Raw genomic sequence first — 144,179 nt, 5'->3', positions numbered from 1 at the left:
ATGATGTTACCGGTCTTCCTCCCGTTCGTCCGATTGAATTCCAAATCGATCTTGTGCCCGGCGCGATGCCCGTGGCCAAGGCTCCTTATCGTCTAGCCCCGTCGGAAATGCAAGAACTATCAAACCAACTCGAAGAACTTTCTGATAAAGGCTTCATTCGTCCAAGCTCTTCTCCTTGGGGCGCTCCTGTTCTCTTCGTGAAAAAGAAGGATGGTTCGTTTCGTATGTGCATCGATTATCGAGAACTCAACAAACTTACTATTAAAAATCGTTATCCATTGCCACGTATCGACGACTTATTCGACCAACTTAAAGGCGCAACTTGTTTCTCCAAAATTGATCTTCGATCGGGTTATCATCAATTGCGTGTTCGCGAAGAAGACATTTCAAAAACCGCTTTCCGTACTCGATATGGACATTTCGAATTTTTGGTTATGCCCTTCGGGTTAACAAATGCACCCGCGGTGTTTATGGACCTCATGAACCGCGTTTGTAAACCATTCCTTGATAAATTCGTTATTGTCTTTATTGATGACATCCTTATCTTCTCTAAATCCAAAGCCGAACATGAACATCATTTGCGTTCCATTCTCGAGCTCCTTAGAAACGAACAACTCTATGCGAAATTCTCCAAATGTGAATTTTGGCTCGAGGAAGTTCAATTTTTGGGACATATAGTAAACGACAAAGGTATGCATGTTGATCCTGCTATAATTGAGGCTGTTAAGGATTGGAAAACTCCAACGACTCCCACGAAAATTCGATCCTTCCTCGGTTTGGCCGGATATTATCGGCGTTTCATTCGGAATTTTTCCAAGATCTTTTTGCCTCTTACCTCTCTCACCCATAAGGGACAACCCTTCGATTGGGGTTCGAAGCAAGAGGAAGCCTTTTGTACTCTCAAGGACATGCTTTGCAATGCTCCTATTCTAACTCTTCCCGATGGAAACGACGATTTTGTTGTATTTTGTGATGCATCCCATCAAGGACTTGGTTGTGTTCTCATGCAACGAGGTCAAGTCATCGCATACGCATCAAGGAAACTTAAGGTCAACGAGAAGAACTATACGACTCACGATCTCGAACTTGGTGCCGTCGTTTTCGCTCTCAAAAGATGGAGACATTACCTTTATGGAACAAAATGAGTGGTTTTTACCGATCATAAAAGCCTTCAACACATTTTTGACCAAAAAGATCTCAACATGAGACAACGACGATGGGCAGAATTACTTAGTGATTACGACTGCGAGATTCGCTACCACCCCGGTAAAGCGAATGTTGTCGCCGACGCCCTAAGTCGAAAGGTTAATGTTAAATCCGTTCTGCTTCTAAGCGTCATTATTCAAACCGATCTTCAAATTCGTATCCTTCAAGCTCAACGCATCTCCGTTGAGGAAGGTAACATGTATGACGAAATTTCATGTGGAGCCGAACTTCAACTCGAAACCAAACCCGATGGTCTTTTGTATTTTCTCAATCGTTTGTGGGTTCCCGATCTCGATGACCTTCGTACTTGTATTCTCGACGAAGCTCATAATTTGCACTATTCCGTTCATCCTGGTGCGGATAAGATGTACTTCGATCTTCGTGCTACCTTTTGGTGGCCGGGTATGAAAAAGGACGTAGCGTTGTTTGTATCTAAATGTCTTACTTGCTCGAAAGTCAAAGCCGAACATCAAAGACCTTTTGGTCTACTCGAGCAACCACCGATTCCCGTTTGGAAATGGGAAGACATTGCTATGGACTTTATCACCAAATTACCCAAAACCCAAAAAGGCAACGATTGCATTTGGGTGATCATCGATCGATTAACCAAATCTGCTCATTTCATTCCGATCCGCGAGAAGTATTCTGTCGAGCAGCTTGCTCAAATCTATGTTCGGGAAATCGTGTGCCGACACGGTTTGCCATTGTCTATCATCTCCGACAGCGATGCCCGTTTTACCTCTCATTTTTGGAGTTCACTTCAAGAAGCTTTGGGAACACGTCTCGATCTTAGCACCGCTTATCATCCTCAAACGGACGGTCAATCCGAACGTACAATCCAAACACTCGAGGATATGCTACGAGCATGTGTTCTTAATTTCGGTGGGAATTGGGATTCTCATCTTCCGTTCATCGAGTTCTCCTACAACAATAGCTACCACTCTAGCATTGATGTGGCTCCTTTTCAAGCTCTTTACGGTCGTAAATGTCGTTCCCCGATTTGTTGGAACGAAATCGGTGAAGCTCAAATCACGGGACCCGAAATGGTCCAAGAAGCCACCGACGTCATTGATCAAATCCGTAAAAATCTCCTAACCGCTAGAAATCGTCAAAAGAGTTACACCGACAAATGGCGAAAACCGATCGAATTTAATGTTGACGATCTTGTCCTTCTAAAAGTATCTCCTTGGAAGGGGGTAGTCCGTTTTGGAAAGAAGGGTAAACTAGCTCCTCGTTTCGTTGGTCCTTTTAAAATTCTTGAGCGTGTTGGGAAAGTAGCGTATCGACTTGAACTACCGCAAGAACTTGCCGGTGTTCATCCGACATTTCATGTTTCGAAACTCAAAAAGTGCCTAGCCTAGGGTTTTCTTCATATACCCCTCGATGAAGTTCATGTTGATGATTCTATGATTATGGTTGAACGACCCGTTGAGATTATGGATCGCAACGAGAAGAAAACCAAACGTAGTCGTATTCGGTTTGTAAATGTTCGTTGGGAATCACGGCGTGGCGCGGAGTTTACTTGGGAGCGAAAAGACGCAATGAAAGAGAAGTATCCACATTTGTTTGCATCGTCGTCTTCATCTTAATTTCGGGACGAAATTTCCTAAAGTAGGGAATACTGTGACATTCGTCATTTTCGGGTCACTTTTGTTATGTAAACCTGACCCGTTTGTAACCCGAACATTTCAAATATATAAAATATTGGATCTTGTCATTTAAAATATATAAAATATATAAAATATTGTTTTTTTTATATTATGCATTGTTTGACCATTTAAACGTACCCATTTTTATGCAAATCATAAAAGAATCTTTATACCCAACCCTTCACTCCTTCCCTATATATACACACCCATCTTCTTCATTTTACTCTTGCTACATCTCCAAAAAACTCTCTCAAACTCCATAGATTCAAGGTTGTTATTTCTTATGTATTTTTGAAGTTTTGACTTCTCAAGTCAAACTAACTATAGTCTTTCATTCTAACTTGTTCATCTAACATTACTAACTCTTGAATATGGTGGTACAACATATATATAATACACACCCCTTGTTTCCTTTATTTGTTACTTCACCGACTTTGGTTGGTTAAGTTTCGAATGTCATAAGGCAAGGCTTCATGGAGGACTTCGTGTTCTTGATATATATTTACACACACATAACTTATTATACATATCACTTATGACTAACTTCTAACCCTTTAGTTTGTTCATCTTATTTACAAGTTCCATGGTGTGGGTTTGTATAAGACTAACCTCGGTTTAACCGAAACTAGTCCAAACCGGAAACCGAACTTTTGTTTACTAGTTTTGTTATAATAGTTGTTTAAACATGTTTATTGCTAGATTTGAGTTTCAAAAATCATTTTTACAAGTTCTTTGATATTAAGCATATGGAATCCATCTATGAACTCGTTGGGAGATGGAAACCGAACTAAACCGAAACTTTTGCTTAAAAGACTTGTATTTAACTTTTTTTTGTTGTAAAATTTAAGTTTTCTTCATTTATAAACCAATATACAAGTTCTATGATATTTGGGCATGTAGAAACCATCTATGAACTATTTGTGAGATGGAGACCGAACTATACCGACTTTTACTCGCTTAAGACACACAAGTGTGTTTTTAGTTATCAAGACTTGTATATTTCTTTAAAAAACAGTTTACAAACTGATTTTAATTATTTTTCTTAAGTACTTGGAATAGTTGGATCCAACTTGATCTCATAACATAGTTTGGACCGACAAAACCGAACACTCGCTTAACGTGCGTTGTTAGTTCTAAACAATAGATATACGTACTTGGTTAAGTGTTAGTATGTTTTAATGAGTTATCTCATAACAATTAATATTTTGGAAAGTTGACTTTGGGTTCGACCATTTGTCAAGACCTGAACCGACAACCCGAACACTCGTTAAAAACCCGTTTTAGTATCTTTAGCCTAATGGAACTTGCATTTTAGCATTTTTCCCACCTTAATACTTAACATTGGTTAAGTAAATATTAAGGTTAGATACTTTAACCCGGTTTTGAGCAAACTTACATTTTTTAAAAGGGTTATTATTATAAATTCTTAAATAGTTACATTTTAAACCTTGAACTTTAATTGATTAGTTTTTGCAACAATTATTTTATTTAAAGATCTTCAAGACAACCTTTCTAAGTCCAAGACTTTCTTTTATTTAGGCTTCATACGTTAAACTCGTCGTTCCGGCAAATCTCCAAATAATCAATCTTTCAAGTTTATTACTTGAACGTGAGTAACTTCATACCCCGTTTTCTATCTTTTATTTTGGGGGTGACATTTCAACTTATCTAAACTAAATGTTTTACACTTGGGTCTTAAACCACAAACGTTGTTGTATACCTTACTTGAATAATTGCTCGATTTGGTGTTCTATGCTTATTTGACTATGTGTTTATCGCTTTTGGATGGTGGAACTATAAATCCTAGACCATTTGGCAACCCCTCATGGCAAGGTGTCGTTAACGTAATGCAATTAACGATAACTATAAAATCCTAAACTATTTGGCAACCCCTTATAGTTGGGTGTCGCTAACTTGTTAGCGATAACTATTTATCCAAGTTTATAGCTATTATTTATGGTTTTGTATACTAGTTTTGTGGCTTTTCATACTATATATCTATTGTTCAAACTTATGAATTGCTCACCAACCTTTGTGTTGATAAACTTTATTTTATGAAATGTTACAGGTTTGCATCTAGGTTGATTATGGAGTTCGGTGAAGAAAACATCACAAATACCGTTAGGATATTAGCAAAAATGAACAATATTTGATTTGCTATATTTTGTTATATTTTGTTGTATTTGAGTTATGAATATTTGGTTATGTGACAATTTCGATGTTGTGAAATGAAATGAGTTTGTTAAATATTGTCGCTTTAAATAGTGTCATGCGCTTATGAGCAATCGTTGCACCCCGGCATGTTCCGCCGCCTTTGGTCGGGGTGTGACACGGATTCCTAATTAAAGAATAGAACATGAATTAATTATAAAAGGTATAACACGATTTTAATAAATTAAGATTTCGGTGTGATTTGAGTTAAGTTAGGGATTGTAATGTTATTGATTGAACGATTTATCTCTAGGGTTTTATTATTATTATTACCGCAAACCAATATTATTGTTGTCTTTTGATTGGAGGAATTAACACAAAATACCATCGATTTTATACTTGATAAAAAAATAACTAATTAAACATTTTAAACAACTAACTAAATTATTAAAATATATAAACATGATTTAATATAAATAAACATAAGTTAATAAATAAATTATAATAATAATGTGTAAATAAAAATATAATTTAGTTGTCAACGAAGCTTTAAAGATAAGGTTTTATTAAACGTGTTTAATATGTTTACTATATTATTATTTAAAAAAATTATTACAATATACATATATATATACACACACATAAACGGAAACTTTTAACGAAATTTGAGAAAACAATAAACTCCAAGATGTCGCTTTTAATAATATTTATTTAATAGCCACTATTAATTAATCATTTAATTATTATAACACTTAATAAAGAAATTGATAAAAAAAAAAGAACCTAAAATACAGGTGGCGGGTTCGAACCTTCGACCATGAGGTGCTAACCCACTCACACAATCATCTTCTCCAATCTACCAATTGGTTAAAAACTGGAAACTATTAAACATAACCAGATGCGCTCAAAACCCCCAAATCAATTGAAACCCTAGAACTACAATTCAACAATCTGTTGTTGATTACCTTATTGGTGTTAGGGTTAACATTAAGCACTGAAAAACGATTATAATTCGTGTTTTAATTACCTGATTAGACCAAAAATCGACGGTGAATGATACCATTACAGCCGCGGCCATTGATGAACCAAGAACGGACACTTGCAGACAAAGATAATCAAATTAATGATGAGGTTCTTGTCGAAGATGATGGTATGATAGTTCATGCCAGCTTAATTGAGATCTATAAATATGTAAATAGTGTTTTGATGATATCACGATGAAGGTGAACATAATATGTTAATACGTATATCATTGATCGACATAACTAAATTAAGAGGGTCGGTTAGGCCGCAAAAGGCAAGATTAACAACCCTTGATTTGATTTCCTAGTTTACAACGTGAATTGCGGTCCAAGAAAGACAAACGAGTCTCGGGTTAGTGAAAGGGATACAGATATGGGTTTGGATCTTGGCAGATGGGTTGTTGAAGTATATTTTGCATTTTAGTCCCTATAGTTTGAAGGTGGACACACAAGGAGGTAATACTTGTAGTTTGGGTTAAAGTTGCCTTAAAGTGAAAGTTACAAATATCTTTTAAATAAATAATAAAAAAATAATATTATAATAATTAGTTAACTCGATAAACGCGACAATCTTATTTGATAAAAATAACCCGAACATGAAAGCGGGTCGGGTATAATTGAAAAAACTGAGTTGTTACAGTCTCCCTTACTTTCGGGAATTTCTTACCGAAATTAGTGAATATTACAATGACACCATTAAAGTTTTGAGGAAAAGTAAGTTTTAAAATATAATTTAAAAAAAATATCATAACGCCGAACCTCGAATAGTCAAAACAACGTTCCAAATGAAAATCCGATAAGGGTACTTATATATAGGATGTACCAGCGGTGTATCCACCATGTCCTTATCATTTCTACATTTGTACCGTTATCCCAACTACTTTCGACTCTATATTATGACACACAATCGTATGTACTATGATTTCCATGCGAGGAATTTAGTAATTATGTAGGCCTCCATAATTACTTAGATCGTCGGATGGTCCACATAACTTGTCCCATTGTGTGGGTTACAAAACATTTGAAAGACATTATTTTTGAGTTGTTTTATTAAAATATTAAAATCTCCAAAACATCTTTTGAAAGTATAGTGTTTCCAACAGTCGTTTTTGAAAAGATAGATTTTATTGTATGAGCATAATCACTTGAAATTAATAAATTATTTAAACCCAAAAATTGAATAAAGATTTGTTATAATGTATGATTAAGAAAGATAAAACATGTTTAGATAAAAATGACAAAAACATCTTCTTTGATAAACTTAAATTTGATTTTTATCTTGATTAATTATATTCATAGAAATTTGAATAATTGAAGTTGATTGACTTGAAATATTTTGATTAGGTTGCAAAGTAGGGATTAATATAATACATTTGGAAATTCTGAGCTTGATGAACATGATTGATTCGAGAACATACCTAGCGTAGGTGATTAGGATTTCCATAGTTGTAGAAGTTACAGGTAGGAGGGTATAAAATTTGAGCAAACATCGTAGCATGGGTTTCAGAATTTGACGGAATAGATTGTTGTAGAATGTTTTGTGGTACGTGGCAAGTATCAACAGGGTAACCGAACGATTACATTCGGTACAAAAGCGATATGAGTATTGAATTGAACAGTGAGAGTGGCAAGTGAAGCATAACGAGTGAATTTTGACATAAGGTTTCTTGTTTGAGATGCTATTGATTGTTAATTTGATTTACAGCATATAGTTGATGTTTTAGGCTTGTGTTCATTATTGATGTTGTTATGAGAATGAGTAGGGGTAAGTGAGTTAAATTTATTAGCGTAGAAATTTATGATCAATGTTGAATTGATTGTATTTATGTTTTGGAAATTGAGTTTATATTTTAGAGAACGCAGGAGCTATCTCCTTGACTAAATTTGTGGCCATGATGCGGTTATAGAAAATAAATGATTGACGTTGTTTGATGTTGAGAAAACATTTTATAAAGATATGATTTGATGAGAACATTGGATAGTTGTGTAGATTTCATATGAGTTATTGTGTAAATGTAGGTTCCCAGCCGGATCTACACAGGAGTATCTCGTAACACGAGGGTGCAGAATCCCCTACGTATATGATACGAGTGCTAAGACGATGAACACGTAAATCACACACAAAACACACGAGTATATAAGACAATACTTGTTATATTGCAAAGGTAGTAATCAAGAACCAAACACGTAACACAAGGGTGTCACAAAAACATCCGTTCAAAAGTATATGCAAGGAGCCAAAGTTAGGGATTATATAAGAAGACAACTTCGCCTAACATACTAGGCGAAGTTGTCCTAACTTCACTCAAACCAAGTCCGCTAAAACAAAAGGCGAACACATAAGAACAAGTTCAACACAGTATGAACAATGTATACGATTACAGACACAAATAAACACGAGATACTAAACTACTGGCATTATGCACCAACAGTAAAACGAAACTTAAATATGTTATGCTGATGTTTATTTATAACTTAAGGATAAGTTAGAATCCCAATTAAAAATCAATGAGTTAATTTTATGAGTGAATAAGTTTTATCAAGACATGTTTTAACAAATTAAAATTTGAAGTTGATTACTTGAGATATGTTCAATAGTTTATATACATGATACCATGAGTATAAGAAAGCCATTCGATTATTAAATTGTGCAATAATATTATTTAAATTACTAGATATTTCAATAATATAATAACTTGATAAGATGAATAGATGAACACCAATTTAATAATAGAGTGTAAATTGTTATGATTGGCTCGTGATAACGAGTCTTGATGAATGACGAATATGTATCCAATCAGAAGAATAAAAATGTTTTGAATGTATAAAGAGATCGAATCAATAGATTTTGATACCAAAGTGATTTAATAAGTAATTGAATAATTTAATAATAGAATAATATAATAATAAAATCAAATCATAAATCGTTTCGTATAAAATCAAACAAATAAACAAATAACGAATGTTCTCCGATGTGTTGGGTTTCCCATGAGCTTTCCATGGCATTTTGTTTCCCTAACTTATTAGCATACCAAAACCAAAAAAATGTGTTAGTCGGCCTTCCATGAGCATTACATGGCAATTTGAATGGCCTAACTTAATTAACGAATCAACGAACCAATTGAGTTTGTCGGCCCATGAGCTTTACATGGCGATTTGACCAAGAAAACTAAACAACGAATAAACGAACTCAAGCATAAGTAGTTGAAACATCTCGTGTATCACCATGGATGATAATGTCCCAACAAAATATCACAAATATAACAAATTGTGCAAATGTACAGTTGGCGTGTCCATGGCATCCCATGGGTTTACCCGACTAGACATTCTAAAAAGAATAAAACACAATAAAGGGTGTAACCGTTTGGCCGATTATGTTAAACGCTTAAAGTGTTGGTCGCATAACAATTTCCACTATGGCAGGGAATCTTGTCACACTCCTAGTTTTAAGTTAAAACGAGCAAAAACAGAGCTAAGAAATTCGCAAGGAAATTTCCGACAATAAAAGGCAATCTAATAAAATTTAATATAAATATTTTAAGATTAAGGCATATCCTCGAAGTTATAATAATTTTTTGAGAATGAGACATAGTCTCGGAGTAATAAAATATTTTGAGAGTGAAGCCTAGCTTCGGAGTTGTGTGTGTGTGCAAGACAAATAAAATAAACAGTTAATTAAACAGTGAAATAAAAACCTAAACTAGCAAGGCAAATACGTAAGCTGTAAACAATCAAATAGAACACATCAGGTAAACAAATAAGCACGTATGGGGCTCCTAAGAATTTTATTAAGGCACCACTAATGACCTATCTTAAACCTTCGGCTCTAATACCAATATGTCACACCCCAACCTAAGGCGGAAACGCCGGGGCGTGAGCTGAATGTCACAACTCTCATGGTTACTATCATGCAACATTATAAGTTTCAATATCTATTAAGTAAATTCCAATAAAACAAAAGTCATACAATATCCAAATAAAACAATAGTGTACCAAACATTCAAAATCATAAATACTATTGTCTCACTAAATTTCCTTCTAGAATAACTCCTTAGGTGAACTTCTAACTTTAATTACTTCACATCACACGGTAACCTTCATATGCGTGGAAAATAAAATAGTTTTGTCAACATAAGGTTGAGTGAGCAGCACACCAGTTTAAATGTACATATAGTATATATAGAAATAAGTAATTGCAACAAGTCATATGAGAATAACAAATTAACCAAATGAGCAAGTATAACTGAGATGTCGAGAAGCACAAAGGCTATAACGACTGGCGTATGATCATACTATTATGAGATTATGTTGGTCCTCTCCAAATGCGAAAGCATAAAAAGCAAGTAAGCACATAAACAAGTAAGGTATAAGTTGTTAACACATAAGACAATAGTTGCAGTTTTGTGTATAAGTATATATGAGAAATATATTTACGCATATGTCCCCAAAACGTGAAAACCGAGTACAAATACGGGGAATGTGGTACTCACATGATCGGTTGAATGAAATATAAGTGATGATGATGTGAGAATGATGAACGCCTTCGGGATTTACCGTCAAGGATTCCTAATTAAATAATATAACATGAATTAACTATAAAAGATATAACACGATTTTAATAAATTAAGATTTCGGTGTGATTTCAGTTAAGTTAGGGATTGTAATGTTATTGTTTGAACGATTCATCTCTATGGTTATTATTATTATTATTGCAAACCAATATTATTGTTGTCCTTTGATTGGAGGAATTAACACAAAATACCATCGATTTTAAACTTGATAAAAAATAACTAATTAAACCTTTTAAACAACTAACTAAATTATTCAAATATATAAACATGATTTAAGAAAAATAAACATAAGTGAATAAATAAATTATAATAATAATGTGTAAATAAAAATATACTTTGAATGGTCAACGAAGCTTTAAAGATAATGTTTTATTTAACGTGTTTAATATGTTTACTATATTATCATTTTAAACAAATAGTAAAATATACATTTTTATATCTATATATATATATATATACGTAAACAGAAACTTTTAACGAAATTTGAGAAAACAATAAACTCCAAGATGTTGATTTTAATAATATTTATTTAATAGCCACTATTAATTAATCATTTAATTATTATAATACTTAATAAAGAAATTGATAAAAAAGAACCTAAAATACCGGTGGCCGGGTTCGAACCCGCGACTACCAGGTGCTAACCCACTCACACAACCATCTGCTCCAATCTACCAATTGGTTAAAAACTGGAAACTATTAAACATAAACAGATGCGCTCAAAACCCCCCAAATCAATTGAAACCCTAGAACTACAATTTGGCAAATCTGTTGTTGATTACCTTATTGGTGTTAGGGTTAACATTAAGCACTAAGAAACGATTATATTTCGTTTTTTAATTACCTGATTAGACCACGAATCGAAGGTGAATGATACCATTACATCCGCGGCCATTGATGAACCAAGAACGGACACTTGCAGACAAAGATAATCAAATTAATGATGGGGTTCTTGTCGACGATGATGGTATGATAGTTCATACCAGTTTAATTGAGATCATAAATCTGTCAATAGTATTTTGATGATATCACGATGACGGTGAACATAATATGTTAATACGTATATCATTGATCGACATAACTAAATTAAGAGGGTCAGTTAGGCCGCAAAAGGCAAGATTAACAACCCTTGATTTGATTTCCAAGTTTACAACGTGAATTGCGGTCCAAGAAAGACAAACGGGTCTTGGGTTAGTGAAAGGGATACAGATATGGGTTTGGATCTTGGCAGATGGGTTGTTAAAGTATATTTTGCATTTTAGTCCCTATAGTTTAAGGGTGTACACATAAGGAGGTAATACTTGTAGTTTGGGTTAAAGTTGCCTTAAAGTGAAAGTTGCAAATATGTTTTAAATGAATAATAAAAAAATAATATTATAATAATTAGTTACACGATAAACGCGACAATCTTATTTGATAAAAATAACCCGAACATGAAAGCGGGTCGGGTATAATATACGGAAAAACTGAGTTGTTACATTAAGCAACCGAAGTATCCGCTTTACCAACGTTAGGTTAGAGACCCTTGGACTGGATTGATATCGGGCACACGAACACCTCAGATACATGATGTCTGGCCTCGAAGCAGTTAGATACATGAGGGAACCAATCATAGAATGGTAGTGGTTCATCGACCTTCTCCCTAGTGGGATCAGGACCAATTCCATGATTTAGCGCGATAGAAGTGCTACTCGGCGATGGTCGGCCATATTGAATTATTCGAGGATATCATTGACATATTTTGTCTATGAATAAAAATCCCATCAGACCCTTGTTCTACTTGCGATCCGAAGAAAAACTTCAACTCTCCCATAGCGCTCATTTCAAATTTCGACTTCATAACATCCTCAAAATCTTTGCACATCACATCATTCGTTGACCCAAAAATGATATCGTCCACATAGACCTGGACTATCAGCAAATGACCATCCACTTCCTTCGCGAAGAGTGTACAATCAACGGTGCCACGAACAAAACTATTGTCTAACAAATGTTGAGACAATGTGTCATACCAAGCTCTCGGGGCTTGATGTAGACCATAAAGAGCTTTGTCAAGCAGGTACACCTTGTCTTTGTGAATAGGATCGACAAACCCCGGTGGTTGTCCTTCAAATTCTTCACTCAATTTACTGTTTAGGAAAGCAGACTTAACATCCAATTGGTAGACCTTGAATCCTTTCCAAGATGCAAAGGCTAAGAAAATTCTAATTGCTTCAAGTTTAACAACGGGAGCATAGACTTCGTTAAAATTGATTCCTTCCCTTTGATTATAACCAAGAACCACTAATCGAGCCTTGTTTCTGACAGTTATACCATTTTCATCTCTCTTGAATTTGAAGACCCACTTGGTATTAATGCATAGTTTTCCATCTGGTAGATCCACAAGTTTCCAAACTCCAAGTTTTTCAAACTGCAGCATTTGCTCTTGCATTGCATTAATCCAACTTTTTTCAGTCAATGCTTGCTTGTATGTCTTCGATTCAATTTGTGAAATGAAACATTTGAACGAGAACCGATTCTGAAGAGGAGCAACTTGAGAATAATGACAACTTAGACTTTGATCAAGTTGACCTCGAGTACGAACTCCAGTTTTAAGATCTCAAGTATTATTCTCCTTCGAGTGATATGATAAAGTTTGAGGCATAACTTCATCACGAACTATCATATCATTAGGAAGATTCGTGACATTTTCATAATTAGCCAACTCATCAGAAAGCATAGAAACAGTAGCAACATGATCAGAAATAACAGAATCAACGACACAATCACATCATTGTGATATTCACCATCATCGTCAAAAGAAGGTGTAGCCGGAGTATCATTAACATGGTCATCAACATCAAGAATCTATTCTTCATTAAAGATTGGAACATCTTGTGTAGAAATTTCATAAGATCCATTACTCAAATACTATTGAAATAACAGTGTGGCCATTTCGTCAGTGATTTCTTCTTCAAGAAATGAGAAACAACTCCACAAGTTGTCATAATCAAACATTCATGAACCGCGTTTTCTTTGAATAGGAGTAGTATATCTTTGACAGTCCACATGTTGTACTTGCACAATACGGTTGATTCTAGGTAAAAATACTCTTCTTAAAGGACTAGCATAAACCACAAAGAAACCCTCCACAGACTTAGCACCGAATTTACCATCAGGATCCAGAACAGTACATTAAGATCCGAATGGTTCAAGCCACTTCAAGTTAGGCTTACGTCTATTCAGTAACTCAAAACAGGTTTTGCCAAACTTCTTTACTGTCAGAACATGGGACACGGTTAAAAGTGTAACAAGCTGAGGCAACAGCTTCAGACCAGAAACCAACATGTAATTTCGAATCCGCCAACATCGCCATAGCTGTTTTAATCAGAGTACGAGTCTTTCGTTCGTCAAATCCATTTTCTTGTGGTGTATATGGAGCACTAAAATCATGAAGAATACCCAGCTCATTATAGTATTAAAGCATACGGTTGTTTCTAAACTCGGTACCATTGTCGCTTCGAATTCCTCGGATTGGCAAGTTATATAACATCTCAAGCTTTTTGAAAAACATCATCAGGTTGTCAAAGGTCTCATATTTTGATTCAAGAAACATTACCCATGAAAAGCGTGAGTAATCATCAATGACCACCAAACAATAAAGTTCCTCTGTGATACTTTTGACATTCACACGGCCAAATAAATCCATATGAACCCTCTCGAAAGGTAAGTTGATTGTATTGAGAGATTTTGTTGGGTGCGACTTCTTCTTTTGTTTACCCTTCTTACAACTTAGACATTCAGAACTCAAATGAAAATCCTTAACATTTACTCCTTCAACCAATTGATTATGAACTAGATAGTTCATCTTCCGAACATTGATATGATCCATGCGACGATGCCATAACACAGACTCTTTTTCAGATGCTTTGGTGAAAAAACACTGTACAATACCTTGAGTCGATGATGCAATATTCATGTTAAGAACATAAAGATCATTTTCCCCTGGTGCTTTCATCAAAATCCAATCTTCTGGAATTTTGAACCCAGGCTTCAGAATCTGACAATCTTGACTTGTAAAGTGTGTTGAAAAGCCCTTGTCACAAATTTGAGATATGCTCTGGTAAATTATTCTAAAGCTTCATGATGTAATTCACATTCTCGAACATCACTTTATGTAACATCCCAAAATTTCGAATAATAATAATATTGTATATTGACTCATTATGACGGAAAAGTTTACTTGAGTTAATAAATAAATAGTAAAATGGTAAAAGGGAAAGATAAGTATGCTAATTAAATGGAATTAATCATGGACTAAAAAGGAAAGATGGGCCTTAGGTCCATGGGCTTAAGGGAGTATAAATACCCCCTTAAACCCTAAATCTTTCCATTTCCATCCATCTTATCCATAATATTCCCTACACACTCAAAACACACACATAAACACCCTATTTACTGCCGCAAGGGAAAGAGGAGATCCAAAGGAAATCCAAGCTAAATATTGATAGATCCTTGTTATACAAACAACATACAAGATTGTAGATCGTAACCAAGCCAAAACCGTAGCTTTATAACCGTATAAAGGTATGTTCATGACCTTAAATATTACGTTTTCATGAATGGTTGGGCATGAAACTTAAGCATAGAGTAGATCGGGTTTAGATAAATCATAAAGTTGCAAACTTGATGATTAAAATGGACATAGCAAACTTATGATTATATACAGTTCATAAAGGAAAACCCTAGGTCTAGTAAAGAACGTTTTACGGCTAAAGGTCTGAGCTTTATGCTAGAAATGGACTAGATCTTGATGATGGAATGATAACGGGTGTAAAACGGTTAAGGAAACTAGGAAATAGGAATTTAAAAGTGTGATTTTGGACCGTTAACCGTTATTTGAGCCTAAAATGAATTTAAAGATGGGAAAAACGAGCTGATAGCATCTGACCTGAGAGTTCTCGGTCAGAGCTGGGAGTTCTCGGTCAAACTGAGAATTCTCGGTCAAAGCTGATGGTTTTCGGTCAACGTTCTCGGTGACTTGAGTTCTCGATCAAACCCGAGTTCTTGGTCAAGCAAGTGTTCTCAGTCACAAGTTCTCTGCCAAAGGGTTCTCGGCTGATTGGTTCTCTATTGGATAAGCCAGGCTTAACCAATAAGCCAGGCTTAACCCCAGCCAGGGGCTCTGCCCCTTGGACCCCGCTAGGGGCTGCCGCCCCTAGAACCATGCTGCCAGGGGCGCTGCCCCCGGACCCCTGTTTGTTGAGGGCAATAATTAAACTAGAAACACGATATGGGTAGTGATAGTTAAATTGATACGTGTAATTGTTATACAGTTAGTCGTGCACAACTCAAGAAAGGGATAAACATAAACGATGAACATAACCACATTCAGGTGAGTTTATAACCCCATTTCTTGTTATGTTTTTCGGGGCTGTGTGCATACTCGATGTGACTAGTTAATACACTTACCTTAAGTGGTAAGTGTATGCCTATTATGATATATGTGAATGCTATGACTGAATGATTGATGGTACATGAACGATCTTCGGATATTGCATGTACTATTTGGGGATAGGTTACATAACTTGATTGTTTGTATATGTTGTACGTAGGTTATAGATTGATGAGTATGTAAGAAAGTATATTTATATATAAATAATTCATAAAAGAAAGGAAAGTATGAAATGAAGGAATTGACGGTAAATGGTGGCAGACCCTAATAATATCTGTGAAGGAGAGTGGCAGACCCTAATAATATCTGTGAAGGAGGGTGGCAGACCCTAATAATATATGTGAAGAAGGGTGGCAGACCCTAATAATATCTGTGAAGGAGGGTGGCAGACCCTAATAATATCTATGAAGGAGGGTGGCAGACCCTAATAATATCTGTGAAGTAGGGTGGCAGACCCTAATAATATATGTGAGGTTATAGGGCGAAAGACTCTTTAAAACGTATAATTATGTAGGTAAAGAAAGATAAAATATGAAGTACGAAAGAAAGTATGAAAGTAAGAATGAAAGTATATGTACGTATGTATGTATGTATGTATGTATGTATGTATGTATGTATGTATGTATGTATGTGTGTGTGTGTGTGTGTGTATGTATGTATGTATGTATGTATGTATGTATGTATGTATGTATGTATGTATGTATGTATGTATGTATGTATGAAAGAAAGTAAAGAAGGACAAGTATGTAATATAAGAACGATTGTATGTTATTTGTATTAACTAGAACTCACTCGGCGTAGCTGACTTTTAGTATGCACGCAGGTGAGTAGAATTAGGCAGCTAGCTTGAGGGGAACACGTGGCATTGAATAAGACACTGGCATCGGAAGACTCAAGACGTTTATCAACTTATGTTTAATTACTTAGTTTTATAAAGACAAGATGGGTGTTTAAGACATGTTATGGATTGTTATGTAATATATGAAAGTTTTTATATTCCGCGAATGTTTTTAATTAACTCTGATGACTAGAACTATGTGAATGACTAAATCCAACGCCCAAATGTGAAGCACCGGTAACGGGGCTTTACACTTTACCATTTGATATAGTACCTTCACCAACAATTTTTCCTCTTTTACTTCCTGCAAATCCCACATGACCTCCTCGAATATATTGAACATTCTTTAGTAAATGAAGAGTTCCAGTCATGTGTCGAGATGCTCCACTATCCATTATCCAACTTGAGTCATTGGATCTTGAAAGCCTCTACAAAAATAAGCAATTAGTGAAACAAGGAAATCCAAGCCTTCTTAGTCTTCGGTTGTTTCAATTTCACATAGAAACAATCATCATAATAATCATCCTCAGATCAGTCAAAGAATCAACCGCTGAGCATGATTTAAATGAATTAGAAGACTCATATTTTAAAAGTTCAACTTCCTTATTTTTATCAATTTGAGACACATCGACATCAATCACAATGGTTGATTTTACATAATTATCTTTTATTATGCCCTTAACCACCCAATTCTGTCCAACAGAACTTTTCTTCTTTTAAAAACCATCATTTTTCTGAACATTCGAATATTAATCCACTTCAAAAATCTTTTTAACATATTCCTCATCTACACCCTTTTTTAAAATCTTGATTGGTGGAGATGTATGTTTAACCAAAGGAACATTAACATATGGTTTCTTGCTCACCACATGTTTCCTTTTTTGAGAAAAACGTTTAGGACATGATTAAAATAAATGTCCTCTTCATTACAACATAAACACTTCCTCTTATCAAAAAAATTGTTAACCGGATGAACATGTATCTCTTGTTTCTCTCTTTCAGCTTTGAGTTTATAAAACTCATCATTAGATTTCCTTGTAAAGATAGCCTCCTTTGTTCCTCAGAGGTCTCACCTTTAACAAAAACAATCTTTTGAAGACCATCTTGTGGTTTTACAGACCCTTGGTTACCCTCCTTGAAACCTATACCCTTTCTTTTATAGTAAAAACTGGTTTTAGCAAATCTAAAATTTTGATTACCAATTTTTCCATGTGATTGAGGTTTACATTTTTCAAATTGATTACCAGTTTTCACTTTTTCTTTAGAAGTAACTTCTGAATCAGACAACACAAATTCAGCAGCTTGTCTGCCTATCTCACTTTCACATTCAAAACTGTGAATAGATTGAACAACTTTCTCATCACAAGAACTATCATGTTGTGGTGAATCAGACACCACGTTCATCGCCTTAAGAAATCCTTTAAATTTTTTGGAACATAAGAACTCAAATTGGCGGCGGAACAACATGATATTTAGGAATTTCTTTCAGAACAATATGATCCAAAACATATTGAGAAGCGGAATAACTTTTAAGTTTTGTTTCAAATCTTTCAATCTAAATTTTAGTTAGTTGAAGTTCTCTTTTAAGTTCCGCTTTCTCATTAACATATCTATTGATAGCAATTTGTTTATCTTCAACCATGTGAATGAGCGTAGAAATTGTTTTTTTCATCTTGTAAAATTTTCATCCACAAGTTTTTCTCACACGATTGAAGCTTATCATAAGCCTCTTTTACATTTTGATAATCAAGATACATCTTATTATAATAATCTTTTAGTGAATTAAAATTTGTTATCAATGAACTAATAACAAATTCCTTTTCTTCAAAAGACTCACAGATGTGTTTAATTTGTTCAGTAGAAAATTTTACCTGATCATCCATGTTTTCATGAAGAATAGGTGCCTTTCCTACACCATGAGTCATTTCTAGATCAACAATCTCAGAATCTTCACTAGCTTCAATCTTAGCGGCAACTTGAACTCCATTAGTTTCTCTAGTCTCCTCTTGCTCATCATCAATTCCAAAATCAATCTTTCCATGCGGAACTTCTTCGCCATTAAACCAACCTGCAAAACTCTCAAACACATCAGGTGCAAAAGAGACTTAAAAAATTCATTAGGAATCGAGTCAAAACTTTTAGGGGAATCTGTCTCTTCAGAAGCGATAGACATCTCTTCTTGATTATCACTTATTCCTTCACTTTCAGTTTTTTCCTCATATGCATCAGTCCTGCTTTCTTGTTCCCTAACTTGTGAACTTTTACCAATTACCTCCGCCACATTAGCTTTATGAACAACAGAATTCCAGTTAAAACCCTCATCCAATTGTGCATGACACGCTTTTGATGATGAAGCTTCATTATTCTTGTATGATTCTGCTTGTGTAGGAGAACTGTGATGATATATTGCTTTTCGGTTGTAGTCTCGACCAAACGAATTAGGACTAGAATCCCCAACTTCTGGATTAGTACATTCTCTCTTGAAATGACCCTTTTCTTTGCGTCAAAAACATCGGAAATTTTACTTGTCAAATCCAAGTTTAGCAGTCGTTCCATCAAGACAATTCTTACCAGTGATCTCTCTAAATCTTTGAGCCCTTCTCACAACACTTGCCATACAGCAATGAATGTCAAGCATTTCCATCTCCTATTGATCAATTTGATCATAATCTTCTTTTGTCATGTTGTAATTACCAATACGCCCGGTAATCAAACACTCATAGGATTCAAGGATAGATCCTAAGAAAGCCATAGGTTCTTGAACATTTTCAACTGTCAGTCCATTGTTGTTCTTAATGTTAATAGCAATATTGCATTGAACAACATCAGATGGTGGACTAGCAGTCTTAGGAGATTGATCAAGAACAACAATTGAACTTGTTCCAGTGTAGGAGCTTGTGTAGTGTGATATACTAGAGGATTGATTTGGTTGAGAACTTCCACCAAAATTACTATTTGTGACAAAAGCAGTTTGAATCTTTGGGCTATGAGCAATCACAGATTGTGATGCATTAAAATATAACCTAATATCTTGAGCAATTGATGAATTCTTCATTTTCTGTTTCTTTCTTAGCTCAAGTTCGTGTGCTTCCAACTTCTCAATGAAAAGGGCTAAAGTCAATCTTGCATAATTGATCGGGTTTGATTGTTGAATCATTATAAAAGTATTCCAGTCATTAGACAAATAATCAGCAAGCTTTTCAATGTATTCATACTCTTCTTTGTCAATTCCCAATCTTTTCATCTCGTTCACAAGATGACAATATCTCTCAATCAATTGAGGCATCGTTTCACCTTTGACCATGGTGAAAATATCAAACTCTTTCTTTAACAAACCCATCTTTGACTTTCTCATGTCAGGATTTCCTTTGTCTTTATTCAGGAATGCTTCCCAAATTAAATGACATGATCAATTGTGTTGCAATAATTGAAAGCTCTTAGACTTGATTGCTTGTTGAAACAAATTCATCATCTTTTCTCACGAATAAATCTAGCCTTGTCGGCCTCAGGTATTTGAGATAATCTATGACTTGTGCCAATTTTATTCCTTGGAATGATGTATTCGACTTCAACAGCTTCTCAAGTGTCATAGTTCACAGCTAGTACATAAGTTTCAAACTTATCTGCCCAACTAGGATAGTCTTCCATCCTAAGTATCTTCGGGGACTTGGTTGATGTTCCCATTTCATTTTCCAAATTAATGTTCTGAATGATCGGTGACGCATGTGTCACAAATGCTTTAATTCCTCCATCTTTGCAATCTTAGGACAAAAATCAGCAAACAACACACGTATAACCTTTTCACCGTATAACCTCTCCACACAACGTATAACCTTTTATCTGTATAAAACCTTACACCCTTATCCTCAGTTCAGCGTATACCTTTTTATTCGGACAGAACCAACGTATAACCAAGTTAACGTGTAACTACCTTATACGATCAAGATCACAGCGTATAACCAATAATCAATGTATATCACTCTTATATGATAACACCTTATACGACCAAAGCTTATACTCCGTATATTAGCTTATATGGATGTATATCAGTTTATACTTGTACCAGAGCACTTATACGCCATATTAAGTTGTTCATCCATTAGAATCAAAAACTTGAATTTTTGTTTGAAATAACCAGAATCACTCGTGCAAAAGTGATTATTAGGTATCAACGATCGTTATAACCAACCGAATTGAAAAAATGATCCATAAATCAAAGAGTAATAGAAGAAAGTGTAATCGGTAATGGATTTTGACTTTGAATCTTCAAATCTTCAACAATTAACCACAGAATGTGTTGTAATCAGTAGCGAATATGAGCCTCATGCTCTGATACCACTTGAAAGAACATGATCCATATCATGTTAAACAACATGTACATGTAAACGATATAATTAGGATCGATAAAATATATATGCTATACTATACGACATCGCGGAATAATATCATAAAGGAATAACAACACATTCACTTGTAAGATCTGATATATTGATATAACACTTTGAGTAAAAATCAGAACTGTTTCACCAAAACTGTTACAAAATGATAAACATGAAAGCCTATATATATATATATATAACTACAGTGTCACCGTATAAGCTTTGGTCAGCGTACAAGCTTATACGGCCGCATAAGCTTATACGCCCTAAGGCTTATACGCAACATAACAATCTTTTTAATAATGACATTTTCAGCCCCTTATACAATACAAATGACACATTTAGCCCACTAGACCTAGCATTAGACATATGAGCTAGCTTCATCTCCTCCCCTGTCTTTTCAATATCAAAAAACTGATGATCAATAATCAACTGAATAAACCTCGGATACATCAGCTAATTGTTATCAAAATATAGCTTCATGTGCTCGAATATAACTTTAGAAAAGTTATATTTCAAGCTCAAGCACAAAGTAGTCATCATACACATTTGGTAGTCCAGTATCTCTTCATAACCACCCTTTCTGTGCCCAAAACAATGTACTATCACATGCACCAAGAACTTATAAGGTCTTGACAACCCGATCTTCAAGAAACCTCTATCCAAATCGTTTTTGTAACCCATTCTCAGCAAACAACCCTTTAGCATTCTTTCATCCAATGAAGTAGGATCGATAGATTCATCACCTAATTCCAAAACATCCCTTAAGACTTGCTCAGAAATGATAATCTCTTTCTTTTTGACCACCAACCTTATACATTCTCCTTCAAGCTTTGCGTTTTTCCAGAATTCAGCAACCAGCTCCTTGATAATCACCGTATTAGCAGTAATAGCTTTAAAGATCCTCGATCTTTCAAGAATGGAAATATAAATCGAAATGGTTCCATTTTATCATCTGACCTGTCTAGAAAAGCACATATATCATGATTAGCTTCAAAATCTTTTACTTTTACCATATGCACATACACAAACAAACAAACAAACAAACAAACCAGATAACATGTTAGTAAATTTTAATACAATTTTCAACAAAATTATAAGTATATGCACGTATATGTATGAATATGAATGTATAAGTCCGTATAAGCCATTACAACGTGTAAATCTATATATAAACGGATAAGATCTAACAGCGTGTAAGCTAAGACGGATAAGTATGTTGCACGTATAAGTCCACTAAAATTTTATGTTTATCACACAACAAAAGCTTAAAAAGGAAAACTATGACATAACACTTATGAATAATAAGCAATTAAAGATGGTTTGTTCTCTTGGCAAATATAAACAAAAAATCCTCTTTTACTAAATGTGATAACAATATTTTATAGGGAGATAACTTTGACACTTTTACTTAGAAGTGAACAGAAAAACAAAATAACTGAACCGAAACCGAAAATAGTCATATTGAACATCGTCCGAAGCCGAGGGTTAGCTGAATTAATTGAACCATTTATAACTGAAAACGTTTGCTTAAGAAAATCTTAAACCGATATAGCGGTTATAGGTTCAGTTGTAGCCCATAACCAAAACGTATCATGCTTACCCCTACTTCCACTTATGAATGGGCTGATTTTGGTTGTATAATATATCAAATGAACCAATTTGGTTGAGGGGCTAAGAGTTGATCAAAGTCTATTTTTCAACAAAGTGAATGTCATAACGTATTAACTTAACTGAAGTAGCAACATAGTTATCTCATTATTTCACTGTGGTTATTAACCTTTGGCAAAGTGTTTGAGTCACCATACGCTTGGCCCGACCTATTTCAGATTGAATTAAAAGTGGTCCATTTCAACCACAACTCATTACATGACCCACTTATTCCGGTGCTCAGAGATGTAGGAGGCCAAAGCTTTGATCATAATACAAATCAAAACAACCATAATATAATCAGTTATGAATAGTGATATTTACATATGCACATGAATTGGCATATGTTTTCGATTCTATTAATGGTTACATCGGCTATGTCTATTTGTAAGTTTGTGTAATGCAAGCTCGAACCCGAAAGGAAAACTCAGGTGGCTCGGGCTCTCGTGTTGCAGCCGAGGCAAGTAGCCACATGGTTCCAGAACTGAAGGGCTCGATGGAAGACTAAGAAATTGGAGAAAGATTATGATGTTTTGAAGAGAAAATTAAAGTCCGTTAAAGGATAATGATGCTTAAAACCCTAAACAAGAAACTTTCATGCAGAGGTATAATATTAATTTTTTATTAATCTTGCAATTATGTAACCTTAATTTGGCATTTTCTTTCCACTTTTAGTGTAAAAAATCAAATCACTATCATAATGGTAATGTTGAAAGGTGTTCTTTACAAAATCATTTCAATCTAAGAGAAACTGCCACGCTTTTTAGTTTATCATAAATTCGACAAGTGTAAGTTCATACTTTGTCTCTTTAAGTAAACCATCTAATTTAAAGATCCAATTTTGACTTTCAAAGTAATCTGTTGGTTGCTTGATAACCATTGAACATGAAACTAAAGAACATGAAGTCAATGATACCTTGAATAATTGATATTTTACTGAGGTGCAAACTTTTTAAACCTAGACCGGATCGGCTGGTTGAACTGGTCGGGACTGCGACTCCCTTACATTACACATTGAGAAACTTTTTCATGAAAAATAAGGAAGTATGTTAAGAGACCTAATATACAAAAATTTTCATTTACGTTCATTAGTGTGTATTCGTGATGTTCATTCAAGTTTGTTTTTTAATGTTCATTCATTAAAAAGGTTTTTTTATATATTTATAGTTTATATTTTTCATTTAATTATCTAAACATTTAATTTAATTATATCATGTCTGTTTATTTAGTATAATGAATTATATAATCGAGCTTTATAAAATCTGGAAATGAATCTTTAACAGAGCTTTCTTGATTATGGTCAGTTGTAGTCACAATCATATGTGCATTTACATGTTTATGGTTTGTTTCGGATTTTAGGCTTAATTAAGTTTATTATGATTGTTTAAAGGATTTTTTTTTTCAATTGTAGGTGATGAAATTCAATTTTGTAAAATGGCTTTATGAATGCATGTTGATTCGATTCTCTCGTTCGTTGTGAAAACAGTCTTTTGAAGGAAAATGTTAATATAGATGCATAACATTAAATATTTGACAACTATTCAAGTACTCGAAATGTGTTCAATAAATGCTATGGTGGACACCACCATTGGACCAACCGGCTTGGTGGTGGTGGTGCTGAGAGTATGGAGTCATGTAGCTACAACTGTCTTTGATTCTACCAACAAACACTTGTTGATATGCTGATGCTGAATAACTTTGTTTGGAGGAAGAACAAAGGCAATTTTTTATGGATATTTTGGTGTTATCAGAGAACCATTTTATTAGCTTATACAAAATATGTTAGTAAACACATATGCTGATTTTATTAATGGACAAAATTAGTTTTTCTTAAGATGCTCTACAATTATAAAGTGTTACTGGTGTAACAACTCGGATTTTCCAATTTATATTACCCGACCCGTTTATATGTTCGGGAATTTTTATCAATAAAAAATACCGTATTTATTGAGTTATTTAATTATTATAATATCATTGTTTAATTGTTTATATAATATATAATTATAGCTTTCACATTATGGCATTTTTAACCCAAACTTAAACTTTTACCTAACTATGTTTCCACCTTCAATTCTCAGGGACTAAATTGCAAAATACTATATATCATGATCCAATAACCCATCTGCCCAGATCCACTACCCAAACCCATGACCCATATCGTATACCCGTTTACCCAGATCGTATCTTGGACCCTAATCTTCGTCCTAAACATGGAATTGGTTATTGTAAATCGTTTATACGCGTAATACGAACGTCACCGACAATCTAATTAAGAAAACTCAATCAATCCGATAAATATTAACATATATCAAACCCGTTAAGTATCATAACATTAATATACGAGTATCAGTTGTTAAAAATACAATTCAACACATTCACAGCTTCTAAAGATGGCGATCACTAACCCCATTTGATTGAATTATAACAACATGCAAATCATCAAAGTTCTTTATATTTGGCCGATGCAGTTCATATCGCCGTTCACCATCTATTGCGCATCGTTGATGGTAATTTTTACATGCTTTAGATCGTCTTTAACCGATCATCATTAACCCTAAGGTTAATTAGATCAACATACAACAGATTTATCGATTTTTCATTCTAGGGTTTATAATTAAAGTGGGTTAAAACCAGTTATAATACTTATTATCTCGTTTCTAGTTTATAATTATTTGACTTGCTGGAACAGTTGGTTGCATTTGTGTGTTAGGACCTAGTGGTCGCGGGTTCGAACCCGGCGACCCGATATTTTAGGTTTATTTTTATTAGCTTTTTTTGTTAATTAATATAATTAATTTTAATAAAGGATGATCTAATAATTAGCTATAAATAAATAATATCTTATGAACACCGACAACACTAAATTACTTCTTTTGAGAAAATCTCGTTAAAAGCTTTCGTTTACGTGTATATATATATATAAATAGGCCCGAACCAACAGTATTAGTCAATAATTTCACAAAAACTAATCAATTTTGAAGAGAGAAAGGATTATTAATAGTAATTGAAGGGCATACCTAGAAAAAGTCTGAATTTGAGGATTTAGGATTTGGCTTGGGGTCGGTAGAATACAATAAGTAAGATCATAAAGCAGGATATGAAGCAGTTTCGCATTCAATTGAAATCTTTCGCATTCAATTGAAGTGTCTATTATCATTCAATCATCAGTGTTACAAAAGCTGAATTAATCCTTAACGGATGTCGCCGTCAATTTAACCGAACACTTGAACGAAGCAAAGTAAAGAGCCGCCCGGAGAGTTGGAATGTATTTAATATATCGGTGTCTCACCGGGAAAGTGTTAATTACCATTTTTGGACATCATATATATATATAGGTAAGTATTATAAGTATATTTTAATAATTGTAAACCTTATTAGTTTTATTTTAAAACCTGACACTTTAATCCACGTTTCTCGTCGTTGAAGTTTTATAAATTTGTTTATTTTAATTTTATACATAAAAACATATTATATATATATATATCATTCTTTAAAAATTGTAACAACTGTATTTTAAACGTATTAATTATATTTATGCAATTAGATTTTCGCAAGATATATATTGTATGATAAATGTATATATTTTAACGTTTGTTTTAAATTATTTAATATATTACGAGTTTTATATAGTTTTATATATATATATATACATCTATAATTGCATTATTTAATTAAATATTATTTAAATAATCATATAATTATTTCAACTCATATTTATTTATTTAAGCTAATAATAATGATTTCACCATAACAGTAACCGTAGAGTTCTATCGATCAATCAATAACCATTCTAATCACAACATAACTCAAATCACGTTGAAATCTTATTTCATTACATCATGCCATATTTTTTATAATTAATTCATATTGCTATTATTTAATTAGGAATCCTTGACGGTATATCCCGAAAGATTTATCTTTCACACATCATCCTCATTTGTATTTTGTTCATCTAATCAGGTGAGTATCCCACTCCCCCTTTTAACTCATTTTTACTGTTTTGGAGACATATGCGCTTCTAATTATTTTATTATTATCTAATGCTCAATTGCAACTGTTAATCATGTGTGTATACCAATTTATGCCTAACGTGTTATTTGCTTACTTGTTTATGTAGTAGTCATCGCCCAATTCATCTGACATCGTGCGTATCTACAAGTTATTTACTTGCTTATGTAGTTGCCATCGCCCAGTTAATCTGGCATCGTGCGTATCTACAACTTATTTACTTGCTTATATAGTAGCGATCGCTCAGTTAATCTGGCATCGTGCGTATCTACAACTTATATACTTTCTTGTGTTTGTTAAATTTTATATCTCACTTGATACATTTTGCACTTTTTTTTTATTTTTTATATATTCATAAAATTTGGTGTTTTACTCACTCAACCTAATGTTGACAAAATTATTGTATTTTTAACGCATATGCAGATTTTTCTTTGATCTAGTTGCAAGATTTGGTGAAGAACTTAGAATTTGCTATATTATAGAAGATATTATCAAGACTTAGTTAAATTTGAATTATTTTGTTTATATGATTTATGTACTTGTATTTGATTTATTTGAATAAAGAATTAAATTTAATAGATATTGTCACTTTCTAAATTAGTGCATGATAGTACCTTAAGAGTTGTGAGCAATCAGCTCACGCCCCGGCATTTCCGCCGTAGGTTGGAGTGTGACAACCGGCGCATCCTAGTAGTGCCTTTTCTTTTTTGGTTATCATGGTGTTTACCGCTTTTGAAATTATTGATTATGGTTATTGATTAGACCATGAGATTTATGCGTATATACAACTTTTAATGAGGGGGAAGTTTGAATGACCTTTAATGAAGTGTAGGAGGCTGTTCATGTTTGGTTTTGGGGCATCAATTGAATCTAGAAGGCATTAACTAACAGATTCGAGTACTAATACTATGTTGCAAATTGTCGCCACTATAAACATTAAAAAAGATGAGCACATACTGTCTTTCTTTATGGGCCAACTTGGTTTGTAATTAAAATAATATATTCATAATAATTTAAAACTAAAAAATTAAAGTAACCCACGTAATACGCATGCTAAAAGCTAGTATGATATATATGTATACATCAACAACACGCACAAAACATAGTTAACTAGCTATGTAAGTTAATAATAGACTCCAAAAAGAGGCTTTGTAAAGCTTAGAGCATAGTCCAACAAACAGATTAAAACCATAAGTCATTAGCATCACTCGTATTCCAACTATCATTTTGACTCATAAAAAAAGTGAAACAAATTATATAGCAAGTTATTTTATAGGTCTTGTGATAGCAGGATGGGGGCATGCTTAATCAAGAAAGATCCCCTACTCTACAAGTATTTCTTGACGTGTAAAGTATAGTATCCATATAATTTTAAGTGTGACACAAAAGTACTAAAAATAATAGCAGTGAACTACTGATAACACAAAATGGAACGAAAATCAAACACATACATGAACATTTAACTCTCTCCATAAGTTTCAATTTATACTAACAATCTAAAGTGAAACACAACATTATAAAGGATCCATATTCAAGATACATAAGCAAAACTATGTTACGAACCTCGTTCGTTAATCAAATGGTTCAAAGAAAACAGACGGAAGCCATAATAGAATTCATAGATTTTGGGAAGAGACTTTGATTTATCAAATCATAATATTTTCATTCATAATCCAAAAGTTAAACATGCATGACTTTTTAAAGCCTTAAGGAAATAACTGCCATCACCATTTACTAACACTACTAACACCACTATCTAATAATAATAATAATAATAATAATAATAATAATAATAGTAACTGATTGATCCATGTTCCCAACTACTGTGGATGTGCATGGATGTAAATCAAGGCACGTAACAATCCCGCCCGGTTAAAACATCCTTATCCTCAAGGATAAAATCGGAACAGGTCTTCTCGACACGCCATGGCGGGCGCCACTCGAGCCTTCCAACGGTGTTCGGAGCAGTTACAACGGAGCGCCACGGTGGGTGCCACTCTGGTATCATGGCATGGTTCTTCTTGATCAGTGTCCTTGAATGTGAAGCCATCCTCCAAAGGTTTGTGGTCTTCATCGTTCAAACAGTCAGAATCAGAATGGTAGCAACAATAGACTTTGTTTCCAGATCCGGAGATGGTGGAGGTCCGAGAACATCCACTAAAGTTGTTGAAATTGTTCTTGCATTTGGTGCTGATTCAGGTCGTTTGGTGGCTGAGTTTGGAGGAAAAAGTGTGTTGTTTGTAGGTAGGTGTGTTAATGGCGATGCAGCGGTGGTTGCAAACAACACGGATGGAGGTGGTTTGTTAATAGGGGTTGATTTCGGTGGTAGTTCGACAACAGTTTGCGTTGGTGTGGCGAAAGTGGATGATAAGGCAGGTGGCGGAGTTGCAAATTTTTGGGCTGAAACTGGTGGTGGCGGTGTTGGGGTGTAGTGGGCTTCGAACGAGATTCGAATCGATCGGAGCGCGGTGAACACATTTGAAATTGGCACTCGAGTCTCACAAATGATTCATTCACCCATTCACAGAACTCAGTTTCGGATAGAGTTTGAGCAGCCATAAGTCCGGGGAGATCACGGCAGCTCTGATACCACTATTACGAACCTCGTTCGTTAATCTAAAGGTTCAAAGAAAATAGACGGAAACCAGAATAGAATTAATAGATTTTGAGAAGAGACTTTGATTTATCAAATCATAATATTTTCATTCATAATCCAAAAGTTAAACATGCATGACTTTTTAAAGCCTTAAGAAAATAACTACCATCACCACGTACTAACACCACCAAGACCACTATCTAATAATAATAGTAACTGATTGATCCATGTTCCCAACTACTGTGGATGTGCATGGATGTAAATCAAGGCACATAACAAACTATTGCTACTAAGGATCTAAAATATTCCAAAGCACCTTACTAAGAACAAAACCGAAATAATTTGACAATCTCTCATGTTCAACATATGCAACTGGACTCGGTCACTCAGACAAATTGTAAGATGCATACTTATAGAAACATGCTTGAAAATCAAAATCAAACCTTATTTTCATCCATGAACCTTCTTCACTTGAATATGTTGGTTTCTAATTGGTTCTGCCAAATTTCGACAAGACACTTCATTAAATTACTAGGCTAGTCAATAATAAACACCCAAAAGATGCTTGCAATTCAATGATACTAGCTCAAAGCATAATCCGACAAACTGATAAAACCATAAGTCATTAGAGCATGTACAATGCATAAAGAAACTGGATGAGTCTAGTTAGCATTCAAATTCTTCTCTTTCTCTTCTCTCTTCCTCTTCTCACTCCTAATCATCTCTCACAATCTTTATTCACATATGCTTCGAAAAAAACTGAATGTCAGACCTCATCTCTTCTTTAATTCTCTCTCCTCTCTTATCCACATAAGCTCCACCTAGATCTCAATAAAATGTGAACACTTGCATTGGAGATGCTCTTAGTTTCACTCGTAATCCAACTACCATTTTTACTAAGAATAAATAAATTAATTAATAGAAACAAAAAAAAATGTAGGCAACAAAATTCTACTCATACAAGTTATTTGATGATGGCTCAACTTTCCTCAAATTTGGAAGATACACGGGCTGCTCGAGCGTAGATCCTATGCTCCAAAAAATATTTTCTTAACACATAGTATCCATGTAATGAAATGTGTGACTAGGAATCAAATCAATGATAAAAGGTACTAAAATTAATCGAAATAAACTATGGATAACACAAAATGACGAAAATTGATTAAAATCCTTTATGGTATATAAAGATAGATAAAAGAATCATCATCATCGCACTCAGTATATTCCATCAATAGCAAAACTATGTAGGGTCTGAGGAGGGTAAGATGCAGACAACCGCACGAACAAAGAGGTTGCTTCCGGTGAGACCATCGGCTTGATAATAGTTTTGCATCAAGCCTTGGACACCGACCTATTGGTTCATGTACCTTGTCTTTCAGTTATCAACGCCATCACACAATGCATGATTAATCTTTCGCTACTTTTAACATTGTTTTTACAAAATTAGTAAAATAAATTCAAAACTGGGTGGAATATGCTTCAGAAGTCAACACATACAGGAACAATTAACATTGTACAAGATGTGATCAATATAGTGAAACACATCATTATAAAGGATCCATATTCAAGAAACATAACTAAAATTATTGCTTCTAACAATCTAAAATATAACAAGGCAACTTATTGAGAACAAAACTTAAAAAATGTTGACATTCATCTTATGCTCAACGTATGCAACTGAACTCAATCACTCAGACAAATTGTAAGATGCACATTAATGCTTGAAATTATAAATTAAACCTTACTTCCACCCATGAACCTTCACTTGAATATGTTGGTTTCTAATTGGTTTCACCGAATTTCGGCGAGACAAGGCTTTCGACATAACCACCTTTAACCGTCAAGCCTGTAACATTCCTAGAAATATTAATAGTTCTACAAAATGATCCTTCTTCAACATCATATATCCATATTAAACCGCTGCTAACCAACAAAAGTTTCCTATCTTCACAAAAAATCTTTCGTTCAATCATTGGAATTTCATGTAAACCATGGATTAAGATCTCTGACCAAGATTCCCTAACCCCATACTCATTCATCAACCACACCCTATCTTCCATAAATAAACCAAGTTCTTCACCATAAACAACAAGTTTACAACTACTCTTAGACATGATATCAACATGACCATCCAAATTGGGCAATGGCACTTCACTAAATGTCTCATCAGCTAAATTAAAAGCAACAATTACTGGTACACGATTCGAAACTTTGTTAGCAATCCAATGAAGAAACCCATCGACAAAAACACCATGCAAACTCCTACCATGAGAATGATCATAAGGAGAATCAATCCCACACTTCCAAGTATTATTTCTAAGGCTATAAATATGCACAAACATATTATCAGGCGGATGCATATAGTTATAATGAAAGTACGAGATTGTAACAACCTTGTAATAATCATTCAACACATCATAGCCAAATCCATACATAGTATCTATTTCCAACAACTTATTTACCATCTCATAACCGGATTCTGGTAACTCCACGAATTTCGTGGTTGTGGGGTTGAAGACAACGAGCGAATGAGCATTCACAAAGTCCTCAACAAAACTCAAAACAAGACCATTGCAAGAACCAAGGAAAACGAATATATCGGGGCGAGGCAATTCAGAGCTAAGTTTCTTTGGGTTTTCTTCAAGTTGATTGCATGGGAGTGAATAGAGTGAGCTACAAAAGGAAGCACAGATGAGGGGATTGCGGTTGACGGTATTTTGATGGTATTTGATGAATTGTGGTTCTGAAAGCTGAGCTTGCCAACTCTTGGAAACGCACCTGAAGCGACCAAGAGATTTCGCCAGTAGACGATACAGGATGTTGGTGATGATCTCTGGTGGAATGTCCATGCCCGGGGTCTAGAGTTTGATCGGAGAGAATTTATGGTCGATAATGTCAAAGGGGTTTAGTGTTGATGCAACCGTTTATACACACACGTCCAAAATATTTCCTTAATTTATTAAATTTCAAAGAATTGAAGGACTTCCGGAGGTATCGAATGGTACATTGATTATTCTAAAAAATAAATTGCTACGAGTGTGTCTTTTACTAGGCTATCCCTAATGGTTCACGGAGGCTCACGGAACAGGCTGACATGGCTCCCCCCTTCACGCAAACACCGCGCCATTCGTGTTCACGTGACGTCAATGTTTTCAGACCCGGCCCGGACGCTATACCAGGTCAAAGGTCGGACCGACCAGGGAGGGCGGACTGGTGTTTGACCCGGATGACGTCATAAATAATTTAAATATATATTTGCATATATATATATACACATATAAAACTAGTTTTTATCCCCTGTACTACGGGGTTGTTTTATATTATATGTTTCTAATATTTATATATTTTTTAAATTTTAATTTTATTATTATATGAAAGTTAATAATATACTTGTAGTTTGATGATAAAAGGTTTTACAAATAAATGAGATGTTATAACCCGATTTAAAAGATATGTGGGTTTGGTGAGATCCAATACCTGTTTATTTTGTACCATAAAATTGTTTTTTAATTATAATAATATCTTTTTAAAAAAAATCAGATATTAATTTTTAGTTTATCTTATCCCCCGTATTACGGAGGTTGTTTTACATTATTCGTTTTTAATATTTATATACTTTTTGGAATTTAATGTTATTTATTGTAGGGAAGTTAATAATATAATTATAGTTTGATGATAAAAGGGTTTCACAAAACACTAAGATGTTATAACCCGGTTAAAAGTTATCTGGGTTTGGTGAGACCCAAAATCCGCTTATTCTATAAAATTGTTTCTTAATTATAAATAATATATATTTTTTTAAAAAAAATAATATAATAAGTTTTAGTATATCCCTATTTTATAGGATTTTCACATCAATAATTTGGTGAGATTAATTTTTAATTTAATGTGATGTTATAACCCGTTTAAAAACTATCTGAGTTTGGTAAGACCCATACCCGTGAATTCGGTTCAAATGAATTAGAAGCCTCCATTTACAAATAATGCAATCTGGTGACTTGAGAGAATGTAAGGAGCAACCAAAGAGCTTTTAAATGTTTCGTTTATATATATTATAGATTCATATACATATAAAAAATAATAATAATAACTAAAAATAATAATAATAACAAACTTTAATATTTATCTATGTTTTATACATTGTTTTTTAAATATATATGATTTATGTTTGATCAATACAGACATTAATGAAACTTGATTGGTTGACTCATGGGTAATTCTTTAAGCTTCTATCTTCGAAATAATCTAAGTTCGAATCCACATTTCATTTTGGATTTAGGAAAATGGGTTTTACCGATTCACCCGTCGGGCCGACCGCCCACCCGCAAATCTGGTCGGGTTTTTCAAAACTACCCAAATACACTGACCCGACCCGGTATAGGGATCGGGTCCCGGTCGGACCGGCCGGGTCGGGTTTCAAAACACCACGTGACATGTGATGGGACTAGCGTGATGGTGGCCACGATGCTCACACAACTTATTTTCCATTTCCTCTTTTTGTTAGCTGGAATGGTTGAGACTGTGGAGAAAAAATGGGTGGTAACTCGACGTGAGCTCGGTCGGTTTCGTTTAATTTTGTTATGATATCAGAGCTAAACCACAGAAAAATATGTAAGGCCCCAGTCCCGGTGTCATACTTGGACGTTGAATTTACTTATAAACACAGTTCTAAATATCATAGTTAATTAAAACTTTCGCGGAATAAATAAAACTTCAATCATTCGTGACAAACATTCAAACTTGTCTTTAAAAACATTTTATTTAACATCATGACAAATCTTTCTGCAGATGCCAGCTTTTTCAGATTCTACCATGCATGTGTCCCCCTCAAGCTAACTGATTCAGTTTATTAACCCGTGTGCATACTAAAAGTCAGCTACGCTGAGTGAGTTCTAGTTAAAGCAGGTAACATACAATACAATCACATACATTCTCATACGTATCCGTAGATGCATAGTACTTACTTAACCTGCTTATCTTACCTTCATACATACATAAGTATATACTCTTTTTAAATCTTTTATTCTTTCTTTCTTTCATACTTTCATATTTTATCTTGCTTTACATACATACTTATACATTTTAAATAGCCTTTCATCCTATAACTTCACAAATATTATTAGGGTTTGCCACCCTCCTTCACAGATATTATTAGGGTCTGCCACCTCCTTCACAAATATTGTTAGGGTCTGCTATCCTCCTTCACAGATATTTTTTGGGTCTGCCACCCTCCTTCACAGATATTATTAGGGTCTGCCACCCTACTTTACATATATTATTAGGGTCTGCCACCCTCGCACCATACAATCATACATACTTTTCTACATATATATATTTATATACTTTCATACATACTCTTAATCTTTTCTATAGCATTCAAATAACATTCATAAATCAATTATAAAACAATCACATATCATACACTTACCACTTAAGGTATGTGAATTAACTAATCACATCGAGTATGCACACAACCCCTAAAACATAATGAGGAAGTGGGACTAGAAACTCAACTGAGCTTGGTTCCTTTCAGAGTTAATGGTAACTCCTTTCTTTAACTAGGCATGGCTAACTGTATAACAATTATACGTATCAATTTCTATCACTACCCATATCATATTTTTAGTTCAATTAAACCCTCAACGAACGGGGGTCCGAGGGCAGCGCCCCTGGCAGTGGGTTCTAGGGGCGGCAGCTCATAGCAGGGTCTAATGGGTAGAGCCCCTGGCTAGGGTCGAGCTGCCAGGTCAAAAATAAAATTTTATCAAAAACCTAATTTTCATAAAATACTGGAGCTATAATTTATTCATGGTTAAGCACCATTCGCTATCTCATTCGTTATGACGAATGGTTCCATTTGTTATAACGAATGATTTGATCTGAGACGAATGAATGAGTAACGAATGAATTAGGCCGTTCGTGATTTCTTTGAGACGAATGAATGCCTCATTCGTTACAGGAGCACACGAATGTATCTATAACGAATGGTTGATTCGTTGTCTCCTCATGACGAATGAATGAATAAAGAATGAATAAGGTCATTCGTGACTTCTATAGGACAAATGGAAGGCTCGTTCGTTACCAGAACATACGAATGTATCTTATTCACTATGACTACTTCACGAATGATCAGCCATTCGTTTGACATAGCGAATGAGCATCAGACTTATCCAATCTTTAAAACAGATGTCAAAGTCAAAATCGTTAAGAACAACGATGGTCAACATACACCAGATCCCTAATTATTCTTCAAATCACGATGAAATAACATGAATTTGGTATCAATAGGCTCGGAATCACAGCGCCTACTAAACCCAATCAGCCAAATATCTAAACATTAAGGTTTAATGGTGTATTTGATCCATGTTTTATAACCGGCTAATCGTTTGATGAAATAACCTATCAGATGTTAACGTATTTCAACGAGAATCATCACGTTTGATTAGTCTTTTTCATTTGTACAGATCTAGGAATCCTAAACGAGCCGAACAAGTATTTCGTTATAAAACGTACCTTTAAACGAATCGGTTTACGAACACGATCTAGTCTTGATGTAAGTCTTGTTCGTCACGACGTTCCAGCACCCCACAAGCTCGGGTCTTTTGCTTCGGATCTTGGTTCGGGATATGGGAGGGTGTTTGTGTGTGTTTTTGAGAGTGTATGGAGGTTTAGAGATAAGAATGAGGGTTTTAGGTGGTTTAAAGGGTTTATATACCCTTAAGCCCATGGACCTAAAGCCCATCATCATCCCTTATTTTATCTTTTAAATGTCCAAACTCACACTCTAATAGTTTATTTATCTAAACTGCTTAACAACACATTATTAACTAAACAAAATCTAATTTATTTATTCTTTTTTAAAGCAGGATGTTATAAAAAATATAAAAATCATGGTGGACCAACGGGGTGGAGTCGGTTGGTAAACTCAGCATGGGTAAATATCGGTGCATTGAGGTTGTGAGTATTTGCAAATTCGGTCGGTTCCATTATGTTTGTTAGAGTATCGAATTAAAGAAAAACCAAATTTGCAACAATCAATATGGTGCCGCCAAGTGGCCCAATCGCCACTTAGCTCCACCAAACTTGTTATTTGTTATATATAACAATATCCACTTACCATTTTTATTTTATTTTTTGTGTTTTTAATTTATTAAATATGATTTATATTTAAAAATAAGAAATATAAATTAAATAGTGTTGAAGAATGGTGGAGAATGACCCATAAGGTTAAGGGGTATGCATCCCTCAACACTATTTCTCTCATTCGCCACGCCAGCTTCCCTCTACCACTCAAAATCACCCTTAAACCCTAGGGTATACACCTTTCCCCATTCTCCATTTTTTTTCATTTTTATTTAATACAAGTTTTATATTTAAAATAGTGTGAAGTTATTCTACAATAGGAGAAAAAAGTGAGAAGGATGAGAATGATTTATAGCCACACAAAAAAAACTTCGTAAAAATAAAAATAATAATATAAACAATCATAACACAAAATTTAATAAAAAATGAAAAAAAGTATAAAGACAAATATGTTTCCACCATCTACCTCAATTAAAAAAACACAATGTTGAGAGAAAAAAATATTGTGTCTTTTTGTTTATCATTGTGTTTTGTGTTTATTTTGTCATAAGTTGTGTCTTATTTCCTTAACATTGTATCTTTTTTTTTTATATTGTGTCATAATATTCAACAGTGTATTATATTTTGTTTGGCATTGTGTTATTTTTTAGTTATAATTGTGTCTTTTATTCATTTTCGTCATTATGTCTTTTTTTTAACGAAAATGACAGAGGAAACATTTGACTTTAAAAAAAATCGTTTATATGTATATTTTGAGTTATGATTTGGCCACAAATCATTCTCACTTTTCTTATTTTTGTCTTTGGCTTCCTTTGAGTTAAAGATTTTCCAAAATAACCATAAACCTTCGATCTTCGTTATCGAACTAGGACTCAACGATCTTTGTTCTAGAATCAAAACCACTGAAGATTAAATGAAATTGGGGTTCTTGTGAATGACAGGGTGTTTCAGTCGATGAAGAAGTAGAATACCGTGATGGTGGTGATGACGGCATAAAAGATTTGGAGGTTTAGGGATTTAAGCTTTTAAGGGATTTAGATTTTTTAAAATATTATAAATAATGAAACTAAAAAGACTGTTTAAAAAATTTAACGGAGTTAACGATTTGAACGTAATTGACATGCAGTTGGAAACCTCAATGGTTCAGTTGCATAAAAAAGAATTTATGGAATAAAGTTGCATATTTGATAAAACCTTAGAGACAATTTTAACACTTTCCGTTGTGATATAAAGTAAATAATTTTGACACTTTACTCTATAACATAATATAATATAAATTTAAAAGTCTAAATAAAAAAAATAAATATAAATGAAGTAGTGTAACCGAAATGTCATTTGACCTTCATTTCATTCATCACTATACACAACACAACCACCTTACCTTACAGACACAAGAATCTCTCGCTTGCTTTCTCTCATATCAATAACAATAACAACCGCCTCGTCTCATCTCTTATCACCTGGTAATAATAATAAGAATAATAACTTCTTCCCCTGCTATATGTATATAATCACACCAATTCAAAACCTCATCATTTCATCTCACAAATTCAAATTTTTCTCCAACTCACTTGCAAAATCAACTCATTAAACGACTGTTTTCGATACTAATCGATTTGAATTTCATAAATTTATCTACTGATAATATTTGCAAATGTAGGGAATAGACACTCGTAATATCTGTGAATGTAGAGACCAGACCCTAACAATATCTGTGTGGTTATAGGGCGAAAGACTCTTTAAAACGTATAAGTATGTATGTAAAGTAATATAAAATATAAAAGAATGAAAATATGAAAGAATGAAAGTATGAAAGAATGAAAGTTTGGAAGTATGTATGTATGTATGTATGTATGCATGCATGTATGTATGTATGTTTAATATAAAGGTAAATATGTTAAGTATGTAATATGTATCTCCGGATACGTATATGTAAGTATGAGAATGTAATGTATGTTGCCTGATTAACTAGAACTCACTCAGCGTAGCTGGCTTTTAGTATGCACGTAGGCAAATAGGATGAATGAGCTAACTTGAGGGGGACACATGGCATGGACTGAGCTGACTGACATCTAGTGAAGAAAAATTATGATGTTTTATGTTAAGATAATTTGAAAGTTTAAATACAAGATTTTAATATTTTGTAATGAAGGTTTGATGATTTTATATTCCGCGAAAAGTTCAATTCACCCAAATATTTAAAACTGTGTTTATGAGTAAATCCAATGCTAAAGTAGGGCACCGGGACCGAGGCCATATAGTCCCAAACCCATGAAAAATTTTAAAAGTAATCCTAGACGTGTTCCACACCCTAATGGGACGGGTATGACCCATCTCAATTATGTTAGGTTTTGAGTATTCCCATCGGGTCTGGGTCTCACTACAATCCCTAGCATGCGCCACTCTCCATTATATTTGGGTACCAAAGGAGTCGGAATTGGCACAGGGGCTAGTGATTCACGAATCAATCATGTGGCTAATAATTCTTCAACTTGTTTGCGAATTCCATTCGACTTAGTGGGGTTTGTTCTATAGCGAGTGAACAAACCTTATTAACAACGGTGAAACGGGTATGGAATATAGAATCTCATTGGAAGACATCTCTTGAGGCAGCATTATTGTTAAGGCCTCTTCTTATCAGCAGGAATTCGCCTTCATGAAGAGGTAGTTCTAATACATCGAGTGTACTTCCTATAGTCTCGTTGGGATAGGATTATTGGTGGTCTCCAATTCTACTAGGGTTACGACTCGAGTATTAGGACATTCTGACGCAGAGTGACCCAAACCTGGGCATCAGAAACAACAATGATGGTCTTGGGAGGGTACTTATGTGGATTAAGGTTTGGTTAAAGTTTTAGGAGTGGTTAAGGATGTGGTTTTGGGACTAGGGTTAAGACATTGGGTAGGGTTAAGTTTAGAAGTGGTGGATCGGGAGGGTTCAAACTTGTTTATGCTGAAGTTGCTGAAGTTTGACCACATTTGTGATCCTGTACCTGAGACCACCTAGATATCGGACCCACACTTCTTCAAGAGGTACTCAAACTCTTGTGAGTACTCCTCGTATGGCCTAGTTCCCTGCTTCAAATGATGGAGTCTAGCACAGTTTTCTTGAAGATAATTTGTTTGCATAAACTTTTCTTTGAGTAATTTCTTCATTTTATTCCAATTCCTCACCATATCCTTTCCTTGTCTTTCAAGATCGAAGAAAACATTTTCCCACCAAGTGGAAGCGTACTTACGTAGATTGAGAACAACGACCTTCACCCTCTCCGGTCTTCTGGTACCAGTTTATAATTGAAAACCCGTTCCACCGTTCGAAGCCACTCGATAAACATGTCGGCGTCGTGTTTCTCGTCATTCTCAGTAATATAGACCTTGATGTCGTTGTGGTGGTACCGCTCGTGTGATCTTCGTCCATACGGATTATAATCTCCAACATTAGAACTATATTCGCAGTCTTCGTAATCCTCATCATTACGGTGATAGTGGGGTGGGGTACGTTGGTTTCTGCCTTGCCTTGTCATGGCAAGGGTCAAGTCACAAAGTTGTTCTTGGAGTTATTGAACAGTTTGTTCAAGGGTTCTACTATGATCAGCCATGGTTTTTACAAGGGTTTGCGAAAGCGAACCGGATGGATCGAATTTAGGCTTTGATGCCAGATGTTATGATTCACACTGGATTAGTTAGGACTTTAAACGGATTCAATCGGGTTACAGTTACACCGCCCTTTTAAACACCAGGCAACATAAGTCGGACTCCGGTTACAGTTACACCACTAGAAAAACGACTTATGGATCCTTTGTTCCCCTCTCGAAAGCTAATCAAGATAGTCAAGACACGAAAGTTTCACAATTAATTGTGAATGAGTAAATGTTGTTCAAATTCTATGCCCCTTTTTCTCCTTTTCTGCAAACGAGTATCTTTGGATATCTGAGAGTCGTGTAAACATTATCAGAACAAATTATTTGTGGTTCCCAAATATTTTGACCAGATAAACTCAGATTGATTTGAGCAAGACTTGAGTATGATATTTACGAGAGTACGCTCCTGTTGGTTTCATTAAATTTCGAAATTAATTAACTTATTTGTCTAGCCAACCAGGGGTGCTGCACGCCCGGACCCCCGCCAAGGGGGTGTTGCCCCCTTGGAACCTCCATGACTTAGGGCTTCGCCCCTAAGTACCATTTGGATTATAAATTATAATTAGATCAAATAAGTGTGCATCCTACACCCGACTTATTTAGTTTCATATTACAATTAACTTGATCAACAAGTTAATTTCTAATTACACTAAAATCACTATCATAATGTTTAAAATATACAAGAGAATTAGATGAAAATTCACTGTCCATATCCCCACTACTAGATATGGCATAAAACTAGGAACCGAAAGTTGAAAAAGTAACATGCATGAAATTCAAATATCCAAAATGATAAACAAAGAAAATGAAATTGCACGTAGTGAACTGGTTCTCTTATTTTCTTTATGCATTTGTTGGGACCATGTGCAGCCTGAATCTAATTCACCAACAACCTATTTGTGGAATCTGGTTTAGGCCCGGTTTCTGTTGGGTCAGAGGCTCGAAGATTCCCGGGTCTGCATCAATGTCCCTTAATATAGCTTGAATGAGAATAGTCACTAGTCAGTCACTAGTCAGCTGATGCAATCATGATTCAAGGTCGATTAAGAACTTATTAGTAAACCTTGTGGGTGACCTGTAACTTCAGTAGTAAATTGTTAAATACATACTAGTAGGAGCTTAGTATTAACTTGTTGCCATTGATCCATAGCTTAGTGTACAAGGTGTAAAGACCACATTATTTTCGTCACCCACACACGTAGTGTGCGACTTTTTGTGTAAGGAAACAACATTTGTAGAAAGCTCTCATTTATGCCTCACCACAAGGTGCATCTGACTTCGATCATATGCCAGACAAATTCAATCCAGTTTCTTCCAATGTTTCACAACTTTGGTAGTTTCAATCACACAAATTTAAGTATCATATCTCATTCGTCTTTTCTCTGTTTTGGACATGGTTTGTTTTGTTACGGAACTCACATGTTTTAGAACGGAATAGTTAATTATATAACACATATATTATCATATTATCTTTGTGCAAAGTTAATGAAAATCACATTTTTAATACTTTTCAAACCATTTATAATACGAAGGAGAAAAACAATGGATAGAGGATTATTGGACCAATGTTCCCCTTCTCATTTTTTCTTTATCCTTACAATCAAACAAACAGTTTTTGGTTGTCACTGTAAATTTTGGGACTTGATTACCCCAAAAGTGATTTTGTATATTGTAATGTAGTTAATACGTGTTTAATTTGCGGGAGAAAATATGGGTTTCACAAATATCTAATCCACTAATCATATATCCCGTTTATTTTGCATGCTCAAAACAAAATAAAATTCAAGATTCTCATAACAAGAACCAAAAGTAAAAATATGAAGAATCAATATCTTAGTATCAAATTGTTGTTGAAATTGAACCTTAAGGACAAAAGGGCTTGTTAGGGTCATCTTTGTGACTAGGAATCCTGAAGTGCCTTAACCTCCCCTCTTGCTTCACCATATAACCTTCACACAAAAATGCATTAGAAAACTTATCTTCAACTAACCTATTCACATCATGCACAAACACATCAGTCTCCCCCTCTTCACGGTTCCTTGCCATCATCCCAGCTGTATATATCGCGCTCATTCTCCCTGGTGCCTCATCATAGTACCCTGTGGGTGCATCCACCATAATCAAATCCCACGTTGTTTCATAAACATCACTAGGCAAACCCTTAAGTGCCAATTGACACGCTGAGTGCTTAGGTTCACCAACCGTGGTGCATTCTGAACCTTTCCCGGCTTCCATAAGGCTATCGGCTTGGTTCACCTTGCTATCATAGGTCACATGGTATGATTCTAACATTGGAAACCTTTTCTTGATTTGCTCGATCCACGCCTCGTCTTCTTCTAAGAACACTGTGCGCCCATTGAAGTTTAGCGAGCTCCACATTAGGCTATCGTGGCCTAGCCCGAAAACAAGAAAGTTGCAAGGTGACTTCTTGTCTAGAACCTTTTTAGTTATAGATATTTCTTTGATAGTTTGTTGTGGGGTGATGGTAGAGGTTGTGTAGTGGACTAATGCTTGTGCTAAAGAAGGTGGGATTTTAGTGCATGTTGGTGAGCATTTTGCCACCTTTTGAATGTTTCTAAACGAATCTGAAACAGCTTTTGGGATGATCGTTTGGGGAATCGCGTATGAAACTTTCTCGTTGGAAGATGAAAATGTTGATCTAAATACAAAGAAAAGAAAAAATGTAACAATGATGCCAGTGACAATATGCTTGGTGTGCACAGGATGTTGTGGTTTTGACCTCATTTTCAAATATGACAAAAACTTCACAGAAGATATGAAGTTGAATGCAAGTGCGTGTATATGTATACGCATATCTATATATAAATCTTGAAGTTGGGTAGAATGATGCTTAGAGTTCAAGTGACAATATAACAAATTCTCTGATGTTTGACATGGAACCTAGAAAGTTTATGAATAAAGCAAAAGGGTTGTTGCATTGACTTGTAAAGTTAATAAAGACATCTTGATCATTGTCAGTTTGGTGAATTAGTTGATAGCAATTATGTTGGCACTCCTCTCTCTCTCCTTTTATGTTTGTATGCATGTGAGAAAGATAGCGCCGCTTCATCATTTATAATGAATCACATATATTGGTTTTTTTAATTTTTTTTTTGTTAATGTTAACCAGTAATGGCAAAGTAAAACACTAGTACAAAAATGATGAGCAAATATAACGTTTTTGAACTAAATAAAGCGGTTTAGTGACCGCTATAAAAGATATCGTTATATTTGATAATCACCAAACAGATGCACCGTGATATTTGAGCAAACAAAAAACGTTATATTTGAACAATTCAAAAGCGTTTTATTTGACAATGCAAAAGCGCCATATATGAACAATGCAAAAGCACTATATATGAACAAAACAAAACCGCCATATATGAACAATGCAAAAGCGCTATATATGAACAATGCAAAACCGCCTTATTAACACTCATTTACCACCGCCTTATTTGAACAAATTTTAAGTCATTCTCATTATATTAAATAATATTACAATATTACTGAACCATTCACATTAAAATTAATTCAAAACCATATAAACATAAATAAAATTAATATACTAGTGAGTCATTTTATAAATATATAAAACAACTACAGCAAGTCCAAAAGCATTAAAAACATATAAAAATATCCAAAGATTCACTACAACCTTACATAAACAATCAATTAAAAAGTTCCTTCAACCAGTTAAAAAGTTCATTCCACTTCATGCAATGAAGCCTCCTTTATCCACCACAAGCTACACATAAAAAAAATTGTCACCAACCAATACACACAAAATAATTTGTCTATTAGCTACCTAGAACAAAATCGAGGAAATATAAATGCATAAGTTAATACAAAGCCCTTTGGGCCTAACATTGTATGTGATCTATGTTATCACAAACCCGTTAGCAAGCATAGGCGTTGGGGTCAAAGGATAGATGTCGAGTCATAGTGGACAAACGGGTTAAAGTTAATTAGCCATCTATGTAATTAACTCTAAAAAATTGAAGAAAATGAAAAAAGATAATAATAATTATAAAAGAGAGAGCATACATTCATTAATCTTCCACGTCCTCACGGTCACCGAATAATAAAATAAACACCTTTAAAGTACGCTCAACAAATTCGTTAGTTTCATCTCGACGAACCATTCTTTTTTTATTTACCAGCTACAACATAAAGATAAATACAAGTCATATTACATTTTAATATACATTGATGTTAAACATATATAAATAGGAATGCATAAAATATGCTTACCATATGTTCTTTGTTACTTATCACAAAATCATGCATAGCCATCATAACATAATAATCACACTCCCATCCGTTAGGTTGTTGACGACACTAAAATTTGAATTAACAATTAGTTAATTAAAATATAAATACAAACAATTTGGAATAAATGAAAGAAAACTTACATCAACCATAACACGTCATTTTCTGTTTTTTGGCTTTTTCAAATAATTCTGTAATCTCGTAATCTGAAGGATCCTTTGTACCTTTAAGTGAATCAAATATGTGACCCTTCCAAGTTTTTAATATCGGATTGTGTTGAAGTAAAATCAACACCCAATGCCGTCTGCGTAAGTATGAAAATGATTTGAATTAAACAACACTTGGCAAATAAAAACTAAACAACACTCTTATATAACTAAAAGAATGTTAAAAGTGTTAATTAAATTGATCATGATATGAAAAAAAATACCCGATCCTATGCGGTGCCATAAACCATTGTTTATCCTTGTGAAAAGATATGACCTCTTTTATGTGCTCGATCACATACTCTTCATCATGCAAGAAAAGACCACTTTCAATATACCGAGGATGAAAGTATACGGTATTATTGAAACCCTCTCGTCTCCCAGCTTCATACATGTAACGATTCCGACGAAACCAGGTATACCCTAACCGGTAGACGTTGGTTACGTCATATGTAATGTCGGGTACATGAGTTACCATGGTAAATATACGAGAATACATGGTTCATTGTATTGATTATATGTGAATATATAATTCACCGTATTGAATATGCGATCAAACGATCGATAGTTATTGAAACCCGAATGAATCGAGGGTTCAATTATAGACGAGATATATGATATTTAATGATGTTACGAAGTATTAAAGCTTCGGGATTAGTGGATTAAAAGCACAGAAAAAGGAATTCGATTTAATAGTACGTCGGTACGTTAAACGAAACCTTTAATACCAATCCGAGCAAGAGACGATCGATCAAGCCGAAAAAGATGCGTAATAACTAATAATATGACGTTTTAAGTTAATAAATGTCATGGATTAAGTTTTTAAATCGGTTTTATATAAATTTCAATTTTTAGACCAAAAACGACCGTTTTAGCCTCGTTGTAAGCCGAATTAAACGTTTAACCGAGAAACGAACTGAACCAGATTATCCAAAACATTATCCGGATTCCTGAAATCCAAACATGTGGCCAAGAATGGACTTGTGGGACCCACCCCATCCATCCCTTTAGTCCGATCGGACTCCATCTCCACAAAACACATTTCATTTTCTTTTTTTCACAAACCCAACTCAACATTCTTCATTTCTCTCAAGTTCATAATCCAAAAACCGACAATTCTAGCAAGAATAACGAGGTAATGATCGTGATATATACGTGTTTATCTTCGTTTCTTGAGTTTTCTTTCAAGAAAATGAGGTTTCCAAGTGAAAAAGGGTGAAAACCCGAGATGGAACCGATTCTTGCATGATCAAGTGATGTATACGGGTTATACAAAGGATCTTGGTCCAAGAAATGAGTTAAACGAATCAAAAACGAACTTTTACGGTTAAATCTTTGTTTTGGTATCATAACCGTAACCATGAAAGAAATGGCTTGATCGTGAGTGTAACTTGCTTGGTATTGTGGTATGTTGTTTGTAGGCTCTGTGTTTAGTGGTAGATAAGGCGGAAAGACGAGTTTGTAGCTTGTAGTGGCGGAAAACGAAAGGTATATTCGGTTTATGTCGGTGTATGTGTTTTTGGACAGATTGTTGGTCGTTTAGAGTTAGGTCATGAAATTTTTCAGGGATGTTCTACACATGAAAATATGAGTTCTGTGAATGCTTGGTAATTTTTGGATAAAGGATGAATATTTGGTGAATTTAATGCTCGGTTTTGGCCAAAAATGGTGAAAAATAGTTAAATATCATGAAAAATTCTGGAAAATTGCAGATAAGCTTTTCATATCATGTATAAGTCACAAACTAAATTTGAGGTCCATTGGAGAAGTCTAAGTAGGCTTTTCGGTTAAACGAGTTCTAGGGATTTCTAGCTCGGTTTTGGTAAAAAGGGGATGTAAAAGAAGATTTTGGTTCTGGAAAAATTACAGGGGACTATGTGGATGGCAGGGGACAACCAGGAAAAATTTGGGATTTTTCTAAGATCGTTTGGTATTTACGACATATTTAGTGTTTAAATGGTGTTTAAAAATAGATAAATAAATTTTAAATATAAGAATTAATTCTGGAAATATTTTTATAAAATTTCCCACTATTAAAAAGTGATTTGTGCAAAATTTCAAGATCCGAGAGTAAACGGATAATTAATCGTGCTAATTATCAAACTTTTAAAGTTAAAACGCGTAAACCGGTGAAGTTCGCTTAAGCGAGCTGACTGGCGTGTAAAAACCTTAAAAATGGACTATTTCCATATAATTGAGTTAAACAAGTAAAAATGAATCATCCGAAAATAATTCGGATGATTTGGGTATTTTTAACCGATTTAACAGTTTCCGGTACGCCAAAGACGGAAACGGGTCCCGCGGCCAATCGGGACGTCTAAACCGAGCTATAATTTCACATTTTAAATTAAATTATCAGACAACCACTATTTTCGGGTCGTGTGTGACCAAACTCATTTTTGAAATATAAAACGGATATTCGTGCTAGGCACGCAAAACGAGAAAACGATTAATAGAAATTGTGACCATGGAACTCTAAACGACATCACAATCTGAGTCCGGAGAAGTATTTCTGGGTTAACATTGCCCCCGGAACAGGTACAGTACTGGGTTAACAGTGTCCCCAGATGTACCGATTGATAAGGTTAAAGTTTATATAAACAATAATTGTATAATAATGATCGTAGGGATCATATTACAGATTGGACGTGTTAATTGATAATGATTGTTGTTACCTGCTTGCATGTGCTAAGGTGAGTTTTCACGAGCCCCTTTTTACTGAAATGTTTTAAATATTTTCCCGGGGCGGAAAGCATGTTTCTATCAAAATGATTAAGTACATGCTGAACGCATGGAAATGAATGTATTTATATAATGTTTATTGTACGGGAATCGTACGGTAATGTATTAAAATGGTAATTGTTTGAGTGTTAATATTGTAAGGCCCGAAACAGTGTTCTGGGTTAACAGTGTCCCCAGAGGTTATTAAATGTGTTTCTGGGGTAACAGAGTTCCCAGAGGTTATTGGAAGTGTTCTGGGTTAACAGTGTCCCCAGAGGTTATTAAATGTGTTTCTGGGGTAACAGAGTTCCCAGAGGTTATTGGAAGTTTTCTGGGTTAACAGTGTCCCCAGAGGTTATTAAATGTGTTTCTGGGGTAACAGAGTTCCCAGAGGTTATTGGAAGTGTTCTGGGTTAACAGTGTCCCCAGGGGTTATTTGATATGTTTCGGGGTTAATAGTGTTTTTCACTTGTGGGCTCAGTATAATTACATCGCTTATTTATGATTACCATAATGATTTGTTATGGTGTATTTAAATTAGTGAAACTCACCAACTATTCGTAGTTGACCCGTTTTCTCACATGCTTTTCAGGTACAACTAAGATAAAGTGATTGATTACGTGCTAAGTGCTTGATGTGTGTAAGGTTTGCGTGCTGGACGTTAGGATACATTATAGCAGATAGAATTATGAACCGTATTGTATGATGTGTGTATCACCTAGACGGTAATGAAAGATGAGATAATGTAATTTTGAAGTATATTAATGCATTCGGTTTTCTTTATAAACAATGTGGTTGATATCAGAGGTGTCTGTCGCATCCCATTTACGTTTCCGCTGCGGTTACGGGGTGTTACAGAACTTGGTATCAGAGCCATTGGTTATAAAAGAATTAGGATGTCTTTAAAAGATATCTAAAATATAACCAGTAGCTCAAGTATTATAGGATCTGAATATCAACTAATAATTTATAGTGACGAGATCTGGATGAACTTGGATGGACAAGTGAGTTATTATGGTCCGGAACATAATAACAGACTTGTCCGCACGAGGGAATTCAGGGGAAGTCACGGGGTACGTTAATAGATAAAAATGGCAACATATGTGTAAAGTATATAATATTATTTATACGTGCTAATGTGTATATATATATATGTACATATCTTGTGGGTACATGTATTGAGAAATGGGACCCGGATAAGGAACCGGGGAAGGAAATAATAAAAAGTAACGAGGATGCTGATATTTCTAGAGCATCGGTTGATGATAAGTCTGACTTATTGGACCATAGTTATGATAGTACCAAGTTAGATCTCCCGTTTGACATTAACCAGAAATATCTAGTAACCGTCCCTCCTAACTGAAATTCATAAATCCCCTACCCTACCAATACCGGTACCGTATATTCTAATAACCCCAGATGTTCACCTGAACCGTCGACCCTCACGTACGGACGGACCTGTACCTGAACCCATCCTTGTTCCATTAAAATAAAAATAAAATAATAATAATAAAATGGATAATAAATGAGCTGATAAAAATAATATATAGAAATATATATATATATGTATTGCTCACTCTCCAACATATGAGACATACCACCTTCAGATCGAGAATTACTGATTTTAGCAAACCTAGAACGCCTGAGGACATTGGCTGAGCAAGTGATAGAGCTTCCCATAATTGTAATTAATAATATTTGAAGGCAACCCATGTAGCGCGATTACCTTGAACCTTGCAACTCCCTATGTTATCCTTACATCCGTTAGATGTCTACACCCATGTATGCTCGAATAGAATGATTACCTATACACAAAGAAGTGTTGGAATCATTATAGCATAGTTGGTTGTTCGTTCGTAGGAGGTATACTGTGTATGCCGGATATACGAGTAAACACGGATATTATAACTCCGTGGTATGTAATCGTTTGGTGCTCACGGTGAGCATGTATCGGTTATGCTAACATGCAGAAGGATATTGAAATCCAGTATATTAAACATTAATCTTTGTTGAGAAAGATCTATGTGTCAGTTGAGGACAAGGGTTATGAAACATTTTTAAAACGTTAACCGACGTCAGGTTAAGTCCATATGTTATTATATTTGTGGGACATATATATATACTAGATACTGGTATGTGTAATTTGTATGATAATATTTGGGGTGTATGTGTACCTGTTGTTATGTTTGAGCTGGTAACGAGTTATACGGTGAGATTAGTATTGATTACTGCGTACGGGATGAGTACGGCAGAATGACATAAAATGAGTAACTCCAATGACGGAGATTGATATGATTCAGTTGATTGCTCAAAGATAGCAGATGATGATACCGAATGTCGTATCACAGATCACTGCTAGTGTTGATGCAAATGTGATCGCAAGATTGTAGATTGAGCAATCACATGAATATGAATATTTCAATTCTTGGTGGTATTACTAAAAGTGATAATGTTCCACCGAATACTATTATGACTACAAGTATTAGTTATAAACTAAACATGAATAGTAGTCGTAATGAATTAGATCCGGTATGAAGGATATGTCTGTTGATTTTGTTAAGGAAATTATTAATAGTTTACCGATGGCAAAGGGAGGAATAGATTAGCGAGTGGATAGAAAAGATCGAAATGGTTAAGGATATTGGTAAGAGTCTAGAACATTGTGTAGTGAAATATGCTACAGATATGTTGGTAGATTATGTTGTATCGTGATGGAACACGATGGTACAAAATTACAGTTAGAAAATTATTACTCAGAGGATATGGTCGGAATTTAAAATTCTTGTGCTAGAGCACTTTTATTCGAGTAATTAAGTTCAGGGATTGGGAACTGAACTATGAAAGATAGAATTGTTGTGTGCTGATCACTTAGAAAACGCTAATCGTTTGAGGGAATTGTCATGTCTGGTAACATGGCTAATTACTCCTGAAACTAAGCGAAGTGAGCGCTATATTGGGGACTAATTCCATCGATAAGGAGTATAGTCAACCCTGTAAAATATACAACTTTTGGAAGGGTTGTGTCACAAGCCAACCTTGATATATTTGACTCTATGGGAAGCGGAATGGAAGGACGTTATGTGAAACGTCGAGTGTTAAAGAAGAGAAATGATAAAGGAAGAAGAATGTCGAGTGATAGTAGGCCACATGTGTGGTAAAGATAGACGTAATGCCACAATTGTAGAACCAAGTGAAGCCATGTGAACCGACAACCCCAACCCATTCGTGTACAACCACTCCGAACCCAACAACTTCAATAACAATCCATCCAAAGAAATCAAATATGAAAAGAAGATGATTAGAAGATCTCCTTCGGACGATGAAGCGATTTGATACAGAGAAAAGTGTACGGTATTATGTTACCACTCTAATCTCATCTTGAGATGTTATAATATTTACGACAAGAAGACGCGGTGTATTTAACAAACGCGATTAACAAAGTAATTAAAAGAAAACATATAGAAGATATCCCGATGGTACGCGAATTTCCACAAGTTTTCCCAGAAGAACTTCCTGGAATACCGCCAACCCGACAGGTCGAATTCAGAATCGATTTAATACCTCAAGCTGGCCCTGTTGCTAAAGCACTTACCGACTTGCACCAACTGAAATGCAAGAATTATTGGATAAGGTTTCATACGACCTAGTTAGTCATCATGGGGTGCACCAGTGTTGTTTGGGAAATGAAGGACGGAAGTGTTAGGATATGTATTGATTAGGGAGAATTGAATAAAGTGACGATCAGGAATAGGTATTCACTTCTTCGAATTAAATGATCTATTTAACCAATTGCAAGGGGCGATTTATTTTTAGAAAATTGATCTTAGAAATAGTTATCACCAAATGAAAAATCCAAGAGGAGGACGTTGCAACAACAGCGTTTTGGGCTCGTTACGGTCATTATGAATTCTTAGTTATGCCTCTCGGGCTAACAAATGCGCCGGCAGTGTTCATGGACCTCATGAACCGAGTCTATAAACTTTATTTTGACGAATTTGTCATAGCATTCAGTGATGATATTTTGATATATTTGCAACGTAAAGAAGAGCACGAACGACGGTTAAGAAAATTGTGGAAGTGTTAAAGCAAGAGGAGCTATACGTGAAGTTTTCGAAATGTGATTTTGAATAAAGAAGGCATAATCCCTTGGTCATGTTGTAAAGCAACAAAGATTTCACAAAGATCCAAATAAGATAGAAACAATTAAAATTGTGCCGAGCGCCGATTTTAAGTCTCCCCGATGGAGACGATGGTTTTGTTGCGTATTGTGACGCATCGCGTAAAGGGTTAGGATGCGTGTTGACGCAGTATAATAAGGTTATAACCCATGCTTCCCGACAATTAAAAGTACACGAGAAAAATTACACTACTCACGACTTAGAACTGGGAGCGGTTATCTTCGCACTTAAAATGTGGAGACATTATCTCTACGATACGAAGTGCACAATCTTCACCGATCATAAAAGTTTGCAGCACATATTCGATCAGAAAGAACGGAATATGAGGCAACGAAGATGGGTCGAGTTGTTAAACGATCATGACCGTGACATCCGTTATCACCCCGGCAAGGCTAACGTCGTAGCCGATGCCTTGAGTAGGAAAGATCGGGCTAAGCCATTGCGAGTGCGAGCACGGGGGATGATAGTCCAGTCGAACCTTTAGGACCTGATTCGAGTCGCTCAACGGGAGGAGTTGAAAGAGAAATAATTGGAAAAGGAGGGACTTTACGGCAATGAGAAGAATTTCGAACAGCGCGGGGACGAAATTCTCTACTTCAAAAATCGGGCTTGGATCCCGACCCTCCATGACCTTCGTGATTTAATCATGGACGAAGCACATAGATCGAAATATTTCATACATCTGGGATCGGATTAGACTATTGATGATGCGAATATCTGAAAGGATCTTATTAATGGCTGAGTCGGAGAAAGATATGGATACGTATATTAGAGGATATTTGAGTTATGCGAGAGATAAGGCTGCACACCGAAAACCCTGGGGTACGCCGCAACGACAGAAAATTCGCCAATGATAGTGGGAATAAATTACCATGGATTTCGGGACGCAAATTCCCAAGATATATCAAAGGCATGAGGTAAATTGGGTAATCGCGGATCGATTAACCAATCCTCGCATTTCATCCCAAACCATGACGATTACCACAATGAATTCTTGCCCAAATTCCTAATGGTGAAATGGTATCTCGTCGTGGAGTACCATTTTCAATGATCTCAGATCGAAATAGTCATCCTACTTCCATTATTGGAAGGCGGGGAAGGAAGCATCGAGAGCTTGAAGCTTTCTATGGGTGAAGTAATTATCACAAATTTGTAAATTGAAAATGGACGTCACTCAAGCCATAAGATTTGAATTGATTCGAGAAACAACCAATAGGATTTATAATAATTAAAGTATGTTGAAAGCAGCGCGAGATTAGCAAAGGATTTATGCCAACATTCAAAGGAAACCATTGTCGCTGGAAAGAGGTGACAAGGTATTTTTAAGGCATCACCTTAGAAAGGTGATATGAGGTTTGGCAAAACCGAAAATAGCTCCTTAATATATTGGACCTCATGAGACTATCTCCATGATTGGTCATTTAGTTTATCGATTAAAGTACTCCAGAATCTAAGTACTATACATAATGTTTTGCCATGTATACGGATTGAAAAGTGCCTAAGCGATGAGGCAACGAAAGTACTAGTAATAGAGGTACTCATAGAAGACATGTTTGATATCATAACCAATTCCGTAGAGATAGTAGACGGGAAAGCTAGACAGTTTGGACATACCACGCTTTATTGATTAAGATTAAGTGGAATTCACAGCGAGGACCAGATTATACCTGGTAACGCGAGGGTGAATTCTGAAAGAAAAACCCCCCACCTTTCTCTCGAAAGGGGATAGTGGGCGTGTAAAATTTCGAGGACGAAATTTCTTAACGGGGGGAGAATGTAACGATTCCGACGAAACCAGGTATACCCTAACCGGTAGACGTTAGTTACGTCATATGTAATGTCGGGTACATGAGTTACCATGGTAAATATACGAGAATACATGGTTCATTGTATTGATTATATGTGAATATATAATTCACCGTATTGAATATGCGATCAAACGATCGATAGTTATTGAAACCCGAATGAATCGAGGGTTCAATTATAGACGAGATATATGATATTTAATGATGTTACGAAGTATTAAAGCTTCGGGATTAGTGGATTAAAAGCACAGAAAAAGGAATTCGATTTAATAGTACGTCGGTACGTTAAACGAAACCTTTAATACCAATCCGAGCAAGAGACGATCGATCAAGCCGAAAAAGATGCGTAATAACTAATAATATGACGTTTTAAGTTAATAAATGTCATGGATTAAGTTTTTAAATCGGTTTTATATAAATTTCAATTTTTAGACCAAAAACGACCGTTTTAGCCTCGTTGTAAGCCGAATTAAACGTTTAACCGAGAAACGAACTGAACTAGATTATCCAAAACATTATCCGGATTCCTGAAATCCAAACATGTGGCCAAGAATGGACTTGTGAGACCCACCCCATCCATCCCTTTAGTCCGATCGGACTCCATCTCCACAAAACACATTTCATTTTCTTTTTTTCACAAACCCAACTCAACATTCTTCATTCCTCTCAAGTTCATAATCCAAAAACCGACAATTCTAGCAAGAATAACTTGGTAATGATCGTGATATATACGTGTTTATCTTCGTTTCTTGAGTTTTCTTTCAAGAAAATGAGGTTTCCAAGTGAAAAGGGGTGAAAACCCGAGATGGAACCGATTCTTGCATGATCAAGTGATGTATACGGGTTATACAAAGGATCTTGGTCCAAGAAATGAGTTAAACGAATCAAAAACGAACTTTTACGGTTAAATCTTTGTTTTGGTATCATAACCGTAACCATGAAAGAAATGGCTTGATCGTGAGTGTAACTTGCTTGGTATTGTGGTATGTTGTTTGTAGGCTCTGTGTTTAGTGGTAGATAAGGCGGAAAGACGAGTTTGTAGCTTGTAGTGGCGGAAAACGAAAGGTATATTCGGTTTATGTCGGTGTATGTGTTTTTGGACAGATTGTTGGTCGTTTAGAGTTAGGTCATGAAATTTTTCAGGGATGTTCTACACATGAAAATATGAGTTCTGTGAATGTTTGGTAATTTTTGGATAAAGGATGAATATTTGGTGAATTTATTGCTCGGTTTTGGCCAAAAATGGTGAAAAATAGTTAAATATCATGAAAAATTATGGAAAATTGCAGATAAGCTTTTCATATCATGTATAAGTCACAAACTAAATTTGAGGTCCATTGGAGAAGTCTAAGTAGGCTTTTCGGTTAAACGAGTTCTAGGGATTTCTAGCTCGGTTTTGGTAAAAAGGGGATGTAAAAGAAGATTTTGGTTCTGGAAAAATTACAGGGGACTATGTGGATGGCAGGGGACATCCAGGGAAAATTTGGGATTTTTCTAAGATCGTTTGGTATTTACGACATATTTAGTGTTTAAATGGTGTTTAAAAATAGATAAATAAATTTTAAATATAAGAATTAATTCTGGAAATATTTTTATAAAATTCCCCACTATTAAAAAGTGATTTGTGCAAAATTTCAAGATCCGAGAGTAAACGGATAATTAATCGTGCTAATTATCAAACTTTTAAAGTTAAAACGCGTAAACCGGTGAAGTTCGCTTAAGCGAGCTGACTGGTGTGTAAAAACCTTAAAAATGGACTATTTCCATATAATTGAGTTAAACAAGTAAAAATGAATCATCCGAAAATAATTCGGATGATTTGGGTATTTTTAACCGATTTAACAGTTTCCGGTACGCCAAAGACGGAAACGGGTCCCGCGGCCAATCGGGACGTCTAAACCGAGCTATAATTTCACATTTTAAATTAAATTATCAGACAACCACTATTTTCGGGTCGTGTGTGACCAAACTCATTTTTGAAACATAAAACGGATATTCGTGCTAGGCACGCAAAACGAGAAAACGATTAATAGAAATTGTGACCATGGAACTCTAAACGACATCACAATCTGAGTCCGGAGAAGTATTTCTGGGTTAACATTGCCCCCGGAACAGGTACAGTACTGGGTTAACAGTGTCCCCAGATGTACCGATTGATAAGGTTAAAGTTTATATAAACAATAATTGTATAATAACGATCGTAGGGATCATATTACAGATTAGACGTGTTAATTGATAATGATTGTTGTTACCTGCTTGCATGTGCTAAGGTGAGTTTTCACGAGCCCCTTTTTACTGAAATGTTTTAAATATTTTCCCGGGGCGGAAAGCATGTTTCTATCAAAATGATTAAGTACATGCTGAACGCATGGAAATGAATGTATTTATATAATGTTTATTGTACGGGAATCGTACGGTAATGTATTAAAATGGTAATTGTTTGAGTGTTAATATTGTAAGGCCCGAAACAGTGTTCTGGGTTAACAGTGTCCCCAGAGGTTATTAAATGTGTTTCTGGGGTAACAGAGTTCCCAGAGGTTATTGGAAGTGTTCTGGGTTAACAGTGTCCCCAGAGGTTATTAAATGTGTTTCTGGGGTAACAGAGTTCCCAGAGGTTATTGGAAGTTTTCTGGGTTAACAGTGTCCCCAGAGGTTATTAAATGTGTTTCTAGGGTAACAGAGTTCCCAGAGGTTATTGGAAGTGTTCTGGGTTAACAGTGTCCCCAGGGGTTATTTGATATGTTTCGGGGTTAATAGTGTTTTTCACTTGTGGGCTCAGTATAATTACATCGCTTACTTATGATTACCATAATGATTTGTTATGGTGTATTTAAATTAGTGAAACTCACCAACTATTCGTAGTTGACCCGTTTTCTCACATGCTTTTCAGGTACAACTAAGATAAAGTGATTGATTACGTGCTAAGTGCTTGATGTGTGTAAGGTTTGCGTGCTGGACGTTAGGATACATTATAGCAGATAGAATTATGAACCGTATTGTATGATGTGTGTATCACCTAGACGGTAATGAAAGATGAGATAATGTAATTTTGAAGTATATTAATGCATTCGGTTTTCTTTATAAACAATGTGGTTGATATCAGAGGTGTCTGTCGCATCCCGTTTACGTTTCCGCTGCGGTTACGGGGTGTTACAATACAAATACCTAAAATAAAAGCAGAAAAGAAATGTGATAAGGTTAGTAACACTTGGTTATACTGTAGAAAATAATGGCGCAAATTATTCAAATAAAAACTAGTTGAACTTACATGGTAAACCAATGCCCAAACAAATATCTGCCCAGCCATTGACACATAATTGTAGAACCGCCTCTAATTCAATAGGCTCTTCAATTTGTTTCTCATGCATCCCTTGCGGCGTGGTACAATCTAAAGTCATGGTTTTTTCAGCTTGAATAGCCACTTGTTTTGCTAATCCATATATGCTTTGAGGACTTGACAACCTCGATGTTTCTAAAAGTTTTGCTATTTTGATTTTATCTTTTGAAGGTTTAGATACAGCAACCGTCTTGGCAAGTTGATTAGCATCATGAACGGGCTCGGTAGGTTTATATAAAGAAACATGCTCGATTGTGTTATGAGAAAACTGTTTATCAAAGAGCTTCATTAACCAATAATTTTATTATTAGTCCATATATAGAAACATAAACACACACACTAGGGGTATTCACGGTTCAGTTGTAAACCGTTACACCGCCCAAACTGGTTGTCGGTTTGGTTTCGCTGTTGGCTTTTGTTTTTAACTTTTGGTTGGTCGGTTTGAAAATTTTCAAACCGTAATGAACGGTTTGGTTTACGGTTTATACAAAAACCATTCAAATAAACGGGACCAGACCATAAGATTTGATAATATATTTTAGATTTAATTATATATTTCATAATACATATATTTAGTTATCTGTATTTAATATTTGATGATTCGATTAATTATTATGAACATAGGCTAAATCTATTTTTAGCTTTAAACTTTAGTAGCATATCACAATCTATAATTATAAACTTAAGACATGTGCTTTTTATTTATTTTATGAGACATGTGTTTTTAAATTTTATTTATTTTATTTGAATAATGAGATTCATATAATTATAAACATGTAGTATGTTCATATAACAAGATTGTTCTATGCATTTTGGTTAATGTTTTATTTTATCTTTCGTGGGTGTTTATTATAAAGACATAACAAATTTAAACCGTGAAACTGAACCGGACCAAACCGTTAGTAACAGTTGGGTTTGGTTCGGTTTTGATTGTTGACGGTTCGGTTTCGGTTTTCAATTATCAAAAACCGATACTACCGTTCAAACCGGACCGTGAACACCTCTAACACACATACATAAATATATATGTATAATATGATTACCAGCTGACTAAAAGCCTCATCGTCTTATAATGCATACGAGTACATTTGAAACTTGTTTCTTTCATCCGGAATCATTCGTTGTGTGTGAGTAGATTTTTCTTCAAACTACATTGGCAAAACACGCTTTATTTTATATCGAATAATTAATAATAATAATAATAAATATTAAAAAATACCCGTGGCCTATAAAGTGTACTCGGAGAATATTGAGACGCGGTTTCATGAGAATTTTTGTTTAATATCTGTACGTTGAAAATAACATTAGTATATCAACAAAAGAAATCAGTATACAATTTTTATATTTTATATACCTTTATTAATTTAATGGGCCACTGAATAAAACCTCCTTTTGCATCTTCCATACATTCTACTTCGTCCAAAATACATGACTCAGGCAAGAGACGGGCTGATCCGCAACCTTCTATAACTCTATCCACTTGAACTTTGACGAAACGGTCTCTCATTGGGCAATTGTGAATAATCCTCCCAGGATTAGGATGAACACAGCCCATGCCTACAACCTTAGGAGCTCCTTCGTTATCAGGAAGTAGAAGTTCATATTTTTGAACAGACTGAAAACAGTAGCTTTTGTAAATATATTTAAAATAGTGAATAAAAAACTTTAAAAATGTATTACCAAGATTTTTGTGTGCGAACTTGGGCTCTCCCCAACCACTAACTCTATAGCCTCGCGTTTGTTTTTCTTTGTTTTTTGTTCGGAAAACAAGCATTTCGTAGGACCGTGCAGCCCGGCCATGAAGGGTGGCTGGGTAGTCGACGGCCACAAGCCTGATATACCCCGCTAGGCCTGAAATTTTATTTTTAAAAAATAAAATTATATGTATTTTTATGAAAAAAATATAAGTATAATAAATGTTTCAACACAATTACATAACCACTGGTTTGGTCTAGTGGCAAAGGAGTATGACATCTAACCAAAAGTTTGTAGATTCTAGTATTGTTTGAGACATTTTTAATCCTATTTTTATACAAAAGTTTTTTACACAACTCAAATTATAATCAAATAAGTTCATTTAAAATTAAATTATTTAAACCCAACAAAATGTTTCTTTTATTTAAGGCCCCAGATTTTTTTTGCTTGTGGCCTATAAAAATTTTCGCTTTTTCGGAGCTGGCCTTGAGACCGTGTTAAGAGGGAGTTTGTGGTGTCACGTCATCATAGAAGCGTTTTATAACAAAGTGGTGTAGTGGATGGAGCCCCTTTAAATCATTTCCTCATTATTATTTTATTATTATTTTTTATCAAAAAAAAACAAACAAACAAATAAAGAAACCACCCATCACTTTCTTCCTCTTGCCCCCTTTCGGCGCTTTGTGAGAACCCCCCCCCCCCCCCCTGCAAGCTCCCAAAACACCATAGGGGTGGTGTTTCTAGCGCTTTGGACGCGTGTTGGGTGGGGAAGCGCCCCAATACGCATGGTCTTAGTGCATTCGCTGGTTTATTCCCTCCCATATCCATATAGTTACATTAAAAATCATTATCTTTTTACTCAACTTTTCAATTAATATAACTTATAACTTTATCATTACCTATTCTCTTTCTCCCACTCACAACCATTTTCAGAAAATAATAGAAAATTATACAGTGTAAACAGGATAAACCCAATTTTAACTTTCTCATATAACATTTTCTCTCTCTCTCTCTCTCTCTCTCTCTTACCCACAACGACTAATAACCATATCATATAACTTACAAAACTCACACGTATAATTATTTGATTACGAGAATTTATGATCTTTGCTTCATACACACACACACACACACACACATATATATATAGAGAGATTATTTCTTTTTAGAAGTATTTTGAGTTTTAAAAACTCAAAAGAACTTAACGTAACAAATTTTGTTTTGAATTATTTTTCTGAAACATATGTTATATGTAGAATACATGTACGTAAAAAAATTACCGAATTTTTACACACCGAATCGACTTTTTACATAGTTGTAACTAACGTTTACACTAGTGTAATCATCACATATCTTTATTCTCTCTCCTAATTTAATTTTTAATCAGATTTAATCTCAGCCACATATTTTATACTCATTTATTTTTGTGTGTTCCATATTGAGTTTTAAAAGTTCTTACAACTCATCAAGTTCTCAAAATATCATTCTCCTACACACATATATATATATATATACTCTTTTGTGAGATCAATATTTCTATTAATGGTCTTCACTATTATTTAGTTAATATACTAATTAAATATTAATATTTAATAACGGTAATCGTTCGATGGACGTAATTACCTATAGTATTATAACTTAGGGTTTCTCCTTAAGTGCATATACATAAAGAATAAAGAATAAAAGGGATAGAATTAACACCTCTAATAACCCTAGCCGTCACATCACCACTAGTGACTCTCTCTCTCTCTCACACACACACCTCATCTCCATCATAATCTTGTACCCTAAGGGTGTGTGTGGTGGTAAAGGATTTGGGGTGACAAATTGCAATTTGGGGCGACAAATTGATGGGAACACTGCCTCCAGGCTACAAATGGGCGCAATTGGCGGGGAGGGTGGGGGGGGGATGCAGTTGTCGCCTAGTGTGTGTTGTTTTATTATTATATGTTTTTGTATGTGATATATATATATATATATATATATATATATATATATATATATATATATATATATATATATATATACTAATTGAAACCCGCGCGATACGGTTGCTACGACAATTTACAATGTGATACTCGTTTTCTGTTAATTTTTCAATCTCGTGATATATTGTATAGTATTTATGTTAGTGTGTTTTTTTCATAATTTCAGTGTGGTCTATCTATGCCATGAGCTTTATTATAGATCTATATTAAATCATATCAAACATAAGAATAAGATAACATAAGTCATAGACGTAGTAATTAAAAAAAAATCCAACACACAAATCACTTTAATCCAAGCAAATTTAATCATACACTTTTAATTATTTGGTAGTATACAACAAGGTAACTATCATTTATTCAATATTGGTTTCACCAAGTTAACTAAACACTAAGGTTTTGATCTTTAGTTGGCCATTCCCACTGATCAGCTAGGGTTAGTCGGCTCATGGATCTTGATTCAGCCCGAGACCAAAACACTCTAACTTGTGCCATTTGCGGTACTATTCTGGCAGCCATGACCACTACTATTTGGTGTTGTTTGGTCATCCTTTCAGACCCGTAGAACCTACTACGTGGCTGTCAAAGATCTTGAATCGTACACCATGATTTGGCCTCAAAATCGAACTTGATGTTGCTACCCAGTTTTGGCAGCTTAAAGCTTCTCAAAACCTTGCAAAATTGTCAAAGTTCTACAAGTTAAAACAAAACGTTACACAAGTCAATTCCGTAAATATAAGGAAAGATATTAACACAACATTACCTGAGTTAAAAAAAGAATGTTGCCCGCAAACAGAAGAACGTCTTGTCCTTCAGCCACGATCAACCCAACACAAGCACCAACACCTGGTGGCTAATTCATTTAATCGTCAACAAAAGTACACTCGCTCTCACTATCATGAACAAAAAGGTACAAACAATTAGATAAAACAGACAAAATTAGTAAACACATATTACAATTAACTTAAGCCTCAATACAATTACCTGTTTGTCACCTAGCTGACACCACTTTTCATCATTTCTCTGTATAAGTCATTACCTTCACGAGTATGTTTTCTAGCACCAGCACATATTCAGAAACCACCTGGTAAAACAAGATAAATTTCGCCTACCTCCTTTGATATATAAAAAGAAAGAGATAACCACTAAGCATCTTAGTGTTTAGTCATCAAACAAACTCAACAAAGCATACTCTTAAATTTTATAAACTTTCATAAACTTCTTTAAAAATTTGATAACGGTATATAATTAAATTATTAACATACGATGGTGCGTGTTTACATTATTGTATTACAATATAGTTCCTAATTGTATATAACTATATTATTAAGTAAATATGCAATCATTTTGACCCAAACTGACAGTGAGTATACATATAACTATTTAGAATGACCCTTTTTTACCCAAACTGGACCAAAATCGTTACGAAATGGCTCATTTTGGGCCGAACTAAACCAATAATTTTTTAAAATGACCCGTTTTTACCCGAACCAAACTAATATGTTTTTAAAATGGTCATTTTACATACATGTTATGATGTTAAAACAAACTTTGACTAATATGATATTAATAATGACCATAAAGCACATTCATAGCCAATAATCAAATATGACCCCAACAAATCAAACTTAACAAAAACAAAAATGAGACTAAAAATGTACCTAAGTTATCTCTGTCAAGTAGTGCAAGTTGTAATCTGAATCTTGATAACAAAAAATGGCCTTTAATATTTTTTGAACTACAACATAAAATAACTGAGTTAAACCTATAATAAATGTTGTAGTCTAAAAATTTTAGACCCAAGTATGTAATAATCAAATTATTATTAATAATAGAAAATTTTAAACTAAAAGTTTTAGGCCCAAATTCGTTATTTGGGTCATTTTTCAACCCATTTTGAAGCTGAACCTAAACCAAAGCCGGGCATATTTAAAAGAACCAAAAACCGAATTTTCAGTTGTATGCATACCCGTGGTTTCAACTCCCATGTTTATAAAAATATATTATATAAAAATGATATAATTTTAAGGGGAAAGTAAATATAGAGTTGTTAAACATCTAACCTTACATGTGAAACCATCAAAACTACGTAATTTTGATAAAAAAAATATCCTTAAAATCTGGTTTGTTCTTTTCTTATCTTGTTTACTCTTCATTTTAGTTTAGCAAATTGAGATTAAATCCGTAATCATCATGGTCGATTATCATTTTTTCATATTGCAAACAATCTCTTTATGTGCGAACCACAAGTAATCTCCGCCAGTTCAAACTGTTTTCCATTTTTAATAATTCAAATAAAATGAGTGACGGATATGAATCACTTTTGTACAATACAAAAATCTATGTTATAGAACTTGTGTTTGGGTTCAAGGCTATAGGTCTAGAACTTGATCTCGGAATATTACCTTTTTTTCAAAACTTGTTTTTTAGAGAGTAGTTTTAAATTATTTGGATTTGAGTGATTTTTAAAATTAGAAATAAGTAATATAAAATTTAGGAAGATGATATGCTTGCAGTTAAGAAATTGATGCGATGATGAATTGGGAATTAGGGATTTAATCCTGATGGTTTCACATAGAGCCTCATATTCACCATTCTCTACTTTTAATATAGTAGTTTATGGTTATTCTTATTTCTATGACCGCTTGATGACGGGGGTAGCCTAAAGTCTGGTAAAATGACTCATACACATTAACGTTAAAAAAGTTAGAAGGTTATAAGGTTCCTTTTTCCGTCCAATTAAGGAGAACAAGTACGTGTACATTAAAAGCATGAACAGTAACGCATCACATCACTGTTCACATCATCTCTTAGCCGTAAAATAGGGGATATGCTCAGAAAAGTATATTATTATATATCATTAACCATAGGTCAATAACCTCCTGCGCATAAAAGGGTCAGCCGTCTATCACAAACATGAGATTCACTAGTTTAACCATCAGACAAAAGACTTACATTCCTCTATCTATATAAAGAATGTAAACTCAGTCATGAAGTACACCAGATCTGGGAGATAACACATACTCTCTGATCTTCTCTTCTTCCTGGAGAAACTTGCACTTTGCATGTTTCTTTCTTACTCAATAAACTACATAGCTTCACTAAGAACTCGCATCCAAAACCAGTTCCAAACATCTCGGTCTTGGATCCTTAGTAAACAATAACAATAACAACTATACTAGTGAACCACTCTCTACGTTTTGCAAACGTAGAGGGACACGACGACCTGCGTTAGGTTAACTGGAACTCTTGAAGCCTGTTAGCCTAACCAGTCTATTCACTATCATTGGTCTTATAATTGTTGTAGCAACAAGTTGGCGCCCGCCGTTGGGCTACGTCGCTTACTTTATCTTAAAGACTAGTAGTGTAGCTCCATTTTCATCAAAATCATCATGTCGGAAAGTGAATCTCCCGAGGAAGTTGACCAAGTGTCAAGAACGGCGACACCAAATGCTAGCCAACAAACTCCGGCTGCGACCATGGCTCTTCCACTCTGGGAAGTACTCCGAGGGGACCTTCGTTCCTCGAGTTTTCACCTTTCCGAACTCCAACCCCTTCACGATCCGGAGTTCCTTCTCCTCACATAGGAACCTCAAACATCTCGGAGCGAGTCGACTTGACACCGGAAGGGGTATCATGACGTTTCTTACAACTAATATCTCTTCTTAACCAACACGTGAGCCAAGAAAGAGAAAAAGGGATACAGTTAAGGCTGGATTACGACGATCCGGAAGCCTCATTGTCACTCGGACGTCCGCCTTCCCCTTTGACCAGCTCACGACCAACTGCTTCTCATTTGGAATCTGGCCCAAGCGTAACCTGCCAACATTTTAACCCAGCTCCTTATACCTACGGGAGGCCAAACCCAACGGCCTTCCCCTTGTTCATTTCACAACCCCTTGGGCATGAAACCACTCTTGATAAAATATAGAAGTCACCAGCTTCAAGTGTTCCTCCTCCAACGACCACTACATGGGAGCATGCCATGTCGGTCTTGCCATTGGCTCGGAGTGCAGCAATGAGCACCCCCATGGGAACAAACCAAACAGCAGCAACTACTGAAAGCCTTCAAGGTTTTAATCCCATGCCTTAGATGATGGCTCAAATGATGGCACACTTTCCTTGGACCCAGCTCATCAACCAAGCGTTGAGCACTCACCAAGGAACAACAAGTCATAATCTCGCTACAAGGCTAGAAGAAGACCTTGCAAAGCCTTACAAGCCCGGTAACCTATTCTGTTTCTCTCAACAAATCGCCGATTATGACTTTCAAATGAAAATCAAGATGCCATCCCATATAAAACATATGATGGGACCGAGGATCCTGAAGACCACCTCCAGATCTTCACCGGTGCTACCAGAATTGAAAAGTGGTCCCACGCTGAATGTTGTTTAATGTTCATGCAACACTTGTCGGGTCAGCCAGGATATGGTTCAACGACCTTCCTGCCCAAAGCGTTCGAAGCTTTGATGATCTGAGCAAAGGATTCTTGGCCAACTTTTCACAACAAAGGAGGTACGTCAAGGATGCCACGGTAATTTTTCAGATAAAACAAAAAGATGATGAAAACCTTCGAGAATTCATCAAAAGATATAAGAAGGAAGGGTTGACATATGTGGGGGCCGACGAAAAAATGAGGGTGGCAGGCTTTATGGACGCCATCACCTCCAAATACCTCACAAAGGACTTTAACAAGTGCCTACCTAAAACCCTTGAAGAAGCTCTCGAACAACCTGAAGCTCATATCAGAGGCGAAGAGGCCGTTGATTTCAAAGAACAAAGAAAAAGAGCTCCTAGTTGGCGAGGCAACAGCCCCAACTGAAAAAGAGGGAATTTTAGTCCCTATGATAGACACCCAAGGAGCTCAGATCAACGAAGGCCTGAAGGTCGGAACCTTCCAAGCAGGGAAAAGACTGTGAACTTAACAGTTCTAACCAAAACCCCTCAAGAAATCCTTGCCACCGAAGAAGTAAAACATACCTTCTGACCTCCTCGACCCTTGCCCAAAAGCAAGAAAAACGAAAGCTCCACCCAGTTCTGTGAGTTTCACGAAGAAAAAGGTTACCACACAAACGATTGCTTTCAACTCAAGAGAAGAATTGAGGAAGCTGTTAAGTCTGGAGAATTGGCCCATTTGGTAAAAGGGGGCAAGATAAGATGGCCGAAAGAAAAAGCAAAGAAATGAATATGGTGAATATAAACCAAGGTGTTCCCCAAAAACGACAACGCTTGGAGGCCTGGGAGCTTCAATGCGTCTGCTTCCCACCACCTCAAGATGACTTACTCTCAAACCCTTTGATGGTAGAAGCGAACGTGGGAACACTCAAAACAAGCAAAGCCTAAATTGACACAGGGGCGGCCACAAAGATCATGTATGAAAGGTTTTTCAACCGACTAAGTAAGGAAGAACGTTCAAGGCTTCAACCCTCTCGGTCATCTATAAAAGGTATCGTCGATATACCTTGAAGCCTTTGGGCCAACTAACCCTTGATGTCTGTTTTAGTGAAGGCCAGATGAAGAAAACTAAAACCACTCACTTTTGTGGTTATCAACATACCTTCCAACTATGATGTAATCATAGGAAGGCCAGGACAATGTTCGTTCAACATGGTTGTCTCGGTTGGTCAAGGTGCCGTAAAGTTTCCCACCGACAGGGGAATTGCAACCCTTCAACCTACCCAAGAGGTTTACACGGTTGAAAGGGAAAGTTCAAAAAACGAAGACGAGGAACAAGGCTTGATCGTAAACCCCAAGTATCCAGAACAAAAGGTACGGGTAAACACGAGCATTTCCAAATAAACTCTCTCACACCTTGAAAAGCTGCTGATACACTATAGTGATGTCTTTGCCTGGTGCCCGGAAGACATGACGTGCATTCCTCGAAGCATTGCAGAGCATGAGCTAAAAATGCCCCCGATGTCAAGCCTGTTATCCAAAAGAAACGGAGCCTAGCTCCTGAACGAAGCTTGGCAGCATGCCAAGAGGTCGAAAAGCTTGTCCTAGCTGGGATCCTACGTGAGGTCAAATATCAATCTTGGGTGGCTAATCCAGTCATGGTTCGAAATCCTGACAAGTCTTGGAGGATGTGCATCATCTTCAAAGACTTGAACAAAGCATGCTTGAAAGATTTCTATCCCTTACCCGAGCTGGACCTCAAGGTTGACTTTTTAACCGGCCATCCCTTTAAGTGTTTTCTTAACGCTTACAAGGGTTATCATCAAATTCTCATGAAAGTGGAAGATGAAGAAAAAACTGCATTCCACACGGACAAGGGTATTTTTTGTTATCAAAAGATGCCTTTTGGCCTACGAAATGCCGGAGCAACCTATCAACGTTTGATTGACAAAGCATTTGACAGCCAAATTAGCAAAAACCTGGAAGCTTATGTCGATGATCTGGTAATCAAAAGCAAGACCGCGCATCAAATGCTCGATGACATACAAGAAACCTTCCAAAACCTGAGGAAGATCAACATGAAACTCAATCCCGGAAAATGTTCATTCGGGTTCGAAGAAGCAAGTTTTTGGGACACATCGTGGGGAAACAAAGCATAAAAGCCAATCCCAACAAAGTCAAGGATGTTCTTGAAACTAAATCTCCACAAAGCAAAAAAGAAGTGGAAAGTCTGAATGGAAGGCTTGCAGCCTTGAAACGTTTCACCTCCAAGCTCGCTGAGAAATCCCTACACTTCTTCAAAACACTAAAGGGTTGCACTAATAAAAAAGACTTCAGGTGGACGGAAGAAGCGGAAGAAGCCTTCAATCAAATGAAGCGACACTTGGCTTCATTTCCAGCTATTGCAGCCCCCGAAACAGGAGAACTGATCTCTGTCTGTCTCTCAGTAGCTTAAGAAGCATTAAGCGCGGTCCTAACCATCGAACGAAACAAAGTTCAAGTACCCGTTTATTTCTTTAGTAAAATGTTAAAACTGGCAGAGATCAAATATCCTCCTTCTGAAACACTTGCTCTGGCTTTAATTCAAACTGCTAGAAGACTTCGGATGTACTTTCAAGCACACCCTATACAAGTGGTCACTGACCAACCCATCAAGAGTGTGCTTGAAAAACCAGAAAATTCAGGCCGATTGGCCAAATGGGCTGTGGAGCTAGGTGAACATAACATTACCTATGTCCCAAGAAAAGCTGTCAAAGCCCAAGTCTTGGCGGATTTCATTGTAGAAATCCCGAAGCAAGTCATTCCTGAAATACATACAACTGCCACTGAACCTTCTGACCCTGAAGCCTGGAAGCTTTTTACCGATGGAGCTTCCAGCATTGAAGGGTCAGGAGCTGGGCTCATTTTTATCCACCCCGAAGGGTTAGAATTTACATATGCTCTCCGACTTGAATTTCAGACCACCAACAATGAAGATGAATAATAAGCATTGATCGTTGGTCTGAAAATGGCCAAAGAGATGAAGATCCAAAAGCTACAAGTCTTCATAGACTCGTTTCTTGTTTCAAGTCAAGTCAATGATAGCTATGTAGCAAAAGAGCCCAACATGAAGAAATATCGTGATAAGGTAAAGGAATCGATGAACACGTTTCAAGAATGCACCATCAAACAAGTCCCAAGATCATAAAGCAAAAGAGCCAATTCCCTGAGCAAACTGGCATCCCTCATATTTGCACACCTCACCAAAAAAGTATTGGTAGAAGTATTGAAAACTCCTTCAATTCAAGAATTTGAGGTTCAAGATGTAATCACTGAAGAAGGTCCTAATTGGATGACTCCCATAGAAAAGTTCCTCAAAAATGGTGAGTTACCTCTGGACCAAACAGAGGCTGAAAGGGTTCGAATCAAGTCCCGCCAGTATGTGTTGGAAGGAGAAACTTTTTATAAAAAAGCTTACCTTGCACCACTACTAAGATGTGTGGGCCCTGAACACTGTCAATATCTGATCAAAGAGGTTCACGAAGGGATATGTGGAGCTCATTTTGGGCCAAGAACGGTGGTTGAAAAATTGATGAACCTCGGATACTTATGGCCCATGATGCACCGAGATGCAACAGAACCAACTCAAGAAATGTGAAGCTTGTCAAATTCATGCACCTGTTCCCAAAAGCCTAAAACATGATCTAGTCCCCATCTCCTCGGCTTGGCCATTCCACAAGTGGGGAATGAATATCGTTGGTCCATTCCCACCAGCCAAAGGTGGGATAAAATTTTTGTTAGTAGCCATCGACTACTTCACCAAGTGGCCTGATGTCAAACCACTTGCAAAAATAACGGGCAAACAAGTCATCGACTTTGCATGGGAAAGCATCATTTGTCGCTATGGGCTGCCAGGAGTGTTGGTCACGGATAATGGGAAACAATTTGCTGAGAAGCCTTTTAGCACATGTGCTAAGAATTCAGAATCGCTCAAGTGTTCAGCTCAGTTGCATACCCACAATCCAATGGCCAAGTTGAAAGAACAAACAGAACCATTGTGGAAGGAATCAAAGCAAGGCTGGGAAGACATAACAACAATTGGCTTGAAGAACTTCCAAATGTTCTATGCACAATAAGAATGACCGAAAAAACAAGTCACAAACGAACACCTTACATCTTAGTGTTCGGATCGGAAGCCGTAATCCCAGCAGAAGTCGGAGTTGTGACTCAAAGAACACTCAACATGGATGTCGATCAAACAACAACGAGACCATGCTGAATTTGCAACTCCTTGAAGAAATTCGAGACCAAGCCGCAATACAAGATGTTAAGTACAAGCAAAAAATGGAAGCTTATTACAATGCAAGAGTGAAATATGAATGTTTCAGGCCAGGAGATCTTGTACTCCGAAACAACGAGGGCAGCAAGAAAGAAAACCAAGGAAAACTAGGCCCAAAGTGGGAAGGACCGTATACAATCCTTGAAGCTCACAAGGGTGGGTCCTACAAACTGGCCGACGCAGAAGGCAAAAAGCTTCCAAGACACTGGAACGGCAAAACCCTTAAAAGGTTTCATGCCTAGTCAAGAACTTAAAATGTATTTCAAGAGATGTATAACTCTCCTTTTTGTAAACAACAACCACTTGAATGAATGATGAAGTTTTTATCATAACTTGTCTTTACTATCATATAATCAGGTTGAGAACCTAGCAAGAAACTCCATTGCAAGGGCCATGTAAGGGCATGAGCTCCCAGACCACATCGCTAAATAGGTTCAAGGGTTAAATGAACCTATATAAGGGGTGAGTTCCTATATCAATCCAACTCCATGAGACTGAGAAATTTTTTCACACAAAACTTGCCTCATAGACGGGTCTGAACAGCCTACATCATTTCGTTCCTTAAGCTTTGAAAAAGTTTACGAAACAATTATACACTAAGTAATGATACAAAGGATAGACAACATGTGATTTTTACCTAATGAAGCCTTGAAGCTAAAGTGACTGCAGAAAACTTCTTAAGGAAAATCAGCTAAAAAACACATTAAACAAACAAGACAAGCAACAAAAATACAAAACATCGAATTTTACGATTCATAAAAGGGCATTTAAAGGCCAAAACTAGCATCATCCATAATAGCCATTCAGGCTAAATAAGGAAATCACAAAGATTCCCATAAAAGTGTTCAAAAGGCCAAAAAGGCCAATCACAACCATGAAGCAGAAACCTTAAGGGTTCCATGCTAAACCTAAATTGTTAAAAGTACATAACGTTGTTCAAAGTGCTAAGATAGCTACGAATCAATTGTTCAAACATCAGAGGCAGGCTTTGAAGTACTGGCACCACCACTCTTACCTTTCTTAATCTTCTTCACTTTTGGGTCACCACCAGCAACAGCTGAACCTTCGAGACTGGCCACATGAGACCCGCCACTATCTTCGGACAAAGTCTCTTCACTGTCACCCGAGCAAGAACGCTTCTTGGATAACGCCTCAAGTACCTCAGAGCAAACCTTCTCATCAAGCCCAACCAATTTTAAACCCTGCAAAACAGAAATGGGTTTACCAAAGCAAGAAGAAACTTCACCCACGTAGGGGTAAGTAAGCCTTTCCATTGCATGAACGGAATCCGAAAAAATCTTGGAAGCTTCAAGGTTGAACATAGGCGATTGCTCCAAGGTTTGACCAGACTCGTGGAGTTTGAAGCCAGCAACTAAACCCAGATGTTTTCCATAGCTCAGCAACTTTGTGTAAACGCCACCCAAAACTGAGTTAAATTCGGTTAAGTGAAGAAGGTAAGTCACAACTTGATGAAAACCATGCTCGATCAGCCATCGGTTGTCATTAGTAGCTTGGGTGACTGAAGCCTTCAAACCAGCCTTCTCCATAGCGAAGGCTTTCTTCTGAACCTCCAAGGCTTCCCTATCGTCTTCCAGCTGAACTCTATCAGCTTCCATCTTCTTCTTCAACCCTACAATACCTCATGATTACGAGAAAGCTCATCAATCTTCTTCACCCAATCCTCCTCTTTCTTCGAAAAACCATCAACATCTTTTTTCATCGCCGCCATGGAGGCCTTCATCCTCTCATTCTTCTTGGAGAATTCTTCATACTCTTGTATCCCTTTCTGAAAGCGAGTAACACCCTCAGCTAAAAGGGCAGAAAGGTTGCAAGAGCTAAGAATCACCCTTGAAAGCATGGCATCACCTTCCATCTCAGATATTGTATTACGAACCCCATAGGGAGCAAAGTTAGCCAAAACCTCAGCACAAACCTCCGGATCCTTAAAACTATCACCAACCTTAACATTCCAATCAGGAACATAAACCTCATCAACACCCATCCTAGACAATCCCTGAACAGAAGGTATCGCAACCTTCGTAGCAACTGACTTCTTATTCTTAGTCACGACCAATCCTTGCTCTTTCTCTGCCTCAACACTCGGACCCTAATCCTCAGCAACCTGAACATCATCACTAACATCCACATGCTCATGTAAAGATGATGGACCAGAAGACTTCAACAAACGCCGTTGGAACGGCGGGTAGAAACCTTAGGAGCAATGGACTTAGTGAAACCTTTAACATTCGGAACAACCACATAACCAGAACCTTCGAACCTATGCTCTGTTCCTCGAACAACAGCGTTTTCACCAACAGTAGCTGCAGCATCCCCAAATCCAACATAAGAATTGTCATCACTCTTCACAAAATCCAAAGCCGACATAACTACTAAAACAAAAGAAATTTGTCAATAAGCATATCATGGAAACAAAACAAATGCAAGATAAGCAAATGCATACCCTTATCATTTCTTATAAGCACGGGATCACGATTAGGCTTATCCCACAACTTGCTAATTCCTAACAAAACGAGAAGATGTTCGGGAAAGGGACGAAGACGTGACGGACACTTCCTAATAGATTTCAAAAACACATCGTTCAACTTCGAATCAGACGGCTCTGGCTCATTCAAAATGGCCTCGGGTTGTCTCCAAACAAGTTTAAAAGGAACAATAGAATCGGAAACGAAGAAAAACTGATCATTCTAGGTACCAAGGGTTGTAACCGTCGAAGAGATTAGACAAGTATCAACCTGAGTATGCTCAAAGGTATACCAATCGCTGTTCTTCGCTAGATGGAAGAAACGGCGAAAACACAACAGCGACAGATCAAACCCTAAAGCCCTGCATAAAACTTCAAAATGCAAAACCCTAGCAAGCCCCAAGGGGTGAATCTGACCAAAAGACACACGATAATATTCTAACACATTCAAAACAAAGATCGAAAAAGGATGACGGAGGTTATAGAACTCAAAATGGTTACAATAAAGAGCAATTGACTCGGCCAGACAACGATCGATCGAAGCGTCGGCCGGCGGAGCCACTAGTTTAAACTCTAAACCTATACCCCAATCAAGGCAAAACGATTCGACTTCCTCCTGGGTTAATCGGGAATAACTCACCGACAAATTCTTACGAGCATCCATAATTTCGAAAGAAAAGGGGAATATGTGAACTAACCTGGTGAAAGATCGAAGGGAACTTGATAAATGTGTTTGGAGAATAATGAGGAAGTGTAAAAGAAAAACTAAAGATAATAAGCAGTTGATAGTATTAATAAGCAGTTATTGGGAACTGCTATTTGCAGAAACCACCCAATCAATTACATCAACTGTCTTGTCAGAAATTCAAAAAATAAGCAAACCGTTCAAAGCCTCGAAGCCTTTAAGCAATAACAAAATTTGTTTGAGCCTACTTCCCAAAAATGACTCTCACACATTAACACTAAAAAGGTTAGAAGGTTATAAGGTTCTTTTCCCGCCTAATTAAGGAGAACAAGTACGTGAACAGTAAAAGCATGAACAGTAATGCATCACATCACTGTTCACATCATCTCTCAACCGTAAAAAAAGGGATATGCTCAAAAAAGTATATTATTATATATCATTAACCATAGGTCAACAACCTCCCGCGCATAAAAGGGTCAGCCCTCTACCACAAACAGGAGATTCACTAGTTTACCCATTAGACAAAAGACTTACATTCCTCTCTCTATATAAAGAATGTAAACTCAGTCATGAAGTACACCAGATCTGGGAGATAACACATACTCTCTAATCTTTTCTTCTTCCTGGAGAAACTTGCACTTTTCATGTTTCTTTCTTACTCAAAAAACTACATAGCTTCACTAAGAACTCGCATCTAAAACCAGTTCCAAACATCTCGGTCTTGGATCCTTAGTGAACAATAACAATAACAACTAAACTAGTGAACCTCTCTCTTCGTTTCGCAAATGTAGAGGGACACGACGACCTGTGTTAGGTTAACTGGAACTCTTGAAGCCTGTTAGACTAACCAGTTTATTCACTATCATTGGTCTTATAATTGTTGTAGCAACACCGCTAAAAGCGAACCAACCCACCTAATCGGCTTGGTTTTAAACGATCCGAGTCCTAGCCAAGGTTCAAATTCAATAGTACTTTCAAAGGCATACACATCAAGACAGAGAATGCATCTTCATTTGGTTATGCATGGTGTCGGTTATGCGCATTCCGTTGTCGGTTACGCATCCTATGTCGCGTTACCTGGGCTTACACCGGTTACGCATCCAATGACACATGGGGTCGGGTTATAGGCATAACGTATCAATATCATTTATGCGTAACAGGGGGGGCGGGTTGCATGTGTACCGGCGCCGGGTGATGCATCAAATGTCGCATTAAAAGTAGTCACGACTCCGATTACTTGTTTGTAGATGCATTACACACCCACCAGTATTGTGTTACGCATTAAATGTGTCCGATTCCATGCATACGTCACCTATGCATACTAATCATATTGTTCACAAACATATTAAATAGCTTAATATTAGAAAAGAAAGCCTAATTCTAAACATCCAAATCCATGCATATTGTATGATCAATCAAATTCGTTTACTCATTTTTAACTTTTAAAAAAATAAATTTCTTACAACAAAAGAAAATTTCAAAATAGAGTTGAAAAAACCTGTTAGTGGTAAATTGGATGTTTAAACGGATTGCTAGTGGACACTTTTCCTTGTTGTTCACCATCACATAACTCTTCATAAAAACAATATTGTTTATCATCATTACTTAGCATCACATATTCACTTTCAAAACACACATTCAAACTCCTCTTAATTATAAGCAAATTTAAAAAACAAATATACCTCGTGTGAAGCTAATCGGAATCTGTAAAATGACTTTTCAATTCTTGAAAAAAAGTAAAACCGTAAATGCAAGTCTACAACGTTTTTCTCATATAACTTCGTTTACGGTTATATAATTATGTTCACTTATTCATAAATTTTCTTTTAAACTTTTAACGAACAAACTAAAATGAACATGCCATCTCCATTTTTTTAAATTAACGAACATTAACATAAATATCTGTTCGATTAACTGTTCATGTTCGTTCTTTTGTTTGCATGTCATTTGAACCATTAATTTTGTAAAAAAATTGAACTTTCAATCATTTAGAAAAAAATTGAACCATAATTTTTTAACTACCTACTGTTAAAAATTTTCAAGTAAAATGAATTTAAAGTTAAACACCCGAAATGATGATTTCAAAAAAAACCCTAAAATTTACAATTTTCTCAGATTATACATATTCGTACAGTAATTAACATTCCCATAATGAATAATTAAAATCCAATAACCAATTAATAATTACAAGTAACATACCCACCGTCGAATTCTTAGTCTTCACAAATTATGCATGCCTACCAGCCGCTGGAACCCTAATTAGTCGGAAAGAACCTAGTATAACCAAATAAAATCTAACCAATGGTGAATCTGAAAGCATAGATCGTACTTGAAAAACATAATTTTAGGAATCGAGAAGCAAATCAAGAAGTTGAAATTAAACTTGGGACCTTTTGAATCTTTCAATTGGACATTACAAACACCTAAACATCTTCAAATCGAGCCATGATCATCTTCTTGTTGATTTAGGTAGGTGAGAAAAAGAGAGAGATATTTATGAGGTTTAAATTTCAAAAGAATCAAAACCTGCTCCAGATGCATTTTAGGGTTTTTTGAATTTTGGATCACCACCTACCTGGATATGCCAGTTTTGAGGGCGGGATAAGTTGGGTTTGAGTTTTTGTGCATAAAAATGTTGTGCATTGTGCATCAATAATTGTAAACTTATAATTTTAAGTGTATTTAGTGAAATGACTCTTTTGCCCTTTCTATATGTATTATAATATAGATAGATAATATAGATATATTGGGCTACCACATCACTACAACACTAAAATTAAAACAACCTCTTTGCTGACTTGACGTCACACGACAAAAATCGTCTCATGTTGTAGCCCCTCCACTACACATAGCCTTAGTGGAACCTGACATGAAGATCATGAAGAGTTCCATACATTCATAAACTAGATTTCACATGTACATGATTAATATAATGATGTGTGATGTGTCTTCATATTCTAATCACGACATTCTAATCACGAAATTGATCAAGACGTGATATTAGAATATATGTTTACTAGCTTTTGAACCCGTGTATTACGCGGGATATGTTAAATGATAAAAATAAATAAGGTCCGTTATTTCAAATGTAATTCTTAAAATACTTATAAACTAATCTAATGGAAAAAAACAAACGGGGTTAACGAAAAGTACTAAAATAGCTTGATTTCAATGAAAACGGCAGGTGTTGATTTGCAAAAAGTTAAAAAAATATATTAAAGTTGCGTAGTTGGTCAAACCTAAAGTATGAAAATAACACTTAATTCAATAATGAATAAAAGAGAAAGGTTCAAATAAGAAGTTTGATTTTCCTAAGAATGCTAGGAATGGGGGTATTTTAGTCTTCTACCTTAATATTGAAAACCCACTTAATTTAATTTCAAAAACCCACTTAATTAATCTTACAAATCTACTTAATTTTCACTCATCTCCTACAACCACCACCGCCCACCGCCACCACCTTGCCGGAAAAGTCTTCGGAAATTTTGTCAAAAATTTTTGCCGGAAAGTCACCGATAAAACACAATGAAAAACACTATGAAAAAACACAATGGAAAAAACACTATAAAAATAAAAAAACAATGACAAACACACAATGAAAAACACAATTAAATAACATAACGTAAAAAACACAATACAAAAAAACACTATGAAAAAATAAAACACAATTGTATAACACAATTTTGTAAAACACACTTTGTAAAAACCCACAAATTTTTTTTTTATTTATATAAAGCAATATGGTACTCATATAAAACACAATTGCATGCCCTCAACTTACCCAAGCTCATGAAGCCCAATCTACGACTACACCATGCTACTGACCCACGCTTACCAGGCTCAAACCCATCAACCTTCTTGCTAGCTGTTCAAGCTCACGTTATTCAAGCTACCCCAAATTAATCTACCTCAACTGCTTCTACTCCTGCAAATCCTCATGGTGCCTCAAGTCACGCCAATTAAGCTACTCAACGATCATGAAGATATTTTTCGTTCCCTTTCTTATTTTGTCTTTATCTTAATTACGTATTGTAACGCCTAATTATGGCTTTGAATTGTTTTTGAACTATTTATCTTATATTTTGTGAACTCTTTCATTTAATTGATTGTTTGTTAAAGCCTACTTCTATCTTATTTCTTACCTTCATTAACCTTAACTACTTATAAGCTACCCCATTTTTAACTTTAAATACTTATATCTTTACAAGTCGTCTTAAAATTTCTTTGCTTTACTAAAATTCACTGTAACTTTTGAAACTATTTTTTTTATACATTGGTGACTTTCTAATGTTCTAAATTAAAACTTCTTAAAACTTTTGTTTCCTCAAAAATCATGTTTTAATCAAACGTTTTGTAAATCCACACGATGGGACGAATCATGTGGACCATCCAACGATAACAATAATTATGGTCCGGAACATAATTATCGAAGTCCTCGCATGAAAATCATGGTGCGCAAGATTGTGTGTCATAATATAGAATTGAAAGTGATTGGAATAACGGTACAAATGTAAATATGATAGGGACATGGTGGATATGCCGATGGTACATCCTATATATAAGTGCCCTTATCGGATTTGCATTTGGAACGTTGTTTTAACTATTCAAAGTTCTGTACTATGATAAATTTTTTAAATTTTATTTAGTATTTTTTTTCTCAAAATCTAATAGTTTCCTTAATTTCGGGACGAAATTCCCTAAAGTAGGGGAGACTGTAACAACTCGGTCTTATCGAAACTTATAAACCCGACTCGTTTCGGTGTTCGGGTCATTTTATAAAAATGTCGCGTTTAACAAATGGATTATTTTATTAATATTTAATTGTTTCTTTAATTTCATCTCAATTGTATCCAATTTTCAAACTTCAAGGACCAAACTGAAAATATTAATATAATCCATATAATAAACTGGATACCAGTTTAGCAAACCCGACCCATATTAGTTTTCTTGAACCCGAATTCAAGAATCTCTATATTGGGCAATAATCTACGTTTATTTGATGAAATTGATCTTGTGTATCTCGTAAACTAAGTAATTTCGGCCTAATCGTCAATCCAATTATGTTATATGTATTAAAACGAATCTGCGGTTTGTAATATACTCGACCGACCCTAACCCTAAATCATTGTGCATATAAACGATCATAAAAACACAATTAAACTTCCAGATATCATCCCCTAGTCGTCGTCGTTAAAACCCCCAATAGTAATTTGTTTATCATCAAGTTCGTGATCATCATCATGGACGACGCTTTACGACTCAGTTAACCCTCATCTAAACACCAAATAAGGTAATCAGATATATGAGTTTATTCGTCGTCAATCAAGTAGTAATAACCCTATGCTTGATTAGCTAGACACAAACTGGTTTGAACGATTTGAGATTCTAGGGTTTGTTCAAACTTGTAAATCTTTTCTTCTGTTTATAATTAATTATTTTCAGTTTATAATAAATCACCAAGTTGGCTCAGTTGGTTGCGTGGTCTGCGTGTATGCGCTGAGCCGGCCAAGGACACAGGTTCGAGTCCTATTTTTGGGGAATTTATTTTTGTTTATTGTTTAAAAGGATTAAACGATTTTTATATTAATATTAACGGTAAATAAAACTTTATTTTATTAGACCGACATCGTTTACTTGGCATTTTCGGTATTTTCATAAAATTATATATGTATTTATAATTATACGTAAATATATGTATATAAGATTTAATAAAGATTTTGGCAAATATAAATTATATAAATACCTTAAACGTATTTTTCTAGCTTAAAATAATTATTTAAAACAAATATCTTTATATAATTTATCCAAGGTCTTATAAATAGTTACTTAAGTATTTTCAGGTAATTTTGTAACCAAAATAATATTATTTATGAGAAACCGTTGATAAATAAAGTGATAATAAAATTAATAGTAAATCTAAGTAATATCAAACTTTCGTTAGTACACCCGATCATCAAATCTCAAATCTCTATACATTGTTAGCTTCGTTATTCTATCCATATTTATTTCCTCAATTATTGTAATAGGATATTCCTGTCGGTATCATTCCCGAAGAGCTTCGTTTTCCGCTTTCTTACCTATTTATTATCTCTTGCTTAATCATCGAGGTGAGTACCACATTCCCTTATTTTACTTGTTTTTCACGTTTTGGGGAGATATGCGTAAATATATTTCTCATTATATACTTATACTTAAACTGCAACTTTGTCTTATGTGTTAACAACTTATACCTTACTTGTTTATGTGCTTATTTGCTTTGTATGCTTTCGCATTCGGAGAGGTCCAACATAATCTCAGTCTAGTATGATCGTACGCCTGTCGTTATAGCCTTTGTGCTTCTCGACATCTCAGATATACTTTCTCATTTGGTTAATTTGTTATTCTCATACGACTTGTTGCAAATACTTATTTTTATATACGTACTATATGTACATCTAAACTGGTGTGTTGCTCACTCAACCTTGTGTTGACAAACTATATTATTTTCAACGCATATGCAGGTTATCGTGTGACGTGATTATCAAGATTGTTTGAAGCAACTTAGGATGCATGTTAGAGAAAAGATACAAGAACTTAATTTTGGATGTTTAATGTAATTGCTTATTTATAAATTTGATGTACTTGAATTATTTGAAATTATTAAATAGATATTGAAACTTATATTGTGCATGATAATAACCTTGAGAGCAGTGACAATCAGTTCGCGCCCCGGCATTTCCGCCGTAGGTTGGGGTGTGATAGATTGGTATCAGAGCCGAAGGTTTAAATAGGTCGTTAGAAATTGCCTTATAGACACATGTTTAGGAACCCTATACGTGCCTATCTGTTTACCTTTATGTGTTCAAATTAAATTGTTTACAGTTTTTTTTGATTATTTATTATCTATTGTAATGTTATGCACACACACACAAACTCCGAGGTTATGCCTCAACATTCAAAGAAAACTTTTCAAAAAAATTAGATTGCTTTTACTTTCGGGAAATTCCTTAAGAATTCCCACCTGTTGTTTTTACTCGTAAACCTTAAGGCTAGGTTATGTGGCATGTCCCTATGATAAATGAAAGGGGAAGAGAAACTGTGAGTTGGGCACTGGCAAAACGGTTCCAAGAACCAAAGGTAAGATGCTATTCCTTACCTGGGTGATAACCTGACCACAGTACTCAACCCTATGGACCCGAGCGAGACCCATAAATGCCATATGACCGACACCTTAGGTTAATTTTAACCGAATTCACGGTGATTCGTGGCTAAACTCGGTTTTCCCGATTATTGTGTTCCGTTATTTAAATGGTTAGTTGGGTGAAAAATCCATGGAACCCATGGGCACTCATACTATTCATTTCCTAACTTGATTTCGTATTTTTGTTGGAGTAATCAACGTGGTGATTCACAAGATTCTCCGACTACCCATATTTATTTCGATAGTTTGTTATTTAGTTTGGTCGGTTAAAACGCCATGTAACGCTCATTGGGCTGACAAACTTTATTGCATTGTTAATTCATTAATTAGTTGGGACAATCATATTGCCATGTAACGCTCATGGGCTGTCCAACTCAGTTGTTTTTCGCTAGTTCGTTGGGCCATTCAAATTGTCATGGAAAGCTCATGGGAGGCCAACTCCACAGCTTATATTTCGTTAGTTTATTTTAAACTTAATAATTTAAATTTTAAACTGACTTAACTCCTCATGTAGTCATCACACATTAATCTTACTGACTATATCATTTAATAACTATTTACGCAGTGTACCCCACTCCTCTTATAAACTTTTACTTTTGATCCTCATGACGCAATTCCCTTTACTTCTCAAAGCAATGTTATTATAAGTTACCTACGTACTTAGACATTTTATTATCCTAATGTTGTCCTCACCTCATCCTTCATCTTATAAATCTTTATTTTTGGTCCCCGTAAAATTTCTCATCTAAGAAACCACCGTCATCCACGACATCAATCGTTTGCTTCACACGACCACCGCATAGCTGCTTGTATAGCCAAAAAGTTAACTGTTGCGATCCCTAGGATAGTAACCCAAATTCGGAACCTTAATGCAACCGATTCAAATTTTCCCACTAATTTCCCCTGCTGGTGACTACAAACCATCTACCTCCACTCATCCTCACAACAAGAAACGTAAGAACCTTGCTGCAACAAATCCTACCCACCTGCAAGTCTCCTCAAACAAGAAACCTTACCTCGGTCCTTTTCCGTCATGCTCCACTTGTAACTAACATCACTCGGTTGAATCCCTATGTCGTCATTGCACCCAATGTAACCGTTATGACCATCTTGCTAACACCTGCCGTATCCCGCCGACTGCACAACTTGTTCCGCAACAACCTACCCTTCTTGCTCAACCCGGTGTTCATAATATCCGTGCGTGCTACCATTGTGGAAACCCAAATCACCTCTGTAATGCATGCCCTCAACTTACCCAAGCTCATGAAGCCCAATCTACGACTACACCATGCTACTGACCTACGCTTACCAGGCTCAAACCCATCAACCTTCTTGCTAGCTGATCAAGCTCACGTTATTCAAGCTACCCCAAATTAATCTACCTCAACTGCTTCTACTCCTGCAAATCCTCATGGTGCCTCAAGTCACGCCAATTAAGCTACTCAACGATCATGAAGATATTTTTCGTTCCCTTCCTTATTTTGTCTTTATCTTAATTACGTATTGTAACGCCTAATTATGGCTTTGAATTGTTTTTGAACTATTTATCTTATATTTTGTGAACTCTTTCATTTAATAGATTGTTTGTTAAAGCCTACTTCTACCTTATTTCTTACCTTCATTAACCTTAACTACTTATAAGATACCCCATTTTTGAACTTTAAATACTTATATCTTTACAAGTCATCTTAAAATTTCTTTGCTTTACTAAAATTCACTGTAACTTTTGAAACTATTTTTTTTATACATTGGTGACTTTCTAGTGTTCTAAATTAAAACTTCTTAAAACTTTTGTTTCCTCAAAAATCATGTTTTAATCAAACGTTTTGTAAATCCACACGATAGGACGAATCATGTGGACCATCCAACGATAACAATAATTATGGTCCGGAACATAATTATCGAAGTCCTCGCATGAAAATCATGGTGCGCAAGATTGTGTGTCATAATATAAAATTGAAATGGTTGGAATAACGGTACAAATGTAAATATGATAGGGACATGGTGGATATGCCGATGGTACATCCTATATATAAATGCCCTTATCGGATTTGCATTTGGAACGTTGTTTTAACTATTCAAAGTTCTGTACTATGATAAATTTTTTAAATTTTATTTAGTATTTTTTTCTCAAAATCTAATAGTTTCCTTAATTTCGGGACGAAATTCCCTAAAGTAGGGGAGACTGTAACAACTCGGTCTTATCGAAACTTATAAACCCGACTCGTTTCGGTGTTCGGGTCATTTTATAAAAATATCACGTTTAACAAATGGATTATTTTATTAATATTTAATTGTTTCTTTAATTTCATCTCAATTGTATCCAATTTTCAAACTTCAAGGTCCAATCTGAAAATATTATTATAATCCATATAATAAACTGGATACCCGTTTAGCAAACCCGACCCATATTAGTTTTCTTGAACCCGAATTCAAGAATCTCTATATTGGGCAATAATCTTCGTTTATTTGATGAAATTGATCTTGTGTATCTCGTAAACTTAGTAATTTGGGCCTAATCGTCAATCCAATTATGTTATATGTATCAAAACGAATATGCGGTTTATAATATACTCGATCGACCCTAACCCTAAATCATTGTGCATATAAACGATCATAAAAAACACAATTAAACTTCCAGATATCATCCCCTAGTCGTCGTCGTTAAAACCCCCAATAGTAATTTGTTTATCATCAACTGCAATATCAAGTTCGTGATCATCATCATGGACGACGCTTTACGACTCAGTTAACCCTCATCTAAACACCAAATAAGGTAATCAAATATATGAGTTTGTTCGTCGTCAATCAATTAGTAATAACCCTATGCTTGATTAGCTAGACACAAACTGGTTTGAACGATTTGAGATTCTAGGGTTTGTTCAAACTTGTAAATCTTTTCTTCTGTTTATAATTAATTAGTTTCAGTTTATAATAAATCACCAAGTTGGCTCAGTTGGTTGCGTGGTCTGCGTGTATGAACTGAGCCGGCCAAGGACACAGGTTCGAGTCCCGGCCAGCCCAGTTTTGGGGAATTTATTTTTGTTTATTGTTTAAAAGGATTAAACGATTTTTATATTAATATTAACGGTAAATAAAACTTTATTTTATTAGATCGACATCGTTTACTTGGCATTTTCGGTATTTTCATAAAATTATATATGTATTTATAATTATACGTAAATATATGTATATAAGATTTAATAAAGATTTTGGCAAATATAAAATATATAAATACTTTAAACGTATTTTTTTAGCTTAAAATAATTATTTAAAACAAATATCTTTATATAATTTATCCAAGGTCTTATAAATAGTTACTTAAGTATTTTCAGGTAATTTTGTAACCAAAATAATATTATTTATGAGAAACCGTTGATAAATAAAGTGATAATAAAATTAATAGTAAATCTAAGTAATATCAAACTTTCGTTAGTACACCCGATCATCAAATCCCAAATCTCTATACATTGTTAGCTTCGTTATTCTATCCATATTTATTTCCTCAATTATTGTAAATAGGATATTCTTGTCGGTATCATTCCCGAAGAGCTTCGTTTTCCGCTTTCTTACCTATTTATTATCTCTTGCTTAATCGTCGAGGTGAGTACCACATTCCCTTATTTTACTTGTTTTTCACGTTTTGGGGAGATATGCGTAAATATATTTCTCATTATATACTTATACTTAAACTGCAACTTTGTCTTACGTGTTAACAACTTATACCTTACTTGTTTATGTGCTTATTTGCTTTGTATGCTTTCGCATTCGGAGAGGTCCAACATAATCTCAGTCTAGTATGATTATACGCCAGTCGTTATAGCCTTTGTGCTTCTCGACATCTTAGATATACTTTCTCATTTGGTTAATTTGTTATTCTCATACGAGTTGTTGCAAATACTTATTTTTATATACATAATATATGTACATTTAAACTGGCGTGTTGCTCACTCAACCTTGCGTTGACAAACTATATTATTTTCAACGCATATGCAGGTTATCGTGTGACGTGATTATCAAGATTGTTTGAAGCAACTTAGGATGCATGTTAGAGAAAAGATACAAGAACTTAATTTTGGATGTTTAATGTAATTGCTTATTTATAAATTTGATGTACTTGAATTATTTGAAATTATTAAATAGATATTGAAACTTATATTGTGCATGATAGTAACTTTGAGAGCAGTGACAATCAGTTTGCGCCCCGGCATTTCCGCCGTAGGTTGGGGTGTGACAAATACACCCAATTCCCCACACACCCACCTTCCCAACCTCCTTCACTATCGTGTCTCTTCTCTCTATAGCTTGTGCATCTTATTTGCCTTTCCTTGTAAGTTGTAATATGAGTCATTAACAATTTGTTAAAAAGAAAAAAAAAAGTCTAACAGTTTATATTATAGTCAATAAAATAATGCTTTTGTCTTGAAAAATTGTCAAGCATATCGGCATGTTTATCGGTGATTTCACCAACAAAAATTCACCGCCGGCGGCACCGATATGAGCGGGACGGTGTTCACCGCCGGCACCTGCCACGTACACTTTTTCATCGGTAAATCGATGACCACACCTTACAGTCTAAGTATAACTCATGTATAACCCTAACTTGATATGCATATCTAGCCATTTTATCATTTTTCTCCTCCAGCATCTAGTTAACACAATATATAAGACATTGTTCCAACAAATTTATTGTATGATTCTATTTTCTGATATCTATATAAGTACTTGTTAACCCGAGAATAAAAATTTGATACAAATACAATATGCTACCCACAATTTTCATTTCTGGGATCTAACATCATTAAAAGGTGAACTATTGAACTCCTTGTTGAACGCAGCATTTGATGATTAAATAGTATAAATAGAAAATGTTCTAGTCAATATTAAGCGTGACAATTTCTGTAAGCACAATACATTTTCAATATAGTACTAGTAGCACCATAATATGGTAGATGAGCATTATATATAGTATTGCTCAATGTTACTTTTGCTTTTAAGTTCCCTAGACATGTATTTTTTCAAGAAGTCACCGAAACCTACCCTGGTAAATCTTGCTAGTGTCTCAGGAGTAACAAGGCTTAAAGCAGGTCCTATCTCCATACCCAAATTCGGGCTGATGAATGTGGCGACGGATATCCTTTCTTTCTCTGCATTCACGACTGCTCGATGTTCGATGCTTTTATACCCATCATTGGACACGATCTGAAAGTGAACAATTGATGCAGCGGTAAAATGATAAATTGGAAGTCAAACACGTTGATTCTAAGAATACCCGTGAAGAACTTCCCAAAACTCTCAAAAAAAGACGTAGATCGTAAATAAGATAAATAATTGAACCTGTTGATTCACACGAATATCAGGATCAATTCTTCCAACTATCGTTGATTCATAAAGAATACCGACAATCAGGTCCTTCGCACACTAACACACACTGTGATAGAGAGGAAATGATTTTTTTATGTTTTTCAAAACTTATTTCTTTACATCACAAAATCTCAACTATTTAAAAGAAATAGAAAACTATTGGATTTCTAATAATTAAACCAAAAGACATGAAATATTAATTATAAACTCTTGTAATTCCATAACTAATGTCGTCATTAATTGGTAAACTTTTGATCTCCCCACATCAACAATGTCATTTTCAAATCTAACATATCAAACAATACTAAATGGCGTTTAGTGTTTATACACATTACAAAAGTGTTGGTTCGAGTTACAAAAAATGGGTATTATGAGTGTTTCACCGTAAAAAACAATAATTAACAGAAGAAAACTAACTTACCTGTATGACGTCACCGATATTAACAATTAATGCGTCGGGAATTGGTATAACCGGGATCCAGACGCCATCTTTTTTTATTTGAAGACCTTTTACTTCATCCACTTGAAGAACAAAAGTGATCCCACTACCATCTGCGTGAGGGGTAAAGCCGATGACTTGTTCAGGTTGTGGACATGGCGGATAGTAGTTCATCCGAATCGCTTGAAGCCCATCAGAGAACAATACTTTCATCTCTTCATCCTCCATCTTTAGTGCTTTTGCCATGAACATTAGAGTTTTAAAGGCAACCTTCTCAACTTCTTTTGAGTATTCTTCTATGGCTTCTCTGTGTTAGTTATGAAAATATACGTATGAGCATTAATTAATTTCATATGAAAACATTTTACATTTCTATAAAAACATGTTTTTAGTTACAGTTTTATAATATAAATGTTTGTAAACAGAATTCTTTGTAGATGCATCTCTTTATACAACATGTTTAGTAAATAATTATAATTTAAACAAATATAAAAATAAAAATAACGATATTAATATACTTGACACCGTTTCTCTCTAAACAATATATGAGCAAATAAGTTTAATTGTTTAATCCATTTTGCGACAATGTGTTTTTCTTTTTTTACCCCGAAATGACAATTTGTAGGAATGTAAAATTAAAAAGCATATAGATAAACTAGTTTGGTGAATTTTTAAATACTATAACTAGTTTTAAGTACTGCTCGTTGTGTCAGGCTTGTAAAGGTCTAAATGTAAACACGTTGAACTGTAAATGTGGAATTCGACACGTTAAGTCATGTTACGGCACGTTATAATGTGAAATAACAAAAGTTAGGCAGAAACGTAAAACACTATCATAGAAATAGAATAACTAACTTAATAGGATTGAAAGGCCATGTAAAAAGGAAATTTAAAAAAACCTTTAATGACTTATTGTTTTATATATGCTTAGAATACTTGTAGAGTGTCATGTACAAACCATTTAACGAAACATACGTCAAAAGATAGATAAAAATAAGCAAGTGATAATATTATATTCATAATCGTATCAAATGTAATATTTTAAACAGGGTTGTAAACAAACCGAACGAACACGAACAAGGCCTTGTTCGTGTTCGTTCGTTGAAGAAATAATGTGTTCACGAACGGTTTACGAACACTTACCGAACGAGATTTTATGTTCGTGTTCGTTCATTAAGGAATGTGTTCATGAACGGTTCACGAACACAAACGAACACAAATAAAATCGGCAGAGCCTAGAGATTAAGACCGATGTATTCATCAATGTGAATAATGAAAGCATGTAAACGAATTGAACGAACATGAACAAGGGCATGTCCGTGTTCGTTCATTTAACTTTAAAGGAACACGAACACTTAATCGAACAAATATTTATGTTCATGTTCGTTTATTTAAAAAATGAATATATGTGTTCGTTTCTAAATGAATATAACTGAACAAAGATAAATGAACATATATGAACACAAAACATAAACAAACATACATGAAACACTTAAATGAACACAAATTAACAAATATAAAACTTTAAGTATATGACTCATCCAAATAATATTTAATTATTTTTTATTAACACATAAACAAACATAAATAAACAAAAATAAACGAACACAATAAACGAACATAAATGAACGTTCATGAACATAAATGAACGAACGGAACATGTGTTCATGTTCGTTATTTTAATTAACCGAACACAAACTTTTTGTTCATGTTCGTTCGTTTATTAAATAAACGAACATAAACGAACTTCTCGCCGAACAATTCACGAACAGTTCACCGAACGTTCGGTTCATTTACAGGCCTAATTTTAAACGTCATAAAAGAATAAAAGAAGAACCCGTGGAATAATATGATTTAGTAAAAAAACAAATCAGTAAAAAAACAAGGTTGAAGGGTCTAAGAGTTGTGATGGGTCCCACATATATTTCTTTAAAAAGTTAAATTTTATATGATAAATGGAAATAAATAATTTCACATTTTGTATCTTGACCGATAATAATTTCTTCTTTAAAAACCTCGGTCAATGGTCTAACTTTCAACTATTTTTCTCTCAATGGACATTTCGCTAAAAAACACTTAACGTTAAGTGTTTTTCTGAATTTAAATTGATGTTTTAGGGCTTTTAATCGAAAGAAAGATATGAATCGACTGATATAAAACTTATCTCTAAATGGTGATTCAAATGGCTTAATTTTTGTTAATTGGAAATTCAGCCACCCAAATTGAAACACTTTTTCATATTTTGGATCACCATTTCGAGATAAGTTTTACATCAGTCCACTCGTATCCTTTTTCTGATCAAAATCCCTAAAACATCGGTTTAAAATTCGGAAAAAAAAGAATGTTAAAATTTTTTTAACGTAGGTGCATTAAGAGAGAAAAATAGTCGAAAGGTTGGACCATTGACAGAGATTTTTAAAAGTGATATTATTACTAGTTAATAACAAAAGGTGAGATTATTTATTTACAGTTTGCCCTTTTATTTTGATTTTAAATATATGGGATATTTGGATTTAATTGTTTTTTTCACACATGTGATCAACACGGTTTTGCTTGTTGCAACACTTGTGTCCAATTTTTAGCATCCGACACCCTGACGACTACACTGTTAAATTTGACCGTTTAAAATCTTTTAGGCTAGTGGTAATCTGGTACTTTCTGCATAACTTTAAAACCGAGTTAATATAACCCTGAGTTCTTCATTTTTGTGCAAATCCAAACCCCATGTAACTGCCAGCATGTTCATCGTCTTCATTGTCCTCTTCGTCCGTTTTGTGCTATAGCAATCTGGCTATTTACAATCTTCGACCCCATTGTTCATAGGTAACTTCTAAATGGGGAGTGTTTGAAGTTAAATATGTTCATGTTTTGTAGGGGGAATCAAGCTCTTTGCCACCCATGGCCACCTCTGATTTGAACTCAAAGTGGTCTTAAAGGGATTGCCATATCTTAACTATACATTCTTCTTGATTAGTTGGAGCTCATGGAGTAGGATTAAGATATTAAGTATTAGTATGATCAAAGGTAATATATTAGATAAATAATTTGTTTTGTATTATTAAAGGTATCTTGATCATACTATGACAACAAAATATAATAACCAGTAGGTTATTTAATAACCATTTGTAAATTAACTAATTAATCAGGTAAGTATTTTAATATATTTATATATGAAATCTTTTATAATAGTTTGTAGTTTTAATCACTCGTCATCAAGAAGTACAAGGGTCATAGTATAATTAGTTAAAAATGTGTAGATATGTGTCAATTCATTTTGTTGTCATATGGAAGTCTAGATGTGTAGATATGGAAGATTTTAACTTCCATGTACAAGTGTCAATTCATTATTGGTTCATGTAATCTATAAATATGGCGGCAATTAGAACGTTTTAAATCATTCAATCTAAGTTCAAGTTGGATCAAAGTGTGTTGTTCATATTATCAAGTGTTGATCTTATTATCATATCAATTCAATATCAATAATTTAGTTTCGGGCCAACATTGGTATCAGATCATCAAAATTTTCTTGAATTGATTGATTAGATTGAACATTTGAAGATCAACGGTGGCTATTTCCGCAACAAAGAAAGAATCCCGACAAGAAAAAACACAACAGTAGTAGCAGATTCCGAAATATTTTCCGGCGTCTCGTTTTTCCGGTAGGTGTTTTTCGGGTGAAATTTGAACAACGGTGGTTATCAACGGTGTTCTCCGTTGATATTGAAGTTCCGCCAAGAGAAAAAAGCGGCAGAGGCCTTTTTCGGTGAAACCCGTTTTTCCGACAACCAATTCTGGAAAAAAACATTTTCCCGTCAAGCCAGTTTTCGGACGTATTTTAACGAACAGAAGTTTCGGTGCTTTTATCCCACAATAGGTTGAAGGTTTGTGTAACAATATTGGGTTTTGAAGTCCAAAAATTCAAGGTTTGATTTGTGGTGGTGGCCGGCGGTATTTCCGGCAAAGAACGAGAAACCAACGGTGGTGGTTCGGTGTGTTTCGGTCCGTTTAGTTTCGGGGCAATAAAGTGAAAGTGGTTGTTGTTTTGTGATTTTCTATTAAGTGGAAAACGGAATTACAAAACAAGGGAAAATTTATTTAAAGATTGAAAACAACGGTTCAGAATTTTTGGTCAGGGGATTAAAGATCAACGTAGAAGGCAAGATTGATTGTCAACGCAGGAAGCGGGATTGACTATCAACGCAGTGTAACATCCCGTTTTCATGTTTCGGTTAATAAAATGAAAATATGAGTTTTTATGAGTCGGCCTAGTGTTGGGTAAATGGATATGGGTTATGGACTTGGGTTATAAAGGAAAGAAGGAAAGACCATGGGCTTAAGCCCATGATCCATAATTACATAAGCCTTAATTACCCATTTAATTCATTTTTTTACACATATCCCATACACCACCAAATCACACACTTAAGCTCTCTCTCTAATTTCTCTCATTTCTCTAGCCGAACCAAGATAGATAACCGAACCCGATCCAAGGTAATGATAGCATGATGTTGTATGAACTAAAAACCGTTAGATTTAGTCACGAAAGGATGAGCCGACACCGTTAGACCGTTAAAGTCACGAGATCCAGGTGGAATCGGGTATAAACCGAGCCTAAGATGAGCCTAGGGGTCACCCTAGCTCAGATTTGGATCGATCGGGACGAAAAACGGTGAAAAATGGTGGAAAACGAGTTAGATCTCGTTTTTCCGGCGAAGTAGCAGTTTTCGGGCGAAGGCGGCGCCAGAAAACGACGTACGAGGTTAATGATATGTCAGAGAATGTCTGACATTCTCTGACCTAACCCTAATTCGTTAACGGGGAGTTAAAGAACTAGGGGTGATTCGTCAAACGATTCGTTAATGAAAGCTTAACGAACTAGCCTTAGTTCGTGTCCCAGTTCGATATGGAAAAGATAACGAATTACCCCCGATGCGCCATGACCATTCGTTAACAAAGATAATGAATTAGAAGGTCCAATTCGTTACATGGACTAATTCGTTATATAAACTAGTTCGTTATGTGGACTGATTTGTCAGAGGATCGGTTCATTAGAAGGTTCAATTTGTTACAAGGACCAACTCGTTATGAAAAACCAATTCGTTAAAGAACCATGTAACGAACTAGAAGTTTAATGAAATGACATAGCAGTCCATGGACTTAGAAAAGAATGAACTAATTACAAAGAAGCCCTCGTACTTTTAAGTTAGCAAATTAAATAATGATTTAAAATTCTAATGGAAAATGTGTTAAGACAGTTAATGGAAATAAAATTTTTCCAAACTGACCTGGCAGCTCGACCCCAGCCAGAGGCTCTACCCCTTGGACCCCCCGGACCCCCGTTCGTTAAGGGTTATAATTAGACTAGAAACGCGATATGGGTAGTGATAGTTAATTGATACGTGTAATTGTTATACAGTTAGCCGTGCACAACAAATTAATGCAATAACTATTAACGGGGAACGTAACTGCATTCAGGTGAGTTTCTAGCCCCATTCCTTGTTATGTTTTCGGGGCTGTGTGCATACTCGATGTGATAGTTAATACACTTACCTTAAATGGTAAGTGTATGCTATGTATGACTTGTTTGTTAATTATGTATATCTTAAACATGAATGAAAGCTTGTCGGTGCGTGAACGATCTTCGGATATTACATGCACTGCCAGGTGGTGGTTGATGATATGATTGTGTATATGATGAATGAATGACGTATGTATGTATGAAACTTACAATTATATATATGGAAAGGTATGGAATGAAAGTAGGAAAGAAAGGGAGACCGAACCCTAATAATATCCGAGGATGGAGGGTACCGGACCCTAATAATATCCGAGGATGGAGGGTACCGGACCCTAATAATATCCGAGGTATGTAGGGCGCAATGCTCTTTATAATGTAAGGATAGTTATGAATGTATATGGAAGAATGATGGGCAGGTTTAGTATATAAAGCGTACCTTCGGGCACGTATATGTGTATGTAAAGTAAGTTATCTGATAACTAGAACTCACTCAGCGTAGCTGACTTTTAGTATGCACCCAGGTGAGTAGAATGAGGCAGCTAGCTTGAGCGGGACACATGGCAGAAGAATAAGAGTCTGGCATCTGAAGACTCATGATGTTTTATATTTAATGTTTTAATTACTTAAAGACAAGCATGTTTTGAGACATGTTATGGATTAATATGTAATGTTTTATGAAAGTTTCATATTCCACGTAAAGTTTAATTAATTCTGATATTTAGAACTGCGTTTATTAAATCCAACGTCCAAAGTAGGGCACCGGTAACGGGGCCTTACAATTTGGTATCAGATCAAAGTTCGAGAGATTTAAGCATCCTACATGCTTAGACTCGAACAGAGAATGGGATTTAAATAAGAAAAGAAAGAAGATGCCAGTTCAAGAATGCCACGTGTCACTTAAACAAGCTCAGTAAAGGTAAAGTGTATGATTAAATAATGAATGCTAATGTTAGCTTAACTGCTAAAGAAAGGATATGTGTATATTAGGGATAGGAATTCTGGACTGTTTGACTGATTAATTGTTTAAGAGTAGAACCACACAAATAGACTCATAAGGGAAGTGTATAGGACACGGAAAGTAACGTGATCAGCTAATCACAGCTGGCCACTTTTATTACATGTTAGCCTTACTATCCTTGTACTAAATGGTTCCTTGAGTGATGACGTTTGTGTTTTCCTTTTTAGAATACGATGGTTGGATCTAGGGCAGTTGCTGGAGCAGGAGGCCGCACTGGACGTCATGGCAGGCCTCGTCGTGTCCGATAACCTTCAGTTGAAACAACTTCCAACACAGGAGGTGAAGGAAGCGCTGCTGGGCGAAACCCAAACAACAATGAAGGGCATCAACTCGACCTTGCAGTTCAAGAAGCCATTGTTCAAGCTGTAGCAGCTGTTGTGAAGAACCTGATTCCTGAAGGGTCTGCTAAAAGCCGGGAAAGAGTTGAGAAGTCTGGGGAGAAGAGTAAGAAAGATGATGAGAGAGAGAAGGAGGAGGAGTCAAGTGTGGTTAGGTCGGTGAAGGTTGATGATAAGAAGAGGGGCCGGGGTGGGTGCAACTATAAGTCCTTTAAGGGATGCGACCCGCCGAAGCTGACTAGTTTGGGAGACGCAATCGCTACTCTTTAATGGATAACCACTATGGACAAGGTTATCCGTATTAGCGAGTGTAGTCCCGACCAATCCATGGGTTATGCTACCCAATCGTTTGGTGATGAGGCAATGTACTGGTGGGATTCGGTTGTTCAGAGAAAGAGTTTAGAGGAGATAAAGGCGATGAGGTGGGATGATATGAAAGAGTTGGTAATGGAGAAGTTCTGTGCTGATGAGGAGGTCGAAAGGGTCGAAATGAAGTTTTTGAGTCTGAAGGCGGGTAAGATAACACACCGTGAATACACCACTGAATTCAACCGCCTATCTAGGCTGGTGCCCGTGCCAGACATGGTGAACACTGAAGCCAAGCGGGTTAAGTGTTACATCAGGGGACTACCACAACATGTTCGCGTCTTGGTCAGGGCTAGTAGACCGGCTACTTTTGATTCTGCTTTGGTACTCGCAGAAACGGTTTATGATGACTCTGCGGCGGATGATGTGGTGGCGGAAGAGAAAAAGAATAAGAAGTGGGTCACTCCTGTTAAACGGCTCGGTACTCAGTTGTGGAACTCCAAAGACAAGAAGCAGAAGGTGTGGGAGAGAAAGACATGCAAGACATGTGGAAAGGTGCACGGTGGCGAGTGCAAGTAAGGTACTGGTTCGGATGTGTGTCACAAATGTGGAAAGGCTCATGGTGGAGAGTGTAGGCTTGGAACAAATGTCTGTTATAAGTGCGGGAAGGTGGGGCACTCTGCTAATAAATGTGATGCATAACCCGCATGCTACAAATGTGGTAAGACGGGTCATATGGCAAGGGAGTGTACTGATGGTGGAGCTGAAGGAAGTGGAAAGAAAGATGCTGATCAGGCTAGGCTAAGAACTAGAGCCTACATACTGACCCAGGAACAAGCCAAGCAGATTCCAGATGTAGTCACATGTATGTTTTTAGTAAACGGTATTTCCGCTTCAGTATTATTCGACTCGGGAGCGAACAAAAGTTTCGTAGCCACATCATTTAGTAAATTAGCTAAAATGAAATGTTGCCGAGTGTCTGAAACCTTTATAGTAGAAACTGCTAGTGACACTTCGGTTAAAATAATGATAATGGTTAAGGACTGTAAGATTGAGTTAGAGGGACATGAGTTCCCTGTTACTTTGTATGTTATGACCTTATGAGGGTTTGATGTGGTTTTGGGAATGGATTGGTTGTCTGAGTATGAGGCTCAGGTAGTCTGTAAGAGTAGGATGATACAGTTAAAGTCCTTAGATGGTAGCGTGGTGACGGTTTACGTTGATATGGAAAGTTCTGGGCTTAATGTTATTTCGATGATAAAAGCCGAGGGTTTGTTAAGGCGAGGGTACGGAGCCTACCTGGCGTATGTTGTTAACGCTACAGCCGAGACAAAGGAAATGAAAGATGTTTCTATCGTGTGCGACTACCCAGAAGTATTCCCTGAGGATCTTCAGGGGTTGCCACCGGAGCGAGAGATAGAATTCCAGATAGATTTAATACCAGGAGCCCAGCCCGTCGCGAAAGCGCCTTACCGTCTATCACCGTCTGAGATGAAAGAATTGATGTCCCAACTGCAAGAACTCCTCGAAAAGGGTTTTATTAGACCAAGTGTTTCCCCGTGGGGTGCACCAGTGTTATTCGTGAAGAAGAAGAATGGAAGTATGAGGATGTGCATAGACTATCGCGAGTTGAATAAGCTTACGGTAAAGAATAGATATCCTTTGCCAAGGATTGATGATCTATTTGACCAACTTCATGGTTCAAGTTGGTTCTCACGAATAGATCTCAGATCGGGCTACCATCAGCTGAAGGTGAAAGAGACAGACATCCCTAAGACAACGTTCCGAACGCGGTATGGACACTACGAGTTCCTCGTGATGTCATTTGGTCTAACGAATGCTCCCGCAGCATTTTAGGACATGATGAATAGGGTGTGTCGGCCAATGTTGGATAAATCAGTTATCGTCTTCATCGATGATATATTGATTTATTCAAGAAGCGAGTCCTCATGCCGAGCATCTGAGAGAGGTATTGGAGACTCTGAAGGAAGAAAAGTTGTACGCTAAGTTTTCGAAGTGCGCATTCTGGTTGCGAGAAGTGCAATTTCTAGGTCACGTGATTAATCCTGAAGGGATTACCGTGGACCCAGCCAAGATTGAGGCGATAACAAACTGGAAGACTCCGCAGAAGCCGACTGATATACGAAGCTTCCTAGGGTTAGCTGGCTACTACAGGAGATTCATCGAAGGTTTCTCCAAGATAGCTGCACCGTTGACCGGTATGACCCGAAAGTCGGTAGTATTCAGTTGGGGTAAGTATCAAGAAGAAGCTTTCGAAGAATTAAAGAAAAGGCTCACACAAGCACCAATCCTTGCTTTGCCCGATGGTGACAAGGATTTAGTTGTTTGTGCTGATGCCTCGCATCAAGGGCTAGGTTGTGTGTTGATGCAGCCAGGAAAGGTTAAAGCTTATGCGTCCAGACAGTTGAAGGTTCACGAGAGCAAATATCCGACGCATGATCTAGAGCTAGCAACAGTAGTGCACGCTCTTAAGATATGGAGAAATTACATGTATGGTACTAAGTGTACGATTTACACGGATCATAAAAGTTTAAAGTACTTCTTCGAGCAGAAGGAATTGAACATGAGACAGAGGAGGTGGTTAGAATTGATAAAGGATTACGACTGCGATATTAAGTACTACCCTGGTAAAGCTAATGTGGTCGCAGACGCGCTAAGCCGTAAGAATGAGGAAGTCCTTGCAACAGTGAAGTCATACCAGTTGATTATGAACTCAAGTCTATTCGAAGAAATCATTAAGGTGCAGTCAGAAGTGCTGGTAAATGAAGGGCTGATAAAGAAGGAAAGGATTTTCGGTCAGCAAGATGAGTTGATAGAAAACACGCATGGTGTTAAGACTAGGTTTGACCGCATGTGGATCCCACGCCATGGAGATCTTAAAGGTCGAATCTTAGATGAAGCTCATAAGTCGAGATACTCAATTCATCCAGGAATTACAAAGATGTACCAAGATTTGAAAAGAGATTACTGGTGGCAAGGAATGAAAAACGATGTGGTGGATTATGTTAGTAAGTGCTTGACTTGTTTACAAGTCAAGGCCGAACATCAGAAGCCTTATGGAAAGATGCAACCATTTGAGATACCTGAATGGAAATGGGAACACATCACTATGGATTTCATAACTAAGCTACCCCGTACAGCTAAGCATCATGATACCATCTGGGTGATTGTGGACCGTTTGACCAAGAGTGCTCACTTTCTGCCTTTACGAGAGGCTATCTCGTCAGAAACGTTAGCAAATTTGTTCGTTAAAGAGGTTGTGTCTAAATATGGGGTACCGTTATCAATCGTGTCTGATAGGGATACACGTTTTACCTCCAGATTCTGGAAGAAGTTCCATGAAGCTATTGGAATGAGGTTGAACATCAGTACTACGTATCATCCTCAAACAGATGGACAGTCAAAGAGGACCCCCTTGAGGATATGCTACGTGCTTGTGTTTTAGACTTTGGAGAAAGTTGGGATGATCATCTACATCTAGCAGAGTTCTCCTATAACAACAGCTACCATTCAAGTATCGGAATGCCACCGTTCGAGATGCTGTATGGAAGACGTTGTAGAACTCCCGTATGCTGAGGAGAGATTGGTCAGAAAGAGATGGGAAGCCTAGAGGTTGTGCAAGAGACCTCATCAAAGTTTGATCATATTAAAGCAAGGATGAAGGCTGCTCAAGACCGTCAAAAGTCGTATGCTGATAAGCGGCGACGACCGATTGAGTTTAACGTTGGTGACAATGTGATGCTCAAGGTCTCGCCTTGGAAGGAAATTATTCATTTTAGAAAGAGGGGAAAGTGAGTCCTAGGTACATTAGACCGTTTAAGAATGTAGATCATGTGGGTGAAGTGTCTTATAAGCTGGATTTGCCCGAAGAGTTAGAAGGAATTCATTCAACCTTCCATGTTTCTCATCTGAGGAAATGTCTGGCAGATAACACGTCTCATGTGCCATTAATGAACATTGAGGTTGATGAACAGTTGAATTACATCGAGCAACCGATAGAGATAGTCAACCGCAAGGAGAAACAACTTCGTCATAAAGTTATCCCGTTGGTAAAGGTGATATGGAAGCACCGTAAGGGCTCGGATGCCACCTGGGAAGCTGAAGAAGAGATGCGCAAGTTTTATCCAGATTTGTTTATGTAATAGTTAGGTTTTGGGGACGAAACCTCTTTAAGGAGGGAAGACTTGTAACATCCCGTTTTCAAGTTTTGGTTAATATAATGAAAATATGAGTTATTATGATTCGGGCTAGTGTTGGGTTAATGGATATGGGTTATGGACTTGGGTTATAAAGGAAAGAAGGAAAGACCATCGGCTTAAGCCCATGATCCATAATTACATAAGCCTTAATTACCCATTTAATTCTTTCATTTACACATATCCCATAAACCACCAAAACACACACTTAAGCACTTTCTCTAATTTCTCTCCTTTCTCTAGCCGAACCAAGTTAGAAAACTAAACCCGATCCAAGGTGATGATAGTATGATGTTGTATGAACTAAAACCCGTTAGATTTAGTCACGAAACAACAAGCTGACACCGTTAAACCGTTAAAGTCATGAGATTCGGGTGGAATCGGGTATAAACCGAACCTAAGATGAGCCTAGGGGTCACCCTAGCTTAGATTTGGATCGAACGGGACGAAAAACGGTGAAAAACGGTGGAAAACGAGTCAGATCTCGTTTTTCCGGCGAAGTCGCGGTTTTCCGGCGACGGCGGCGCTGGAAAGGCGGAGCCGGAAAACGGCGTACGAGGTTAAAGATATGTCAGAGAATGTTTGACATTCTCTGACCTAACCCTAATTCTTTAATGGGGAGTTAATGAACTAGGGGTGATTCGTCAAGCGATTCGTTAATGGAAGCTTAACGAACTAGCCTTAGTTCGTGTCCCAGTTCGCTATGGAAAAGATAACGAATTGCGCTATGACCATTCGTTAACAGAGATAACGAATTAGAAAGTCCAATTCGTTACATGGACTAATTCGTTATATGGACTGGTTCGTTATACGGACTGATTCGTCAGAGGACCGGTTCGTTAGAGGGTTCAATTCGTAACAAGGACCAACTCTTTATGACAAACCAATTCGTTAAAGATCCAAGTAACGAACTAGAAGTTTAATGAAATGACATAGCAGTCTATGGACTTAGAAAAGAATGAATTAATTACAAAGAAGCCCTCGAACTTTTAATTTAACAAATTAAATAATGATTTAAAATTCTAATGGAAAATGTGTTAAGACAGTTAATGGAAATAAAATTTTTCCAAACTGACCTGGCAGCTCGACCCCAGCCAGGGGCTCTACCCCTTGGACCCCCCGGACCCCCATTCGTTGAGGGTTATAATTAGACTAGAAACGCGATATGGGTAGTGATAGTTAATTGATACGTGTAATTGTTATACAGTTAGTCGTGCACAACAAATGAATGCAATAACTATTAACGGGGAACGTAACTGCATTCAGGTGAGTTTCTAGCCCCATTCCTTGTTATGTTTTCGGGGCTGCGTGCATACCCGATGTGAAAGTTAGTACACTTACCTTAAATGGTAAGTGTATGCCATGTATGACTTGTATGTAATTATATATATATATCTTAAACATGAATGAAAGCTTGTCGGCGCGTGAACGATTTTCGGATATTGCATGCAATGCCATGTGGTAGTTGATGATATGATTGTGTATATGATGAATGAATGACGTATGTACGTATGAAACTTACAATCATATATATGGAAAGGTTTGGCATGAAAGTAGGAAAGAAAGGGAGACCGGACCCTAATAATATCCGAGGATGGAGGGTACCGGACCATAATTATATCCGAGGAAGGAGGGTACCGGATCCTAATAGTATCCGAGGAAAAAGGGAGACCGAACCCTAATATATCTGGGGATGGAGGGTACCGGACCCTAATAATATCCGAGGTATGTACGGCGCAATGCTCTTTATAATGTAAGGATAGTAATGAATGTATATGGAAGAATAATGGGCAGGTTTTGTATGTAAAGCGTACCTTCGGGTACGTATATGTGTATGTAAAGTAAGTTATCTACTCAGTCAGCGTAGCTGACTTTTAGTATGTACCCAGGTGAGTAGAATGAGGCAGCTAGCTTGAGCGGGACACATGGCAGAAGAATAAGAGTCTGGCATCTGAAGACTCATGATGTTTTATATTTAATGTTTCAATTACTGAAAGACATGCATGTTTTGAGACAAGTTATGGATTAATATGTAATGTTTTATGAAAGTTTCATATTCCGCGTAATGTTTTAATTAACTCTGATATTTAGAACTGCGTTTATGAGTAAATCCAACGTCCGAAGTAGGGCACCGGTAACGGGGCCTTACAAGCAACGAGATCAACATGAAAGATGGTTCAGTCAAAAGATAAGGAAGTTGCAACAACAAAGGATGGAGGGACATAAGTGACATTCCAGTGCCCGATCCTTAACGAGACAAATCATACCATTTGGGTAGTAAAAATTAAAGTGTTGTTTAATGTCCATGGTATATGGGAAGCAGTTGAACCAAAAGCAGGGACAGAAGTTGATGAGAAAAAGAATAACACGGCAATTGCATTACTTACTTCAGTAGAAGAAATTTGGGATGCATTAAAGGTTTGACATGTTGGATTCGATAGGGTTAAGAAGGCGCGCATTGAGACACTCGAGTCGGAGTTTGAATATTTTATTATGAATATTGGTGATTCACTCGATGTCTATGCAGGAAAGATCAGTCAGATTGCAACACACGCAAGCAGTCTTGGGCATGCGATGAATGAGAAAATATTGGTTCGAAAGCTTTTGGGTTATGTACCAGATAAGTTTGTTCAAATTGTTGCATCAATTGAACAGTTTGTTGATCTTAACACTATGCCATTTCAAGAAGCGGTTGGGATATTAAAGGCTTCCATAGAACGCACAAAGAAAAATATTGAGGAGGAAGATGTGTATGGGAAGTTATTATTCAGTGGAGCAAACAAAAAATGGAAGGGCAAACACCAGAAGTGTGAGCATTACGGTTGTAGAAACTCAAATCAGGAGGACTTTGGGCATAGACGAGGAAAATATCATATGTTAGGGAAAAGTCGAGGTGATAGTGCAGTGCAACAGGACAAGAGCCACATAAGATGTTACAAGTGAAATGTACTTGGACATTACAGGAGTGAATGTCCAGACTTGGAAGGAAGAGAGGAGACAAACTTAGTTTAGGATGAAGACGAGGAACTAACATTGTAGTAACAAGATTTTGATGAAGATGGTCGTGACTAAGGGGGTGAATGTAGTATTAATCACTCGTCATCAAGAAGTACAAGGGGCATAGTGTAATTAGTTAAAAGTATGTTTAAGTTATACTTAAACAAGTCTGTAAAGTCTAGGGTCTAGATGTGTCGATATGGAAGTTTGTAACTTCCATGTACAAGTGTCAATTCATGATTTGTTCATGTAATCTAAAAATAGGGCAACAATCAGAACGTCTTAAATCATTCAATCTAAGTTCAAGTTTGGATCAAAGTGTGTTGTTCCTATTATCAAGTGTTCGTCTTATTATCATATCAATTCAATATCAAAGATCTAGTTTCCGGCCAATATAGTAGTGTATATATTGCTTGTTTAAATTTGATCTTGGTTTAATTATATATAAATATTTATATATTTTAGTTTTGGAATGTCCATGCAATGTGTATCAATAGGTTAGTTAATCATGGTATTTATATGTTAGTTCACAAAGTAAACATGTCGTTTTAATCAATGCAGCCGTGGTTGTGTTATGTATACAATTTATATATTAATTAGGTTTAATTATGGGTAGTTAATTCAGGTTGTTAATCATGGAATTTATGGTAGTGGTCTTATGTATGCAATTTATATGTTAATTAGGTTTAATTATGGGTAGTTAATCTGGTTGTTAATCATGGAATTTATGGTAGTCGTATGTATGCAATGAATATGTTAGTATTACGACTGAAATGTCCTTGAACCAAACAATTATGGGTAGTTAATCAGGTTATTTGATCCGACCCTACACTATCTTATATTAATCTTTGCATATCTTCGAACAGTTCTACTTATGTTAAGAATCAACACAATGGCCACACATAGTATACACAGTTAACTAGGTCTAGTTATGTGTGTGTTTTGTGTTGTATGTTATATGTTGCAGTAAAGATAGAAAGAAAACACTAGGCCTGATCAAAGTTTGTGCATTGTTAGTTCATCAAAAGTCAAAGAAATGTCAAGATATCACTTAGAAAAGGTGCATTAAATTTTAGGCATGCTCTATTAGAATTGTGAGTATTATGTTCATCGCTCAACTTATTCAAGTCTTAGATCGATAATCAAACACGGTATAAACAAATAGCTCTTGTTTATTAATCAGAAAATATAACTCCAAAAACTTATTACAATCCTCAAACCCTAACTCGGTTTGACTCTTGATGAACCCTAACTCGGTCACATCATGTCCACCCTCTATAATATCTAACCATAACTCGGTTTGTATAGACTAACCTAACTTGCTAGTTAAGACATTACCAAATATAATAAACTCTAATAATAACCCCATAAACCCATTACATAATAATGAATCACACGGGCCCAATAGGTCCAACCCGGTCACCTACACGCAACGGGCCTATTAAGTTGGAAATTACGTCCAACAGTCACCCCTAATTTCCGACTCGAAAAAGGTGGCTCTTTATCTCCAAACTCGTTTCCTTTGACCCTTGTGATTTGACTCATGATCTTGATCTTCTCGGTTTTCACAACCATATGGTATTCATCATCTCGGCTTTGGCTTCTTGAAACTTCTCTTTGATCCATGATTGTGTTCTTTTTGCTCTCCCGAACTCGACTACACTTTGATCTGTCACAAATCAGTTAATCTCAAACCCGCTTTCACAACAAGTTGATTGCTTCACATAACCGACTTCCCACCCGAGTCATTCAAGAAAACACCGGTACCACACGGTACCACTCTTGAATCGCTCATGTGAATTTCACACCCCTTGCAGGTGATCAATTTTTCACACAATATGAATCGCTCAGATTGATGTCCCGTAGTTGCATCGCATAACCCCTTGATCCACTTCGTTGGAACAAATACAAACTGATCAACTAGCCGTGAACAACTTTCACAACCGAACCTACTTGGTCGTAAAATAAAATAAATAAAACCTTGGTTAAAACCTAACTCGTTTAATCCTAACACAAACTCTTAATTGAACCACTTGTTCACCCAATTAAAAACTCAAAAATATTGGTCAAATTGTCTTATTTAACCAATGAAAAACTCAAGATGTTTAACCAAAAGGGAAGAAAAATAAAAACACACTTTATATTTTTTTTCTTCTTCGTCTACTAAAATATAGAAATTCAAACCTCTTTTTTGACTTCTACAAGCAAATAGCCAACCAAAAATTCTAGCTAGTTAAACCCAACCTTGTTTATCTAACTAAATAACTTGTTTCCTTTTCGTTTAATCGCAGAACGCAAGAAAACAAACAAAGCCCGTTTCAGAACTCCGATCGTTGTAACATCCGGCTGTTGTTTCCGTCTATACTCCGATCACCAGTTACTGCTGGGTTCGTAGGTCATGTTGGCCCGGTTTATTATATGAAGTCCAAAGGGGGCCCAATTCAGATTTCTTGTTTAATAAGATACAAACCCTAAGTGTATCTCTATATATTATTTTTATGTACTTGTAATCATAGTCACTCAATAAAGATATATCTAGTTGCCACCCGTGGACGTAGGTCAGTTTAGACCGAACCACGTTAAATCCTCATGTCGTTTATTGCTTTCGCGTGTTCGTGTTCGGTTCGTGTGTGTGTTTAATCCTAACAAGTGGTATCAGAGCTTAGGTTCGTTACACAACGAGAACACGGAACCAGTCGAGTCGCCGCCAAACGTTTCACCGCCGCTATGATTTCCGATTGTCTTTAGGGTTTACTGCGTTGTTGTTTCGCCGCTAACCCAGCTCGACGATAACGATGAGGGTTTAGTCAAGCACGTCATCAGTAGTTAGGATTTGAGATAAGAATCAAAGAGCCAGATCCAGAGGCTAAATCGCAGGTGCGTTTTAGCGGGAGACGATTGAAGACTTGTGATTTAGAAAGCAATTAAGTTGTATTGCCAGTTTGCATGCGGTGACCAACAATTAAATAAAATTGCATTTGTGCACCATTCAAGAAGTAAAGAAAAAAATAGGATTTGTTTATTCCTTTTGGTTCTGTTTGTTTCGAGGAAGAAGACAAAGAAAGGGGCTTGACCTTTTTTAATTGGCTGAAGAAGGCAATAGCCTATTTTGGGGTTCATAATCCTTAGGAAATTATTGTTTTTTGGATTGGGAGCATGAATTTTTTAGTTTTGGTTAAGCGAACAAGCCAGGATTAATTAAATCAAGATCCTATTTTGTTGAAGAACCGTTGTTTATCAGAAGAAACTGTGTAAAGAAACGCATAACCAGTGCCAACTGCGTTTGTCAGGTTTTATCTTTTTAGTTTAAAGTTTCAGTTTTCTGATTTACAGTTTGTTATTCCGTTGCGTTTAAAAGGTTGATTATTTAACAGAGTTCAGTAGAACAGTCGTTAAGTTCAGGCCCATGCCATTGTTTTGTCTGTCTCTGTTTTTTATCCAGGTTTTCGTTTTAGTCATTGTCATGGCAGAAGACGGAAATGTTTCGATATAGAAGTTTGATGGACAGAAGTTTTGTTGGTGGAAGATGCAAATTGAAACGCTACTTTGTCAGAAAGACTTGGATGTAGTGTTTGAGGATGAAAAATCAGAAAAGTTGTCAGAAGCAGATTGGAAGAAGTTAGGCAAGAAAGCTAGGGCTTGTATTACTTTCTCGTTGTCGGAAGATGTGGCGTTTAACGTAATGAAAGAAACCACAGCCCGTGTTATGATGGAGGCACTATCCAACATGTATGAGAAGCCTTCGGCAACGAATAAGGTCTATCTTATTAGAGAGCTAGTGACAAATCGAATGAAAGAGGTTGATTCAGTTACAACGCATATTAATAATCTTAACTTGAATCTCTCCCGCTTAGTGTCAGTCAGCATTATGTTTGATGATGAAGTTCAAGGTCTTTTGTTGTTATCCTCTTTGACCGACGGTTGGTCGCAAACAGTGACTGCGGTTTGTAGTTCGTCCACAAAAATTACTTTTGATGGGATTCTGGATTTAATTCTTGAAGAAGATTCAAGACGCAGAAGTTCAGGTGAATCATCAAGTAATATATTAGTCACATGATGTAGAGGTAGGGGAAAATAACGAGGTAGTGGGAGCAGGAAGAGGAGTCAGTCTAAGACTCGTAAAGATATTGAATGTTGGGGTTGTAAAGAGAAGGAACACTTCAGGAATTATTGTCCGAATGGTAAGAAAGAGGTGAACGTTACCGAAGACGACACATATGACGGGGTCAGTAGTGATGAGTTTTTAGTTCTTAGTGTTGAGGGTAACGTTGATGCTTGGGTGATGGATTCTGGTGCATCATTTCATGGCACTCACTGTAGTGAAACAATGAAGAATCTAAAGTTTGGGGATTTTGGAAAGGTTCGACTAGCAAACAATGATATTCTAGAGGTTACGGGTATGAGAGATGTTGATTTGATAACTTTAGCCGGTACTTCTTGGACTTTGAAAGACGTGAGGGTTATTCCGAGTTTGAAGAAACATTTGATTTCAGTTGGGCAGTTGGATGACCAGGGGCACGATGTTAAGTTCGGGATGGGCATTGGAAAGTAGTCAAAGGGAATCTCGTGGTTGCTCGAAAATGGGTTTGTTGTATATGGTTGATATGTCACCAAAAGGAGTGAATTCAGTTTTGGTGAAAGACAAAGTCCGGTTCACAGAATCTCGTGGGCAGAAGAAGGTTCGTTTTGCAAGTAACAAACCCAGAGCCAAAGTGAAGATTCATGATGAACGAGCTAGAAAGGTTAAATCAGTCGGAGGACATCGTGACAGTGGGAGCACATGTCGTGTTTCAGTTACAATTCCAGGTCGAAAGTGGATTTAGAAAATCAGTATTTCAGCTGTAAAAGTCTCTCCAGTGGATTGCTTGCTGAATATGGAGAGTGTTTTTTCTAAGGGTATCTCAGGATCCGGTAGTTTGTTTCATTGGGAGCCCGTAGGAACAGAGAACAGGTCAGGGGCAGTTTTAGCCGTGACTGACGTGTTGGAGCTCCGTGGAGCTTCAGCAGGCCTTCAGGTTAACTGATGAGAAGGCGGTGGCAACTAGAAAATGTTAAGATTACAGAAGTACAATGGGAGTGCAGACGAGAGTACTCAAGGCCTCCGAGTGGGAGATTGTTGGGTTCGTAGGCCTTGTTGGCCCGGTTTATTATATGAAATCCAAAGGGTAGATGGGTGTAGGGTGGCCAGACCGAAGCCCGGCCCGAGTTAGATTTCTTGTTTAATAAGATACAAACCCTAAGTGTATCTATATATATTATTGTTATGTACTTGTAATCATAGTCACTCAATAAAGATATATCTAGTTGCCACCCGTGGACGTAGGTCAGTTTAGACCGAACCACGTTAAATACTCGTGTCGTTTATTGCTTTCGCGTGTGTGTTCGGTTTGTGTGTGCGTTTAATCCTAACAATTACGACTTAGAACTTTAATCGCTGACTAACCGCCATCACAGTACCCACGATTCGGAAACCCAACTTGGTTCCAATAGCGCTATTGATAGCTCTTCCTCAAGCTACCGGTCACCGCCACCAATTATCGATTTTTTGAACTTGGCTCCGGTACCAATTCAAGTCTCGGATTAAAAACCAAACACGATGTAAACAAATAACTTTTGTTTATTAATCCTAAAATATAACTCCAAAAACGGATTACAATCCTCAAACCCTAACTCGGTTTGACTATTGATGAACCCTAACTCGGTTACATCATGCCCACCCTCTATAATATCTAACCATAACTCGATTTATATAGACTAACCTAACTTGCTAGTCAAGGCATTACCAAATATAATAAACCCTAATTACAACCCCATAAACTCATTACATAATAATGAATCACACGGGCCAATAGGTCCAACCTGGTCGCCTACACACAACGTGCCTATTAAATTGGAAATTACGTCCAACAATTCTCAATCATTTTTGGTGATTAGTTACATGTTACTTTGATCATTGTAGTTGTAGGTTAGTTAATCTGGTTTAAGTAAACTTCCATCCTAACACCATTGTAGTTATAGCATATGTAGACAGTCTTATAACTTAAAGCGTATTTAGAAATTTAAGTAGACTTAAAAAACTTAAAAACAATGGTACAATACCAATCCATAATTACTTAAATAGGTGTTATGTTACTTAATGTGGTCAATAGATAGTGGTCAAACACACCAAACTGAAAGTCAAAACAAGTGGTCAAACTGAGAGTCAAACTTGTTAGTAATATGTTAGTTAATCAGATTATTGTTAGAGTTATATTTGATTAACACAAACCGAAAGTCAAACACAACATGGTCAAAGTATAATTAAGTCAAACACAACATTCATTATTTATTATTCAGATTTGGATGGAAAAGTAAAAGAGGGTTCAAACTTTATTTTTAAATACGACAGAGATGGAAAGTGCAAAGGTATAATAGGCACTATAATGGACAGGGTTCAATTTGCCACTTCTTGCGTATGTCAGCGTGTCGAATGCCAAAAATTGAAGACAAGGGTTGCCACCCGCAAAAGCGTGCTGACCCATAGAGGTGTAAACTACATTTAACTATGATATTTGGGTATTTTTTAAATTTTAAATGTAAAAGTTGACTGCCATCCATTTTAGGCACTATTAATGTTAACAAAAACAAACCATTAATTTAGACTGCCCTCGTCATTTTTGAAAACTGGAGAGCAAACTTGCTAACAAAAACAAATATAAATTATTGAAATTTGTTTTAAACGTTCTACAAATAATTTAGTATTAGAAAATAATTATTTTCACATATTTAGAGAGAAGGAACTCACCTGAATGGGTGAGATAGGTTAGGTAACAAGTGTGGCTTTCGAAGATTAGAAGGGAGTGTGACAATGCTAAACATATCTGACCAGTCTAACTTTTGCTCCTCTGAAACGACAAAAGCTTGTCCAAATCCTTCAAGATCTCCCGGCTTCTGTCCATATTTCTGTTTTTCCTCTATTGGCAACTTATAGAATTCTTGTATTTGTTCCTTTAGTTTATCGAGTAACGAAAAACTCACCTCATGATTTCTCAACTGTAATTTTCGATTACTAAATAAGCTTTCTTGAAATGCATGTCTTAATTAGTATATGAAAAACACATATAATATATACATACCTGAAAGAAGCCCCAGTCTCTACAAGCAAGATGAAGCTTTTCGACTTCCAAATCATGTACCAAATCTTGCGACAATAAGCGAGCCATATCAATGACGGGTACTTGAGGCCCTAAAGATGGCAAGGATGATATGCCGGTAGAGTCTTGATCAGGGTGAATATACCTAGCTGGAACTGTCAGGAGCTGTTTTTCACAAGTTCTTGTACATTTGGAACCGGAAGTGAAACGCCAGGAAGTGTTCCCTTTGGTTCCATGATATTCCCTGTCTTCTGTGTAAGTTTTCTCTTTCGTTTTTTTAAAGATGGTATTCCCATTTATATCATCCTTGTTAATGAGGTATTAAGGTATTGGTTATTATTTAATTTTTTGTACTTTTGATATGTCCAGTGAATAGTGATCATGCTTTGTTGATATCTACGTATGGCCTACAATATAAACAAGTTCTTGTTGGAAGTTAGCTCATAGCATTTTCCTAATGTGGCCGTTTTAATAAAAGTGTTGCCGTCCCAAAAGAGTTCGTACAATTGTTGAGAGCTTGTACAACTTTTGTTTGCATGTAGATTGTGTTAAAGATGCTAGTACATCATATATTAGCTTCAATCATTTAAATTAACAAGGTATTGACCAGATATATATATATTTTAAAATTCATTAAATTAGCAGCAAGTTTATATTGATAACATAGTTCTTTTATATGGCAACTTGGAAAAAAAATAATATCACCTTTTGTATATTGGCCCCATTTTACAAATCATCGTCAATGGTTCAACATTTTAACTATTTTTCTCTCAACGGAGCGTTTTATATTTCGTCCTAATTTTGAATCACACCCCCCCCCCTCCAACGACTTTATGTCACCTTTAATATCCTCAATCTTTACCTCTTTGCCTTGAAAGATCTTCTCATTCATCGGTTTTCAAATCCTCCAACAAGCAAGGATAAATATATGCTATTGATAACACTTTTTTCTTCACCCCAAGCCCACTTGGTCGACTAGCTCTAACAAACCTTTAACGGAATTAACCATGAACGGAGGCACTCTTCACCAGTTGTCAACGAAGTTCTATATATCCACAGCCACCAAACACTTAGCCAAAATGTGGTCGGCAATCAAACTACGCCACACAAATTAAAGACACAGATTGTCGCCGAAACTTGCATATTCTTCTGCTAAACGCCACTTGCGTTGGAATTATGTTCATTTTTGCCCTCCACACATTAATGTTGCATTTTAATGGAACTCATCTACATCAAGTCATAACACAAAAATTGTTAATGTCCTGGCTCGACTCCATCATCTTCTTAATCGACTTCACAAAAAAAAAGAAAAAAAATTAACGGATTTCTCATCCAAACCTATGATAACACAATATTACTAATTTGGATATATATAGACACACTAGTAGGAAACCTGCAAGATGTCGCGATAATGACATTTTGAAACGCGATACTCATTATCGTTAGTTTATTAATCCCCTTAGTGATATGTTTGTGTATAGAGTACCGTAGGTCAACCATTCACAAAACAAAATAACAATCTTATTTAATATCTCATACTGTAATAAATTCGAAATAAATAGAAAATAGTAACGCAAACTATACACTATTGCAAATTTTAAACAAACTTACAAAACAAAACCAAAACTGGAGTAGAAACCAAAAAACTAAGCAATGAGGTAGTTGGGGATTTCTGTTTTAAACAGAGGTCCCTAAAAATATATTTCGGGCCACCCATGTAAACTAATCTATCTCCTAGGATACAACAGCTAGAGCAATCAGTATTGTCGAGTTTACCCTAGCACTATAGCCGAAACAAGCGGAAGGTTCGCGAAAACTGTAAATTCTTTTGGATCAGAGTGCTATTGCAAGAAAAAGTTTTGTCTCTTGTATTAACCTAGGCATGTATCAACACTTAACTCTGAAGTTAAGTTATGAGTTAATACTGAAATCAATGAAACACTTAGTTGATCTTAATGATATCCGGAAAGGCAAAGAACCTGCGAGCCATGAGTTAAAAGCAGTAAGGCGGCTCGCGCATATGCGAGCGTGCAAAGGGCCAAGTGCATCGTTAAATTGTCGCATAATGTACATCACTTCTAGGCCGGTCTCATGCCCGTCCCATGCCTCAACACAGGCACAAGCGCGTTGGTTGTTTCACATTGACAACCTTCCATTGAACCCAAGATTTTGTATTCTCTTTCCGGCTTCTCTAGTTTAGAAACCGACTCGTAAATCATGTGAAATCCAAGAAATATTTATTTCTAGACTTTTCTTTATTTTTATGATTTTGAATCATTGTACGTGTAAGGCCCCGATACTGGGGTCTTAATTTGAACGTTTGGTTTACTCATTAACACCGTTCTAAATATCAGAGTTAATTAAAGCTTTTCGCGGAATATAAAAAAGCGTCAACCATTCATTACACAATTCTTAAATAAAAACAAACTTTCAAACTTTTCTTTAAGTTCAATTATCATAAAATATCATAACTTCAAATCTTAAGATGCCAATTTCCTTACTCATCTGTCATGTGTCCCTTTTAAGCCAGGTGCAGCCAGGTGCCTCATCCTATTTGCATCTGTGCATACTAAAAGTCAGCTACGCTGATTGAGTTATAGTTAATCAAGTAGCATACATTACTCTCACATACTTGTAAATACGTATTTGAAGACACATATTGCATACTTAACTTGTTTACCTTTCTTTCATACAAACATACTTACATACATTCATTCTTTCATACTATATACATAACTATCTCTACCATCTCAGATATTATCAGGGTCTGGTCCCTACATTCTCAGAAATTATTAGGTTCTGGTCCCTATCATCTCAGATAGAGACATATCATATATTATTATGGTCTAGTCCTTACTATCTCAGATATTATCATGGCCTGGTCCCTACTTTTCATACAACCACACATGCATTCCTTACAACATAAAGCCATATACTTATATTCGTTACTATATACAAACACATTCACATATCATACACTTACTATATAAAGTAAGTGTATCAACCAATCACATAGAGTATGCACATAACCCCGTGAAACATAGCAGAGAAAATGGGCTAGAAAATCACCTGGATCCTGTTACGTCCTTAGCTAACAGTAATCCCCTTCCTTAGTTATGCAAGACTAACTGTTAAACATATATGTTTGTTAATTAACCGTGTAACTAACCAGCCAACAAAAATAATTAAGGTTGTATTATAGTTAATTATCATACTTGATAATCTAGGCTAGCTTGTTTAGTTTAACAGCTCTAACGGTATTACCTTGATAGGTAGTTACTGGTTTCGTTCTATTTCTTACGTTCTTGATTTATATCTTTCATTTATCATTTTATTCCTTCCTTTGATTTTATATATATATATATATATATATTTCTTTTAGTTACCGGCTAACCAGTCATCTAAAAAGTTAACGGGACATAACGGGATTGGCGGGGTCGGTTAGTTCGGGTTATTTTGTCTTGGGTCAATTTATTTAACATGGATTAGAACCAAACACAATCTTTAAACAATGCAGGCCCACTGCCCAAACTCTGGTTTATAAGATGATTGGACTTGTAGACCAGGCCCAACTGTTGAATCAGACGCTACTCAGTTCGTTATTCGGATCACCCGGTTTGGAGTTCAAGTCTGGATATGGTGTTCAGGTTCGGGGTTCGGGTCTGGATATGGTATTTGGGTTCAGATGGTTCAGGGTTCGGGGTCTGGATATGGTGTTCGGGTTCGGTGTTAGGGTTCAGGTCTGGATATGGTGTTCGGGTTCGGTGTTCTGGGTTTAGTGTTCTGGTTTCGCTTATTGGGCTTGGCAGCTCAGCTCTAATACACTGTTAGTTTGCCTCTTTAAAAAAATATTCTCGGTGTCCGCATTTCGCTAGAGGCGGGGTTCCATCCCGAGACCTTCAGATTGCCAAACACCATTCTTACCACCACGCTATTGAAGCTGGATGTTAAGATCTTTGATCCAAATCTTTATATTTTGTTTCTCATTCCACTTACTCATCTTTCTTTCCTTATTATTATTATTACTATTATTATTATTATTAGTATGATTATTACACGGGAGGCTATTGTTGCTACTTGCATATTATTCGATACTCTACTCCTTCATAGCCTGGTTCTTTCTTCCGCGGATACGCTGGATCAAAATTTAGCCTCCTCCAGAATGGGTCTACATCCTTTATTAGAATACATATGTTTTTAACTAGGTATCCCTCCAACCGACAAGCACACGACAACCCTATAGACGTAAACAAATGGTGGCCGCACGAAGTTCCGCCGTCATGCACCCTATCTATCAAATGATACTCGTTTACAATTAATTGAAGAGACTTAATCGACACCAAATCAAGTAACTTTTGTAACCAAGCATGCACTCAATGTTCTTCCATGACCTTAGAACGCAACCCTTCAAACGTTCCACCGATTTCTGCCATTTGACTATTAACCACTCGAAGGACATGCCTTGCAATGGTGTCGAGCATATTGTTGGTTCTATTGAGATACCTTTTCAAGTTGGCGTGCTGGCTTCAACTAAATTTTGTGTGTTCTCGTAGTTTCGGAGGTCGTCAATCCAGCAAGCTACAAACTTGTATTTGTATGGCTCCAACCAGTTGTGACGAATATAATACAAGACCTTCGAAAAAAATAAAGGAAAATGTTAATTAAATGTCTATCTAGACTATTAGAAACTATATACTCATGAAAGACTTAACGTGTCTGTTGTGTTCTTCTAAATGACGTTCCATCTGAGTGCAAATATAGTCGAACTTTTCGATCGTCGGAGACTTATACAGAACTTTCATCCAGTACGCGAAGTCCTCCCCAATATCTGTTCTATAAAGAATCTTAAACTTTTTCTTTATATTCTCGGAGATGTGCCATCTACATAAATTTCTGGTGGCATTAGGGAAGATTACATGACACGAATTCATAAAGGCTCGGTCCGCGTTAGTCAGTGCATGGCTCCATACAATCATCGAGCATTTCTTTAAGTTTCTTGAGGGGCCATGTGAAGTTCTTCTCTCGTTCCCTAATTAAAATGTGTAAGCGATACGAAAAACAACTTTGATGTAGACGTCACGCCAACAAATTGAATCAATGGCCAGCTGTACCTGTTGGTCTTGTACGTCTTGTCAATCAACAACACCTCGGGGAATGCACACCACATTTTATCCGACTTATTTACGGGAGAAGAAAATGTCCTCCGTCATGTCATTAGAAGCATTCTCCGGGTATAGTACCGAAACCATTGTTATGGAAAAAGTTTTCCAGTACCTGAATTGGATTTAATAAAACTTTAATTAATATTATAAACACGGTTTTTATATAGTAAAACTAGGAAGGTTATTCAACTACCTTCATGGGGGCATCTCTAATTCTCTCATGGTCTTTAAGCTTACTCAAGTAGTTGTATATGTCCTTGAGTTTGGGTTGGAAACTAGGAAACTACTCGTGTACGTTTGTTTAATTTTGAAGGCTTCAAGTCGTTCCTATATAACATGGAAACCAGATCAAGTTCATCGCTGTTTATTTTCCGGAGCTGCACGTACCCCTAATCATAGACAACAGGATCGTGGTTGTGTGTCTCGTTTACTACTTCAAGCCTCCAACATTTACCTGACGCGTCGTACCTACCTAGGAGTTTAAATAGACATCATTTTTTAATGCCACTGGTACCCCTGATCAAGGCCTTCAGTTTTGATCCCCCTCTCCACGATTGCATGCAAGGTCCACACCGTTTTTCCTTGAACGTTGGACCACAATAACACACCCATGCTCCCGTACTCTATTTTTGGCCCATTCCTCCAATTCATTACGAGACTCAAAATTCTGAAACCAGTTTTAAGTTCATTTACAAAACATGTTCAAAACCATAATAATCACTTAAACAAAACATATGGTGTCTTAGATTATTTGTTTTATACGAAACTATCGGCTCGCGTATGTAATCATCATCATAATTATCTTCATCATCTGAGTTTCCCCCAACATCATAATTATCAACATCATATTCGTTTCCCTCATAATACGTTGATACTTCAACCGGTACATGGTATGAAGACTGGGTTCCATAATACGGTTCCTCTACTATTGGCAAGTGGTACAAAGAAAACGACTGGCCTCCATAATCCGACCCACCAAATGGTAACATTGATCAACAAACGACCGTAACAGTGTTCAACCGGTAACCGGTACAATGGATGACCGTAACATTGTTCAAGTTGACTATCATGACCGAAATACTCCTTACATACGTAATGGTAACATATATTAGTTAAACATCAACAAACGACTTTATATTAAATAAATATATAATGAAAACCCGATTCAAATTTGGTAACCCCGGCGACCTAGGCTGACTGTAAGACTGTTTAGGTTGAATACCATAGCCGAAATACTCCTGAAAAATGTAATGTAACATGTCTTAGTTAAAAATCCAACTAACGACTTTGTACTAAATAAATATACAACGAAAACTTGGCTCAAAGTCGTGCCAGGCTGATCGTTATGTGCGTATCCTGGTTCCTCCACGTTAGAGTATAGAAATAAATGGCTAAACCAATCCATTTTTCCTTCTCCTCCTTGCTTCTCGGGTGTATTTTGTTAGAAATGCGTGTATATAGTGTATGTGTATGTTATAATATATAAAGAGAAGGGAAGGAGAGTCGATGAGCTCAATAATTCAAATTGGACCAATACGCGTATATCTCTATACGTGGCGTATAATGTACGACTTGACAACCTAGGGCTGTCATAATCAATCCTAGGTTGACTGTACCCTAATACGCGGGTATAGTTCTATACGCCGCGTATAGAAGTACAGTTTGTCTTAACCATTGTACTTCTATACGCGGCGTATAATACTATACGTCGCCTATTAAGGAGTGTCCCTAGTAGGACCCCAAATAATATGCATCATATTTTTTATGAACCAGATTTGGCATCAATAAAGTCAACTTTAGTTAGATAATAATTTTATGTTTTAACAACTGACATCTGGACATGTGGTTGGTGAGGTGATTTATATAATGATTTTATGCATACCCCAATTTGTTCTAGGTTATCAAAATGATGGTGTTAACTGTTAAAAGTCTAACTTTATTAAATTAAGGAAAAATGAAAGTTACATATGATGTAGATTAAAATCAACTCCATTAAAAGACTGTTTGGCAACTGCTGAGCCATTAAGTGCAAAACCAGTAAGAGGTTTGAATGGTTAAGATGCTCTTAGCCAGTAAGTGTTGAACCAATAAACTGTTGTTTGGTTAGATGTTTGAATAACTATGTTGAATGACTATTTTACCCCTATTACTTGTTTCGTGCTGAATGAAATATATTTGTTTGGTTAGAAAACTGATTGACGAATAATTATAAAAAGAACATAAATAACATAATACACAATCAAATTACACATCATTACTTCAAAGTCCATTAAAACATACTAAAATACAAATATAAATTAATAATTTGCATATAATGTGAATTTTATTCATTAGGAATTAGTTGAGTAGCTATCTCGTCACGTAAAGTAGTCATATACTCAACACTTGGTGAACCCTGGGTGTTCAAGAAATCCGAAATCCGGTAAAAACCGAAATCCAAACCGAAACCGAAAACTGATGGAGGCCCAAGTATTGAAGAACGGACCATGTTATATTTGGAGGCTATGATCGTGCCTTCAAAGGCGGCCCACGAAAACGGCCATAACTTGGCCCACGAAGCTCCGTTTTAAGCCCATTACCAGTTAAATCGAAGCTTGAGACGAGGAGCACGTTGTAGCAAGTACGGCGGTTTTTCCCCTTGTAACATCCTAAATATTCTAATAATAAATAAAGAAAGTTGCGTTAAATTGTCGTGCGTTTAATAATATTAACTAACGTCTAATATGGAAGAGATCATGGACTTGGACTTAATTAAGATGGATTAAGGGTAATGGGCCTTAGGTCCATGAGCCTTAAGGGGTATAAATACCTCCTTAAAGCACCCTTAAACCCTAAACCACCATTCATTTCCATCTTATTCTCTACACACTCAAAAACACACACATCCTCCACCTCACACGGCCGCGAGAGAGATAACGGGATCCGAGACCAAAATCAAGTCAACCACTATTAGATCTTCGATATACGAGCTAGATACGAGATAACCACGCAAACCGAACACATAAAGGTCAGATTTCGATCTTAAAGTTCATGTTTTTATAGACGGTTTGCCATGAAACTTGAAACGATAATAGATCGGATCTAAACGAAGCGTAAAGTAGCGAACTTGATGCTAGGACGAACCTAATAAACCCTTAAACATGTACGGTTCGTTTAAGATAAACCGTAGGCCTTGTATTGAACGTTTCTAGAACTAAAGGTCCAAACTTTACGTGTTTTCGGGTCAAATCTTAACCAAAAACGACCATACGAATGATCGTGGGTTAGTCAAATACCATACCCATGGATTTCTCGGTAAAACGATGCTGATTTTGGGGATTAAGGATGAACAGTAGCGGCTGCTGCACAACTTCGCCTGCAAGCGAACTTCGCCTGCAAGCAAGTTCGCTTGCAAGCAAGTTCCCCTAACTAATCAACTTCGCCGAGTACATAAGTTCGCTGGGTAAGTTCGCCAAGCCATAAATTCGCCTGGTGATAAGTTCGCCAAGCCATAACTTCGCCTGGTGATAAGTTCGTTCAATGCTAACTTCGCCTGAGTTAAGTTCGCCGAATGCTTAACTTCGCTTAAATGTTAAGTTCGCTTAACACTAAGTTCGCTTACAGTAAGTTCGCCTAATGTTAAGTTCGCTTAACACTAAGTTCGCTTACAATAAGTTCGCTTAATGTTAAGTTCGCTTATGGTTAAGTTCGCTTAATGATAAGTTCGCTGGAGTTAGCGAATTAGAAAATAAATTAAAAACCTAATGAAAAATGTGTTAAGACAATTAATAGAAATAAAATTTTTCCAAGCTGACCTTGGATCCTGCTAGGGGCTGCCCCTTGGACCCTGCTAGGGGCTGCCGCCCCTAGACCCCGCTGCCAGGGGCGCTGCCCCTGGACTCCCGTTCGTTGTGGGTTATATAAAGATAGAAATACAACATTAGTAGTAGTAGTTAATTGATACATGTAAATATTATACAGTTAGCCGTGCACAGCTCAAGAAGGGAATAACGATTAACGGAGAGCGTAACAGGATTCAGGTGAGTTTCTAGCCCCATATGTGTTATGTTTTCGGGGCTGTGTGCATACTCAATATGTTTGTTAATACGCTTATCCTAAGAGATAAGTGTATGCCTTACGTGAATAATGTGAAATGCATGAATGATTGCTTGATGGTACGTGAACGATCTTCGGATATTGCACGTACCGTCAGGTTGTAACGCTATGTATAAGGTAAGTATGATATGTATGCTTATGTGTATGAATGTGATAAGGTTAATAAAAAAAGGAAAGGATGGTTGTATGGTTGTATGGTTACGAAGAGGGTACCGGGCCCTAATAATACTCGAGGTATGATGTATGGTTGTATGGTAACGAAGAGGGAATCGAACCCTATTAAAATTCGAGGAAAGAGGGTACCGAGCCCTAATAATACTCGAGGAAGGAGGGTACCGAGCCCTAATAATACTCGAGGAATGTGGGGCGTAATGCTCTTTATAACGTAAGATATGAAAGCAAGTTAATACAAAAGAAAGTATGAAAGTATGAAAGTATGAAAGTATGAATGAAAGAATATAAGTTTGTGTGTATTGTATAATGTATGATTAACTATAACTCACTCAGCGTAGCTGACTTTTAGTATGCACGCAGGTGAATAGGATGAGGCAGCTCGCTTGAGGAGACACGTGGCACTGAATAAGAGGCTGGCATCGGAAGACTCAAGAAGTTTAAGTTTAATGTTTCGGTTATTTTGAAAGACAAGATGATGTTTTAAGACAAGATGTGTTTTGTTATGAAATGTTTTAGGAAAGCTTTTATATTCCGCGAATGTTTTAATTAACTCTGATATTAGATGCGTTTATGAGTAAATCCAACACGAAAGTAGGGCCACCGGTAACGGGGTCTTACACCCCTGTCCAAAGCCCAAAAACGCCTTTTAAATAAAGTTATGGGCCTTTTAATGTTTTTTCAGCAGTTTTTGCATTTTTTCTTTTTGGGTTTGTGTTTGCATGGCCTTTTTTGGGCCCATTTCATATTAGAAACTTTATTTATATTCATTTTATGTAATGTGAAGAATCATACTTGAATTTTGATAATAAAGATTTTTCTCTTCAATTTCCTCTTGACCTTTGGGTGGGATTTGGGAGTTTTGAAAAGTTCTTAATGGGTATTCTTAGAATCAACGTGAACCGATCTTCTTGATCATTTCACTGCTGCATCAAAACCCAAATAAACCGGCCCGAATTCTTATTCGTATATTCGGATCAGATCAATTCGAATATCTGAATAACTAATTCGGATTCGGATATGGAATTTAAAAAAAAATCGGATTTTTCGGATTATTCGGATATTCGTTTAATCCGTATAAAAACATGTTTTTAGTGGTATTTTCCGGTTTGGTATATTTATCAGACTTTTATTTGAAGTTTAAACTTTAAATTTGTGTTAAGAGTAATTCGTATTTTCCGGTTTGTATGTTTATTGTGATTCTAAACTATTAAATGTTAGGAACAAAAAAGTAGGTAATTTTTTTAGGTTTATTTCGGATTATTTGGATATTATCCGAATCCGATCCAAATTTAATTCGGATAGATTCATATCAAATAGAAATATTCCTAATTCGTATTGGATTTCGGATAGGGTCCAAAAATTATCAAATCCGAATAACCTTAACCGAATAATCCGTTATCCGATCCGATGAACAAGCCTACATTATATGCCATGAACGAACTGACCATCACTTTCTCCACCTTGTATTTCAGAAAAGATAGTGGTCCAATCGTAGTCCATTAATAACTGATAATGAACATTGCATTTCCATATAAAATTATAGACAACAAAACAAACAATCACTGTGTCTCTTTGTATTTGAAAAGAAAAGGGAACCATTTACTTTAGGATTGTTCAAAACACCATAGGAGCGATCGATAACATTTATGAGTTGTGCGTGAGCATGACTAAATCTTTCTTCCTTATTTAACGCACGTTGTCGTAGAAAATCGGCTAACCAGTACCTCGTATTATGATAGGGAGTCATAAATCCACGAGTGTTGGTGTATGTAGTGTTAAAAAGGTAGTATTTATCCACGAGTCTTATTCTTTATTTGTCGTTTCTGGTCTGTTATCAGTGTCAAAAGTAAGCTTTTGCTTGTTGCCTTATTTTGTTGCTAGGTTCTTTGTTGTTTTTGATTAGTAATTATTATTATTTTCATTTAAGGCTCTATTCTTGAGTTCAACTTAAGGAAAGAAAGGAGATGAAAAGGATGGAAAGAAAGGAAATGTTGTGTTCCTATGATTCATTTAAGGAAGGAAATAATAAAAAGTGTGTTCCTGAGTTTCATTTAAAGCGAGAAAGGAATGGAAAGTGGAGGCTTTTCTAGTGTAAATTCTTTTTTCCATTTTGGAAGGAATTGGTTGGTAGGAAAGAAAAGGAAAATAAATTAAAGGAAAGGAAAATGAAAAGAAAAGAAAAGAAAGGAATAGAAATGTTTTCCTTTATAAGTGAGCTCGGAAACACAAACAAATACTTATGCAACAAATTCAATAAGGTTTAGACAAGAACTTAAAGTAAAAAATAGCATGATAAGCATGTAAGAAAATAGAAAATTGTTAGATATGTAACTAATCAATTGTCTAATACTTTTTAATTTGCTTTGCTATTAACACAGGAGATCTGCAGCTTAGCTCCATACTGGCAACAACAGTGATTATCAACCCACTGATTCCAGAACTTGCAGATCTGATAAACAGATGCGCACACACCACTTATCCCAATAACCAACAACAAAGATTGATAACACAACAAAATGCCACACTTCCAGGTGAAGGAATTGCAGTATGATAGGTTCCTTGGGTTGGCTTGACTAGAGCGTAAACGAGCCGAGCCGAATGTGATGTAACGTGGGGCTATAAGGTTGGGCACGTAAAATCTATGCGCATTAAACGTGAAACTGCAGTTGGTAATTCTTACCGATAAACCGCGGCGTGGTAATTCTTACCAACAAACCAACTAGTATATATACAATTTCAGGAAAATTGTGGATCATAGTGTTGTAGCTTTAGCTGAGTTGTTGTACTGTCTTCTGAATGGATGTCCAGAGTTCAGTCCACTAATTATGCCTCCTTAATCATCATCGCCTACGCTCTTGTTTGTTTCCTAGTGTCAATGGAAGCCAATCAGAGCATCACCATCATTATCTACGTTCTTTGCCTATTGTGGTTACAATTAGTCTTACAGGTCATTTGACTTGATTATGTTTTCTTCAGGAAAGCCACATCTAAGCCCTAATTAGCTATATTGGGAAATCAAACATCATCAACAAGATCATTCATTAAAAGTTAACCCTCTTTTGCTTAAGCTTTAAGTCTAAAACATTATCGTTTTTGTTTTGTTCCCGAGTCTTTAGTCAAAAATGTCTTTTATTCTATATTAGAATTAGCTGGGTAGCTCTCTGGACTTGGTGCCATCCTAAAACATCAGTTGTCATATTAGAGTTTATCATTTTGGTATTGAAATATGTTGGATTAATTTCTATTCCCGGTCACAAGTCGGTGAACCGGGCCTAAGAGGTTTTAACAAGTCGGTTAAAGTCTAAGGGGTATTATGAAACATTTCATATGCTTGGTGGCCAAGTTCACCTTGTTGGCCAAGTTGACCTTGTTGCCCAAGTTCTTCTTGGTGGCCAAGTTAAGTGGTGACCACATATTATGCTTGGTGACCAAGTTGGGTTACTAGTATAAATAGATGTACAAAGTTAGTGTTAGATACAACAACAACAACACAAAAAACCAACAATCACCACCAAAGATATTGTAATCAGTTTTTTAAGTTATATTTTCTGGTTATAATATAAGTCGGTTATTTCTAAGTTGTGTGTTAATTATCGTTTATCATTCTTGAATTGGTATCAAAGCTCGGTTCAAGAACGCGATAATTAACGGCCAACAAAGAAGGTGTCTCGATCGAACAAGTTGGTTTGATTTCCTGAAGAAGTTGTTATCGTGGTTGATCGAACAAGTTGGTTTGATCTCCCAAAGAATTTGTTGTCATTGTCGATAGCATAGTTCGTTCAGTTTTTACTTTATTCAAACAAGTTGGGTTTGAGTAGCCATGGGTGACACGACTCCACCGCCGCCGCCAAAGGGGAAAGAGAATGGGCCATCTTCTGTTCAATATCCAATGTTAACTACAATGAACTATACCGTGTGGGCTATGAGGATGAAAGTAGTCCTAAGAGTTCACAAAGTTTGGGACACCATCAACTCGGGTGTCCCCGATGAAGACAAAAATGACATGGCTATGGCCTTGTTGTTTCAATCCATACCGAAAACCTTAATCATGCAAATTGGAGATCAAGAAACTGCTAAAGCCATGTGGGATTCGATTAAAACCCGACACTTAGGTGCCGAACGGGTTAGAGAAGCACGTCTCCAAACCTTGTCAATGGAATTTGACAATATGAAGATGAACGAGTCAGATTCCATAGATAACTTTGCGGGCAAGTTATCGAGCTTTGCCTCGAAATCAGCAGCTCTCGGCAAAGTTATAGATGAAGCAAGGTTGGTAAAGAAGTTTCTCAAAAGTCTCCCAAGATCGAAGTATATTCAAATGGTTGCTTAGCTTGAGCAAGTGTTGGATCTCAATAAAACGGGATTTGAAGATGTTGTAAGCCGACTCCGAGCCTAGGAGGAGCGAATCCGAGAAGAAGAAATTCAAGGGGGTGACAAGGTAAACTTTTATTCGGTAAATATGATTCATCAAGCCATAGAAGTTTTGAATCTAACGGGGGACGAGGACGAGGAGGTCGAGGTCGCGGCCGAGGCCTTTTTCAATGGCCAATACCGAACCCCTAGTACCGAACAAGGGTCCTCAAGTCAGGGAAAAGTAAGGGTGAAGAAAGATCAGTCAAAGATTTTGTGTTACCGATGTGACCAGTTTGGTCACTTTGCATCCGGTTGCCCGGACCGAGTTCAAAAGGGTCAAGAAGCAAACAAAACTGAAGCCCGTGAAAATTTTGATGATGCGGCGTATATGCATCAAGTTGTGTTATTAAATGAACAAAACCTAATACTAAAGAAATACGAGACCGAACTGGTCGAAGATGATGTATGGTATTTGGATAATGGGGCAAGTAATCATATGACGGGAAATCAGTCATATTTTTTTAGAGTTAAACGAGAACATAACCGGGAGGGTTAAGTTCGGAGATGGGACATTTGTTAAAATCAAGGGAAAAGACTCAATTCTTTTCCAAGGAAAATCGGGTGACCAAGACTTGATAACCGAGATTTATTATATTCCGGAGTTAAAAAATAATATAATAAGTCTCGGTCAAGCAACGGAGTCCGGATGTGACATTCGGATGAAACACGATCTTCTGACCATGTACGATGAGAACGGGAGGTTACTCATGAAGGTCAAGAGATCCGCAAACCGACTTTAAAAAATACGAATGAAGATTGGAGCTCCCGTGTGTTTGCAATCAAAGATCAAAGATGATTCATGGCGTTGGCATGCAAGACTTAGGCACATCAATTTCGAGTTAATGAAATCGATGGCTAAGAAGGATCTTGTACGAGGTTTACCACATGTTGAACAAGAAAATCAGTTGTGTGAATCGTGTTTGGTGGCTAAACAAACGAGGCGTTCGTTTCCGGCTACATCCTCGTTTAGAGCATCCCAACCTTTGGAGTTATTTCATGGTGACTTGTGCGGTCCAATAACCCCATCCACTATCTCGGGTAATAGGTATGTGTTTGTTATTATAGACGATTACTCATGATATATGTGGACATTTTTATTGAAAGAAAAAGGTGAAGCGTTTGAAATTTTTAAGAGGTTTAAAGCCCTAATCGAGACGGAGGCGGGTTTACCAATGAAAACTCTCCGAACCGATAGGGGAGGAGAATTCACTTCACGTGATTTCAATCGGTTCTGCAATGAGAGTGGAATTATTCGGAATTTAGCAGCCCCGTACACGCCGCAACAAAATGGCGTGGTAGAAAGGCGAAACAGAACTTTAATGGGGATGGTGCGGAGTATTCTAAAGGCAATGCAGGTACCAAATTATATATGGGGAGAAGCGGTCCGACATTCAACCTTTTTAATCAATCGGGTCCCAACCCGGGCCTTGGTTGATCAAACACCATATTAACTGTTCAAGAAAAAGAAATCGATTATTGAACATGTTCAAGTATTTGGGTGCATGGTGTATGCTAAAGTTGATAGTGTACATCTAAAGAAACTTGATGATAGGTCAAGACAACTCGTTTATCTCAGGTCGGAGACGGGTTCAAAAGCATACCGTCTCTTCGATCCGAACACCAAGAAAATTGTTGTTAGTCGGGACGTTGTGTTTGACGAAAACAAAGGGTGGAATTGGGTAAAGAAAGTCGAGAAGAATGACTACGAGCCGGGTATGTTTCTATTGTTTGGGGGGGTGCGGTTGACAATGGATCTGGTCAAATCGAACCCACTATTGAAGAAACGTCTAGAAGCAACCCGGGTAGTCCAAGCTCTGAACCTACATCATCGGTTCAACCCGAGTCCAACGACTCAGCCGAACCAAGTCATATAGGGCCTAATTCCTCAATCCGCTCTCAAGTTCAGTCGACGAGTAATGGGTCACAGGTCTATTCGGGTGATAATGAGGCCCAAACGGGTCTAAGATGTTCAACCCGAGTCTCGGTTTTACCAAGAAGATTACAAGAAGATTATGTGAACTGAGTAGCTATTTTGAGGCTAAGTCGAACCAAGAATGGGTTCGAGCTATGAATACCGAGATCGATTCGATAAACAAGAATGAAACATGGAGGTTAGTTGAACTTCCAAATGGTGCAAAATGTATCGGGTTGAAGTGGGTGTTCAAAATCAAACGAAATGCGGATGGAACGATAAACAAGTACAAATCTCGGTTGGTTGCAAAGGGTTACGTGCAACAACCCGGGATTGACTTTGATGATGTTTTCGCTCCGGTAGCCCGAATCTAGACCGTTCGGCTACTAATCGCGTTGGCTGCATCTAGCGGGTGGGAAATCCACCATCTTTATGTAAATACGGCATTTCTACATGGTGAATTGAAAGAAGTTGTGTTCGTTTCTCAACCCGAAGGATACGAGAAAAAAGGCGAGGAGGCAAAAGTTTACAAATTGTCAAAGGCCTTGTACGGGTTAAGGCAAGCTCTCCGAGCTTGGAACACAAAGCTCAATAACATCCTACGAGACATGAAGTTTCAAAAATGTTCCAAGGAACAATCGGTTTACCAAAAGACGGATGGGAAACATTTTTTGATCGTAGCCGTGTTTGTGGATGATTTATTTGTGACAGGTACAAGCTCGAGTATAATTTCCGATTTCAAAAAGGGTATGGCGACCAAGTTTGAGATGTCGGATCTCGGGAAGTTGACCTACTATCTCGGAATCGAAGTAGTCCAACAAGAGGACGGGATAGTAATTACACAAGAAGGATACGCCAAAAGGATTCTAAAGAAGACTGATATGCAAAACTGTAATTTGTCTCAAGTCCCGATGGATCACGGTGTCAAATACTCAAAAGCCGAGAATGAAGTCGAACTCGATGCAACCGAGTATCGAAAGGTAGTGGGTTGCTTACGGTATTTATTACACATTCGTCCGGATATGGCGTACTCTGTGGGTATTGTTAGTCGATATATGCAAAGCCCACGAGAATCTCATGGTATGGCAATACGACACCTATTGAGATATTTGAAGAAAACGACGAGTTATGATAACAAGTACGGGAAGAACGGGTCCAAACGACTTGTAGGTTATTGTGATAGTAGTCACAACATAGATGAGGATGATGGTAGAAGTACCACGGGGCACGTGTTTTATTACGGGCAATCTCCAATTACATGGTGCTCACAAAAGCAAGCGACAGTTGCACTCTCATCGTGTGAAGCCGAGTACATGGCGGCTTCAGCAGCTGCATGTCAAGCTGTATGGCTCCGAGAGTTGTTGAGCGAGTTGACTGGAGAAGCATTACAGAAAGTTATGTTGAAAGTTGATAACACGTCTGCAATAGCCCTTTTGAAAAATCCGGTTTTTCACAACCGAACAAAGCATATAAAGTCTCGCTTTCATTTTATCCGAGATTGCTACAACGGCGAGGTCGATGTTAAGCACATTAGCGGGAAAGAGCAACGAGCCGATATTCTCACTAAAGCACTCGCAAGAATCAAGTTCATGGAGATGCGCGAGTTACTTGGAGTTGAAGACCTTACTAATCCGAATCAGAAATTAGGGGGGTGAATGTTGGATTAATTTCTATTCCGGGTCACAAGTCGGGGAACCGGGCCTAAGAGGTTTTAACAAGTCGGTTAAAGTCTAAGGGGTATTATGAAACATTTCATATGCTTGGTGGCCAAGTTCACCTTGTTGGCCAAGTTCACCTTGGTGGCCATGTTGAGTGGTGACCACATATTATACTTGGTGACCAAGTTGGGTTACTAGTATAAATAGATGTACAAAGTTAGTGTTAGATACAACAACAACAACAACAACACAAAAAACCAACAATCACCACCAAAGATATTGTAATCAGTTTTTTGAGTTATATTTTCTGGTTATAATATAAGTCGGTTATTTCTAAGTTGTGCGTTAATTATCGTTTATCATTCTTGAAAATAAACCTATACAATAATCGGCTTTGATTCTCCAGTAACTGATATTGCTATGTGGAAGTGGTAGATTTGACTGATGACCCTTAATTGTGGATTCTATTTACATTATTTTAGTTGTATTTTCCTAAATTTATTGATTTTATTACTTTAGCATAGATCAGAAACACGGAAATCGGTCGCTTCTTTGCTTGTGTTCAGGTGATGATTTCCTATTTCTGATTGAATTTCACTTAATTTTGTGCCTTCAGTTCGTTCGTGCTTTTAGTGGATTGTTAACTGTGATTTCCTTTTGCATGTATCTCATCAACAAATTCACTAATCGCGCACTTCTTTGCTTACGTACACGTGTCAATTAGGTTTACACCTTATTGCTATTACATTAGGTTGAATTTAGATTAACTATATGGTAGCTGATGTTAGCGTCTTAGTTATCGACAAAATGATGTTTTCATATTTAGGTAAGTTTGTATCTGTCTTCTTATATATTGTCTTTTGCGTATTACCTTTCTTCATATATTGTCTTGCCCCGTACTCATTGATTTGATTGCTATTTATGTAACGTCTAATACTTCCTTGCCAAATCTCAACGTTGAGGAAACATTGAAGACCTGTAGACTTATTCTTACGATCACAGGCCTATGTGTTTGACAGCAGTGGCAGATTGTCTGCCACCTTTATAATAATTTTAATTGTCGTTAATATCTTTATAATCTAAATTCCATGATGTTGAGCAAAAAGCTAAAGACAGCCCAAGTATCAATTTAAACAATCGAGCTAGACCACGAACAAAATACAGCAGCAACAACTTTACCTGAATATACCTGCCAGCAATCGGCAATATGTGAAATGTCACTGTTGTTGCGTACTTAAAGTCAACAACCAGTTTATGTTTGGTTTTCAAATTATTTGATACTAACAATAATCGGCATTCTATTTTGAATTATGCATTCATTGACTTTATTACAAGGTATAAGTAGCTGGATAAAAATGAGATTGTCAATGGATATGCAATGAGACATTTTATGGTTAGAAATATATATGTGTTGTACTCATAATTGTTGATTTTGTCTATTGAAGAAAATTTTTTATAGAAAAATTGTCTCTAATTGTTTGCTGCTTATTGAAGTTAGAAAACCTACCTGCGATGGCTTCAGGGGTTTGGCCAGAAGATAATAGGTATGTCATGCTTTTTGAAGTATTTATTAACTTTTTTTACGCTTTTTGAAGTGGATATCCATGCAAACCGAGAGAATAATGACTTATTCTCGCAGACTATCTTACTAAAATGGCTCAACGATTGAGCCTCTTTTTATATACATAAAAGTCTTGGAGCTTCTATATGAAGCTGATGATTTCTTATGAAAGTCAATTAATTTTCATTTTATTTTTCTCTCTAACATTATAAATACTTTGTTACTTTAATATTTAGTAATTTTCCAAAATCCACTAATGATGTGTATGAACTCAATTTGACAACAACAGAAAAGATGGCGACCACCAAGATTTCCACATTTATGGGATCACCAACCATTCTTCTTCTCTTTAGAAACTTGTGGTTTCTGGAAAAAGCTAATCAATATATAGACACAATCTATAGATACAATCATTTCTGACTCTGTCCTCCTTCACAATCCAATTTGTAGAACAAATTACCAAAACTTTCACAAGCCAGTGAGTGAGGGCGGTTTCCAGCAACCGGGAGACCGCTCCATCACCGTAGGTTGTCCACCTTTCATGTAACGCCGGCCTGCCCCTACTCTTATTTCGAAGCTTTATTTATTAAGGTGATCATCTCTAATGTCCTAATTTGTTACATATATGTAAATCTATCTTCTTCTCTTTGAAGTTGTACAAGAGATTAATCAATCTGGAAAGTTATAAGAAGAGGCGGAATAACAAGAACAAATGTCTAGAAATGGCGAGTTGTCGCCATCTTCTCTGCCCGGAGAATGGGATCGTGGGAAAATGATTGGATCGGGTTCGTTCGGGGTTGTTCATTTGGCAATCAACAAATCTAACGGCTCGCTTTTCGTGGTGAAATCTTCTGATTCCCTTGAAGGGAATCAGTCCCTCGAGAATGAAGCTAAGATTCTCGAAGCACTAGATTCCCCTCACATTGTACAATGCCTTGGGAAACACGTTTCTTTTGGTGAAAACGGGCACCAAAAAATAAATCTTTTCATCGAGTACATGGCCGCCGGAAGTCTTAGTGACGTCATGGAAAAACTTGGAGGAAAACTTGACGAACAAGTCGTTCGTGTGTACACCCGAGAAATCCTGAAAGGTCTAAAGTATCTCCATGATATAGGAATTGTACACGGTGATGTCAAGTCTCAGAACGTGCTTTTGGGTTCACGAGGGAATATAAAGTTAGCAGACTTTGGTTGTGCAAAACAGCCAAAATCAAACACGGGGCCCACCAATCAGAGGTCCCTTCGTGGGACCCCATTGTGGATGGCCCCAGAAGTCCTCAGAAACGAGGGAATAGATTTCTCGGCTGACATTTGGTCTTTTGGGTGCACAGTTATCGAAATGGCAACGGGAAAAACTCCTTGGGGTGAGCTCGGGGCCTCAAATCTAATGGCTGCGGTGCTAAAGATCGCATCAAGTAACGAGAGGCCTTCGTTTCCTAGTGGGTTCTCAAATGACGGTTTGGATTTTCTGAAAAAGTGTTTGGTGAGGATACCGGAAAGGAGATCAACGGTCGACGAGCTTCTAAAGCATCCGTTCCTTAACGGTGCAGCGGATGGTAAAAGCACACAACAAAGGCACTTTTATGATCACATGTACTCGCCGTTGAGTGTTCTGGATATCGGGCTTGATGATGAGGGCTACGAGTCGGATGGGTCGGAGGAGATGAAGATAGCAAGTAAAATACCGTTTTCAGTTAGGCGTTATGAAAAGAGAGGGTCATCGCGAAAGCAATGCACAGAAAATGAGACGGTGTCACAAGAAAACTGGTTCACGGTTAGGAGTTAAAAAGAAAGAAAGATTGTTTCTACAGTTGATGTTTGAGATGTATGATTGTGTAGGATTAGATTTATGTGTTGGCTTGGAAACTGAATGTACAGCTAAGGAAATAGATTACGTACCAAGTTCTCTAAGTAGTTGTATCCGTACGTTTGAAGATAAATACAAAAATCAAAAACAAGAATAACTATATTTTCATGCAATCTATACGTACGATGTTCTTGGTACGATGTTAGTTAATGGTTCTTTTGGTTAGCAATGTTAGAAAAGAAAAAAAAAGAATACAATAGATACCGAGGATCACTCTGTTACCTATGAGAGATTACAACTATTTCCCGCCAAGCAAAAGTACTGTTGCAGCCAATGTGAATCAAGGAATCCACCATCTTTTTTGTTGTATTTTCATTCTTAAGTCACTTTTCTTCCCATTGATATTTCTTTTCTCTTTTGTAATCAACAACAACCAACAATTAAAACAATACTCTCAATAGTACATATCAACTTGGTTTACTATTTGTGGCCTCTCAACAAAAGATAGTATCAAAGCAGTGAATGATTCTTGGGTCATCACTTTTGTTCATGCTCATCATATATCATTCATTAAAAAAAAGGGTTCAAACATGCGACCAGCCATGCCAGAAAGTAACAGTTTGTCTAACGAATTGTTAATCCAGAAGGAAAATCTTTTAAAAACAATTAACATCAACTTTTGATGTACAAAAACAACGTCAACAACGATAACAATAGTCGGTATACTCTCGGTATCGGAAATAGCCTTGTCGGTGATAATTTTCAAACAAACCCCAATTACCAAAATCAGCCTCGTAATCCAAATCAAGAAGCATGATCAAATAGGAAAACGTTTTTTAATAAGAATGGTAGGAACCAAACACAATAGAATAAATGGAAATTAATTATTAAATGAAAAAAGGGCATTATCGTCCAAATAAAAACCATCTCAATCCTATTTTTATCCTGCTATCCACGTCTCCAATTAGTTTCTAAGAATTGTTGGTAATCATCGAACAAATCTGTAACAACTCGGACTTTCCAAAGTTAATATTTATACTAAAGCCCGACCCATTTCAATGCTCGGGAAATTTTATCGCTTTTATCTAGGGGCTAAAATGCAAAACTTATTTTAACCCATTCAAAAAAAACTGGTTAACCCGTATCCTAACCTTTAGAACCGTTTACCTGATCCATTTCCTTAACCGTGACCCATTTATGTTTCTTGGACCTTAATTATAGCGTTTAACTTGGAAATCAAATCACTGGATCTATTAATCTTGCCTTATGAGACCTGCCGACACTCGTAAATTCGTTAATCGATCAATTACGGATTCGTATTTCCTATTATAACCACCGACGCCAACCCGTTAACTATTATACAAGAAAACGAATATCATAATTCAATTAAACGCGCATGTAGTACCCTCATAGCATCGCAGACGAAACCCCCATAAGAGATTGTATTATCATAGCTTCTTGTATCCTATTTTGATCGTTGTTGTGCCGTCTGCTGTTCGGCTTCGTTACCCTATCGCCGATTGTGTTTTGAGGTAATTAATTACATCATCGTGTTTGCCGTTCTTCGTTCTGTCATAACCCTAACATTAATTTATTTAATACTTACCGGATAATCGGATTGTGAATCTAGGGTTTATTTTTCATCTAAATATGTCTGCTGGTTATATAATTTTATTTCAGATCTTACACAACAGATCTGATAGTGCACTTGGTTGTTGTTGCGTTAATGGTTGTGGTCGCTGGGACCAAGGTTCGAATCCCCCAGCCCTGTTTTTACCTATATTATTATTTTTTTTATTGTTTTACAATTATATTAATATATTAAATAACCTAATTAATATTATAATATTATAAGACTTATAATTAATTTATATTTTCTTAAAACCGACACTTTAACTAGCCACTTTTCCAAACATTTGTTGAAACTATATACATGCATGTAAATATATTAGACTATTTAAAATAATTATAAAGGTTTTAATAATTAAAAAGAGTGTTAATCTAATGTGTGTGTATATATATATAATCTTGTTGATTAATATATTAAAATACATAATCTACCTAATTAGTTTATATAATTATTGAGTATTTTATTAAAGTTTTTATTTTATGTAAATTATTTATTATCTATTAATTTTTATTTACACTATCTACTTTAAAAGAAATCCGTATTAAATAATAAAAATATATATAAATACATTTAACGCATTTTAGATTGAAATCTCTCTATATAATTTACTAAAAGTCCTATAAACTTTTACTAAACTACTTTTTATGTAAATTTGTAAAATTAAAATAATAATACTTACGATAGACCGTTGTTAATTAAAAGCAATAAAATTAATAATAATAAATCTTTGTAATATTAAACTTTCGTTAGAGTGTACCCGATCATCGAATCTCGATCTTATATCTAGTATAGCTTCGTTGTTCTATCCATATTTATTTCCTCAACTATTGTTACTTAGGATTTCTCGTTGACAACTTTCGAAGAGCGTAACTCTTGTTTACTATCGTTCTTACCGCACTCGCTTATCTCTTGCTTTTTGCTAAGGTGAGTACCACATTCCCCTATTTTACTCGTTTCTCACGTTTTGGGGACATATGCGTAAATATACTTTCATATATATTTATACTCAAAACTACAACTATTGTCTTATGTGTTAACAACTTATACCTTACTTGTTTATATGCTTATTTGCTTTGTATGCTTCCGCATTCGGAGAGGTCCAACATAATCTCAGTCTAGTATGATCATACGCCAGTCGTTAGCCTTTGTGCTTCTCGACATCTCAGTTATACTTGCTCATTTGGTTAATTTGTTATTCTCATATGACTTGTTGCAGCTACGTATTTTGTTATATATACTATATGCACAACTAAATTGGTGTGTTGCTCACTCAACATGTGTTGTTGACAAAATTATATTTTAAACGCATATGCAGGTTATCATAGAAATTTAATGCAGGTTGGTGAAGAGTTAGTGAAGAATTTAAGTTAGAAATGATACGATCAAGAATTTAATTTGTATTTGTTGTTTGTTTAATAAGTTGTATTTTGTACTTGAATTATTTGAAATTATTAAATAGATATTGAAACTTATATTGTGCATGATAGTAACCTTGAGAGCTGTGACAATCAGTTCGTGCCCCGGCATTTCCGTCGTAGGTTGGGGTGTGACAGATTGGTATCAGAGCCGAAGGTTTAAGATAGGTCGTTAGAAATTTCCTTAGACACATGTTTAGGAACCCTATACGCGCCTATTTGTTTACCTTTATGTGTTCAATTTTAAATTGTTTACAGCTTTCTTAGATAATTATTATTTATTATCTATTGTATTGTTATGCACAAACACACAAACTCCGAGGCTATGCCTCAGCATTCAAAGAAAACTTTTCAAAAAATAGATTTCCTTTATTTTTGGGAAATTCTTTAAGAATTCTCACACATTGTTTTCACTCGTACACCTTAAGGCTAGATTATGTGGCATGTCCCTACGATAAATAAAAAGGGAAGAGAAACTGTGAGTTGCGCACTAGCAAAACGGTTCAAAGAACCAAAGGTAAGACGCTATTCCTTACCTGGGTGATAACCTAACCACAGTACTCAACCCTATGGACCCGAGCGAGACCCATAAATGCCATATAACAGACAACTTAGGTTGATTTTAACCGAAATCACGGAGATTCGTGGCTAAACTCGGTTTTCCCGATTATTGTGTTCCGTTATTTAAATGGTTAGTTGGGTGAAAAATCCATTGTAACATTCGTTAATTTTCAAAACCGAAAACCCGACCCGTTTTAAATTTTCGGTTTTGTTTTTATTTGAGCTTATATATTTTTATAATATTATTAGTTAATCTCAATTTTCGTTAATGAATTTTATGTGATCATTTATATGCAATTATACTTTTCACCACTCTTATAGTATTACATATTCATTTAAAACATTCATAATCAAGATCAAATATTTATGTACATGTCCCATGCAATTTACTAGAATTATTATTTAACTACTATTATTATTATTATTATTATTATTATTATTATTATTATTAACTAATAAAACTAGTGAATGTTTTAATTCAATAAAATTTATTAAAATAGTTAAACCTTTTGAATACCCCATTAAACTATTTTTAATTTATGTTTTAATTATATTAAACATGATTTAATTTATTAAATTCTATAATCCATAACCACTCTAAAAATTCACTATAAAAGGAGGACTAATCCTCCATCTTTTTCACAACTCAACACATTTTTTTCTTAAGTTTAAGAGCACCAACAAGTAAGTTTTTATCATTTCATGCATTTTGTAGCTTTTGTTTTGATTTTACCTTGAATGTTCATACTTGTTAATAAGTTGTTCTTCATGATCATGTTACTTTTATCGTAAAAATATTATATTTTGGTTTTAAGAATCATTATGATCATGGATATCCAAGATAAACACTTTGATTTTTCTAAATCTTGGATCAAACCTAGTTATTTCGCAAGAACAACCATGAATATATTTATCTAAATCTTATGATCCGTTGATCATCATAACTTTTAAACTTTCTTTTAAATAAGATGATTTATAAAAATTTATTTTATATATTTAAAATATTTTTCAATAGATATAACATACTTCTTATGTTTAAATTAATCATTGAGTAAATTAATTACTGTTTGTTTTATTTCAACATAACTAATATTTATTATTTCTTTAAGAGAATTCATGCAAAACATTTAAGTTAATTAATTAGTAAATTAATTAATTATGTTACTAGAATAAAATAAAATGTTTAATCAATAATTGTTATTAATAATGTTATTTAATCTTTTATTAATAAAGTTATAATTGTTCATCTACAAATAATTCTTCAACTAATAAACATCAAATGATTTATATAAACTTTATTTATTTTTGTTAAACTCATTAAAAATCCCCAAGTCACCATTTGCCATAAGTTAATGATATATATATTAAAATAATGCATAATTCCTAAAACTAATATTATTTAACTTTTATAATCCCGATGTTTAGTCTTTAAATTTTTTATTTCCTTTTTAATTATAGTTTGTGAGGTTCGATCGTTTCAATTTCCTTAAACGCGCTTTTGGTTATTATTTCAAGTTTTCTCCAATCTCAAAGGTGAGTTTCTCACACCCCATTTTTAACGCTTTTACACATTTTGGGGGTAGCATATATATCCTATCAACAATTCAATATCTTTTATTTGTTATTTACAAACTACAATTCGCTACATGGACTTGTGTGTTTATTTGCTTACTTGCTCAAAGATTACGTGCTCATGGTTTCCTCATTAAGTATGATCATATGCTCCCCTATGCACTCAGGACCTCGATGTTATGAGTGGAATAGGGACCCCCGATCCGAGTACATTGGTTGTTACCACTTGGAAAAAACATTACTTGCGCTTATCTGAGTACGTTGGTGCACAATCCCAACTGGAAAGGACCTTACTTGCTCATTTACACTTGTTCATAGAATTGTATGACTTTTATGTACTTATATCAAAACTTGTGTGAACTCACCAACTATTCATTTAGTTGACATTATTTTATATATATGCTACAGATACCTTATATAGAGACTGTTTCCGTCACAAGGACACTATAACTTAGGTTATATTAATAAATGGATAAGCTGTTAATTGTTCTTGTATATTCCTTGTATTTCTTGTTACAAACTTGTGTACTTGATGTTTAAATAAATTAATGATATTATTGTTACTTAATAGTTTCACATGTGTTTTGAGCAATCTGTACGTCACACTCGGGTGTATTCCGCTTTAGCCGGGGTGTTACATCCGTGGAACCCATGGGCACTCCTACTATCCATTTCTTAACTTGTTTTCGTATTTTTGTTGGAGTTATAATCAAACGTGGTGATTCACAAGATACTCCGACTACAAATATTTTCTTCGATAGTTCGTTTTTAGTTTGGTCGGTTAAAACGCCATGTAACGCTCACTGGGCCGACAAACTTCATTGCATTGTTAATTCGTTAATTAGTTGGGACAATCAAATTGCCATGCAACGCTTTTGGGCTGTCCAACTCAGTTGTTTTTGTTAGTTCGTTAGGCCATTCAAATTGCCATGGAAAGCTCATGGGAGGCCAACACCCACAATTTATAATTCGTTAGTTTATTGTTAACTTAATAATCTAAATTTTAAACTGACTTAACTCTCCATGTAGTCATCACACATTAATCTTACTGACAACATCCTTTAATAACTATTTACGCAATGTACCCTACCCATCTTATAAACTTTTACTTTTGATCCTCATAACGCAATTCCCTTTACTTCTCAAGGCAATGTTATTATAAGTTACATACATACTTAGACATTTTATTATCCTAATGTTTTCCTCAACTCATCCTTCATCTTATAAATCTCTATTTTTGGTCCTCGTAGAATGTCTCATCTAAGAAATCACCATCGTCCTCAACATCAATCTTCTAGTTCTCGTGACCACCGTATGGTTGTCTGGATCGCCAATGAGATAGCTGTTGCGATCCCTAGGATAGTGAAGCTAATTCAAAACATCAATGCAACTTATCCAACTTTTCCCACAAATTCCTCTGCTGGTGACTACAAACCAGCTACCTCCACTCATCCTCACAACAAGAAACGTAAGAACCTTGCTGCAACAAAACCTACCCACCCTCAAGTCTCCTCAAACAAGAAACCTTACCTCGGTCCTTTTCTGCTATGCTCCATTTGTAACCGTCATTATCCGTTTGAATCCCTATACCGTCGCTGCATCCAATGTAACCGTTATGGCCATCTTGCTAACACCTGCTGTGTCCCGCCTACCGCACAAGCTGTTCTGCAACAACCTACCCCTCATGCTCAACCTGATGTTCCTAATGCCCGTGTTTGCTACCATTGTGGAAACCCAAATCACCTCCATAATACGTGCACTCAACTTACCCAAGCTCATCAAGCCCAATCTACAAATATACCCTACTACTTGACCCATGCTTACCAAGCTCAAACCCATCAACCTCATGTCCCTCAAGCTCCTCCCATCAATCAAGGTCAACCTTACTTAACCCAACACTACCAAACCTAGCAACCACAAGCTCAAGTTTACCAGACATATTTCCACCAAACAATCTTTCTTGCAAACTGTTCAAGCTCACGTTATTCAAGTTACCTCAAATAAATCTACCTCTTTTTGATTAAATAGATTGTTTATTTAAACCTACTTCTATCTTATTTCTTTACTTTCACTATTTATAAGCTACCATTCTTAAATTTTAAATACTTATATCTTTACGTTTAAAAGTCATTTAAAAATTTCTTTGCTTTATTAAAATTCACTACAACTTTTGAAATTGTTTTATGCATTGTTGATTTTCTAGTGTTATAAAAATTTAAAATTCCTTAAAACTTTTGTTTCCTCAAAGTCATGTTTTTAATCAAACCTTTTGCAAATCCACACGATGGGACGAATCATGTGGACCATCCGACTATGAATATAATTATGGTCCGGAACATAATTATCATAGTCCTCGCATGGAAATCATGATGCGTAAGATTGTGTATCATAATATAGAATTGAAAGTGGTTGGAATAACAGTACAAATGTGAAGATGATAAGGACATGGTGGATACGCCGCCGGTACATCCTATATATACATGCCCTTATCGGATTTTTATTTGGAGCGTTGTTTTAACTATTCAGATTTCTGTGTTATGATAAATTTTTTAAATTTTATTTTAAAATTTTCTTTTTCTCAAACTTTAATGGTGTTTTTATAGTTTTCTTTAATTTCGGGACGAAATTTCCTAAAGTATGGGAAACTGTAACAACTCGGACTTTCCAAAGTTAATATTTATACTAAAGCCTGGCCCATTTTATTGAAACCTTCCTCGGATCTAGCCGCTAATATGATACATCGATTATGCATGAGATCTAAACGTTAAATTATTACTTTATTGATAAATAATGAATAAATTACATAATAACTCATGGAGATCCTCACATCTCTCATGTGTGTGAACTCACCTAATTATGAGCGTGTAACCATCTATTTATAGGCCTCATGCTCCATTCGTTAAGTTAAGCGTAATTCGTTATGCTTCCATAACGAATTAGACTCCATTCGTCAACATTCCATGACGAATGGTGTTAACTTAACGAACTAGCCCTCATTCGTTATGCTTCCATAACGAATTGACTGATACATTAACGAACTAGCCTAGATTACTAACGAATGGACCTCATTCGCTATACAAACCATAGCGAATGGGCCATTTACAATAAATAAATAATCTAGACTATGTATAACTTCTTCGAATGCTACGGACAACAATTTCGTGCACTAACAGACACCCCCTTTTCCGTAGCTATTGAATACTTTAATCTTGAATACTTTAACCGCAAATCACCAGTCACCAAACCGTGCACTAACAGACACCCCCTTGACTGATGATTTTCGGGCTTGTGCAAACAGACAATCTTTAAATCTTTTCAGCAAACCGACGACCTGTAGCTTCTCATATCAGATCACCCCCTCAAAGTGAGCAACTCTTGGAGATCATCCCGATCATCCATTGGCGTATGTTATGGTTCAATCTTTCAACAATCAGCAGCAAGTCCTCAGCTATCCATCAGCACCGGTAAAGAAAAACATATCTTTACGTTTAACCTCGTCACACATCTTAATAAACAACCCGATCATTCAACATCTTTTACTTCGGTTTTCCCTCTCTTGATAACGCGTATCCCAAATATACTCTTTGAAGCTCTTCCACATCCCGTTCGCAAAGATGCACTAATGTTTGGGCATAAGATTCAGAGTTCCAACCTCCATTAATAAACCCCAAATGATCAAATTTTTCAATCGAATAACAAGACTCGTATATTCTTCAATAAGATCAACCCGTTCGAGAATCGTCCCCCTCAACAGAAGTAATCCGCCGTATACTCGTTGCCAACATAGTCAGGATCAAAGTCCCTCAGAAAGAAGTAAAAGGACAGACACTCGAATCCCACATAGTCAGGTTTCAACCTTGAACAAATCAATCACCAATCGAAAAACAATTGCAGTCTTGAACTCAGTCAAACGTAGCTTTTCAAACGGGAATTACCACCCGAATTGTAGTAATTTTTCAAGAAACCTTGCAAACGTAGGAAGATACATGCCAAATAATCTCAAATGAAAATTTTATCTCCCCCTTTTCTTGACAAATTAGGCAAGGTCTTAAACAATCTTCACATATTACTAACAAAACTCCTCTTTAATTTACTCGCGGGCTCCCCCTCGGCCAATCGAAACACGTAAACAGTCAGCCGGAAAATATATTACCCAAATTGGAGAGAAGAGTACCCAATACATTAAGAACTTCCGAGAAAAATTTCGAATAAGAATTTTTTTTTTCGATTTCCCCGCCAAAAATTCACCGAAAATTTTCGAAAAATAAATTTTAACGCCAAAATTTTCAAGAATGAAAACTCACATACGAGGAGTATTTAGGAAAAAATTCGCGCAAGAAAATTTTTCCCGCCATTTTAACGAATTTTTCCCAGGTTTTGCCTCTCTAATTCGATATAAATTGACACCCCATTCGTTAACTTAATTCGTGCTCTTCATTCGTCACCCAATCAGTTCGTCAACCAATCAGTTCGTTACCATTCTTAATTCGTTATAACAGTTACATGAATGGCCTCCCATTCGTTAAAAAATCCAATTCGTCATACACATAACGAATACCTTAATTCGTTACCCAATACCTTAACGAATTACCTTCACGAAATGACTTAACGAATTGCCTTAATTCGTTATCATTAATTTAACGAATCTCTTTAACGAATTATCTTAATTCGTTATAATTTATCATTTTAATTCGTTAAAGTTTCCATAACGAAATGCTACAGTAGATTCGTTAAATTCCCTTAACGAATTAGCTACAATAACATAACGAATCAGCTACAGTAACTTAACGAATCAGGTTGTTGGATCTGAACTGCTTCGCCGGAAAAACTGTAGGTTCCCTGGACGGATCTCACGAGATATCTCGATATACACAGGTGCGGAATCCCTGTGTAGATCGTTACGGACGTAGAACACAAATCACACGAACACACGTCAAACACACGTTATATATTAGCTCAAACACACGTGACGAATATCACAGTTACAGACACGTTACAGCTGAATAACCAAACAACCGAACACTCGAACAACCTAAACCAAACTCACTTAAACAAGCCGTAACATCTAATATAAATACACGACAACTTCGCCTCAGGCGAAGTTGTCCATAACTTCGCTTGTTCAACAAGTTCGCCTAGGCGAACTTGTTGACAACTTCGCTTGAACAAAAACATAAATAACATTACAGACTCGATTACAGACACTAGACTATGAACTACTGACATTTATGCACCAACAGACTCCCCCTTGGCAGTAGCTTCATATCTTGATCTTTCAGCATCTGTCTTGTAATCCTGTATCTTCACGCGTGCACTCATTCTCTAACACACACCGACACAACTCGTTGATACTTTCTTGCTTCGTCCTTCCAAGCTGGAATATAAAAGATTTTCTTCTCGTTAAGCACCTTCAGATCAGCTTGCGATAAGTTAACAAGATGCATCGGATCGTAAACTCTAAGAATCTCTTGTTCATCCTCATCTTCCATCACTGCCTCCGCTGTCTCACAATCAACGAACCACCACTTTAGGTCTTTGAGCACATCCTTGGGCATAAGCTTCATCGGTACTTCTTTAAGGCACCGGATTGGTTTATACTTCATAACCATCCAAGGCTTTCCATCAGCTCTCAAACCTCTATCCTTGTCTTCAACAAGTTTCCCTTTCTGTGGTTTCAACAGCTCAAACTTCTATTCCTTTATGCTCTCTTTCCATACGATTTTCCCTATGACTCTAGCCATATTATCGTCACTTCGATTGATCAACCCCAATCTGGCTAAGTCTTTAACCTCACACTCAGGCAGTGTGTTTAACGATCTCAACATTCTTCTAAGGTACTGAACTCCATCATATCGTTTAATCACGAAGAGCCGCAACTGCTCATCATAAATCCAGCATATAATCCCTTTCTTTGCTTCAGCATAGCCCTTAATATTGTAACTCTTTTTGAACATGGTAGGGACTGCCGGTTTCTTCGTTTTGACGAACCATTGAGCGTATCCTTCCTTCCACCTCGGCTGCTCTTCCCATTCAGTATCTTCAACTGCCGTCTGATCACCCATATCGGCCTTCTCAACCTCTGGAATGTCATGTTCGACATTTTCCTCTACTATCTCTCCTTCCTCAATCTCATTCTCAATCTCAATCTGCTCACCGATCTTCTCAATCACATCACTCGGCAGCACATCCTCATCAAACAATATATCATCACTGAACATATCATCATCTAGTTCTTTCAATGCATCAATCACGTCATCACCTATATTCTCATCATCAACCAACACCACATCATCACCACCAGAACCACCGGCCGCGTCGGCAGACTCCCCCTGAGCTGTGGAAGTACCAAGAGCTAGAGTAGTTCTTGGCAACTCACCACCTGCATCTTTCGATGCATTGGGATCATCGTCTTTGTCATTCCTTCTTTTCGTCCTTAGCTCGTCGCCTTTACAGCTCATCTCCCCCTGAGATGCCAAGAACTCCTTCAAGGTATCTATAATTTTCCCATGCTCAACCAGGAGGGATGACTGTAGTTGATTTGCTTCTACTAGGCGTTGAATAGTCTTAGATTGCTCTGCCACGATCCGCTCTAGTGAAGCTATTCTCTCTGAGTCTGAAGTAGGCGTAGGTGAGACATCAGAAGAAGGCGTAACCGCAGGTGGTACCATACCTGATAACCCTGCAGTAGTGACGACCGTTGACTCTACAAATCGTGCAGCAACCACCGACTGAGTAAGCGTTGGAGGTGGTAGAGACACAATCTCCGGAGTCGACATCTGGATAGTAGTGGTAGATGGAATGCCAGCAGATGATGTAGCCACCAAGGGAACATCCGCAGTGCTTATACTTGTAACCTGTACAGAAGTAGGAACGATAGACATACCAGACAGTGCAGCCGGAGCGAAACGTACCATCCTTGAAGTCTCTCCAGCTCCCATACCTGCACCTGTCCTTTCCCGTCTTGAACGTCGTATCAGCTTATGTATATCTTCTTCCTCTTCTGACTCATCATCATCCTCCGTCCTCTTTCTTTTCCCAAAAGTTCTCTCTCGAGACACCATCAACTGTCTCCCCTCATCCATGATCTCATCCAAATCTGAGTCAGCCATCGACGTAGCTGCTCTAGTAACACTCACACCCGAACCTTGTGCAGCAGAGACCTGCACCTCTTCATGTGTATCAACTTGATCCATATTGAAATAACCTTGACCTCCAAAGACAGCATCAAGATCTATATCCTCTGCAGCCGACACAACAGGCACAGCAGGGGCAGCTTGAGTTACTCTTGCCTGTCGTGGTTGAGGATCTCTGAACTCGTCCCCAGCAGCAGGAACATACTCTGGGTTGATTAAAAACCCAAACAGTGGAGTATGCCTTGGACGCAGCTCAGGCTTGCTCCTCGCACTCGAAGTGCGGCATTGAGCGAAGATACGCTTGCTCACAGACTCCACGTATCTGATTGGTCGTCTCTGAGGTAGATTCGGAGCCACATGGTTCAATATCATCTGGATGAAACGTGGATACATAATGAACCGCTCACGAGCCATCGCCCTCCTCTGTCTGTCAATCTCGTAAAAGACCATCTGACTAAAACTATAGCGTTTATTGTAAGTCAGTGCAGTCATTGCGGACTGCATGGTCGTACCCATACCGTCAGTGCCCGCCTTCCTTCCTGACATGCAAACTATCATGACGTGCATAAGGAAGCGCCACTGATCAAGTAGAAAACCCTTCCGTCTCTGTGTATCGCCTAATGGACCAGAATAGCCCATTCGGAGAAACGCTCCATCACGAAACGGAGCCACAAACTCAGTTGGGTCGTCCCTCGTCTCTTCTCCAAACCGTAACGCCACTCGGATCTGTTCAGAATTGAACCGAACCTCTTGACTGTTCACAGTCGCTCGCATGACCGGGGGCTCAACACGACAATCGTATTCTACCGTCTGCCAGAAATCCTCGATATTCGGTAAGGATATCGGCAGAGTCGTCGTGATAGCATGAAATATCCTCGAGCGTATGAGGAAAGTTATGATCTCGCGGTAATCTTCCACACCGCTTGCCTCCGGGTCTAAGGTAATGTACATATTGTGACCCGGGAAGAATTGCCGTTGGTTATCACCATCGTCTCCTCCTGCACCTCTAGCTCCGGCAACAGCAGCCATCTCTGCAACAAACGAACCAAGTTAGATAAACATTAAGACATAACACAAGTTCGCTTGTTACCATGAGCGAAGTTGTGATAATCTGTATAGGCGAAGTTAAAGTTGAGGCGAAGTTGGGAACAACTTCGCTTCATCTTTAAGTTCGTCTAATAATTTTAAAAAGTTAACAGGTCCAGGCGAAGTTAATGACAACTTCGCCTCACCACAACATCGCCTCAGGCGAAGTTGAGCATCAGGCGAAGTCACGGATAACTTCGCCTAAACCTTAACTTCGCCTGAAACTGAATCGGCGACAGTAAGGTTATCGAACATCGAGTATCTGATGTTTCGGCTAGTTTAGACGATTAAGTAGACTAGACTACATGATATTAAGGCAATCTGGATGATCAGTTTGCTCATGAACACGTAAAAGCTTGTTTTGAAATCGGGTATAGGTTTCGAACGTCCGAGGTCGTTAACCGGGTGTCGAAACAACCTAGGAATGACGACATCGAACATCGAGTATAACATATAGAACCCGAACACACCTTGAACAATGAATGAAATCGGAAACAAAAGGATAATCGGATGAAAAATTCCGGATAAGTTCGCTGGGTATAAGTTTGCTGAATTGAAAAATATGAACTGTGACTCTTGAAAATCCTTATATAGGGGCGAAGTTATACAGGCGAAGTTACGGATAACTTCGCATAGGCGAAGTTATTCACAAGTTCGCCTGTTCAACAACATCGCCTATATTTACAAAATCAACCCTTAAAATTTGAACATTTTGCATTTAACTTTTAAAGGTTTCCTTTAAGAATTAAATAACACGATCAAGTCCAAGTAACCAGTTATAAAATCATAAACTACCTAAGTACGAAAAACTTTAAAAAATTAAAGAATTAAAGTACAAGGGATCAAATTTCAGTCTCGATAGGGATTACTACGTTTTAGAAAAGATCCGAAAGGAATCATACTAAGTATGTGACTGTCACATAGATCCGTGTTTAGCTGTATTATGACATAAGGAAACAGGTTGTAAGCAGGTAATATACTTAAGATGGTTTTCATCGTTTCTGTGATACGAGTTAGGTTCAATTATGCCTCAAAATTTAAGTGGGCAACAACTCAGAGATTATGATGCCTCCTATCTATTCTCAAAGCGTATTTGGCTTTCCCCAAGTCACCCCGAATTGACCTCGACCCATAGTGTCTGATTAAATTTGTAATTACTCTCCATCTGCTTCCCGTTCTCCTTCTTACTCTATGATTGAGAAGTCTTGGCACTTTCCTCTCTAGAATGTTTCAATACTCACAATTTTTTTTTTTTTTTTGATAAACATTTACATAGACTTCAGAGTAGTAACCAACTGCAAGTCCCGAATCTGGATCACTGCAGTTTCTTGAAACGCTATCTTCACGGGAATCAGAACACACATGGGCTCGTGTATGACTGGGTAATTGCTTTTCTGCCTATCACTTGGAAAGATAAAAATGAAGACAAGCAAAACTCTTAAGGAGTTTCCACGTAAAATCAAGTAGATTTAGTTTGTATCACGTCTACTTTTACGCACCATGAAAAGTTACCATGACATACAATGACTGTCCTTAAGCCTTTTAAGCCTAATAACTTCACTAGTTAAGCACACAAAGTTAGTATATCTATCATTTTCCAAGGTTGGATCAATTTTCCGTTTAACATAGCAAACGTACTTCTTACGAAGTAGTAGACTTGAAAAATAATTTCATTTCCCTTTTTAAAAAAAAAAATTAACATTAATCGCCCCAACCAAAACAAAGTCTTCAGGTAAACGGCTATCCCGAAGATCCAATGGATCAGCTGGACCGACCACATACTAGTATGTGTCCTTATAACTAAGTATGATCGACTAACTTTTTCAGCGAAAGAATGAAAACTCATCATAAACCGCCCCGGTCACTGTCAGTCATCTGGTTAATGGCTATCATTGTATTCTACAAGTAGAAATGAGGACCAAACATATCCTAAGATATGTCCTTCAAACTGAGGTAACCGACATAATTTTAAGCGATAGTGACGTTTTTTTTTTTTTTTTTTTTTTATGCACAAAAAGCATGGTTACTCGGGATTGATCATCCCATTTAGTTCAATAAGGTTTTGAAATCTGGATTTGTCAAACGCTTTAGTATATAAATCAGCGAAATTATCAAGCGTATCCACCTTTTCAAGCACAATCAGTTTCTTCTCAGCATCGCCTCGTTCTTTGTAAAATGAACGGTGTACTCCTTATCACAAATCTGCGACACACTCAGCAGATTGTGCTTCAATTCTTCTACAAAGTTGACATTCTCCAACGTCATCTTTCCGTTCGACACCGTTCCCTTTCCAGTAATATTGCCTCCACTTTCTCCGACAAAACTTACTCTCCCTCCTTGAACAGGTTTCAAATCGTGTAACAAAAATTTGTTACCCGTCATGTGCCGGGAACAGCCGCTATCTACAACCCAAAGATTGTTGGCAGCCCTGTTCAACTGTTCCTGCACAATAAAGCAAAAGATTAGAATTTCGGGACCCAAGACCAATTGGTCTTGGATCTATACATCCTAAACTTTGGCTTTCCAAAGTTAGTATCTCGGTAACTCCTGTAAGTCCCATTAGGATATCTCATTGAAGATTGATTGTAAGGCCTTCCAAACCTTTGAGAATTGAAAGAATTATAGCTTGTGGTTTGGTTATTAGAAGTGTAAAACTGAGATTTGTTTCTATGAAAACCTGAATTATTCACATTTTTGAATTTTAAGTGGTTTTCATTTTTAGGAGCATGATAATTACTATTAGGTCTATTCTCAGCTTTAGTAGGCCTTACACCTCTGAATCGCTGCTTCAGAGGGCAATTTGCAACAAGATGTCCTAACTGATTACATCTAAAACAGCACCTATGCTCAAACTTTTTATCAACCGGTGTTTTAGATGTCGAGGCTATATTACCGCCCGTTCGTCTCACGTATGGTGGGACGTACGGGTTGAGTGGAGTACTCTTTTTATTCATTTTATCTTTTTCTCCACTCTTGGGTAACACATTCTCCTCTTTTGTCTTACCTGATTCGGACGACTTCTCCGAATCTGATGAGACTGGACTTGCAACAGAAATTTTCACACTTGAAACAGGCGAACTTGTTTCGCCTTTACTAACAATTGGTTCTTTACTCGAAACCTTGATTGGAACTGTCTGAGGAACTTCAAAATCAACAGATTTCTGAACACTAGGGTTATAAGTATA

The 144,179-nt window shown here is 36.4% G+C and overlaps 3 protein-coding genes and 2 pseudogenes across 4 annotated transcripts; 2 read left to right on the top strand and 3 right to left on the bottom strand.

Moving 5' to 3' along the window:
- Positions 1-31,121: 31,121 nt before the first annotated feature.
- LOC143584441 (F-box/kelch-repeat protein At3g06240-like) lies at positions 31,122-32,403 on the bottom strand. Its single transcript, XM_077066498.1, has one exon. It carries the CDS (start codon positions 32,351-32,353, stop codon positions 31,286-31,288), a length of 1,068 nt encoding a protein of 355 aa, XP_076922613.1. The 5' UTR covers positions 32,354-32,403; the 3' UTR covers positions 31,122-31,285.
- A 9,603-nt stretch (positions 32,404-42,006) lies between these two features.
- LOC143584440 (glucuronoxylan 4-O-methyltransferase 1 pseudogene) lies at positions 42,007-43,240 on the bottom strand (annotated as a pseudogene).
- A 41,204-nt stretch (positions 43,241-84,444) lies between these two features.
- LOC143584439 (protein SRG1-like) lies at positions 84,445-107,066 on the bottom strand (annotated as a pseudogene). The gene is made up of 4 exons (XR_013144361.1): positions 106,798-107,066; positions 106,467-106,714; positions 85,271-85,595; positions 84,445-84,687 (listed from the first exon to the last, which is right to left on the bottom strand). The product of XR_013144361.1 is annotated as a protein SRG1-like (transcript).
- A 13,000-nt stretch (positions 107,067-120,066) lies between these two features.
- On the top strand, positions 120,067-120,576 carry LOC143584436 (uncharacterized). Its single transcript, XM_077066495.1, has one exon. The coding sequence runs from the start codon at positions 120,067-120,069 to the stop codon at positions 120,574-120,576; it is 510 nt and encodes a 169-aa protein (XP_076922610.1).
- Positions 120,577-126,098: 5,522 nt separating this feature from the next.
- LOC143584438 (mitogen-activated protein kinase kinase kinase 2-like) lies at positions 126,099-127,749 on the top strand. The gene has a single exon (XM_077066497.1). The coding sequence runs from the start codon at positions 126,503-126,505 to the stop codon at positions 127,574-127,576; it is 1,074 nt and encodes a 357-aa protein (XP_076922612.1). The 5' UTR covers positions 126,099-126,502; the 3' UTR covers positions 127,577-127,749.
- Positions 127,750-144,179: the final 16,430 nt, after the last annotated feature.

Source organism: Bidens hawaiensis, unplaced genomic scaffold, assembly GCF_021521415.1.
Source record: "Bidens hawaiensis isolate Kalapana, Puna unplaced genomic scaffold, B.hawaiensis_p1.1 tig00033129_1, whole genome shotgun sequence".
Lineage (NCBI taxonomy): Eukaryota > Viridiplantae > Streptophyta > Magnoliopsida > Asterales > Asteraceae > Bidens > Bidens hawaiensis.
The sequence above is the reverse complement of the archived record's forward strand: the minus strand, read 5'-3'. Positions and strand labels throughout refer to the sequence as shown.

Coding starts and splice junctions, on each gene's coding strand:
- LOC143584441 (XM_077066498.1), bottom strand. CDS start 32,353: ATGGACATTCCACCAGAGATCATCACCAACATCCTGTATCGTCTACTG.
- LOC143584438 (XM_077066497.1), top strand. CDS start 126,503: ATGTCTAGAAATGGCGAGTTGTCGCCATCTTCTCTGCCCGGAGAATGG.
- LOC143584436 (XM_077066495.1), top strand. CDS start 120,067: ATGGGTGACACGACTCCACCGCCGCCGCCAAAGGGGAAAGAGAATGGG.